This window comes from Gossypium hirsutum, chromosome D08 (assembly GCF_007990345.1).
Source record: "Gossypium hirsutum isolate 1008001.06 chromosome D08, Gossypium_hirsutum_v2.1, whole genome shotgun sequence".
Lineage (NCBI taxonomy): Eukaryota > Viridiplantae > Streptophyta > Magnoliopsida > Malvales > Malvaceae > Gossypium > Gossypium hirsutum.
Window position 1 is genome coordinate 1,671,777 of NC_053444.1, and position 137,006 is coordinate 1,808,782.

A 137,006-nucleotide genomic window follows, 5' to 3' on the forward strand; every position below is an offset into this window, starting at 1 on the left:
AATTAACTCAAAAATATACATTTTAATGTAAATTATTTGATTCAATATAATCAATACATTTAAATTAAATTAATCGTTCCCTTCCTTCTTTTATTATCATCAACCCAAAATCATTTTTTAATAGAAAATAGTTTCTTGCTTGTTTTAGTTAAATTCCTTGCTTTCATACTTCATAGTAGACGACAAGACAGGCCAGGTTCGCGAATCTTTATTATTATAGTTACCAGTATGGTATGGCGGGGTCGAGATTAGTCTGAAAATTGAGAAGTTTGGATAAAAATATAAGTTCGAGAAATAAGTTTGTGATGTGAGCATAGTTACATCATGTTACGATGTAATTTGACGATGTCGAAATTGGCTTAAGTGTTTCATATGTTAGTTGTGTTAAGCTCGAGTCTGTGCTCATATTTTATGCGTGTGTTAATTTGATAGATGAGGGTGTCATTTGTTTATATGGGTATGCGTGTGGTCATGGTGTGTTAACTCTATTTGTTTATAACAAAGTGAATTTCGTAGAAAGCACTTGGAAGAATGATGATGGGTGGGTGCTTTTGAATCATCACTTTATATTAAAATGAAGATATAAACAAGATGACCAAAGACTTAAAAAGGAAAAAAAAATCGAAAATGTTTCTTTTTTTTTTTTAAATTGACCCCTTTTTTTTTATTTGCAAATTTTCGTTAGGTCGTTCGTTTTTAAAAAAAAATCTTATTAAGCCTCTTAACATTGTAAAATTTTTAATTATATCTTTCTTTTTAATTCATTAAACCTTTTGAAAATTTATCATTATTCGTGACTAAGGGTGCCTTTGGATGAGCGGCTTGTTTACCTCCGATAAAATTAAAAACAACGATGACGGTGAGATTAATTACTATAATTATGAAGTAAAAAATTGCACCTCATCACAGTTGCTGCCCATCCAAAGCCACCCTAAATAAATTACTTCCAATAAATGCATTTTTAAAAATTTTAAACTTTTTTTTTATATTCCTCCGATGCAAGAACGAGATTGTAACCTCTTCAACTAACAACCACTTCAACTAACAACTAGTTCACTATTAAAAAAGAGAGTTTTATGAATGGTTCTAATATAATCGATCATTAATGCAACAATTAACTAACTAACTAGAATAAATCTAATTACAAGCTAAAAATTGAACAACTAACTTAACTCTTATAGTCTAACTAACTAGAATAAATCTCACTACTAACTCAACAATTAACTTAGTTCTAATTAACTAAATCTCATTACCAGTAACAAATTAATAACTAATTTTAACTTTAACTGGCAAAATCTCATTACAAGTACTGAATTGATCACTTAACTCTAGAGTTGGTTATGGGTTGGGCTGGGTTAAATAAAAAATTTAGGCACATTTTTTAGGCCCGAGCTTGAAAAATGGGTCTAAAATTTTGCCGAAGCTCAGCCTAGATGAAAATGCTAAAACTCGAGCCTGACCCAGCCAGTTCGTATTAATTTTTTTGTATTATTTTTTATATAAAAATAAATTTTAAAAATGTAAAACCTCAAATACACTAAAAACCTTAAAATAAATGTTTCCTAACAAATAGAAAAAATAAAAAATACTTAAATAACACTAAGATAAGTGCAACTTAGCAAACAAATACCTCTAAAATAATAGTAAAATTAATAATAAAATAAGAGTTGTACAATATCCAAACAATAATAACAAAATAATAGCAATATAATAGCAAAATATAGCAAAACAATGAAAAACAGTAAAAAAAAAGCAATAGTTTCTTTTTGCAACTTCGGGCCAAGTTGGGCAAAAAAGCTTACCCTAGGTCTGGCCCATTCAAAATCGAGTCTTATTCTTTGTTCAAGCCCATTTTTCGAGTTTATATTTTTGTCCAAACCCTCCCACTTTTCAGACGAGTCTTTAGGCCGGGCCACATAGACAAGTCTACCTAACTATAGTGACCTAAATCTCATTACAAATATTGAATTGAATAACTAACTCAACGTGATTCAACTCTAATTACCTAAATCTCATTACAAGTACAAAAATAGAATAATTAACTCAACTCTAATTGACTAACTAATTAATAAAAATAAATCTCAAGAAAAAAAAACAATATATTTATATAATATGAGACTTGATTTTAAAATTTCAAAATTTATAAATCATAAACTTTTCCATTATACCATTATGCCCCCCCAAAAAAAAATTTCCCCATTCAACCAAAAGCCTAAATACCATGCGTTGTTTGACTTAGGCTTAGCCAATCATTTTGGTGACATTAATAAGGTAGGCATTTCTTAGTGGGTTCTATCCTCAAAACGTTAAACATGAAACCATTAGTAGCAGTGAAACATTTTTGTGTTGTCTTTTTATTAGTAAAGATTCTATTTGCACATATTACTCCCACTTTAATAATTATATTATTATCTTTTTCCAAAAAATATTATTAGTTCGGTTGGTTATGATATCGACATTGTTGTCAGTGTAAGAAGACTGGGTTTGAGTGTGTTAAAGCGCATTTATCCTCCTATTTAAAGGTTGTGATAGATTATGGATAGTTCTAAGCATTGTATCAATTAGAGGTGATCATAGGTTGGGTTGCACCAGAATTTTAGGTCTATTTTTTTACCCAAGTCCAGCCCGAATAAAAATATTAAAATCTCGACTCGGCTTGCCTGTAATAACCATATATATTATATTAAATTAAAAACTACCAAACGATGATAATGATTGGATTATAATTTTTAAATTAAAAAAATTAAAGGATTAAATTTTTAACTTTTAAAATATAAGGACCAAATCCCAATTTCTATACAAGTACATAGACTAACAAAATATTTTAACCATATATATTATATTAAACATAGTAGTCAGATCATTATGGACCAAGAGCAGAATGGAAAATTAATGGAAATTAAAGGAGATGTAAAATCATTTAGACCGATAGAAATTAGTTAAAAATAGTTTCAACTAGATTTAAGGTAATTTATATTTATTTATTTGATTTTGTTATTATAATTTATACAAAAAAATGTTTACATTATTATTTATTTATTTTTAGAATTTAAAAAAAAACTATAATGATTAAACCCAAAAACTAGTAATTTAATCAATTCAATTATTGATTCAATTTTTACAACATTAATATTAAGAGGGGTGTAGCTAAGGGGGCTGGCAAGGGTCTCGCCCCCCTAAAATTTTTAAAATTTTAAATTAATAAAGGTAAAATTACACTTTGACCACCTAAAAATGATAAAAAATTGATTTAGTCTTTTAAAAATTATAAATATATAAGCTATTAAAATGATGAAATTGTATTTTTATTATCATAAAAATTATAATTTAATTTCGAACCCTTCGACCCTGAATATTAAACTACTCTTTTAATATTGCATGATTGTCTTTTTGGTCATCTTAGTTGTAAGGTTTTCCAACATGGAATATATTTACATATTAAAGATGTTAAAGTCTAGAGTTACTTAATAGGCCAAGTGCCAGTTCAATACCATAAAGTATATTATATGCTAAGTATCTTCCTTTCTATATATATAGTTACTTATAAATGGCAAAAAGAATAACAAAGCAAACTGGAAAAAAAACAATGCCAGATGGATCCTATATATATATATATATATTAATGCCAAATGGAAAAAAAACTGATTGAGAATAAATATTAAAAAATTATAAAAAAACAAATTAAAATCAAATATGATTTTGGTTTTATTGGTAAAGTTAAAATAGCAAGAATTATGATATTTTAGGTTCAAATCTCATTGTGTTTGTAATTTTCTAAATTCGATATAACAAATATAAAAAAAACTTTTAAAATGATATTTGTTTCTTTGTAAAAATAATGAGTTTTTTTGGTAATTTCACAACTGAGTCAAAATTCGATTGATGGATGATATCAACTTTAAAAAAAAAACATTTGGTAGACATGTAAAATAATAGCATTGTAACGAATCTGAATTTTATAATTGATTTTTAAATCCAAAAAGTTAAAGATAAAAAGTAAGAGGATTAAATTTCAAATATATAAAAACTACAGGGAGTTTGAGCACAATTTAACATATTTCCTTAATAAAGTGCACACCTCACAAACTAAAGTTGAAAAAAAAAAGATAGGCTACCAATATTTGACTATAAAATTAATATTACCTTTCCGTAATGCTATCTCACTGAAGACTTTTTTTCTTAATATTAAAAAGATAGGTTTAAATGCACAAATCACTGACTTGAGATGGTACTAAAAATATTTTTTTAATAAAATTTAGGTTTATTTTGGAATTATTATATATATATATTTATAAATTATTTATCCATCCCGTGAGTGTACAATACAAAATGTTCTCTTTTTTACTAACATTTTATTTAAAATAAGATGAGTGGAGCAATATTTATGAATTGGGTTGGGTTAGGGTTATGATTTAATATACGTATTTTTTTAAAATTTTAAGTTCGAATTTAAGCTTAACTCAATTTGATTCGTTTAAATAATAAATTTAAATAAAAATATATTTTAAGATTATTTAATTGAAATTCGAGTCGAAAAGAACTAAATTGAGGTCAAAAAATACTTTTCTAAGCGTAACTCAAAGTGAGCGGACTAATTGGATCAGGTTAACTGGGTCCAAGTGTTACGGGGCTAGATCTTTCGTCTCGCGATCCGTGCAGCCTTAGGCAACCCGTTCGCTCCAAACTTGCCTAAGTCAGCCTTTACACCTAAAAGTGATGATTCCTTTAGAATTCCTCTCAGGCACCAATTTGTATAGAGAAAGCGATTGTGCCAAAAGAAGCTACAAACGAACAATAGAAAGCCAAAAAAATAATGCACACAAACACAAAATGTTTGAGTAAATGCTGAAAGATTTCTATTACTTTTAAGAATTCAACATACAATGGATGAGATACAAATGAGGAGGAGGCTCTCTATTTATAGTTGAACTCCCCCAAAATCGACTATCAAGATCAAATTACATCGACGGACGAGATTAGCCTATCCCTTAATTTTAGGGATTTACAAGATTACATCATATCAAATCAAATTTACAAGATATGATTCCCCTACTTACTAAAAATAGCCTAAGTTGCCATATCTTCATTACCGGGCCAACTAGGCTTCAATCTGACAGACTTCTCCAATAGTTCTTTGAATTGAGCCAGTTCTCGTAGGTTAAATGTTCCCCATCTAATTGATAGACCTCCATGGGGAGCATCTTGTGCCATGGTCACGGGATTTGTACTTTGGTATGTGACATTCTCCCCCACCCATTCTCGCAACGCCCTCGTTGCGACTTCTAAATGACACAAACTTGATTCACCTTGGAACTTTCTCGTTGCCTTGTCTTTTTCCCGACTTGTCTTGCGATTAAGTTGTCCCTTCCTTTGGAACCTTTGCCTCGGCTTCCGTCGCCTCTTAACTTGAACCGTTGCACTCGTTGGTACATTTCGTTGGCAAGAAGTCTTCGCTCTAACTTGCCCCAATTTTGACTTGTTCCCATTGGAATCCTCTGGATTCTCACATCTTAGCTTCGTACTACCTACAGTCCCTCGGTCTCCATGCTTAAGAACTTTTAAAGGGCTCTTACGACCTTGCCAAGCCAACAAGTCAGAATTCAAATCACTATTAGAGTGTTTGCAATGTACCTTATTCGCAACATTTACTCGTTTCGACTACTTTTGCATCGCTTTTTTCCCCTCAAAGTCCGATACACAATCCACCTTCCCCAAAGGTGAAGGCTCCACAGTCGACCTCACAGGTCTCATATCAGTCTCATGCTCCACTAACTTTTTCGAAAGGGCTTTTGTAGCATTCTGTTCTATCGAGTTAATGTTTCTCCCATACGAAACATCTTCGACTAGTTGAAATGACGACAACACGTTGGTCCCAACCTTCATATCCCGATGTACTGGCACAATAATCTGATAATAGACCAGTGACAATATGAATTTGATCGACCCATGGAAATAGAATTGTCTGAATCATGTCAAGGAAGTTTAAGCCAAGTACATAACCGTAATCATCTAATTGGATTACCTCAAAGTCTTCCTCGCCCTTCTATTAACCGATTTGTAGCTCCACATTATGAACTACTCTCACAGTTGGGGCCTCCTCGGAATTTACTGTCTTGATATTCTTATTCAATTTCTTAATCGACAGACCAAACTTCTTTGCAGCTTTTTCTGATATGAACAAGTTTAATGCTCTCGTATCAATAAGAGCACTCTGCTTCTGACCCGCAATGTTGATATCCATAAACATCAACCCTTCTTCACCATTCCTTTTCTTAGGAATGAGCATCATTGAATTGACCCTCGGTGTCTTTCCCTCAATAGGCTTCGTCTCTTCCTTCGGCTCATCTTTCTTTTTAATAGCCGAAATCATCAATTTCTTTAGATATTTTTGTGCCATGTGTGGTCCTTGACAAATGAAGCATTTTATCCTTTTTCCCTTATCCCTTGGGTTGTTGGATGCATCTCGTGGTTTCTCATTACCACTTGTGCTATCGGTACTGTTGCCATCATCGCTATGTCCCTCTTCATCTTCCTCATGGTTTTTCTCACCATTGCCCTTTTCATTGGGCTTAGACGACTCGAACCTGTCTTTTGTTGGACCAAGCTTAACAAAGAACTCTGCTTCGGCCATGGCTACAGTAAGTTCGGTGATCCATTGCCTATGCAACTCGTGCTTTACCCACGGCTTTAACCCATCCTCGAACCAATAGAACGCTTCTTTCTCGCTCAAGTCGGAGATTTGAAGCATCAACTCGCTAAATACCGGAACATACTCCCGAATAGTGCCTTGTTGTTTGAGATGACGTAACTTAGCCCGAGCCTCATTCTCGGTATACTATGGGTAAAACTACTTCTTCAACTCTATTTGGACCTCCTCCCAAGTCCCAATTGTGTTCCCACCACGTTTCTCATCCGTGGACCTACGATGCCACCATAAGAGAGCCACATCAGTAAAATAGATTGAAGCAGAGTTAACCTTAATGGCATCATCCTCGATGCCCATTGCTCAGAAGTATTGCTCCGTTTCCTACAAGAAGTTGTCCACATCCCTTGCAGACCTTGCACCTTTGAACTTCTCCGATTTGAGAAGTGAGAACATTCATTGCTTGTTGCTTCGGCCTTGAAGACAACATCCCATTACTTAAAGCAGCTTTGCAAATTATGAGCTCCCCCTTAAGCTATTCAATTTCCTTCTTCATGGCTAACACCATATCCTCGAGATTCTCATCTCTCTCTGCCAGCTTTTCCATAGTGGAATTGACTAATTCATTAATCTTTTCCACATTGGCACCGAGAGAATCCAACACAAAATCTCTGAGTTGCTCTTCCATTGAGTCAAACCCATTTGTGTGTCCCTCGACCAACTCAAGTGACTTATTCATGTTCCTTACGGACTCCTCGAGATTAACCCACTCGATTTCCAAAGTTGTCAGCATGTTTCTCGAGCGACTTACTTTTCTGGCCCTCCCACGGGTCTGCATTGGCTCATTCTGATCAACAAATTCTTTCGACATCCCAACAGTGCCTTCGAACCAATAGCTCGGATACCACTTGTCATGGGGTTAGATCTTTCGTCTTGCAATCCGTGTGACCTTAGGCTGTTCGTTTACTCCAAACTCGCCTAAGTCAGCCTTTACACCTAAAAGTAAGGATTCCTTTAGAATTCCTTTAAGACACGAGTTTGTATAGCGGAAGCGATTGTGCCAAAAGAAGCTACAAATGAACAAAAAAGAAAGTCAGAGAAAGAATGCATACAAAGTGTTTGAGTAAATGCTCAAAGAATTCTATTACTTTTAAGAATTCAACATACAATGGATGAGATACAAATGAGGGGGAGGCTCTCTATTTATAGTTGAACTCTCCCAAAATTGACGGTCAAGATTAAATTACATCGACGGACGAGATTAGCCTATCCCTTGATTTTAGGGATTTACAAGATTACATAATATCAAATCAAATCTACAAGATATGATTCCCCTACTTACTAAAAATAGCCTAAGTTGCCATATCTTCATTACCGGGCCAACTAGGCTTCAATCTGACAGACTTCTCCAATAGTTCTTTGAATTGAGCCAGTTCTCGTAGGTTAAATGTTCCCCATCTAATCGATAGACCTCCATGGGACGCATCTTGTGCCATAGTCACGGGCTTTGCACTTTAGCCCTGCAGTTTGGCCCGTGACACAAGCACAATCTAAATAAAATGAAGGAAAGCATTAGCGTGTTTAGCGTGGATCATAAAAGCTAATTTTCCAGTTGTTGGGTCAACACAATCAATACTTTATTTGCCTTTTTATTTAGATGAGATTGAGTATAATAAATAATTTTACTTATAAACAAATGGAATAATTACTGAAATTTTAAATATTTTACTTTTTAGGTGAAACTAGATTTAAAAAAAAATAAAAAATAATATTTAGTCTTTAAAATTGATGAAAAATTTCAATTTAGTACCTAGTTTTTATCCTGCATATGTTAGTCTTAGAACTTGACAAATTTTTCATTTTAATTCGTATGATGGCATGTCACTCTGAGATTGTACCACATCATTATCTACAAAATTATAATCTTAGAGTGCCACATCGTTGTAGATGCCAAAATTAAAACATATTGTCAAATTCAGTGACTAATATGAATAAGTAAAAAGTTTAGGGATAAAATTAAAAAATAGAAAAGTGGTGAAGGCTAAGCATTATAAAAACCCATGGCAAAACTATGGAATAAGTTTATTTGAGTGTAATAAAATTATTTAAAAAAGTTTTTGAACTTAGTAAAATTTTCACTTTAATCCCCCATGTCGGTTTTTGAACTTTGCAACTTTTCGCAGTTTTGATATGTATAATCAAGTGGCACTTGTGTCATGTCATCTCTTAAAAGAATTTAGGTGATGATGTGGCATAATATTAGAGTGCCACATTATTATAGGGATTAAAATTGAAAAAATTATCAAGTTCAAAGATTAACATGAACTTAAAAAAAGTTTTGAGATTACATTAAAAAATTGTTAAGTTTAAGGACTGAATGTAGAAAAGTAGTGAAGGGTAGAGGCATTATAAAAACCCCTTAATGGATGCAAATAAACTCACAAACATAAACTCCAAAGATTCCAAAGGCAAAAACTATGGAGCATTTCTATATCACCCTTTTGTTACTCTTTGTCTCCTTCGTAACTCTCTCCCTCTTCGTCCTTTTTTATAAACACCGCTCCAATTACTCCGCCGATAACCTCCCTCCCGGTCGGCCAGGTTTACCCTTCGTCGGCGAGACCCTCGAGTTTCTCTCCACTGGATGGAAAGGCCACCCGGAAAAGTTCATATTCGATCGCATGGCCAAATACTCTTCCCAAGTCTTCAAAACCAACATCCTCGGTGAACCAGCAGCCGTCTTCTGCGGTGTCGCCTGCAACAAGTTCTTGTTTTCGAACGAGAACAAGCTTGTTACCGCATGGTGGCCGAGTTCCGTCGACAAAATCTTCCCTTCTTCATTACAAACATCGTCAAAAGAAGAATCAAAGAAAATGAGGAAGCTATTGCCTCAATTCTTAAAACCAGAGGCTTTACAAAGGTATATCGGAATAATGGACGCCATTGCCAATGAACACTTTGCTTCTCAATGGGAAAATAAAGAACAAGTCCTTGTTTTTCCATTGGCTAAAAGATATACTTTCTGGTTAGCTTGTCGGTTGTTTTTAAGTATTGAAGATCCTCACCATGTTTCAAAGTTTGAAGGACCGTTTCATTTATTGGCTTCGGGTATTATTTCACTCCCCATTGATCTTCCCGGAACGCCATTTAATCGAGCCATTAAAGCTTCGAATTTCATTCGGAAAGAGCTTTTAAAGATTATCAAGCAACGAAAAGTTGATTTATCGGAAGGGAAAGCGTCGCCGACTCAAGATATATTGTCGCATATGTTGTTGACGAGTGATGAAAATGGACAGTTCATGACGGAAGTGGATATCGCCGATAAGATTCTTGGGTTGTTGATAGGTGGCCATGATACTGCCAGTGCTGCCTGCACTTTCATCGTCAAATATCTTGCTGAGCTTCCTCACATCTACGAGCTCGTTTACAAAGGTAATATTTTTTTTTCCTTCAAAACGTGATACATGCTCCACTAATTCCTTCACTGGTGAGTACAGTTTTAATTAAATAATTTATTATATTTGCTAAAAACTCGATTTTCTTTGTCGAAACTAAAATACTAATCAATTTTCGATTAATCTATACTCGTTTATTTTTCGGGCTACTCTTTTAATATGAAGGTTCGTCCGAAATTTGAAAGAGTTTAGGTAAAAATATTAAGTTTGAAAAATAGGTTTGGATAAAAAATTGGGTCCATTTAAAAAATGGGTTGGGCTCGGACTTGAACATTCAAGGTCCAAGTCTAACTCGTTTTAAGTTTATAATATTTTATATTTCGTTATTTTTATATATTATGTAATTTAGAATACATTAGAAAAATAAACCTATATTAAATATATAATACTACTCTAATATAAATATTAAAATAATTTTAAGATGACTATATAAAAATATTTAATAAATAAAATTATTAAATTATTAAATATTAAAATAAAATAAAATAAATATATTTTACAACTATGAGTGAGTTTAAGTAAAATTATAAGTCATATTTCGGGTCGAGTCGTATTTGAGCAAGCATAAAGATGTCAACACCATGCTTAGGCTTATCCCAAACCAAGCCCAGGAGCACATAATTCAACTCATTGATTTGATTAGACAAAAATAGGAAATACAATAATAATAAAGGAAATAAGCAGCTTTTAAATATTTATCATTAATAAAATTAAAAATGATAAAAAAGGTTTATCTTAAAAGTCTTAAAATTTAATCAAGTATCTCAAAAATAAAATATATTTATCTTATTATTATATAATTATAATAAAATATATTATAATCCGACTCGAAGTCCGATCCGAAATGCCCCTTTATATATATATATATTTCTAAAGACTTTTAAGTAGGAGAGAAAACTCTAGACACGCCGTTAGATTATCTTCTTCTTCTCTATTTCTTCATCATCTCCCTCCTCCACTTTCAGTGATACCGTGTATCAATAATTATAAAAATAAAAATAATTGAAATTTACGTTAATTTTTTAATATAAATAATATAAAAAAAGTCTATATATAAGTGAAGGTGCCTAATAGGTTGGTAACGTGAAGAAATTAGAGTGAAATAAAAAAATAAATAAAAACCATGCAAGTTTTGAAAATAAATTAGATTTTGTAATTATTTTTACGTAAACCCATCAATCTTTTCTCAAGAGATACTTTTTTGAAAAAGAAAGTTCTCTCTTTTTCTTTTTTATTAAAGTGAATTTTTTTTATTATTACTTATATTAAATAATCTAAATCTTAATTATCACGAAATGTTTTATTTCAAGAAATTAACTCATCATTTCACCAACCCCTTTGAATTGAATAATACCCACTCACTTACAATAATACTATACATATAATATTTATAATCGAGTTGATATATAGTTTTGAACAATCTTATTATAGGTTCTGATTATATCTGTTTTTTTATACAATATCTAGAACTACCCATAGTCCCTCCCTAATTTTTAAATAGGAGGATAATGCGTTTTAACACACTCGAACCTACGTACTCCTGTACTAACAACAATATCGATGCCAATCGAGTTAGACTCAGTTAGCTTCATATTAATTTTTTTGTTTTAGATTTTTAGATTTATTTTAACAAAATGGGTTTTGTTTTATGATTTTTTTAACATTATTTGATGAAATTTCAAAAAGCAAATTATAAATATTTCTAAAAAAAATAGAATTTTGAGAACTTTTAAATTATTTTTATATCATAAAAAATTAAAATTAATTATATATTAAATAAAAAATAGATTTTGGTTCAGTTTTGAAACTTGCATATCATAAATCGTCCAAACATCCTGATTTTAGTTGGTTTTTGAATTTTCAAATATTCTTATTCAGCCCCAATCATAAATCAATAGAATATAAATTCAGTTGAAAAATAATTAAAAACATATTTATTTATAAAATAATAAATAAAATTACAAGAATATTTTACCTTTTATATTTTTATATAAAAAATATAAAAATCATTTAAACTTATAATAAATCTAAAATATTACACACGTAGGATGAAACTCAAACCTGAAAAATCTTCAAAAATTTAATTTTTTTCATTTCAATAAAACCCTCATTTATTTTTATATTAATTTTTTTATAATTCTTTTCACTTATATCATAAATCTAATTATAAATGTTGATTAAGTCCAAATTTAGGACAATTTTTTATTTATAATTTCCAAGTAAATATAAATGTCATTTTCAATAATATAATATAATATAATATTAATATAATGATTCCTTCGCTTGTTATACCCTTCTCTTTTAGTAGCCGGTGATTGTTTTACGCGTTTATTTGTGTATGCATGTGTGGTATATTCATTGAGCCGGCAAGAACAGTTTATATAGTTAGAAATAGAACTGTCAACAACCGGATTTCTTTGAAGTCAACTGCATGATTTTCGTATCGGATCGGGTCAATAATTGGTTAGAGTATCGGTCTAAAAAACGGTTTTAGATTAGTTGAGTAGCGAATCGGTATGGACCGATTGAACAGGGTTAAAACACTAGTTGAATCTGGATGCTTTATTTAATAATTATTCATATCGGTTGAATTGGTGGTTGGGCTGGTTCGACCATCGGTCCTATTATGAAAACCTTAAATTTTCATAAAAGGTTAATTCAAATACATTTAGGCTAGTTTAGCAAAGCTTTTAAGAAATACTTTTGGGACAAAAAATGCTTTTGAGAGAAAAATACTTTTCAAACACCAAAAATTGGCCAAATACAGAAGCAGAAAATTTGAGCTTTTGTCAAAAAACGTTTTTTGTCTCTAAGAAGCATTGCTAAACTAGTCTTTAATCTAAATCTAAAATGATTGGAACTCCGGATGATCTTGAAAATTTTAAAGGATTTGAGCCCAAAATGCCCTACAAAAGTTTGAAACCTAAACTGACCCGATCAAGATTAATCCGACCTGAAACCAACCATATCTACCTAATTGATAGGTTTAGTTAAAAAGTTTGAAACCTAAATAAACCCTTGAAATTTAAACTAACTACGAGTATATTAATCAAATTGGTAATGATTTGAATCTGATTAATTTATGTAATTATATTTAAGAGATAATTTTCAGATTCCAACACCTATAATCTCATTGATTTTTTTTTTCTAATTTTTTTTTGTTGATTTACAGAACAAATGGAAATAGCAAAATCAAAAGCCCCAGGTGAATTGTTGACTTGGGACGACGTTCAAAAGATGAAATATTCATGGAATGTTGCTTGTGAAGTGCTAAGACTTGCCCCACCACTACAAGGTGCTTTTAGGGAAGCCATCAATGACTTCATTTTCAATGGTTTCTCTATTCCAAAGGGTTGGAAAGTAAGTCACTCAAGTCATTCATTGGGCCACTTCTAAAAAACTCATTAAAATTATCAATAAATTTACGTTTTGGTTATCCGACTTTGAATAGTTCAGTGACTAATTTATAAATTTTTGAAGATAATTGACCAAAAAGTAAACTTACTAATAATTTAGTAACATTAGGTATAATTTACCCAAAACTCAAAATATATTTACTAACTTTTCATGAATAATTGTACAGTTATATTGGAGCGCAAACTCAACCCATAGAAACCCTGAATGTTTTCCAGAACCGTTGAAATTTGATCCGACAAGGTTTGAAGGGAAAGGGCCAGCGCCCTACACGTTCGTTCCGTTCGGCGGCGGTCCTCGAATGTGCCCGGGCAAAGAATATGCTCGATTGGAAATACTTGTTTTCATGCATAATATTGTGAAAAGGTTTAAGTGGAAGAAATTAGTGGCTGATGAGAAGATCATTGTTGATCCCATGCCTATGCCAGCAAAGGGTCTTCCAGTTCTCCTTTATCCGTATAAATCTTAAATTATTTTTCAACTTTCATAATTATCTATGTACCAATGCAAATGAAGCAATCTTCTTTGCTCTTTTTTTTTTTTAGTTTTTATTTTCAAATCTCTGTGCTTGTAATGTTTCTGAATCAGTATATGTGCTTGTTTATTATAAAAAATTGAATTTATTACTCTTGTTTAGAATTAGATAATGATATTATATTGAGAAAGCACCAAGTGTGTGGTCTAGACCTGTTTATGGGTTGGACTACTCGTCCAAGTTAGAAGGCTCGTTCGAAATTTGGGAGGGTTTGAACAAAAATATTGGGCCCAAAAAATGAGCTTTGGCAAAAAAATTAGGTCCGTTTAAAATATGGGTCGGGCTCGGGCTTGAACATTTAAGGCCCGACCCGTTTTAAGTTTATAATACTTTATATTATGTTATTTTTATATATTATGTAATTTAGAACACATAAAAAAATAAAACTATACTAAATATATAATATTACTCTAATGTAAACATTAAAATAATGTTAAAATAACTACATAAAAAATGAATAAAATTATATTAAAATGGGCTTGGGTTAGTCTTTTGCAAATATAGGCGGGTTTAGGTAAAATTTTAAACCCAAATTTCGGGCCAAGCCGAGTTTGGACAAATATAAAATATGTTAATATCATGTTTTGGCCTGACCCAAACCCGACTCATAGCACCTCTAGTGTGGACTAATTATTATAAAAATATTATTTAAATTTTTTAAAAGAAAATTTATTTTATTGAATGAGTTGGATGTGAATGAGAATTTTACCAAAAAAAGCCATTTTTTAAAAAAATTATCGAAATGGGCCCATTATTTAATTATTTACCAGAATGGTCCATTTTCCGGCAAATCGCATCCACGTCAGCGCAATGTCAGGGGACACGTCAGGAAATCGCTACCACGTCAGCGCGAGTTGCTGACGTGGCAACAAATCGCGCCCATGTAGCGCGTTTTGGGGGACGCGATTTTGCCGTTTTTCCCACGTTAGGTTTTTTCGGCTTTTAGGGCTTAGGGTCAGGCTTTTTAGGGTTTTTAGGTCTTAGAAGAAATAATTTCGAGTTGACGTTTCTGATCAAATAGTATAAAATCGCTTCTAGCAGGATGCTATTTGAGAAGAATTTGTGAAATCGCGCCCTCGTAGACGCGCTTTTGCTACAGTAGGTCATGGAAGAAATAATTTTTTTGACGTTTCTGAGCAAATAATATAAAATCGCTTCTAGCAGGATGCTATTTGAGAAGAATTTGTAAAATTGCGCCCTCGTGGACGCGCTTTTGCTACAGTCGGTCATGGAAGAAATAATTTTTTTTGACGATTTTGAGCAAATAATATAAAACCGCTTTTAGCAGGATGCTATTTGAGAAGAATTTTTGAAAATCGCGCCCTCGTGGACGCGCTTTTGCTATAGTAGCATGTTTGGGCTGAGGCTATAAATTAGGCAGAAAATGTTCTCAGAATGCATGTCACAGCAGAAAAAATTTAGAGAGGCTAAGAAGGTTAGAGTTTCAAATATGAGTGAACGTATTAGTGCTATTATTTACTATGATGATGAGGTTTGCCACACCGAGAATGGTGTTATTTTTTTGTTGGAGAATACTGTGCGACTGGTTTTTAACCAGAACATAGATTTGACAGAACTTCGTAAAAGAATTAGGCGTAAAATTTTCGAAACGACGCAAATGAAAATTCTGTCTATCACGTATCGATTTTGTTCTTCTGTTGATCCGGTGACATATGACTCGTTTGACATAAAAGGTGCTTGTAGCTTGTAGGCAATGGTGCAGAGTCATCTTGCTAGTGGAGCACCTTATATTGAGTTATATGTACAATTTACATCGCCAACTGATGTACTTGCAACCAATGTTTGAGATGTATACACGACCCCTGGCCGACACTCGGTTAGCGGGTTACAAAATACAGAATAACCTATGTTCGGTAGCGGTGTCGAATGCACATCCCCCACAAGACACTCTGCCGGTGGATGGGACATGTACGTTGGTGGCTCGACGTTTGATGCTAAAAATACGTACTGGGGAACGACATCAAGTTCTAGTGGGTGGCAATCTACATCTAATTGGGAACGTTATCAAATGCCCAGAAGAAGAGATGACGTACTCTCTACGACGTCAACCAGTGAGGGGACCTCGTACGCTGCAGATGATTGTGGGTTAGAAGATGACTCCGATGTGGATCCACCTCAAGAGCTCGGGTCGGGTGGTGCATAAGTTGGCTTATTTTCTGAACTGGAGCCTATTCCAACAGAACCTGAAGATGCTGAAAGGAGTTCAGATGAAGAAGAAAATCCACGATTCAGAGCATACTCACCTCCAGCCCACATGCATAATGTTGATCTGTCCGCAGATGATGCGTTAGAGTTTCCAGATCTACCACACTAGTTGCGTGATCGTACAAGTTCGGGGGTAGATTCCGGTGAATTTGAAGTTGGTAATCAGTTTACCAACAATGATAGTTTTATTGGTGCTTTAAAACAACATAGCATCAAAAATGGCGTTGACTACCACGTCGTTAAATCCAAATCTGATAAGTTTGAGGCGAAGTGTGCGGTCCAAGACGGCACATGTTTATGAAAAATCTACGCCTCGTTAAGGAAAATGACAGGGTTGTGGGAGATTAAAAAGTACAAAGATCCACATACATGTGCTGTAGGTATAATATTGACGGTTTCTGAATAATACTTTTATTATACAATGTTGCATTATTTAATGTACTCGGTTTATAGGTGTTTCACAAGATCATCCCAAGATGGATTCAGCTATGTTAGCTAGCTTGATACTACCCACGGTAAAAGCAGATCCAAGGACTTCAGTGTCAGTGTTAATTGCCAATATCCGTAGCCAAATGGGGTACACGCCCTTTTACCGCAAGGCTTGGATAGCTAAGCAAAAGGCGTTGGAGAAGATGCATAGTGGGTGGGATGCCTCATATAATGAAATATGGCAGTGGTGTCAGGTGCTAGAGAGATACGTCCCAGGTGCCATCACAGACCTTGAAACGGAACATGCGTACTACAACGACCGATTGCTACGTGGATATCAAGTGTTCAAACGCCTGTTTTGGACCTTTAAGCAATGCCGAGACGCATTTCCATACTGCAAGCCGTTGGTACAAATTGACGGTACCTTTATGTTCAGTAGGTATACTCATTGGCTATTGCTTGCAGTGGCACAGGATGGAGGTGGGAGAATTCTTCCAATTGCATTTGCAATAACACCGGCGGATTCGTCTGATAACTGAGATTTCTTTCTCTCTAGGTTAAGGTGGCATGTGTGCCCCCAACTTGATATATGTGTTATTTCAGATCGGGGTGCCGGTATAGTAGCTGCATTTGATCAACAGGGAAGCTTATGGTAGCGCACACACCATAAATATTGCCTAAGACACGTTGCTTCGAACTACTACAAGCAATATCCATCTAAGAGCGAACGACGACAAGTGACCAACATGGGTATTTAGTCTATATTTGTGTTATTTCGTTTGTCAATTTGAATTAGTTTTATTGGTAGAAGTGGTATAAATTATTCGCTATGATCTTATATTGGCAGGGTATGAAATAAATAAAGATCGTTTTCACGAGATGTTGGCAATTTTACGTTCAATTAACAGAGAAGGGGCGGACTACCTTTGTAACATACGTTTCGAGCAGTGGGCACAATCATACTACGGCGACCTACGATATAGCCATATGACGTCGAACCTGGCTGAATGCATCAATTCTGTTCTTAAAGGAACACGCCATCTACCGATAACATCGGTTGTGCGAGGGACATATTTTCGTTTGGCAGCGCTATTTCCAAAGCGAGCAGCAAGTTATGCAGGCTAGATGCAGGAAGGACATGTATGGTGCAGTAAGGTAGTTCAAGAAATTAATAAGGCCAAGGCGATGGCAAACACCATGCACATAGTATGTTACGATCGAGACAATTTATGGTTTCGCGTGACAGAGTTTGACAGACTGCACCAAGGTGTTGTTGGCGGGCAATATCGTGTACACTTGCGAAATAGTACTTGTGACTGTGGGATGTTTGATGCACTTCATTATCCATGCGCGCATGTTATTGCAGCTTGTCAGAATCCCTGTCTGGATCCGATGAGTTATGTGGACGAAGTGTACAAATTAGGAAACATGTACAACGTCTGGAGACACGTTTTCCCACCGGTCCCAGATGAACGTAAGTGACTGCCCGTATCTCTTGCTCCTTTTAAGCTATTACCGGATAGAGAATTACGTCGTAAACCAAAGGGTCGACCTTGCTCGACTAGAATATGTAACAATATGGATATTCGAGAAACAACCAGTCAAACGAAGTTGTGCGGATGGTGTAGGAATCCAGGCTATACAAGTCGATCATGCCCTAATCGCAATAGTTGAATGTAATTGTAAAAAAATTAAGTTTGTGAAATTATTAATTGATAAATTGTATTAATGGTTAGTAAAAATTATCAAATTATATAAAATTATTAATTGTTAGTACCAGTCAAAACATTTTTCTAAATCTAACATTATGTGAATGTAAAACTATTAATTGATAAATTGTATTAATGATTAGTAAAATTATCAAATTATATAAAATTATTAATTGTTAGTACCAGGAAAAAATATTTTTCCAAATCTAACATTATGTGAAAGTAAAATTATTAATTTAGTTTAGGGTTTTTAATTAAATTAGGTTAGGGTTTTTAATTTAAGTAGGTTAGGGTTTTTAAGTTAAGGGGGTTAGGGTTTTTAAGTTTAGGGTTTAGGATTTTTAATTTAATTAGGTTAGGGTTTAAAAATTTTTAAAAATTAAAAAAAGTATTTTAAAATAAACAAAATTAAAAAAATATTTTAAAAATAAAAAAATTAAAAAAATAATTTTAAAATATTTTAAAATTTTAAAATTAAAAAAGTTTGTAAAAAATATTTCGGGCCTATATTTTTACCCAAACCCTCCCATATTTCGGGCGGGCCGGGCCGCCCGGCCCATGAGCACCTCTATTCTCTACCAACGGTGATGGAGGAGCATGCATATTCCGGATATTGCATTCCAATACCCGATCTACAAACTTTTATAAAAAATAAAAAATTAATAATTATCTAAAAATGCATAAATAAAAAATTCTTAAATAATATTTAAAAATTAAATTTAATAATTACCATTTTCATTTGTTCCACCGATATGTGATGCTTATTAAGACGAGTCAATTTTCCGGCCATTGCTGAAATCGTACAAATTTTTAAAGTTTAAAAAAATTTAAAAAAAAAAATTTAAAATTATTTAAAAAAAGAGAGTTAAGAGAAACTTAAGAGGAACTTAAGAGAAACTTAAGAGGAACTTAAGAGAAACTTAAGAGAATTTTTGAAGGAAATTGAGAGGAAATTGAGAGGAAATTTGAGAGAGGATTAGTTTGTGAAAAAAAAAGGGTGCGGGTATTTATAGTTTTTTTTTTACCGTTGGGGGGGGCAACGGTCAAATTTTTGACCGTTGGAGCATTGTTCACGCTCGGGTCAAGTCGCGGCCACGTCAGCAACTCGCGCTGACGTGGACGCAATTTCTTGGCGCGTCTCCTGACATCGCGCTGACGTGGACGCGATTTTCCGGAAAATAGACCATTTCGATAAATAATTAAATAATTGGCCATTTCGATAATTTTTTTAAAAAAAGGATTTTTTTTGGTAAAATGCCCGATGTGAAAATCTAATCCAATAATTGATGAATACGTAGATTAACTATTTTCAATATGATAGGAGGCTGTTTATCTATAGAACCTATTCGGATTCAAGTTTTTGGGGAAAAAAGTGGAGCCTTTATTTCTTCGATTTTTTTCTTCTTTTTTACTCTAGTTGAAAAATAAAAGGGACAGGTGTCATTTAATTAACAATATCCTTTTGTATTCTCTTTATATTGTAATAAAACAACATTTAAAATAAATTTATATTGTATTGGAATTAGACTTGATCATAATACAGGTCATTCGGCTCAATCTGAAGATTCATTTGAAAAGTGAGAGGGTTTGAGTAAAAATATAGGTCTAAAAAATATGTTTGAAAAAAAAAAGGGCTCATTTAGAAAACAGACCGTGTCTCAGGTAAGCTTTTTTTTATTCGGGCCCAACCCGAATTTGCAAAAAAGAAAAATTGTTATTGTTTTTTTTCACCTTTTTATTGTTATTTCACTATTATATTGTTACTATTTTGTTGTTATTATTTTGATATTGTATAACTCTTGTTTTATTGATAATTTTACTACTATTTTAGATGCATTTACTTATTAAGTTGCATCTATCTTAGTGTTATTTAAGTATAAATATTTTTAAAATTTATTTTCAATTTGTGGGGAAACATTTGTTTTAATATTCTTAGTGTATTTAATGTGTTATATTTTTTAAAATTTATTTATATATATAAAAATAATATAAAAAATTAATACAGGCAGGTCGGGTTGGACTCGAGTTTTACTTTTATCCAACATCCTTAATTTCTTATAAAAAGGTTCAAAATTCACCCAAATTAATTCTAAAATAAATTTATCCATCGCCAACCTCGAACGTTGACTCGAGAATTTGAGGGTGCTACAACTATTAAGTTGGTCAGTTCTGTTAAGAAATTGAATAGCTGATAATCAATTGACATAACCAAATAAATCGACCCTACAATTACTTTAACTGTCAAAATCGACTAAACCTAGAATAACCGTTGATGAGTTTTTGAATGATCATTAATGTTTAATTTTCTAAATCAATATATTTTATTGAAAATAAATATATAAGCTAAACCTAGAAAATGAGAAATTTGGCCAAATCTAACATTGTAGGTCAAGAGAAAGACAACAACACACACTAGAAGCCAGTCAAAAGACAACATAAACAACAGGCAAACAAATATCAATAAGTAATCCGATCATCATCGGATTCCCAGGTAAACCGGTCAGCTTATCAGATCATGCAACGTAGCAAGCAAGTCAATCAAATTAAATCATTTGGGAACATTTTTACTTGTTGAAAAATGGTGAAATTTGGGGTAACTCCTTTTCTCATGTAAAATTACCACCTCACTACTTACTATTTTTTAAAATTACAAATTAAATCATTAAACAAACAAAATGTGTAATATAAAAATTTTGAGGGAAAATATTTGGTACCCTTTGTTAGACTTTACAAGTAGGGGTAGAAGATTGTAAAGTGTCTTTATAGGGAAAATATTTGGTACCCTTCGTGGAATAAAAAAAACGTTATCAGTAGGGGTGGACAAAATCCGACTCGATTCAAAAAACACAATAAAAATTCAAATTTTGAATTAAATAGTTTAAGTTAATCGAGTTATTCGGATCAACTTGAATAAAAAAATCAAAATTTTCAATTTAACTCGAATATGAATTATACAATTCAAGTTATCCAAAAATCCAAATAAGAAAAGGCAAAACTACGTCGTTTTTATAAATATTTACCCATTAAGTTAAAAGTAAAACCATTATATTGTTTATGTTGTTAAATAATCTTGTACTTTGTCTACTAGTTAAATAATCGTCCATGTAATGCAACATTGAGTGTAAATAATAGGATTTGTTAACTTGATTTGAAATTTTTTGACTCGATTTGATTTGATTTTAAAAAAAAATTCAAACTGAGTTCGATTGCTAAAATAGGATTCGTCAACTCAAAATTTTTTGACTCGACTTGATCGAGTACTCACCCCTAGCTACCAGTGCATCAAATCCCATAACCCCTCTCCAAACCATAAATAGGAGGATAATGTGCTTTAGCATACTCAAACTCACATACTCGAACTCACATCCTCCTACATTGACAACAATACACATGCCAATCGAGTTAAGACTCAATCATCAAATTTTATATTGTTTTAAATAGTATTGATATAAATTAAAACTACAAAATAAGGTTAGGCACTCATTCCAATACAATAATAAGTTTGATTTAAATGTTGTTTTAAAGTACAAACCAATGAGTGTTACAAAAGATTTTAAAGATGCCTTATGTAAGAGATTTGATATTATGTATTTTAAAAGTAAAAAGCATAGGAATAAAGTTAAGTAGTGGTGTGCAAATAATTAATTCAATCAGTTTGATTGGTATACAATAATCGAATTGATCGATTTATACAGTGTAACCCAATTTAGCTAAATTGATTTAACATTGGTTGGTTAAGTCAGTTTAAAATAAATATATTATAATGTATTGAATTGAGTTATTTATTATAAAAATATAAAGATGTTTAAATTAATTTAAAAAAATATTATTAAGTTGGTCAGTTGGATTATGAAATTCAATAGCTGATAATTGACTGACATAACCAGATAAAATCGACCCTACGACCAAATTAACTGTCAACATCGACTAAACCTAATTAATCGGTTAATTAACTCGGTTGTAAGTGACTTATGCTATCCCCTAGTGAATGATCTATATCGTTTGATTTGATTTAAATATATACACAAATCATATGCTAAACCAATATACTTTATTGAATATATATATAAGCTACATCTGGAAAATGAGAAATTTGGCCAAATATAATATTATAGATCAAGAAACAAAAAGACAGACAACATAAACAAGAAACAAAAAATTATTAAAAAGTAATCCGATGATGGTTGGATACCCAGGTAAACTGGTCACCTTATCAAATCATCCAATGTAGCAAGCAAGTCAATCAAAACATATGAGAAAACAATCCACAACCATGCTCTGTAATGTATCACACAATTGGATCCCACCCTTAAACACGATTAAGTTGGGATTCCATAACACACCAATTTGAAATTCCACCCAAATCCGAACCCGATTTCAAGCTAGATCGGTTCCTATGTATCACCACAGAGCGATCCCAAGGCATTCATGACGATGGCACAGCAACCTGTGGCATCAGCACCATCACCATTCCCTGACAAAAAAGGAAGGCAGCGTGGGAGGCCGACTAAGCCATCAGCACGGGTTATGGCCCCTTGAGCCAGGGGTGCACCCATCACCATGCACAACACCAACAGACATGCAAGCTTAAGGGACATTGAGCTAGCCATATGGATTAATCACAAGAAAAACAAACTTGTAAGGAAAATGGTTGCTTGGAGTATTGCTGATTGTTGCGTGGTTAGGGGTTGAGGGTAGGAGGGTTTTTATAGCCAAAAGTTGAGTTTTTATTTTCTTTTTTTCAGCTTGGTGGTAGCAGGGATTCTTTTGTTTTCCTCTGTACTTTTGGTTGTTGTTTTTGGGTGATTCCTTTAGGCTTGTTTGCTGCTGTTTTTAGGCTGTGTCTCTGTCAAAACAGATGTAGTGATTTTGTGTGTGCCAACTTTCTTTCAATTGAATCATAATGGCCCTTCCCAAAATAGTTAACCTAAAAATTTGCGTACCGAAGTAAACCCCTATAGTTGCTTACTTATAAAACAGAAAACATTATCTTTCATAAAGATGGCTAAACCTACAACACGTGTCATTGGGGTCGGCAATCGGGCAACAGAAGTGTGCGTCGTTTCTAATCCTGATTCTGATTTAGAGACATTCAATCATAATCCACCGCATGGTAGCTTTGCGCCACTAACTTTTTAACTAAGTGCGATGACCATCAGTTAGATAAAACTAACTTGTCTCACGACGGTCTAAACTCTTATGAATATTTAATCCAATAATAGGCAAATATATAGATTAACGATTTTCAATACATTTTAAAATAAATAAAATATTGAACTCTTGTGATTGATTTGGTGGTCAAGGGTTATTCACCCATAAAACCTACCAGAAATAACATTAAGATAGGTGTAACTTAACAAACAAATGCCTTTAAAATAATAACAAAATTAACAAAAAAACAAGAGCTATACAATATCTAAAAAATAACAATAAAACCCCTAACCCCTCTCCGCCAACGGATTAGGGTCACGGGCATTATTATCAAATCAATCATAATTAAAATGCAAGCTAATTCATTCAAATCATAGTAAAAATTACCCATTTAGTCCTAAATATGAGTTTACAGGGCCCTAAAATGATTTAAGAACAAATAGGGGCTAATTTGAAACAATTCTAGAAGTTTAGGGTGAAATCTCAAAGTGCCTAGAAACAGGAGACACACGATCGTGTGGAATGCCCCAGGCCGTGTGACTTTCAAAGTTGGGACACATGGCCGTATCCCAGCCCGTGTCTCTATCTGTGTAACTCATTGACTTGAGATACACGACCGTGTGTCAGACCGTGTGGAAACTACACCTATACTATTTTTCAACACGCTCAAGGCACATGCCTATGTGTGACACACGGCCGTGTGATAATAACAACAAAACAATAACAATATAATAGTGAAATGACAATAAAACAGTAGAAAAACAACAACAACAATTTTTTTGTAAATCTGGGTTGGGCTCGGACCAAAAAATTCTTACTCGAGGCCCGATCCATTTCCTAAACGGGCCATAAAAACCTTATTTTGTGTGTCTCAGCTTTCTTTCAATTGAATCATAATGCCCCCTCCCAAAATAATTAACCTAAAAATTTGCGTAAGTAAACCCTATAATTGCTTACTTATAAAAAGAAGAGTTTTTATTTCATAAAGATGGCTAAACCTACGACATGTGTCATTGGGGTCAGCAATCGGGCGACGGACACGTGCATCGTTTCTAATCCGAATTCTAACTTAGAGGCGTTCAGTCATAATCCAGTGTACGATAGTTTTGCGCCACTGGCTTTTCAACTAAGTGTGATGACTAATTGTGCGAATCAATTGTTCCTCTCATACTAGGTTGAATTACTATTGCGATGCGACCATCAATATGGTAAAACTAACCTTCCTCACGACGGCCTAAACCCAACTCACGTATCCTACTGGTGGGTGAACAATCCAACATTTGGTGTATGAAAGAAAATATTTTCTTTTTATAAGTAAGCATTCATGGGCATTGATGTTGAATGCTTTGCAGTTATAGGTAATATGATTAATATGAAAGAAAAGTTTTCTCTTTATAAGTAAGAAATTATAGTGTTTAGTTTCTACGCAAAATTTTAGGTTAACTATTTATATATATTTGTGGGAGGGAGCATTATTATTCAATTGAAAGAAAGCACACACAAAATCGAAATTCCATCACTTCAAGTAAGATTGATTCCTAATAATATTCACTTATCACAAAGGACATGCAAAATGTAAAATTTAAATTAATCTATGGGCACCCCTAAAATAGAAAATTATCTACTTAGGTCCTTTAGAAATTTTAAAAATTTAAATTAATAAAAATAAAATTACACTTTAGCCCTCTTAAAAATGATAAAAGTTTGATTTAATCCTTTAAAAATTTTAAAGATCTAATCTATTAAAAATTATAATTTAATTTCGATACTCTAAACAAATTTTCTAACTTCACCCCGCACAAGAAACTACAAGCTTTTAAGTGAAATATAACATCTATAGACAAGTTAGCCATTACCAGGTTTCCAAGAATTCAAGAATTCTTCTGTATATTTACAAAATAAAAAAGGATGTAAGTGCTTTGTATATTTTGAAAGTACAATTAATTGATAAAAATATCGTGGAACTGGAAGCTCGTGTACTAGGAGTCAGATTGTATTTTGCCATTTTTATTCAAAAATGGACAAATTAGTCCTTGTACGTTAGATAAAAAAGCAATTTGATATTTACTGTTAAAAATTTCATCCATTTCTACAGTTAAAAACCAACGTGGCTAATAGAATAATCAGGCACATACATGGACCGATTTTAACAGTAGAAGTGGATGGGATTTTTAGCAAAAGCACCAATTTGTTCTTTGATCTAATGTATAATGACTAATTTGCCTATTTTTTTAGTAAAAATGGTAAAATTCAATCTAACTCCTAGTATATGGGGCTTCCACAATACTTTTACCCTAATCAATTATTGTACATATTTTTATTGATATAATAACAAATTTAATCTGCAACATTTACACATTTTATCAACAATTATATGAAATAAATAAACATCAAACGCTAAATTTATAATGAGGCACCCCAAGAAAATTGATCGTCTGTTGGTGCAATCTAGCATCTTTATGTTGTAATAAGGCTTCTGTCCTTATGGCATCTGCAAATTGGTTCTTTGAAACTGCACGACTCCATCTATGGCCAGAAACAAGCACCACAAGCTTGGCATCTAGAGCTAAGTAGTTTTCCTCTGCAATATGATTAAGAACTCGGTTTCATATGTTTGTTTATTCATCTATGTTAAGGATTCCATCCTAATTTTATTTCTTGGTTTATGTGAATTATCTTGTAGTCCTTGGAAGTAATAATAATATGATGTTCAGTCTTTTCTGGCAACAATTGTCTCTTATATTAGTCTTAAAATATCATGGTCTCTGAATTATTTGATGTGTTGAGGTAATCTAAAGTTTACAAGGATTGTTTCTTTTCTAACTGTTACGTATCAGTATCGGAACAAAAATGATACATCTGCTGATACGGTACTGACTACATTGCTTTAGATGCACACTCCTTTAGTGGACCTGCTCACTGTTCTGAATTGAGAACAAGGATGACATCAAAATGAACTGCAATAACTTATCGATGCTGGTCCGATATCAGAATCATGATTATCGAATTCGTTTATCGGATCATAATGAGCAGTTTTCATCTCCTCGTTCATGGTGAATAGGGTTCCATGTATTCTATCAAACTGAGGGTGTGATGTATCCCCTGCAATAAATTCATGAGTTCTAGTACTCACCTGAATGAAACTCCAACCCGGCATCTTTCGAACACCTTTGTCTCTCATCAACTTCCTTGCCATTACAGATTTATCCCACCTTCCAGCTGAAGCATATATATTGGATAAAAGTGCATAGTTCCCACTATTCCAAGGCTCCAATTGTACCAAATGGAGCAAAGCTAACTCTCCCAGCTCAGCATCACCATGAATATTAGAGGCAGCAAGAAGAGACCCCCATATAGCTGCATTTGGCTGAAACGGCATCTCACTAACTAGTTTGAGTGCTTCTGCTAGATAACCGGCTCGACCAAGTAAATCGATCATACAACCATAGTGCTGAATCTCGTGTTGAATCCCGTACCTGTATTTCATAGCATGGAAATACTATCGACCCAAGTTCACCAATCCTACATGAGCACAAGCAGAGAGGACTGCGATGAAAGTGATATCATTCGGTTTAACTTGAGCCATTTCCATCCGAGAGAACATGTCGAGAGCTTGTGTGCCAAGTCCATGGAATGCAAGTGCTGATATGATGGTAGTCCAAGATATAACAGTTCTACGGGTCATATTCACGAACACAGGCAAAGCATTGCTTATATTGCCTGAATTCGAATACATTTCAATTAGTGCATTTTTAAGGGTAACCATTTGATCAAACCCACGTTTTTTAACGTAGCCATGAATGCATTCTCCCAATCGAATATGAAAAGCACCCAACTGCGCACAAGCGGAGAGCACAGCCAACATTGCTATTTCATCAGGCACTACATTCTCCAACTGCATTTTGCGAAACACAGCGATGGCTTCGTCGGGACGGTCCATTTGAGCATACCCTGCAATCACTGATGTCCAAGTAATAAGTACCGCACCATCGGTTTGAGTTCGAGGCATACGGCTCAATAAATCCATGGCAGTGTCTGGATCCCCAACCTTGACATACCCAGCAATCATTGCCATCCAAACCACAACATCATCTGAACAAACAGAGGCGAGAGGCATTTCATCAAACACCTTGCGAGCATCCGAAATGCGCGCGCACGAGGAATACATTTGAATGAGAGCCGAAACCACGTGAACATTGGATTCGAGCCCCGCACATATGGCTTGTGAGTGAATCTGGGTACCCAAACTCATTGCCCGAAGATCAACAACCGCCTTCAACGCGAACGGGAAAGAGTAACAGTCGGGTCGCAACCCGACCCGCCCAATGCTTTTATAAACAAGGAGAGCCTCAAAGGCGGAGTTGCAGAGTGTCATCCCCTTGATCATGGTGTTGAAAACATAAATGTGAGGGTGGCTTTGGGAATTAACTGAGAATACGGAGTGGGCATAGGCGGAGAAGCCCAGAGAAGAACATGTTTCGATGAATTGGCTGAGAAGAAGCTTGTCGTGATGGAGGGCTGTTCGAACCATGAATCCATGAGCCGTCTCAACATGGTTAAGGTTAGAGCAATGCTTTAGTAAGTAAAGCAATCTCTCTCTCATTCGCTAATGCCACTAAGCTAAAAAGCAGCGCCAGTACTGTTCTTTCTTATTCATGCTGCAATGGCGGACCTGAGCCAGATTATTTGTGCAAGCTTTGGCTTAACGGTGTAATTGAGTATAGGCTCGATTTCAAATTTGAGTTGGGAGTTTATACTTCAAAGATTTAACTTAAACATTGGTAGCTAAATAATAAATTTCATCATATAAAAATATATTTAAATAAAAACTTTGATCAGGGTACTTGATTTCGATTTGAATGGAACTACTTAGGCTTAAGCTCGACATACAGTTTGATAGTAATTATTTACAATTAATATATAAATTGATTTGTTTAAGCTTTTTTCTGGGTTGGTATAGTTCTTAACCAAATCATTAATTAATTTCTAAATTAAAGAAATATCTCTCTTCTTTCAACTTATAATTAATATTAATATAATAGAATTTTTCATGTTTTTAGTCATCTTTAATTAAAAAATAAAAAATCGAACATGTATTCAATAATATTAAAATACATACTTTTCATGATGTAAAATTATATTAAAATGAAAAAGTTTGATTAAGCTTATAAAGTTTGAATTGATTAGGATGCTTGAATTTGATTTGAATGAAACTGCTAAAGTTGAAGGTTAACTTGATAATTATCGGGTAAAATACCAAAAAAGTCCTTTTTTTTTAAATTTACCGAAATGGGCCCAGCATTTTATTATTTATCGGAATGGGCCATTTTCCCCGAAATCGCGTCCACATCAGCGCGATGTCAGGGGATGTGTCAGCAAATCGCGTCCACATTAGCGCGCTTTGCTTACGTGAACACAAATCGCTCCTACGAGGACGCGATTTGCTGACACGTCCCCTGACATCGCGCTGACGTGGACGCGATTTCGGGAAAAATGGCCCATTTCGATAAATGATAAAATACCGGGCCCATCTCGATAAATTTTAAAAAATAAGACTTTTTTGGTATTTTGCCCAATATGTATTACTGTAATATGTAGCTCAAATTATGTATTGTAGTTAATATTCATAATATTGTAGCTCAAATTGTCAATCCGTCTAAACTATTGTACTAATAACATATATTAATGTAATATTGAAGAGTTAATTGATAAAAAAAATAAATGCAACTAGTACAAAAAAGATTCAAAATTATTACCAACAAAATTTGAACCAATGTACTAAGGGAAAAAAAAACAAGCATCTTAACCAACTAAGCTAAACTAATTAATTGACATATTATAAAAATATTGTTATTATCTTAATTATATTACTTACGTTCTAATGATTTATCGGACCTATTCCATACACGTGCCAAATCAAAAAAAATAATATAACAATTCTGTAAAAAAAATCCGGTGTTTACTTCAAATAAATAAGAAAAATAATGATTTGAATATTTCAAAATTCAATTTTAAACCGAAAAAATTAAAATTTAGAGGTAAAAAATCGAACAACCAAGCGAAAAGTTATGGTCTTTCAAAGTTTTCCAAGCTAAAAAACATAAACGGTCAATTTTTTGACCGGTGGGTACTGTTCACGTGCGGCACAAATTGCGTCCACGTAAGCGCGATTTGCTTCCACGTTAGCAAATCGCGCTTACGTGGACGCGATTTGTTGCCACGTAAGTAATCGCGCTGGCGTGGACGCGATTTGCTGACACGTCCCTTGACATCGCGCTGATGTGGACGCGATTTCGAAAAAAATAGCCCATTCCGGTAAATAATAAAATACCGGGCCCATTTTCAATAAATTAAAAAAAATAGGGCTTTTATGTGCAATTTGCCCATAATTATCAAGTAGACTTTAAAAACCTGTTTTCTTTGCTTAATTCACCCATCCAAAAACCCTAACAATGGCTACCCTCTCGCATGATATGATCATTGAAATACTAGGTTGTTTAAGTGTAAAAGATCTTCTACGCTTCAAGTGCGTTTCAAAGCTCTGGTGTTCTTGGATCGAGGATCCATATTTCATCAACCTCCATCTCTCGTATTCCCTCAAAACCAATACCAATCACTCCCTTATCCTCCGTCACAGTAAGTTCCAGTTCTTGTCCGTCAACTACGACTCACCCAAAACAACTCGAAGACTCGAGCAGCCATTCGGTGAACAAAAAAAACCCATTCAAATAATGGGTTCTTGCAATGGTTTGCTGGCTGTAGAATATGACTACAATAGAATATTTTTATGGAACCTTTCAACGAGAAAATACCAGGTATTACCTTCCACTAAAATAGACTTTTCATCTCCATCGATTTGCTATGGCCGTTCAATTTATTACGGATTTGGGTACGATCTCGTTTCTGATGACTACAAATTGGTTCGAATGGTCCAATTACTTGGAGAAAATGATGAATATTTTCATTCTGAAGCTAAGGTTTACAGCTTGAGGAGCAACTGTTGGAGAAGGATTAAGGATTTCTGCTTTCATCTTATTTTCTATCGAGAATTAGGGTTTTTGGCTAACAATGTTTTACATTGGATGGTTTCTAGAACTCCCGAATCGAGTAATAGAAACCTTGTTGGTTTTGATCTTCGGAGCGAGGAATTCCGTGTAGTTGAATTGCCGGATTTTTGTTTAGATGAGAATTTCTATTTCGACGTAAAAGCCATGGGAGGTTACCTTTGTTTGACTGCAACTCACAGGGAATTGAATGATGTTGTGGTTGATGTATGGATAATGAAGGAATAAGGGGTTAAAGAATCTTGGGTTAAATTGATGTCGTCTACCCAACCTGACCTTCTTCCAGGTTCTCCATTTGAAGTACCTTTGGCTTTTTCAAAGAATGGTAACAAAGTATTATTCCACAATAAATACAGTCGGGGCAACAGGGACAGTCTCGTGTGGTATGATTTGGGAAGCAAAAGGGTTGAGAAGGTTGCGATTGAAGGTGTTCCAGTTGTCTATTATGTGTACTTGTATGTTGAGAGCCTTGTGCCTCTTAATGACAGGCGCCCCAGAGGTAAATTTTCTTTGTTTAATTGCATTTCTCTTTGTTATGTTATGACTTTTCATTTATATTTTTCTTTCTAGAAAGTAAAATAGATGTGTTTAACCTCCAGCTATAGCATTGAATAACTTTTCTTTTTTGATTGTTACTACATCAAAAAAAGTAGATTCATCCAAAACAGTGATATTATAATTAGAGCCATTTGTCCCTCTTAATAGCCCTATAGAGATAATTTTTCTTTATTTAATTGCTTTATATGGGCTTTTTTATTTAAATAATCCAAATAATTTAATTTAGTGCTTAAATCACCTATCTTTTTAATTAAACATCAAAATGACTTGAAATTTACAGTAAAAGTTGGTGGAGCTAAATTATATGGCGCCACCAACTTACCACGTCAGCAGGGAACATTAAAAAATTAATTTTTTTGATGGAGTCATGTATAAATACTATGTAAATATTTCAAGTTTTGAAAAAATGGGGGACTTCAAAACAATTTTTCATTTTCTGGTGGAGCCAACTTAAATGGTGCCACTAGACCCGACACTTTTTTTTTTACTTTTTTATTAACTTTTGTCTTTTTCTTTAAAATTTTTTCTTTTTTTAAGTTTTATATTTTTTCTTATTTTATTTTGTTTATTTATTTATTTTATTTATTGTTATTAATTTTAAAAATTTTGAAATGTATTATAATATATATTTTAAAATTTTAAATATTATTTTAAATTATTTTTTAAATTTTGAATATTATTTTTTAAAATATTAAATAAAAAAACCAATCTTATATAAGGGGGGTTTGGTCCCCCTTTCAGAAGAAAGAAAAGAGAGAAAAAAAAGTTAAGTTAGTTATTTTTTTTATATATTTTATAGTTGTAATATAATAATTATTTATATTGTATTTATGTGTTTTTTTTTATATTATGTAGATATCAAAATGTCTTCTGGAGATACAGATCACACTTCATCGAGGATCGATGAAACAGAAAAATTAATTATGAATTAAATAAAAAAATCGTTTTAGTTTCTCTTTTTTTCTTGCTAAGCACTATTTTGCTCAACGTGTTTTGATTCATGAATGTAATCTCTATTTAGTTATTATTATTCCTTTTTAACTATTTTCTTGCATGAAATTAATCTGTATGTGTTGGTTATAATTTTTTAATTTTAGTACACATTTATAAATTTATATATTAATTTTTTAATTTTAGTATACATTCATAAAATAATGTACTTATTATATATTTTTAATAGATAAAGACAAAAAAGATTTTCTTAATAGATTTAAAATCTTTAAAAAATTAAAGAAATTAAATATATTAAAAAATGTTATGTTTAGCCAATTTTAAAATTTTAATATTTTTTAAAAAATTAAATATATTAAAAAATGTTAAGTATAACCAATATTAAAATTATAATATATTCAATATATTTTTTAAAAATATATTTTAAAATGTTAATATATTTAATATATTTTTTAATAGGAAAAGAGAAAAATGATTTTTTAATATATTTAAAATTTTAAATATGTTAAAAGAAAATGTTGAGTATAACCAATTTTAAAATTTTAATAACTAAATATATTTAAATATATTAAAATTTTGAAAATATTAAAAAAAATTAAGTCTATATATTATATGTAAGATAAAAGTTCTCGTATATAAGATAAATTTTCGAGTTTGAATATGCCTAGTTTATATTATATATAAAACTCTATATATTATTATAGATATAAATTCAATAAAAATAACTTCTTATTATTATTTTTATATTTACGCATACAACCAATAGTTTTTTAGGATATTATTATTTTTTTATGTACTTTTTGTTGTTATATAGTTGCCTTTAGTTTTAATGCTTAACCATGATTAATATTTTATGACAAATCTTCATTCTATTATTAATGTATTATTACTTATTTAACTTAACTTAAATAAAAAAATACTTAGAATGGCTACATTGATATAGTATAAGTGTGATATTTTTGTTTTCTCAACCTTTCAATTTTAGTCTTCAATATATAATTTTGTGTTTAAATTATATAGATAATTGATTTATCATATTTTTATAAAAAAATTTACCATACATGATGGTTATCGGGTTTTGAGGTCGCGGTTTCATTTTCCCAAGTACGTTTGAATATCTTTAAAATTAATAATTTATAAAAATTATATTTAAAATTTAAAAAATATTAAAAAATATATTTAAAATATTATAAAACAAATAATAAATTTGAAAGGTCATATCTTTAAAAATAATATATTTTAAATAATTTAAAATCATAATTTAAAATAATTTAAAAATCATAATTAAAAAAATTATAAAAAATTAAAATATACATTTAAAATATTATAAAACTAATAATAAATTTGAAAGGTCATATCTTTAAAATATTTAAATATTTTATATTATTAAAAATATATTTAATATTTAAAAAATAATATTTAAATTTTTAAACAATAATTTAAAAAATATATATTTAAAATTTAAAAAATATATATTATATAACATTTCAAATATACATTTCATGTTTTTTAAAATTAATAATAAAATAAATAAATAAAGATAAAGACAAAAAAATAAAAAAAATGTCAGAGAAATGACAAAAGTTAAAAAAAAGTAAAAAAAAAAAAAAACAAATTTGAAAAAAAAAATAGAAGCAGGGTGTTCTGGTGGCGCCATTTAAATTGGCTCCACCAGAAATTGGAAAATATTTTTTAAAGTCCCTCATTTTTCATAATTTTTTAATTTATAATTTATAATTATTTTTAAAGATATTTAAACCTTTTTAAAAGAATTTTTATAAAAATTTTATTTATAAATTTTAAATGTTTAAATATTATTAAAAATATATTTTATATTTAAAAATAATATTTAAAATTAAAAAAAATAATTTCAAAAATATTTTTTAAAATTTATAAGAAATAATTTCAAAAATATATATTTAAAATTTAAAAATATAATTTTGAAATTATTTTATTTTGTTTAAAAATATATTTTTAAAAATATATTTAAAATTTAAAATTTAGAAAAATTAATTTCAAAAATATATTTTTAAAATTTATAAGACATAATTTAAAAAAATAATATTTAAAATTTAAAAATAATATTTAAAAATAATATTTAAAAATAATATTTAAAAATTTAAAAAATATATATTATAAAACATTTCAAATATACATTTCAAATTTTTTAAAATTAATAACAAAAAATAAATAAAATAAATAAACAAAATAAAATAAGAAAAATATAAAACTTAAAAAAGAAAAAAATTTAAAGAAAAAGACAAAAGCTAATAAAAAAGTAAAAAAAGAAAGTAAAAGAAGGGAGTCGAGTCTGGTCTGGTGGCGCCATTTAAGTTGGCTCCACCAAAAAATGAAAAATTGTTTTGAAGTCCCTTATTTTTTCAAAATTTGTAGTATTTTCACGGTATTTATACAGGTGGCGTCATTTTACATGGTTCCACCAAAAAATTAATTTTTTAATGATCCCTGCTGACTTCGCAAGTTGGTGGCGCCATATCATTTGGCTCCACCAACTTTTACTATAAATTTCAGGTCATTTTAGTGTTTAATTAAAAAGGTGGGTCATTTTGGTATTTAATTAAATTATTTGGGTTATTTAAATAAAAAGCCGAAAATATGTGTTGCAATATGAATTTCCATTTATGTTTCTCTTTGTAGAAATTAAAATAAATATCTTTAACATCCAACTATAACACTGACTAATTTTTTTTTTGAATGACAGTTCGAGAAAAACGTACTTCCACATAAAAAAAGTAGATTTGTCTAAAAAACTTTACTTGATGTTATAATAAGAGAAAAGATATGAGAGTTTCTCGATTACTTTATGAGTATGGTATTATTATTTTTATGTATTGGAGGATGGTATCATTATATTTTTATTTGGTATCACTTTTATATTTATTATTAAATAAATTAACATTGAACAGAAAATATTTTTGTCCATGTATACATATTTATTATATTACTCAATTGATCAAGTGTTTGAAATTGTTCTTATTTCTATTATAATTTGTAAATAAAAAATATTTATGATTATGACATAACATATACCATGGTAAAATACATTAATAATTGGTGATTAATAATATAGGTGTCATTAGTTGTTGATCTATCTATGGATGCAATAATATATATATGTAATGGTGAGTTGAAAGTGTAATTGGACTAATTTTATATAATTTGTAAATGTGGAGGGTTAATTTTATTAAATTATTAAGAAATAGGGCCAAAATGATAAAAATGTGCAAATGTTGATGACTAAATGTGTTAATATATCAATTAACTTATAATTAAATAAAAAAAAACTTACCTTTAAAATCGTTGTTTTTCATGCTATGCTACGCTTTTCTCTACTGCTAAACCCTTAAAAAACTTTTCTTCTTTGATTAACCTACACATCCAAAATCTCTTGAAAATGGCGGCGCTCTCCCATGATATGACTCTTGACATCTTTGTTTAAGTGTAAAAGATCTTTCACGCTTTAAATGCGTTTCAAAGTTCTGATGTTCTTGGATCGAGGATCAAAATTTCATCAAACTTCACCTCTCCTATTCCCTCAAAACCAATATCAATCGCTCCCTTATTCTCAATTACGGTAGGTACCAGATCTTCTCCGTCAACTACGACTCACCCAACACAACTCGAAGACTCGAGCAGCCTGAACAAAACAAAAACATTCAAATATTGGGTTCTTGCAATGGTTTGCTGGCTGTAGAAGAACGCGACGGTAGAATATTACTATGGAACCCTTCAACGAGACACTACCAGGTATTACCTAATTCGACTGAAATAGAGTTTTCACCTCCACCGATATTCTATTACCATTCAACTTATTCCGGATTTGGGTACGATCCCGTTTCTGATGACTACAAATTGGTTCGAATGTCCAATTACTTGGAAGAAATGAAGAATATTTTCATTCTGAAGCTAAGGTTTACAGCTTGAGGAGCAATTCTTGGAGATGGATTAAAGATTTCTGCTTTTATTTTATTTCCGAACGACAATTAATAGGGGTTGTGGCTAACAATGTTTTACATTTGTTGGCTTATAAAAATCCCGAATCGAGTTATAAACACCTTGTTGGTTTTGATCTTCGGAGCGAGGAACTCAGTTTAGTTGAATTGCCGGATTTTTGTTTAGATGTGGAAGCCAATGTCGACGTAAAAGCCGTGGGAGGTTACCTCTGTTTGACTGCAACTCATAGGGACATGGATGTTGCGGGTGATGTATGGATAATGAAGGAATATGGGGTTAAAGAATCTTGGGTTAAATTGATGTCGTCTACCCAACTTGACTTTCTTCCAGGTTCTCCATTTGTAGTACCTTTGGCTTTTTCAAAGAATGGTAACAAAGTATTATTCCACAAGAAAGAGTTAGGGGGTAACTGGGAGAGGGACAGTCTTGTGTGGTATGATTTGGGAAGCAAAAGGGTTGAGAAGGTTGGGATTGAAGATCTTCCACTTGACTATGATGTGTACTTGTATGTTGAGAGCCTTGTCCCTCTTAATGACAGGTGCCCCAGAGGTAAATTTTCTTTATTTAATTGCATTTCTCTTTGTTATGTTATGATTTTCCATTTATATTTTTCTTTATAGAAATTAAAATAGATGTGTTTAACATCTAACTATAGCAATTATTAACTTTTTTTTTGAATGACAGCTCGAGACAAAATTTTAGGCCTGTTTTCTAGGCTCGAGCTTGTCCCGAAATATGGGCCTAAAAAATTATATAAGCCCGGCCGGAAAAAGAATTACTATGCCCGAGCCTGGCATGACCCGGCCTATATATTTGAATGACAGTTCAAGAAAAACGTACTTCTACATCAAAAAAGTAGATTTGTCTAAAAAGCTTTACTTGATATTATAATAAGAGAAAAGATATGAGGGTTTCTCCATTACTTTATGAGTATGGTATTATTATTTTTATGTATTGGAGGATGATATCATTATATTTTTATTTGGTATCACTTTTATATTTATTATTAAATAAATTAACATTGAACAGAAAATATTTTCTTTCATGTACATATTTCTTATATTACTCAACTGATCAAGTGTTTAAAATCGTTCTTATTTCTATTATAATTTGTAAATAAAAAAATATTTATGATTATGACATAATACCGTGCTGAAATACATTAATAATTGGTGACTAATAGTATAGGTGTCATTATTTGTTGATCTATCCATGGATGCAATAATATATATATGTTAATGGTGAGTTGAATGTGTATGTAGACCATATTTATATAATTTGTAAATGTGGAGGGTTAATCTTATTAAATTGTTAAGAAATAGGGCCAAAATGATAAAATGTGCAAGTGTTGATGACTAAATGTGTTAATATATCAATTAAAAAAAGGCTACATCATCATCCTTCTTTAATTGAAAGTGACCAAAACAAAACTGACTGAAAATGTTAGTGATGAAATTAAAAGTTTTTATAATTTGATAGCTAAAACAAAAACACGCTAATAATTGAGACCCTTTTTATTTTTACAATAAAAATAATCAATAAGATAAGATATTGAATCTAGTTAATAGTTTTATTTTTATTTTGGTCACTGAAAATAGAATACTTGTAATTTTGTCAGCCAACTAAGTATTAAATCTCTAATGACGATTAATTGTACACACTACATCAAGTTAACACTTTCATTTTGGTCACCCAAAAAATATTCTTTTTCTAAATATTGGTCAAGGCAAAACAAAAAAAGATTAAAGTGAAAAAAATTCAAATAGTAATATTTAAGCGATGATTCGATGATCAATACAATGAATTAATATCCAACGACAAAAAGAAGAATATACTTTAAATCTAAGTCGATCTGACGATCAATGTCGAAGATCAAAGAAGAAAGTTGTTTAAATTTTAATTTATAGATTCGTGATGCTTAAAGCCGTTTCATGAAAAAAAATTTGAAGAGTAGAAGAGAAAATGAATGAAAGCTTTCGATTAGTGCAAACAATGTAAACAGAAAAGACCGTATACAACAATGATTTTAACAAGTCAGTGACTTGAATGAAAACTTTCAAATAATTTTATAATCATTTTATAATTATGAGATTAAAACGTAATTATATTAGTAATTTAGCGAACGTGATTTACCCTAAAAAAACAATGCCAAGTACCAAGATTGGAGCAGGACATGGGATTGCAAATTTTGACAGAGAGGAGGATAGAGAGGGTGGTATAATCATGGAATAGATTAAGGCGGAGTTGCAGAGTGTCATCGCCTTGATCATGGTGTTGAAAACATAAATGTGAGGGTGTGGCTTTGGGAATGAACAGCGAATACGGAGTGGACATAGGCGGAGAAGCCCAGAGAAGAACGTGTTTCGATGAATTGGCTGAGAAGAAGCTTGTCGTGATGGAGGGCTGTTCGAACCATGGATCCATGAGCCGTCTCAACATGGTTAAGGTTAGAGCAATGCTTTAGTAAGTAAAGCAATCTCTCTCTCATTCCCTAATGCCACTAAGATAAAAAGCAGCGCCAGTACTGTTCTTTCTTATTCATGCTGTAATGGAGGACCTGAGCCAGATCATTTGTGCAAAGCTTTGGCTTAACGGTGTGATTGAGTGTAGGCTAAATGGAATACCAATTTCTAAACTTGAGAAAGGAGTTTATACTTAAAAAGATTTAACTTAAATTCAAACATGGGTAGCTTAATAATAATTGAAAATATAATTTGATGATATAAGAATATATTTAAATAAAAAGTTTGATCGGGATTCTGAGCTTTGAAATTGATTAGAATGCTTGAATTAGATTTGAATGGAATTACTTAAGCTTAAGCTCGACATGAATAATTGGAGTTATATAACTTGTAAATCTCTTACTCGAATCACCAATTCAGCTATGAAATTAAATAAATATATCTTTTTTTACCTTATAATTAATAATATTATAATAGAACTTTTATGTGTTTACAACATTTTTAATTAAAAATTCAAATATCGAATTTGTATTCAGTTTTTTCATGATATAAAAATATATTAAAATAAAAAATTTGATTAGGATATTTGAATTCGACTCGATCACAAACATAATCAAATAAAAACAAACTTACCTTTAAAATCGTTGTTTTTCATGCTATGCTACGCTTTTCTCTACTGTTATACCCTTAAAAAACTTTTCTTCTTTGATTAACCTACACATCCAAAATCCCTTGAAAATGGCGCCGCTCTCCCATGATATGATTCTTGACATCTTTCGGTGTTTAAGTGTAAAAGATCTTTCACGCTTTAAATGCATTTCAAAGTTCTGGTGTTCTTGGATCGAGGATCAAAATTTCATCAAACTTCACCTCTCCTATTCCCTCAAAACCAATACCAATCGCTCCCTTATTCTCCGTCACCGTAGGTACGAGATCTTCTCCGTCAACTACGACTCACCCAAAACAACTCGAAGACTCGAGCAGCTTGAACAAAACAAAAACATTCAAATATTGGGTTCTTGCAATGGTTTGCTGGCTGTAGAAGAACAGAACGGTAGAATTTTACTAAACGAGAAAATGCCAGGTATTACCTTCGGCTAAAATAGTGTTTTCACCTCCACCTGCATTCTATTCCTGTTCAACTTATTCCGGATTTGGGTACGATCCCGTTTCTGATGACTACAAATTGGTTCTAATTGTCCAATTACTTGGAACATATGAAGAATATCTTCATTCTGAAGCTAAGGTTTACAGCTTGAGGAGCAATTCTTGGAGAACGATTAAAGGTTTCTGCTTTTATTTTATTTCCGAACGACAATTAGGGGTTGTGGCTAACAATGTTTTACATTTGTTGGCTTTTAAAATTCCCGAATCGAGTAAGAGAAGCTCTGTTGATTTAGATGTGTTCGCTTATAAAAATCCCGAATCGAGTTATAAACACCTTGTTGGTTTTGATCTTCGGAGCGAGGAACTCAGTTTAGTTGAATTGCCGGATTTTTGTTTAGATGGGGAAGCCAATGTCGACGTAAAAGCCCTGGGAGGTTACCTCTGTTTGACTGCAACTCATAGGGACATGTTTGTTTCGGGTGATCTATGGATAATGAAGGAATATGGGGTTAAAGAATCTTGGGTTAAATTGATATCGACTACCCAACTTGACTTTCTTCCAGGTTCTCCATTTGTAGTACCTTTGGCTTTTTCAAAGAATGGTAACAAAGTATTATTCCACAAGAAAAGCTGTAAGGGCGACATGGACAGCGACAGCCTTGTGTGGTATGATTTGGGAAGCGAAAGGGTTGAGAAGGTTGGGATTGAAGGTCTTCCACGTGCCTATGATGTGCACTTGTATGTTGAGAGCTTTGTCCCTCTTAATGAAAGTGTCCCTCGTAATTACAGTCGCCCCATAGGTAAATTTTCTGTATTTAATTGCATTTCTCTTTGTTATGTTATGATTTTCCATTTATATTTTTCTTTCTAGAAATTAAAATAGAGGTAATTTTTCTTTATTTAATTGCTTTCTTTTATGGAAATATGTGTTGCAATATGAATTTCCATTTATGTTTCTCTTTGTAGAAATTAAAATAAATGTCTTTAACATCTAATTATAGTACCGATTAACTTTTTTTTTTGAATGACAGCTCTAGAACCTCGAGAAAAGCGTATGGCAGCTCTAGAAGCTCGTGAAAAACGTATTTTTACATCAAAAAGTAGATTTGTAAATAACAGCTCGAGAAAAGCGTACTTCTACGGCAGAAGATAAATTTGTCTAAAAAACTTTACTCTTTACTTAATCTTATAATAAGAGAAAAGATATGAGGGTTTCTCGATTACTTTATGAGTATGGTATTATTATTTTTATGTATCGGAGGATGATATCATTATATTTTTATTTGGTATCACTTTTATATTTATTATTAAATAAATTAACATTGAATAGAAAATATTTTCTTTCTTGTACCTATTTCTTATATTACTCAATTGATCAAGTGTTTGAAATTGTTCTTATTTCTATTATAAGTTGTAAATAAAAAATATTTATGATTATGACATAATACCATGGTGAAATACATTAATAATTGGTGACTAATAGTATAGGTGTCATTATTTGTTCTTCTATCTATGGATGCAATAATATATATATGTTAATGGTGAGTTGAATGCGTATGTAGACCATATTTATATAATTTGTAAATGTGGAGGGTTAATTTTATTGAATTGTTAAGAAATAGGGCCAAAATGATAAAATGTGCAAGTTCGATGACTAAATGTGTTAATATATCAATTAGAAAAAGGCTACATCATCATCCTTCTTTAATGGAAAGTGACCAAAACAGAACTAATTGAAAATGTTAGTGATGAAATTGAAAGTTTTTGTAATTTGATAGCTAAAAACGCGCTAATAATTGAGACCCTCTTTATTTTTACAATAAATATAATCAATAAGATATATTGAATCTAGTCAATAATTTTATTTTTATTTTGGTCACTGAAAATGAAATACTTGTAATTTTGTCAGCCAACTAAGCATTAAATCTCTAATGACGAGTAATTGCACATGCCACATCAAGTTAACGCTTTCATTTTAGTCATCTCAAAAATATTCTTTTTCTAAATATTGGTCAAGGCAAAAAAAATTAAAGATTAAAGTGAAAAAAAATTCGAACAGTAATATTTAAGCAACGATTCGATGATCAATACAATAAATTAATACCCAACGACGAAAAGAAGAATATACATTAAATCCAAGTTGATCTGACGATCAATGTCGAAGATCGAAGAAGAAAGCTATTTGAATTTTAATTTATAGATTCGTGATGCTTAAAGCGGTTTCATGAAAAAAAAATTGAAGAGTAGAAGAGAAAAGGAGTGAAAACTTTCGATTAGTGCAAACAATGTAAACGGAGAAGACCATAAACAACAATGATTTTAACAAGTTAATGACTTAAATGAAAACTTTCAAATAATTTTATAATCATTTTATAATTATGTGATTAAAACGTAAACTTATTAGTAATTTAGTGAACATGATTTACCCTAAAAAAACAATGTTAAGTACCAAGATTGGAGCAGGACATGGGATTACAAATTTTGAAAGCTAGGAGGATAGAGAGGGTGGTATAATCATGCAATAGATTAAGGCGGAGTTGCAGTGTGTCATCGCCTTGATCATGGTGTTGAAAACATAATGAACAGCGAATACGGAGTGGGCATAGGCGGAGAAGCCCAGAGAAGAACGTGTTTCAATGAATTGGCTGAGAAGAAGCTTGTCGTGATGGAGGGCTGTTCGAACCATGGATCCATGAGCCGTCTCAACATGATTAAGGTTAGAGCAATGCTTTAGTAAGTAAAACAATCTCTCTCTCATTCGCTAATGCCACTAAGATAAAAAGCAGCGCCAGTACTGTTCTTTCTTATTCATGCTGCAATGGAGGACCTGAGCCAGATCATTTGTGCAAAGCTTTGGCTTAACGGTGTAATTGAGTGTAGGCTCGATACCTGGCTTTAGCTAAATGGAATACCAATTTCTAAACTTGAGAAAGGAGTTTATACTTAAACATGGGTAGCTTAATAATAATTGAAAATATAATTTGATGATATAAGACTATATTTAAATAAAAAGTTTGATCGGGATTTGAGCTTTGAAATTGATTAGAATGCTTGGATTAGATTTGAATGGAATTACTTAAGCTTAAGCTCGACATGAATAATTGGAGTTATATAGTTTGTAAATCTCTTACTCGAATCACCAATTCAGCTATGAAATTAAATAAATATATCTTTTTTTTACTTATAATTAATATTATTATAATAGGACTTTTTATGTGTTTACAACATCTTTAATTAAAAATTCAAAAATCGAATGTGTATTCAGTTTTTTCATAATATAAAAATATATTAAATAAAAATTTGATTAGATTCAATATTTGATTAGGATACTTGAATTCGACTTCAACAGAAATACAATAATTAAATAAAAAATAAACTTACCTTTAAAATCATTGTTTTTCATGCTATGCTTTTCTCTACTGCTAGACCCTTGAAAAACTTTTCTTCTTTGATTAACCTACACATCCAAAATCTCTTGAAAATGGCGACCCTCTCCCATGATATGACTCTTGACATCTTACGCTGTTTAAGTGTAAATGATCTTTTACGCTTTAAATGCGTTTCAAAGTTCTGGTGTTCTTGGATCGAGGATCCATATTTCATCAAACTTCACCTCTCCTATTCCCTAAAAACCAATACCAATCGCTCCCTTATTGTCCGTTACTGTAAGTACCAGTTCTTGTCCGTCAATTACGACTCACCCAAAACAACTCGAAGTCTCAAGCAGCCACTCAGTGAGCAAAAAAAATACATTCAAATATTGGGTTCTTGCAATGGTTTGCTGGCTGTAGAAGACGACGACGGTAGAATATTACTATGGAACCCCACAACGAGAAAATACCAGGTATTACCTTCGACTGAAATAGAGTTTCCATCTCCTCCGATACGCTGTTCCCGTTCAACTTATTACGGATTTGGGTACGATCCCGTTTCTGATGACTACAAATTGGTTCGAATTGTCCAATTACTTGGAGCAAAGGATGAATATTTTCATTCTGAAGCTAAGGTTTACAGCTTGAGGAGCAATTCTTGGAGAAGGATTAAAGATTTCTGCTTTTATTTTATTTCCTATCGACAATTAGGGTTTTTGGCTAACAATGTTTTACATTTGTTGGCTTTTAAAACTCCCGAATCGAGTAAAAAAGACCTTGTTGGTTTTGATCTTCGGAGCGAGGAATTCAGTTTAGTTGAATTGCCAGATTTTTGTTTAGATGAGAATATCTATTTCGACGTAAAAGCCATGGGTGGTTACCTTTGTTTGTCTGCAACTTATTGGGAATTAGGTGACATTGTGGCTGATGTATGGATAATGAAGGAATATGGGGTTAAAGAATCTTGGGTTAAATTGATGTCGTCTACCTATCCTGACCTTCTTCTATGTTCTCCATCTGAAGTACCTTTGGCTTTTTCAAAGAATGGTGACAAAGTATTATTCCACTTTAAACTCAATCGGGACAGAAGGGACAGTCTTGTGTGGTATGATTTGGGAAGCAAAAGGGTTGAGGAGGTTGGGATTAGAGGTGTTCCAATTGTCTACGATGTCGACTTGTATGTTGAGAGCCTTGTACCTCTTAATCTGAATCCCCCCAGAGGTAAATTTTCTTTATTTAATTGCATTCTTTTATGGAAATATGTGTTGTGTTTCTATTATTTGTACGTTGCAATATGAATTTCTCTTTCTAGAAATTAAAATAGATGTCTTTTAACATCCGATTATAGCACTGAATAACTTTTTTTTATGACAGTTCGAAAAAAACGTACTTCTACATCAAAAAAAAAGTTTTGTCCAGAAAGAGGTAAATGTTAAACGAAATTTGTTTCTTGATTACTTTACGAGTATGTTATCATTATTTTTATGTATTGGAGGATGGTATTATTATATTTATATTTGGTGTTATAATTAAAAATCCAAAAATTGAACATGTGTTCAATAATATTAAAATACAAGTTTGTTATCATTTCTATATTCACTATTAAATAAATTAACATTGAACAGATAATATTTTCTTTCACCCATGTAATGAGTGCGATAAAATCTAGTATATATTAAACAACACAAATACCATGGATTTCATTTTATTTATTTATTTTTATTTAATTCCTTTTTCTTTTATGTATATGTGTTTATTAGATTACTAATTGATTTAAGAGTTTAAAATCACTCTTATTTCTATTTATAATTTGTAATGAAAAAAAAATTTATTCAATTGATTAATAATTTGAATTAGTTGTTATTTCTATTAAAGTTTGTAAATTTATGATTATTACATAATACCATGCTGAAATACATTAATAATTGGTGACTAATAGTATAGGTCTCATTATTTGTTGATCTATCTATGGATGCAATGATATATATATATATGTTAGTGGTGAGTTTAATATGTATGTGGACCAAATTTATATAATTTGTAAATATGGAGGGTTAATTTTATTAAATTGTTAAGAATTAGGACCAAAATGATAAAATGTGTAAGTGTCTGACTAAATGTGTATGTGGACCAAATTTATATAATTTGTAAATGAGGAGGGTTAATTTTATTAGATTGTTAAGAATTTAGACTAAACTGATAAAATGTGTAAGTGTTGATGACTAAATGTGTTAATATATCAATTAAAAAAAAGCTATATCGTCATCCTTCTTTAATGGAAAGTGATCAAAACAGAACTAACCGAAAATGTTAGTGATGAAATTGAAAGTTTTTGTAATTTGATAGCTAAAACAAAAAAACATGCTAATATTTGAGACCCTTTTTGTTTATACAGTAAATATAATCAATAAGATAAGATATTAAATCTAATTAATAATTTTATTTTTATTTTGGTCGGTCAAAATGAAATACTTGCTATTTTGTCACCCAACTTTTAAAACACTTTTATTTTAGTCACCCAAACGTTAAATCTCCAACGACGATTAATTGTACATGCCACATGAAGGTAACGCTTTCATTTTGGTTACTCAAAAAAATATTATTTTTTAAAATATTGATCGAGACAAAAAAAGATTAAAGTGAAAAAAAGTTCGAATAGTAATCTCTAAGCGACAATTCGATGACCGGTACAGTGGATTAGTACCCATTGACGAGTAGAAGAATATACCTTAAATCCAAGTTAGTCGAACGATCAATGTCAAAGATCAGAGTAGAAAGGTATTTGAATTTTAATTTATAGATTTGTGGTGCTTAAAGCAGTTTTATGAAAAAAAATGAACAGTAGAAGAAAAAGGTAATGAAAGCTTTCGATTGGTGCAAGCAATGCAAACAGAGAAGGCTATATACAATAATGATTTTAACAAGTTAGTGACTCGAATGAAAACTTTCAAATAATTCTATGATCATTTTATAATTCTGTGATCAAAACGTAAACTTATTAATAATTTAGTGAACTAAGTGTGGTTTACCCTAAAAAACAAGATTAAGTACTAAGATTGGAGCAGGACATGGGATTGCAAATTTTGCAAGAGAGGAGGATAGAGAGGGTGGTATAATCATGCAATAGATTAAATTGTAGTGTCTCTGTTTTGTTATGGCTATGGATTTTTAACATTCATTTTTATTATGCAGACAACAGTATTTCCCTTCCATTAGCTGATCCCAACTTCCATGGCCACACTTCACTTAACGCAGCCACACCAAAACAAAACATTCGTCATCGATACCCATAAGCGATCAACTTTGGGTCATTTTCTTTTTCCCTAATGATGGAGGCTTTGAGCAGTACCTTCAATGACTATGAATAGACAGAAACAAAAGATAACAGAAAAAGATGAAAAATAGAAGAAGAGAAAAGTATTTTAATCTTTATTTCATAAAACTAAAAACCTACCTTTTACATAGAAGACTTCACTATTTATAGGGAACTAAGATGAATAACTGAAGCAGCAACGAGTTAGCTGAATTAGTCTTACTAACCACCTGATCATGACTTATAATCCTATTATCATCATCGTTCTCTCCTTCTACTAAAATAGATAAACATGAAGAGATTTCATCAGTAGAAGCAACTCAAAGCTGATGCTGCAAGTGAGTAAAAAAACCAGCTGCCAGTGGCTTAGTCAGAATATCTGAAATTTGATGTATAGCCGGATCATAATGAACATCAACTTCACCAGCAGCCACCTTTTCGCGGACAAAACACAAGTCTAACTCCGCATGCTTCATCCGAGTATGTTGCACTGGATTGCTAGAGTGTGCAACGGCACTAGTTTTATCACACCAAATGATCGGAGGTTAAGCAACAAGTTGAATTCCTATCTCAGTCAACAATGATTTCAGCCAAGCTATTTCACACACAGTATTGGCAACACTTCGTAATTCAGCTTCTGTAGACGATCGTGCCACAACACTTTGTTTCTTGGAACTCCATGCAACTATGTTGTTACCAAGAAACATAGAATACCCAGCTGTAGAACGACAATCATCAATGTTGCTTCCCCAATCTGGGTCAGAGTAAGCTGTAATGTGTAAGGAGGGACAAGGTCAAAAGACAAGTCCATGTTGTAGGGTACCTTTGAGATAACAAACAATCCATTTTACCGCCTTCCAATGCTTGTCAAGTAACATTGCATGTAGTGACTAACCTTATTAACATTATAGGCAATATCAGGGCGTGTAAAGCAAATGTGTTGGAGAGTACCTGCTGTTTGTCGATAAAGAGTAATGTCAAGAAACGGATCTCCATCATAAGCCGTTAAAAGCGATGTAGTAACCATCGAAGTTGGTAACAGTGTGGCATAATTCAATTTGAGTTTATGCAAAAAATCTAGAACATGTATATATTTTTACTGAGAACTAGACTATCAGATGTGTGATGAACCTCCATGCCTAAAAAATAATTGAGTTTACCCAAATCCTTTAGCGAGAATCGCTCATGTAGAGCTTAGATGACGGAATCAACATCATGCAAGCTGCCACCTGTTACAATGATATTGTCAACATAAACTGCTAAATAAAGTTGACCAGCCTACTCCAAATCGTTAATGAATACTGAGGAATCAGCCTTGGAAGCTCGAAACCTGAGATACCCAACAAGAAACGAAGTCAGCTTCTCAAACTAAGCTCGTGGAGCTGGCTTGAGCCCATAGATGTACTTGTGTAGTCGACAGACCAGTGGAACACCACGCTCATCACATTGCTCAAAACCCGGAGGTTGATCCATATATACTTCTTCAGTAAGATCTCCCTTCAAGAAGGCATTATTAATATCAATTTGTCTGAGTTGCCAATTGTTGGTCAATGCCAAAGACACCAAGACACACATTGTAGGTTGCTTGATGACCGGACTAAATGTTTCTTTAAAATTAAAACCATTTGCGACGGGCTAACGACCCATTTGCATTTTTCTTTGTCTTAAAAATCCATTTGCAACCAACATTGGTTCTATTATTCGGAAGAGAAACCAAACTCCAAGTTCCATTGAAGATGAGTGCACAGGTTATGGCCCCTTGAGCCAGGGGTGCACCTACCACCATGCACAACACCAGCATACATGCAAATTAAATATTAGCTTTTTTTAGTGAAACAGGTTGCGAATGTCGTTCAATATATAAGAGGATTTAAACAAAAGTATGAGGTCAAAAAGATAGGCTTGAGCAAAAAAATAATCTCTCTTGAAATATGGGTCAAACTTAGATTTTAATATTCAAGGCTCTTGGTAAAAATATGTTTTCTACTTTTACAATTAATATGAATGTTTTTTAAAAAATAGGCTAAACTACACATGAGGTCATTTAGTAACTTTTTAAAATTGAGTTACCAAAGTATAAAATTTCCAATAGTTTAGAAACATTAAATGTAATTTAACCATAATTTTAAAGAAAATGTAATAATTAAATAAAAAAGAAACTTACCTTTAAAAACATTGTTTTTCACGCCATGCTTTCCTCTTTTACTTAAAAAAAAACATTTTCTTCTTTGTTTACTCTTAGCCATCTGAAAACCCTAAAAATGGCCAGACTCCCACATGAAATGACCAGTGATATACTATGTCGATTAAGTGTAAAAGATCTTCTACGCTTCAGGAGCGTTTCAAAGCCATGGTGCCGTACGATCGACGACCCATATTTCATCAAACTCCACCTCTCCCATTCGCTCAAAACCAATACCAATCTCTCTCTTATTCTCAGTCACGGGGAGGACAACTTCTTCTCCGTCAACTGCGGCCTGTTCGAAACTACCCAAAGACTCAACCACCCATTCGGTGAACAAAGAAAAACCCTTCAAATATTGGGTTCTTGCAATGGTTTGCTGGCTCTAGTAGACGACAGGGATAGAATATTTCTATGGAACCCTTCAACTAGAAAATTCCAGGTATTACCTTTCAGTGAAATAGGGTTCTCATCTCCATCTTCAACTTATTATGGATTTGGGTACGACCCCATTTCTGATGACTTCAAATTGATTCGAATGGTCCAATCACATGGAAACAATGATGAATATTTTCATTCGGAAGCTAAGGTTTACAGCTTGAGGAGCAACTGTTGGAGAAGGATTAAGGATGTCTGCTTTTATCATAAGTTCAGTCGAGAATTTGGGTTTTTGGCTAACAACGCTTTACATTGGATGGTTTTTAAAACTCCCCAATCGCGTAATCAAGAGCTTGTTGGTTTTGATCTGGGGAGCGAGGAATTCCGTTTCCTTGAATTGCCGGAATGTCGTTTAGATAAGGTTTTATGGTTTCACATAAACGCCGTGGGGGGTGACATTTGTTTGACTTCAACTTATAGGGAAACCGATAATGTTGTGGTTGATGTATGGATAATGAAGGAATATGGGGTTAAACAATCTTGGTTTAAGTTGATATCATGGAAGGAACCCCACTTTATGCCATGGTCTACAGTTGCATTACCTTTGGCTCTTGCAAAAGATGGTGGCAAAGTTTTATTCTTCATTGAATACAAGTGGTTTAATCGGGGCAGAAGGGTCGACAGTTTTGTGTGGTATGATTTGAGAAGCCAAGAGGTTGAGAATGTTGTGATTAGAGATATTCCAACTTCATTTGAAGTGAACTGGTATGTTGACAGCCTTGTCCCTCTTAACAGTAATGCTTAACAGTGAGATGCCCCCAGAGGTAAATTTTCTTTATTCAACTGCATTTTTTTTATGCTTATGGATTTGTACTTATATTTGTATGCTGCAATTTGAATTTCTAAATATTTTATTGGTTTTTATGCTATTAGGTAATGTTTAACTGGTTTCTCGATTCAATTGGTTTGAATTTATTTGTGAGTCAATTGGTCTAGTGTCTCTTTTTGAATCCTTATCCTAAAAAGTAATTTAATTTCTTTCATTTACGCAAATATGTGTTGCATTTCTCTTTGTATGTTGCTATATGAATTTCCATTGATATTGGGTTTTTCTATGTTGTTAGGGATGATTTTTTGTCCAAGAAGCTTCACTTGGTGTTATAATTAGAGAAAGGATATGAGTTAATTAAATGATAAACAAAGCTTGTTTCTAGATTACTTTAAATACAAGTATTTTTAATTTATATTTTTATGTATCGGAGACTCGTATCGTTATATTTATATTTGGATGTAGTTGTGATTAATTCCAATTAATGGAAGAATTGGTTTGGTTTGATTTGATAATATATTATTAGTTTTTATGTTATTAGAACCGAATTAATAGTCGAACCGGTCATGTCATCAATTCCAATTAACGGAACAATTGATTTGGTTTTACTTGAATTATTTTGATATTTATTCCTAATTGAAATTGTTTAGAATTCGGATAATTTATATATTGTTTTCATTTGAGTTGTGTGGTATGATATCTAATAAGCAAAAGGGTTGAATATGTTATGACCGGAGGTTTTCTCTGGTGTTTTGAAGTTATAAGTTAGTTTTTCAATTATTTTGTGATATATTTTTAATTATATTTAATTGCATTTTTGTTGTTGCTCATATTGATTTGCATTATATTTCTATGGTGCAATTTTTATTGGCAATGTTCTTAGAATTTAGTAGTCAAATTGGTCATACCATAAAAGAGATCATAAAAATCGGTTCAATTAATTTTCCGATTTAATTGGTTTGTATTTATTTGTGAGTCAATCGATCTAGTGTCTCTCCTTAAATAGATATCTTGGTTTGATTCGGTTCAAACAAACATATTGTTAAAGAAATTATACAAGTATTTTCACGTGATTAACTGATATGAGTATTTTCAATTTATGTATTTAGAGGACCACATCACTATATTGATATTTGGATATGCTAGACAAGCCTGTGCTAATCTAAACCTTAGAAATTAATTTAATTGCATTCTTTTATGTGCATTTCTCTCTGTATGTTGCGATATGAATTTCCATGTTGTTAGGGATGATTTTTCTAAAATAGAAGCATTTTTATATGATTTTCTCATTTCTATTATTTTTTATGAAATTTGTATCGTAATATATATAATTATAATTTAGAAAATTTATTGGAATAGATAAGTAATGACATAAAAAAATCAATCATTTTGTTTTAAAAATAGATGTCTTTATACATCCAACTATAGCATTGAAAATTTTTTTTTGAATGGAAGTTTTAAAGAAAACGTACTTCTACATCAAAAAAAATTCGTCCAAGAAGATTCACTTGGTGTTATAATTAGAGAAAGGATATGAGATAATTAAATGTTAAACGAAGTTTATTTCTCGATTAATTTACGAGTATCAGATACAAATATTTTCATTTGTTATTTTTATGTATTGGAGACTGGTATCAGTAATTAATGGAAGAATTGGTTTGGCTTGATTTCAATTAAAGTTTGTGTATGATGTTAATATTTATCCCTAATTGAAATTGTTTGGAATTTGGATAATTTGTATATTGCTTTCATTCGTCCCTGTTAATCTTAGGCATCATTTCTTGTTTTTCAATTATATTTATGTCTGGATATGTGTCGAAAGCACATGAATAATTGAAGTCATATAACTCTATTGTAATTATTTATAATTAATACATAAATTGATTTATTTAAATATTTTATTGAGTTGGTGTCACTTTTAATCGAGTCTCTGATTCAGTTATGTAATTAAAGAAATATCTCTTCTTTAAACTTATAATTAATATTACTATAATAACACTTTTCATGTTTTTACATCATCTTTAATTAAAAATACAAAAATCAAACTTATTAATAATTACCAAATTAAATTTGACAATGAATGTTTACCCATAACTTTAAAACACAGTTTATAAAAAATAAAAATTAAACTTTCCTTTAAAAACATTGTTTTTGCTTTTTCACTTTTACAAAAAAAACCTTTTCTTCTTAACTTAACCATCCAAAAACCCTAATAATGGCAACCCCTCGCACGATATGATCATTGAAGTACTACGTACTTTAAGAGTAAAAGATCTTTTGTTGAACACGTATTCAACAGTATTAAAATACAAATTTGTTATCATTATATATTGAAATACTACGTGGTTTATGTATTGTAGGATGATCATTATATTTATATTTGATTTTATAATTAAAAATCCAAAAATTGAACACGTGTTCAATAGTATTAAAATGCAAGTTTGTTACCACTTCTATATTCATTATTAAATAAATTAATATTGAACAGAAAATATTTTCTTTTGCCCATATCATGCGTGCCATAAAATCTAGTATACATTAAACAATCGATATAATTTGCTTCTAACTTTAAATCAATTTTTTATATAGAAAATACGATTTTTTATTTCATTAATCATACAAATTAGTAGAATAAAATATAATTATATAAATGAAAGGTATAAAAATTTAAGTTGGTTATGAAACAACATTATTAACTTAATAGTGACTCAAAATAACATTTTTGATAATGTTAGTTACGAAATTTAAAATTTATATAATTGAATCAGTAGTAATCGGTAGCTACTTAAGTGAATTTAAACTCGACTTGATAATTATTAAATCAAATTTGATTTAAAATTATTGTATGGCATTCTCTATTCGCATAGCTGGTACTAATAAAAAAACTCTCTTTCCAATAGTCGTAAGCCTTAACTCTTATACTTTAAAGGGTAAATTACACCAACAATCGCTCAATTTTGGGGTAGCTAACAAAGAAATCACATTGGTTTCATTTCAGTCACTTAACTTTAGAAAAATGACAAAACAATTATTTTTGTCGTTTTTCGTTACAGACGTAATAGCAAAGTGACATGGCAAATGATGACTTGCTTGGTGTCATTAACTGTCCAACTGGTCGGTTAGCACCAATTTAAACAACCCTATTAGCAGCAATTTAGGATTTATGCAGTCCTATCAACACCAATTCAATTTATGTTTTTATGTATTGAAGGATGATATCATTATATTTATTAATAGTTTGAAATTGTTCTTATTTCTATTTATAATTTATAAATAAAAAAGATTTATGATTATGATATAGGTGGCAATCATAAATGTAATACCAATTCGGGATTTTTTCTAAGCGGAGATTAGATACTTCATTTTATTGGTCCAACCATGCTGAAATTACATTGTCAAATGAATTAATTACCATCTCATGAACATAATTGTATGGACTAGTCGGACTAAACAAATTCAATATAATTTGGTTATAACTTTAAATAAATTTTATATATAGAAAATATGATTTTTGGATTTCATTAATAATACAAATTATGAGAATAAAATAATTATATAAATAAAATTATAAAATCCAAACACAAGTATTCACAAAAAAATTTCAAAATTTCATATATAAAATAACATTTTTTGATAATGTTAGTTACGGAATTTAAAGTTTATATAGTTGAATGACCAAAATAGAAATACACTAATAATTGGTGATTAATAGTAAAGGTGTCAATATTTATTATTATTGTACCAATTAAAAACAAGGTTAAATCATCATCTTTCGGTAGCGATTTAATGGAAAAAGACCAAAACAAAACTGACCGAAAATATTAATGATGAAATTGAAAGTTTTTGAAATTTGATAACTAAAACAAAAATACGCTAATAATTAAGACCCTTTTTATTTTTATAATAAATTGATATGTCTATTTACGATAAATATATAAATTGATTTGTTTAAGCATTTTACTGAGTTGATGTAACTCTTAATCGAATCACTAATTCGATTATGGAGTTAAAGAAATATCTCTTCTTTTAACTTATAATTAATATTATAACAATAGCACTTTTTATGTGTTTACATTTAATTAAAAACTCAAAAATCAAACACGTGTTCAATAATATTAAAATACATGTTTTTTTTCATGATATAAAAATATATTGAAATGAAAAGTTCGGTTAGGCTTGTGAGCATTTGAATTGATTAAGATGATTGAATTTAACTTAACCGGAATTGCTCAAGTTCAAGATTGCATTGATAATTATCAAACTAAATTTGAGTCTTTTTAGTCAAACAGGTTATATAAGAGGATTCAGATAAAAGTATGACGCTAAAAAATTGGCTCTATCAAAAAACAACTTCACTTGAAATATGGGTTGAATTTAGACTTTAACATTCAACGCGAGTTTGGTTGAACCTGTTTACAATTCGATTTAAATTATACTTGAGGTCACTAAACTATAGATAATTTTACGTTTAGTCACTTAACTTTAAAAAAATTATAAAATGGCCATTGAACTAACCGAAAGTTTTCATTTAAGTCTTTAAGATGATAAAATCATTGTTATATGGTCTTCTTTGTTCGCATAGCTTACACAAATCAAAAGCTATCATTCTTTGTCTCTTTTACAATTCATTTTATTTCATAATACAATTGTGAATGTTACAAATTGATGAACTAAGATCCAAATAGCTTTCTTCTTTGATCTCCGATACTGAAGTTAGATTGACTTGGATCTAAAATATGTTCTTCTAATTATCAAGGGGTACTAATCCACCGTATCTATCATTGAATTGTCGCTTGGAGCTCACTAACCAGACTTAAGAAAAAAGAACAGCATAATGATTTAACTAAAAACTTTCTAATACTTCAATGATCATTATGTAACTTCTGGAAGTTAAGTTACCAAAACGTGAACGTTCCAATAGCTTAATGACATTGTATGCAATTTACCCATAACTTTAAAACACATTTTTTAAATAAAAATGAATCTTACCTTTAAAAACATTGTTTTTCACCCCATGTTTTTCTCTACTCCTAAACCCCAACTATTATATTTTTAAAAAAGCTTTTCTTCTTTGCTTACACTAACCCATCCAAAAACCCTAACAATGGCGACCCTCTCGCATGATTTGAGCATTGAAATACTACGTGGTTTAAGTGTAAAAGACCTTCTACGCTTCAAGTGTGTTTCAAAGCTCTGGTGCTCTTCGATTGATGATCCATATTTCATCAAACTCCACCTCTCCGATTCCCTCAAAACCAATACCAATCACTCCCTTATTCTCCGTCGCTGGGGGTACGACTTCCTCTCCGTCAACTACGACTCACTCAAAACAACTCAAGTAATCAATCCCCCACTCACCAATAGTCCCATTAAAATATTGGGTTCTTGCAATGGTTTACTGGCTCTGATAGACGACAAGGATAGAATATTTCTGTGGAACCCTTCAACGAGAAAATCCCAGGTATTACCTTCCACTGAAATAGAATTTTCATCTACATTGATTAGCTCTGCCCCTTCAACTTATTATGGATTTGGGTACGAACCCATTTCTGATGACTACAAATTGGTTCGAATGGTCCAATCACATGGAAACAATGATGAATATTTCCATTCTGAAGCTAAGGTTTACAGCTTGAGGAGCAATTGTTGGAGAAGGATTAAGGATGTCTGCTTTTATCTTAAGTTCAATCGAAAATTCGGGTTTTTGGCTAACAATCGAAAATTCGGGTTTTTGGCTAATAACGCTTTACATTGGATGGTATTTAAAACTCCCCAATCGGATAATAGAAACCTTGTTGGTTTCAATCTAGGGAGCGAGGAATTCCATTTCCTTGAATTACCGGATTTTTGTTTAGATAAGCTTTTTTGGTTTGGCATAAAAGCGATGGGGGGTGACCTTTGTTTGACTGCAACTTATAGGGAAATCAATAATTTTGTGGTTGATGTATGGATAATGAAGGAATATGGGGTTAAGCAATCTTGGATTAAATCGATATCATGGAACTAACCCCACAATATTTCAGATACTCCGGTTGCAGCTCCTTTGGCTTTTTCAAAAAATGGCAACAAAGTTTTATTCAACATTGCATACAAGTGGTGTAATTTGCGCAAAAGGGGCGGCAAGTTTGTGTGGTATGATTTGGGAAGCCAAAGGGTTGAGAATGTTGGGTATAGACAGATTCCAACTTCATTTGATGTGGACTTGTTTGTTGACAGCCTTGTCCCTCTTAATAGTAATGCTCAACAATGAGATGCCCCCATAGGTCAATTTTCTTTATTTAATTGCATTTTTTTTATGCTCATATGGATTTGCATTTATATTTAAATTTTCAAACATGTTATTGGTTTTTACGTTATTAGGTAACGTTTTCATAATCGGGTTAGTAGTCGAATCGATTACGATTCAATAAAATAAATGATTAAAAAAATTATAAAAAATTGATATAATTGATTTTTCGATTCAATTGGTCTTAATTTATTTGTGAGTCAATCGATCTAATATCTCTTCTTAAATATCAGTAAGTTGATTGTGAGAAATGAGATGAAGTAACGTATTTGTATGATTTAGAGGACCACGGCACTTATATTTGGATAATTTAATTGCATTCATTTATGCAAATATGTATTGCATTTCTTTTTGTATGTTGCAATATGAATTTCCATTTATATTGGCTTTTTCTATGTTGTCGGGGATGATTTCTTCTAGAATAAAACTATTCTATGCGATTTTCCCATATCTGTTTATTCTTTATACAATTTATATCGTGGTATATATATAATTATAATTTATAAATTTTATAGGAATAGATATATAATGACATCCAAAAGACCAATCATTTTGTTTTAAAAATGGATGCCTTTGACATCAAACTATAGTACTGAATAAAAAATTTTTTGAACGACAGTTCCCAAAAAACATACTTCATAAAAAAAATTGTATTCATCAAAGAAGTTTCACTTGATGTTATAATTAGAGAAATGATATGAGGTAATTAAATGTTAAACGAAGTTTGTTTCTCGATTACTTTACAAGTATGGTATCATTATTTTTATGGATTGGAGGATGGTATCATTATATTTATATTTGGTGTTATAATTAAAAATCCAAAAATTGAACACGTGTTCAATAGTATTAGAATATAAGTTTGTTATCACTTAGTATTAAAATCATTATTGTATGGCCTTCTCCATTCGCTTAGCTTGCACCAATCAAAAGCTCTTATGCTCTGTCTCTTCTCCAGTTCATTTTATTTCATGACACATATTTGCGATCCAACATCCAAACCGATTTCTTCTTTGATTTTCGACACTGACCGTTAAATTGACTTAGATCTAAAGTATGTTCTTCTAATCATCAAGGGGTACTAATCCACCATATCGACCATTAAATTGTCATTTGGAGCTCGCTAGCCATGGTTAAGAAAAAAAGAACAATCTAGTGACTTAAATAAAACCTTTATAATAATTCAATAACGTTTTTGTAACTTTTTGAAGTTGAGTTACCAAAACATAATCTTTCCAATAGTTTAGTGACATTAAATATAGTTTACCCATAATTTTAGAATTTTAAAAAATGTAATAATTAAATAAAAAATTACCTTTAAAAATATTGTTTTTTGCTCCATGCTTTTCTCTACTCCTAAGCCCTAACTATTATACTTTAAAAAACCTTTTCTTCTTTGTGGCCATCCAAAAACCCAAACAATGACGACCCTCTCGCATGAACTGACCATTGATATTGTACATGGTTTAAGTATAAGAGACCTTCTACGCTTTAAGTGCATTTAAAAGCTCTGATGCTCTTTGATCGCCGATCCATGTTTCATCAAACTTCACTGTTTAGAATTCGGTAAGCCCAACACACCCACTACAAAGGACCTATGACCTATAACTAATGTTACACCAACTCTCTAAAGTTGATAAACCTTTTATTTTCTAACTTCTTAATGCATTATAATACTCAAACGGCAAAGCCAACTATATATCATTTATGCAGTAGAGCCGACTATACATAAAAGTTAACCCAAGTGCACTAAGTGCTTAGACCCCTAAGGCTTAACCGAGAATAATTACCAGAAAAAAGAACATTTTTTTATTAATACACTTACAGGAAACTTAGTGGACAATACAGCAGGTTATTCACTTCTCTTTTATGGATGGTTTTTGCGGCTACAACCAAATAAAGATGCATCTTGAAGACATGAAAAAGACCACATTCGTAACTATGTGGGGAACATCTTGCTATAAAGTGATGTCATTCGGATTGAAAAAAACGGGAGCGACGTATCAAAGAGACATGGTAACCCTATTTCATAATGTGATGCACAAGGAAATCGAGGTTTATGTTGATGATATGATCCCAAAATCCTGAATAGAAGAAGAACATATATAGGTCCTGAGGAAATTGTTTTTGAGATTGAGAAAATTCCAACTGAAGCTCAATCTAGCAAAATGTACCTTCGGGGCTAGGTCAGAAAAATTGCTAGGATTCATAGTTAGGGAGAAGAGAATCGAGATTGACCTGGACAAGTCAAGGCTATACAGGAGTTGCCTCCGTCGCACACTCAAAAAAAGGTCCAGGGTTTCTTAGGGAGATTAAATTACATCACTCGGTTTATTTCAGAACTAATCGAGAAATGCGACCCCATATTCTGTCTCCTTAAGAAACATAATCCATGTGTATGGGATGAGGAATGTTAGAAAACCTTTGATAAGGTCAAACATTACCTATCTTATACCCCAATGCTGATGCCACCTAGTCCAGATAAGCAGCAAATACTGTATTTGGTACTATTTGAGAATTCTATAGGATGCATACTTAGCCAACGCCATGAGCCAGGAAGGAAAGAAAGAACAATATATTACCTCAGTAAGAAATTCACTAAATGTGAGACAAGATACTCACCGATTAAAAAGTTGTGTTATGTTTTAATCTGGACAACTCGATGACTGAAACAATACATGTTGTACTATACAACTTGGCTCATCTAAAAAATAGACCCTCTAAAGTACATGATGGAGTCGACTGCTCTGAATGGATGAATGACCCGATGGCAAATTCTACTTTCTGAATTTGATATAGTCTATGTGAACCAAAAGGTAGTTAAAGCGATGGCAAATTCTACTTTCTGAATTTGATATAGTCTATGTGAACCAAAAGGTAGTTAAAGAAAGTGCAATAGTAGATTTTCTAGCCAGTAGAGCTCTAGAAAATTACGAGCCTTTGAACTTTGATTTCTCGAATGAAGATCTGATGTATGTTGCGACTACTGAAGAGGGTGCTTAATAAAAACGTCATTGGAAACTAAATTTTGATGGGGCTTCAAATGATGTGGGTAATGAAATCAGGGCAGTTCTAGTATCCCTAAATGGAGATTATTATCTCTTTACTAGTAAATTGGATTTTAATTGCATAAAAAATATGGTAGAATATGAAACACATATCATGGGCATCCATGCAGCCATAGAACGCAAGATCAAAGTAGTAGAGGTATATGGGGATTCTGCACTAGTGATCTATCAACTCAAAGGTGAATAGGAGAGAAGAGATCCCAAGTTGATCGAGCATTGAAGGGTGGTCCTGGAGTTAATTAAAGAGTTTGATGACATCACCTTCTTCTACCTTCCGCGATATGAAAATCAGATGGCTGATGCCCTAGCTACTTTAAGTTTCATGGTCAAAATAAACAAACAAGAGGGTGTAAAACATATCCAGATGAGTATTTATGAGGCTCTGGCTCATTGTTACAACATCAAAGAATAGGAAAAAGATTATCACCCTTGGTACCATGATATATTGCGATATGTAAAGAATCGTGAATACCCTAATCAGGGGATTGAGAATGATAAAAGGACGCTAAGGAGACTGGCCAATAACTATGTCTTAAATGGGGAGATCCTATATAAAAGAAGAAAGGATCAGGTACTACTAAGATGTATGGACGCTGTTGAAGCCAAGAAAATCTTAGAAGAGGTCCATGAGGGTATTTGCGGAACACATGCTAATGGTTTTACAATGGCCAGGCAAATCATAAGATTCAGATATTATTGGTCCACCATAGAAGAGGATTGTATCAATTATGCCAAGAGATGTCATAAGTGTCAAATTTATGGAAACAAAATTCATGTGTCTCATTCTCCTCTCCATGTTATGATTTCTCTATGGCCTTTCAATATGTAGGGCATGGATGTCATTGGGCCGATATTGCCAAAAAATTTCAATAAGCATCGATTTATCTTTGTAGTCATTGATTACTTCACTAAGTGGGTAGAGGCCACTTCTTACGCCAATGTCAAGAAGTCGACAGTCAGCAAATTCTTGAAGAAAAAATCATATGTCAGTATGAGAGGCCAGAAAAGATTATATCTGACAATGCATTGAACTTGAACAATAGCACGATAGCGGAGGTCTGTAGTTAATTCAATATCAAACACCACAACTCGTCACCATATTGCCAAAAAATAAATGGTGCGGTGGAGGTATCCAATAAGAACATTAAGAAGATCGTGGGGAAAATGACTGAGAGTTATAAAGATTGGCATGGGAAGTTACCATTTGCTCTCTATGCTTATCAAATGTTTGTCAGGACCTCCACCGAGTTATAAAGACAGTTTTTCCCATTAAAGCCGAGATTTCTTCTCTCCGAGTTTTGTCAGAGTTAAAGTTAGATGAAGCAGAATAGATCCAATCTCGATATGATCAGTTGAACTTGATTGAAGAGAAGAGGTTGAAAACCATCTATCATGGTCAAATGTACCAAAAATGAATGATGCGAGCTTATGAAAAAAAATGTTTGCCCTAGAGAATTCCATGAGGGAGACCTAGTATTGAAAAATATCCTTCCCATATAAAAAGGCTTTAGACGAAAATGGATGCCGAACTGGGAAGGACTTTATGTGGTAAAGAAGGTCTTTTCTAGAGGAGCGCTAATTTTGATCGAGATGGACGAAAAAAACCTACCTAACCCTGTGAATTCAGGCTCAGTTAAGAAATACTTTACCTAAAAAAATGGAGAGGCCAAGGTGAAAAATCCCCAAAGGGCACCTTGAGCCCAAAGAGGTTTTGAGTTGAAAACCCAAGAAAGGGCAGCTCAAATTTGGATTGAAGATTGAACATATAGTAGTCTTGTCCTCTTAGAAATAACAATGAGGAGAAACTTTACATCTTGGGGCATCAACAAAGTACTCTAGATCTTCTAGACATATATCAAGCTAAAAATGGTTCTCAAGAAGTTTTGTGCAGGGAAGCTCATTCTGCAATATTTGAGGCACCTACTTTCATCTTACTCATTTTGTATTTTAGCAACGTTTGCTATCTTTGATTAATCTATTCATATTGAGCTCTGCTCCCAATAAATTTCAATCTTGTCCATTGTTACGATCTTTTTCAAGCATTTTCATTGAAATATCGATTAATGGACAAATAATATTCAAGTAAAATGATTTATGCATATTGCTCTGATAGGTTTTATAAATAGTACAAGGATCTGAAAAAGAACCACTGGTTAGAACTAACCAAATCTAAAGGTGGAAAATATCTGGGAACGAATAGTCTAAGTTGTTATTATTTTTTCGAGTTCTCTATAAAAAAAACCAGCTGAACGAGAAGGCAGGATAATGCGTAATGTCAACCTAAGCATTAAAAAGGAATCATTCTTGAAAAATGACATTTTGTATTCATGCAAACATTATTCATACACATCTAGTTAGGATCATATGATTCATTCGGATCATAGCATCCTAATCGCTTGCCATAAATATAGGCCCATGAAATAGATTCTACAGGTCATGTTCCTCAAAGAACGGTGTAATAGATAAGTGAAACCACAAATTCTCTACCCCTGAAGTTGCAATGGAAAAAGATTGAAGTTACAAAACTTATCTCCTTGAAGTTGCAGTGGAGTAGATTAAAGCCTCAAATCTTATCTTCCTGAAGTTGCAGTGGAATAGATTGAAGATAGCAAATCTTATCTCTCTGAAATTGCAGTAGAGCAAATTAAAGCTACAAATCTTATTTCCCTAAAGTTGCAGTGGAACATATTAAAGCTACAAATTACAAATCTTATCTCCCTGAAGTTGCAGTGGAGCAGATTGAAACATAAGTCCTATACCTCTGAATTTGTAGTTGGTCAGATTAAATCCACCATAGCAAGTCTTATCTCCCTGAAGTTACAGTGGAATAGACTAAAGCTACAAGCTACAAATCTTATCTCCCTGAAGTTGCAATGGAGCAAATTAAAGCTACAAGTCTAATCTCCCTGAAGTTATAGTGGAGTAGATTGAAGCAACAAATCATATACCTTTAAAGTTGCAGTGGGTTAGAATGAAGCTACTTGAAAAAGAAGAGCATCAAAGAGGTCGATTTTCGGCGAGACCAAACAAAATTGATCCTAAAAGTCTGTGATCCATTCTCGTTATACGACAACGAGCAAAGAGGGGCAGCTGTGAAAGCCCAATTTTGCTCGAGCCCAAACCAAACAAAAAAAACCAAAAATAAAATAAATAAAACAAAATATTAAAGCCCACAGTCCAAATTACAATAATAGCCCATTTATAAAAAAACAACAGGCCCAAATTACAAGCCCGAATTTAAAAACCCTAAGACCCAATTAAAGCCCACAACACTTAAACAGAAATAGAAACACTAAATCCCTAGCCTGCTGCCGCCGCTCCTTCCCACGTCAGCGACGCATCAACTCCTCTGCCACCGTCAACCACGCTGCAAGAAAAAAGAAGAAAAAAGCACGCAAAGAACAGTAATAAGAACACTAAAGAAACTGTGTAACTTTCGGCTATAAAAAAGCCTAAAAAAATAGATTGTAAGGTTTTTTCTTGGAAATAAAAAAAGAGAACAAAGAATAAAAAAAACAAACTACCACGATTTTTTTTCTTTTATGCAAAGGTATCCCTTTTTTTTCATAGATATTTATTTATTTTTTATTATAAATATATAAAAAATACGAAACGTTTTACCTTTTTTTTGCCGTCGTCGGAGCTTTCTTCGGGCCTGGAAGACTGCCAAACCCTTAGGGTGAGCCCAAATCCTCATCGAAAATGGTCAGAAATCGAAAGGTTCTTTTTCACGAAATCTGGCCACCGGGAATGGCGGTCACCATCGTCGCTGACCGGTAGCCGCGGCGATCCATGACGGTGCTGATGGCCAGATTTTGGGCAGTGGCCAGAAAGAAAACATGGAAAGAAACTTTTTTTTTTAAGAAATAGATGCAAAAATGATTTTTGAAACTTTTTTTTTTTTACTTTTATAGCCCATCAAAACGGCGTTGTTTTGGGCTTATTGCCTAGAACCAAAATGGTGTCATTTTCAATTGACCCGAAGACCAACCCGACCCTTTCTAAGGATTCGCGTGTTTTCGTAGCAATGGTTTATTTGTGACCTTGGTCCTTTCGCTTTTTACCATTTTTTTAATTTGGTCCTAAGTCTTCTTTCTATTTTTTAGATTGCACCGTTAATTTCAAAGCTTTTTCAATTTGGTCCTCAGACCGTTGACCCCTCGGGGAAGGACACGTGTCCAGGAACTTTGGGATAATTTCCTATTTAGTCCCTGTTTATTCTAGCGCGTTTCATTTTGGTCCCCTATTCTTTTTTTATTTTTTTATAATTTAGGCCCCTAAATTCCATTTAAATTACAATTTAGTCCTTTTTATAGTTATTCATTTATTTTATTATAATTTAGGCTCTAAATTTCATTTTAATTTCGATTTAATCCTTTATTCATTTAATTTCAACCTTTTATAGATTTTTATAGTTATATTATTATGTTATGTTTTATTTATTTATTTATTCATTCATTTATTTAATTCTTCATTTTTTTTGTGTATTTAAAATTTGTATTGTTATTTATTACTTTATTTGCACATTTTATTATTATTGTTTATTTTTCCTTTATTATTTAATTAATAATAAAATAACAATTATTAGAATTATTGCCATTGTTATTAATATTATTTGGTGTTTTATTATTATAATTATATTATTATATCATTCCTTTATTTATTATTTATTATTTATTATTTATTATTTTAGTATTCTACCCACATAGTTACTTCACATTATTTCATCATCATTGTATCATACACTATGTTTAAACATATTTGTCTGTTTTTCATACGGTGCCTGAATAAACTAAATATATTTACCATTTTAAGTGTTACATTTTTTTTACTCGATGCATAAAAAGGAAGTTTTTAAAATTAAGGTAATGTTCCATATTTGGAGATTCAAAAAGTCGTGCCCTAACTTACGGGGTTTGACTTTCTCTTTGAACCTACATAACCGAACATTCCTTTTAAAATTAAAACGCATGAGATTTAAATAGTAATTAAAATAAAGAGCAACCTTATTTTCGAGGAATCGAGATGTCGTGTCCTAAGTTACGAGATGTGACCTTTTGTTAACTTGAGAAAAGAGGGCCTTTTACATACGTTTTGATTTATTCAAGTGATTTTAATTAAAAATAACATTATGCAAAGTGGGATCACATTTTAAATTCTCTTCAATTTTTTTAATTTTCGGTACTAAGATATCGAGTAATCAATTAGGTACCAATTTCAGACGTAACGATGGTGCTAATCCTTTCTCATGCATAACCAACTCCCAAACCCATTTTTTGGATTTCGTAGACCAAAAATCATTGTTTTAGTAAATCAAGCCTTTTTACGAGGTGATCCGATCACACCTCATAAAAAAAGATTGGTGGCGACCTCATCTTCGTTTTCAAAATATAAGTCGATTTCAAAAAAGGTTTCGACATACACAATATAATTACAATATGACACACACTTCTCTCTTGGATCATTACAAGAATGAAAGCTCCTACCACTATTTATAGAGTTTAGTGGCCGTTGGATTGTTGACACATGTCAACATCCTTATCATTAATTTTACAAATATCTAATAACTAGAATGTTCATGTATAATATCTAGTTCTAGATAATATCCTATTTCTTTATTTTATATTCTAGAATATTCCAAATAAACTATCTCTTAAAAGATAAGTTTGACTTTTATCTAGAAGTTGTATTGGCTTTCAGCATTCCCCTTCAATGCAAACTTCTTTCCACAAATGATTTGCAGATCATACCGAGTACTTCTCTGAACTTCTCAAACTTTGGTCTATTCAGACTCTTCATGAATATGTTAGCAACTTGCTCATCTGTATTTGTTGGAACCATCTTGATCTCCCTTTCAAGGACTTTCTCACGAATATAATGATAGAGCACTTCTATATATTTTGTCCTTGCATGAAAGATGGGATTCCTTACTAGACGTATGGTTGATAAATTATCGTAGAGAAGCCTTAATTGATAGTTTGTTAGCCGATGAAGATCTTCCATCAGTTGTTTCAACCAAGTACTCTTTTGTGTCGCTGATGCCGCCGATCGATATTCCAGTTCGGTGCTTGATAATAACACTGTTGGTTGTCTCTTACTGTACCACAATATTGCTCTTGATCCAAGGCTGAAGATGTACCCGGTTGTCAATATTCACGTATCATAATCTTCAGCATAGTCGATGTCACAATATCCAACCACCAGACATTCTTTTGTTTTCTTGTATAAAATACCAAAATTAATGGTGCTTTTAACATACCTCAGGATATGTCGCACTGCAACGAGATGAGGCTTCTTAGGATTGCTCATGCGTCGACTAGCCACTCCAACTGCGTAAGTTATGTCTAGTCAATTTAGAGTGAGATAGGTAAAACTTTTAACTAGTTGTCGATACATGGTTACATATTTTAAATGTTTTCCTTCATCCGCTCGTAGTTTTATGCTGGGATCCATGGGAGTGGAGATCGGCTTACAGCCAAGCATCCTATACCTCTATAGAAAATCCTTTGCATATTTCTGTTGGCCCAAGAATAATCCTTCCTTCGTGTGTTCTACTTCAAGTCCAAGAAATTGTTTGAGTTCTTCTAGTTCTTTCATATGAAATCTAGTTCTTCCATTGTATCGATTATTGAACTGTCGCTTGGAGCTTGCTAGCTAGACTTAAAAAACAAAGAATAGTCTTGTGACTTACATAAAAACTTTCTAATAATTAAAATTGAGTTACCAAAGCGTAAATATTTCAATATTTTAGTGACATTAAATGTAATTTAACCATAATTTTAAAACACATTTTTTAAAACATTGTTTTTCACGCCTTGCTTTCTCTTATAGTTCAAAAAACCTTTTCTTCTTTGCTTACACTTACCCATCCAAAAACCCTAACAATGGGGAGAATCCCACATGAAACAACCATTGATATACTATGTCGATTAAGTGTAAAGGATCTTCTACGCTTCAAATGCGTTTCAAAGCCATGGTGCTCTTCGATCGAGGACCCATATTTCATCAAGTTCCACCTCTCCCATTCCCTCAAAACCAATACCAATCACTCTCTTATCCTCCGTCACCGGGAGTACCACTTCTTCTCCGTCAACTGCGACTCACTCGAAACAACCCAAATACTCAACCACCCATTCGGTGAACCAAAAAGAACCATTCAAATATTGGGTTCTTGCAATGGTTTACTGGCTCTAGTAAACGACGACGATAGCATACTTCTGTGGAACCCTTCAACGAGAGAATCCCAGGTATTACCTTCCAATGAAATAGAGTTCGTATCTCCACCTCCAGGGATTTGGTTGTACGTTTCACAGCGTTCACCTCCATCGGGTTACATAGCCCGTTCAACTTACTATGGATTTGGGTACGATCCCATTTCTGATGACTACAAATTGGTTCGAATGATCCAATCATATGGACTCCATGATGAAAATGTTCATTCTGAAGCTAAGGTTTACAGCTTGAGGAGCAATCGTTGGAGAAGGATTAAGGATTTCTGCTTTTATCTTAACTTCAGTCGAGAAATTGGGATTTTGGCTAACAACGCTTTACATTGGATGGTTTTTAGAACTCCTGAACCGCTTAATAAAGAGCTTGTTGGTTTTGATCTGGGGAGCGAGGAATTCCGTTTCCTTGAATTGCCGGATTGTTATTTAGATGAGGCTTTTTTTTTTGACATAAAAGCCATGGGGGGTGACATTTGTTTGACTGCAACTTTTAGGGATTTCATTAATGTTGATGTATGGATAATGAAGGACTATGGGGTTAAAGAATCATGGATTAAACTGATATCATACTACGAACCCGAATCTATTCCAGCTTCTCCATTTCCAGTACCTTTGGCTTTTTCAAAAAATGGTGACAAAGTTTTACTCTTCATTGCATACAAGTGGTGTCATTCGGCCACCAGGACCGACAAATTTGTGTGGTATGATCTGGAAAGCCAAAGGGTTGAGAAAGTTGAGATTAGAGGCCCTCCAGCATCATTTGATGTGGACTTGTATGTTGATAGCCTTGTCCCTCTTAATACTAATGATCTAATGTTCTACAATGAGATGCCCGAGGTAAATTTTCTTTATTTAACTGGATTTGCATTTATAATAGTAAGGTGCAATTTGGATTTTCAAATATATTATCGGATTTTACTTTATTAGGCAATGCTTTCGGAATGAGTTATCTCTCAAATCCATAGTACTATCAATTCAATAAAACAAGTAGTTAAAAAAATCATAAAAAATCGATTTAGCTGATTTCTCAATTCAATTGATCTGTATATGTTTGTGAGTCAATCAATTTAGTGTCTCTCCTTGAATCGATACCTTGAACATTAATTTAATTGCTTTCATTTATGCAAATATTTGTTGCATATCTCTTTGTATGCTGCAATATGAATTTTAATTTATACTGGGTTTTTCTATGTTGTTAGGATTGATTTTTTGTCCAAGATGCTTCACTTGGTGTTATAATTAGAGAAAGGATATGAGGTAATTAAATGTTAAATAAAGTTATAATTAGAGAAAGGATATGAGGTAATTAAATGTTAAATAAAGTTTGTTTCTCAATTACTTTACGAGTATCAGATAAAGCATTTTCAATTTATATTTTTATGTATTAGAGATTGGTATCATTATATTTATATTATTGGTTTTTGCGTTATTAGGTAATGTCTTTAGACCCGAGTTAACAATCGAACTAGTCAGACCATCAATTCAATAAAATAAAAAAAATTGATTTAATTGGTTTTTTTTAATCAATTGATCTTAATTTGCTTGTGAGTCAATCGGTTTAGTGTTTCTCTCCGAATCAATACACTAGAAATTAATTTAATTGCATTCATTTATGCAAATATGTATTGCATTTCTTTTTGTATGTTGCAATATGGATTTCAATTTATATTGGATTCTTTTATGTTATTAGGGATGATTTCTTGTCCAAGGAACTTTACTTGATTACTTTATGAGTATCAGATATAAAAATTTTCGACTTATATTTTTATGTATTGGAGGATGGTATATTTATATTTATATTTATATTTATATATGATTGTAAATAATTCCAAAATTGGTTTGATGTACATGACATTTTTCTAACAGCATCCTCTGGTTTTATCTAAGTAGATACATGCAGGAAATATATATATATATATATTGAATTCAATGAATATAATTAGTTCATTGATAATTGAAAGGAATAAATATCAAAATAATACATGAATTTTGGTTCAATGTGCAATTATATACATAAATTTTGATTTTGAGTAATTTTTTATTTGTTCAATTCTGACAAATTATTAACACAATTGTTGAGATTGAATCATTTTATGTTTGTATATTGCACACAAAAATATTTATATTTATCCCATATAAAAATAAATTGATGTATTTCTTTCTTTAAATGTGCTGGACTGAACCAAAATTGAAGTTTCATATATATATTTGAACTATATTCAAAGTTTCGTGTGTATAAATGCACCAAATTAAAGTTCAAGTATCAAATTGCATATTGAATCAAAGTTCATGTATAATTTTGATATTTATCCCTAATTGAAGTTGTTTGGAATTTGGATAATTTGTATATTGTTTTCACTTGAGTTGTGTGATATGATATCTAATAAGCAAAAGGGTTGAATATGTTATGATTGGAGGATTTCTATGGTGTTTTAAAGTGGAAAGGTTGGTTGAGACCCTCTTAATCCTAGGCATAATTTCTTGTTAACATAAGTTTGCTTTTCAATTATTATTTATGTTTAGATATATGTCGAAAGCACATGAATAATTAAAGTTATGTAATTCTGTTGTAATTATTTATAATCAATACATAAATTGATTTATTTAAACATTTTATTGAGTTGGTGTCACTCTTAATTGAGTCACTAACTCAAATTAAAAAAATATCTCATGTTTTTGCATAATCTCTAATTGAAAATCCAAAAATCGAACTTGTGTTCAATAGTATTACAATACATGTTTTTTCATGATTTGATGTGGACTTGCATGTTGGGAGCCTTATCCCTCTTAATAGTAATGATCAACAATTAGATGCCCCGATAGGTAAATTTTTTTTGCATTTCTTTTATGCTCATATGGATTTGCATTTATATTTGTACGGTGGAATTTGAATTTTCAAATATATTATTGGTTTTTATGCTGTTAAGCAATGTTTTTAGAATCGAATTAGTAGTTAAATCAGTCATATCACTAGTTCGATAAAATAAATAGTTGAAAAACTCATAAAAAAATCAATTCAATTGGTCTGTACTTGTTTGTCGGTTCATCAGTCTAATGTCTCTCCTTGAATCGATACCTTGATACAGTTCGGTTCAAATAATCATGTTGTTAAAGATGATTTCACGTCCAAGGTGCTTCACTTTGTGCTATAATTAGAGAAATGATATGCGTTAATTAAATGTTGAATGAAACCTATTTCTCGACCATTTGATATGAGTATTTTCAATTTATATTTTTTTTGTATATATTCAGAGGAATATTAATTGCATTTTTTATGCTCATATGGATTTTCATTTATATTTCTACTGTGCTTTAATTAGTTTTTCGATTCAATGGGTCTCTATTTGTTTGTGGGTTAATGGGTTTGTTGTTAGGGATAAGTTCTTGTCCAAGACGCTTCACCTGATACTATAATTAGAGAAATGATATGAAGTAATTAAATGTTGAACGGAATTTGTTTATGGTACATTCAATTTCTATTTTTCGTATGTAATTAGAAGAATATTTATATATGGATATGCTAGAGAAGCACATGCTAATCCTAAATCCTAGAAATTAATTTAACTACATTCATTTATGCAAATATGTGTTTCATTTCTCTTTGTACGTTACAGTATGAATTTCCATTTATATCGAGTTTTTCTATGTTGTTAGGGATGGTTTCTTCTAAAATAGAAGCATTTTATATGATTTTCTCATTTTTTATGCAATTTGTATCGTAGTTACCTTGTGCTGTCCAAAAACTATTTTAGTAGAAACATTTTCTTTCTCATGGTTCTTTTGCACTAACTTTCATCTAATCGCATACATTTATTATACTTTTAGTTAATGTAGAAATTAATCACTTATATTTATATGTTGATAACATATTAATTTCTTTACCTTAATACTTGTCATAATTATAAATCATATTCACTCACTCGCTTGAAAATTTGGCGCCTCTTCATGTCATACTTCATCAAATACATTCTATCTCTAATGTATAAACTAAAATATACACATTACACTTTCCATTCACAATATATTTAACTCAACAAATTGAAATACAAGTAAGGTTAATTTGAAAGCTTATCTTTTTTGACAAGAAATTCTTCTCTTTTGCTTCCCTTTCCAACTATTTTTCTTCACTTCCATCTACTAGTTTCTTGCTTCTAAATTGATGAACATACTCTCTAAGATCTTTACTTTCATTTTCCTTTTTGATGCTCATAGAAATTCTCATGATGAAATTGAATAATCAAGGACCAAATTGTAAATGAAGAAAATATTTTTCCCTCCATATGTCATTCATTTTGGGGAGACAAGGATGAAGAAAATTCTTCATCTTTCCTCCCTTTTACAATAACATTTTTTTGTTAAAATATTATCAAAACATCATGATTACAATCCAATGGCCCATATTTTATACTTCAAGATAAATAAATCTAATGGCCATCATTCATCAATCCAATGGCATTTTGGTAATTTTCTCAAAATTATTTATTTATTATTTTATTAAATGACTATTTTGCCCCTGGTCAAATTTCATATATTCATTTATGTCCTTTTCACTTTTGATTATTTTCACTTTCAGTCCTTCAACTTTTTCAATTTACACTTTAACCTCTCAACTTTTGAATACTCACACTTTGACCCCATCAATTTTTATTTTTTCACAACTTAGTCAATACCTCAAATTTATCTCACAATATAATACTATACATTTTATATTATTTTATATTTTATTCATTTATTTTTGGACATTCTCCATTATCCAATACCTCCCTCTACTAACATTGATGTACTTTATTTCATTACTCAATAATTCAACTATACACTTTTTGAATATAACACTTTACAAAATTTAGAATGATGATTTTAAGGGTATCACATTTCTCCCTCCCTAAATGAAATTCCGTGCTCGAATTTTTCTTAATTTGAGTAATTATAAATTTCATTATTTCTAATAATATGATTTCAAATTATAATTTACTTAATTGAATTTCTTATTTCATTTTTCTCTAACATCCCTTATCATTTACTTTCTTTATATCTTATTTCGCTAAGAATCTATCTCATATTATTTTTCTACCAAAGGGGTTTTGAGGATGTTAAATGTTGTATGACCTCTGTTCGCATAACTCACACCAATCAAAAGCTCTTCTTCCACGTCTCGTCTACAATTCATTTTATTTCATGACACAATTTTGAATGTCACAAATTTGTGATATAAAATCCAAAAACACTTTTTTCGTCCTTTGACACTGATTGTCAGATTGATTTGGATCTAAAACATGTTATTCTAATCATCGAGGGGGGACTAATCCACCGTATCTACCATTGAATTGTCGCTTGAAGCTTGCTAGCTAGACTTAAGAAAAAAAGAACAGTCTTGTGACTTAAATAAAATCTTTCTAATAACTAAATGATCATTTAGTAAATTTTTAAAATTGAGTTACCAAAGCATAAAATTTCCAATAATTTAGTGACATGAAATGTAATTTAACCATAATTTAAAAACAATTTAAAAATAAAAATAAAAATGTAATAATTAAATTAGAAAGAAACTTACCTTTAAAAACATTGTTTTTCACGCCATGTCTTTCTCTTCTGCTTTAAAAAAACATTTTCTTCTTTGCTTACTCTTAGCCATCTGAAAACCCTAACAATGGCCAGACTCCCACATGAAGTGACCAGTGATATACTATGTCGGTTAAGTGTAAAAGATATTCTACGCTTCAGGAGCGTTTCAAAGCCATGCTGCCGTACGATCGACGACCCATATTTCATCAAACTCCACCTCTCCCATTCACTCAAAACCATTACTAATCACTCTCTTATTCTCAGTCACTGGGAGGGCCACTTCTTCTCCGTCGACTACGACCTATTCGAAACTACCCAAAGACTCAACCACCCATTCGGTGAACAAAGAAAAACCCTTCAAATATTGGGTTCTTGCAATGGTTTGCTGGCTCTAGTAGACGACAAGGATGGAATATTTCTATGGAACCCTTCAACGAGAAAATCCCAGGTATTACCTTTCAATGAAATAGGGTTCTCATTTCCATCTTCAACTTATTATGGATTTGGGTACGATCCCATTTCTGATGACTACAAATTGGTTCGAATGGTCCAATCACATGGAAACAATGATGAATATTTTCATTCGGAAGCTAAGGTTTACAGCTTGAGGAGCAACTGTTGGAGAAGGATAAAGGATGTCTGCTTTTATCATAAGTTCAGTCGAGAATTTGGGTTTTTGGCTAACAACGCTTTACACTGGATGGTTTTTAAAACTCCCCAATCGCGTAATCAAGAGCTTGTTGGTTTTGATCTGGGGAGCGAGGAATTCCGTTTCCTTGAATTGCCGGATGGTTGTTTAGATAAGATTTTAAGGTTTCACATAAAAGCCATGGGGGGTGACATTTGTTTGACTTCAACTTATAGGGAAACCAATAATTTTGTGGTTGATGTATGGATAATGAAGGAATATGGGGTTAAACAATCTTGGTTTAAATTGATATCATGGAAGGAGCCCTACTTTATGCCATGTTCTATAGTTGCACTACCTGTGGCTTTTTCAAAAGATGGTGACGAAGTTTTATTCTTCATTGGATACAAGTGGTTTAATTGGGGCAGAAGGATCGACAGTTTTGTGTGGTATGATTTGGGAAGCCAAGTGGTTGAAGATGCTGTGATTAGAGGTATTCCAACTTCATTTGACGTGAACTTGTATGTTGACAGCCTTGTTCCTCTCAATAGTAATGCTCAACAGTGAGATGCCCCCAGAGGTAAATTTTCTTTATTTAACTGCATTTTTTTTATGCTCATGGATTTGCACTTAGACTTGTATGCTGCAATTTGAATTTCCAAATATATTATTGGTTTTTATGTTATTAGGCAACGTTTAACTAATTTCTCTATTCAATTGGTTTGTATTTGTTTATGAGTCAATTGGTCTACTGTCTCTCTTTGAATCGATACCCTAAACATTAATTTAGTTTCTTTCATTTATGCAAATATGTGTTGCATTTCGCTTTATATGTTGCGATATGAATTTCCATTAATATTGGGTTTTTCTATGTTGTTAGGGATGATTTTTTGTCTAAGAAGCTCCACTTGGTGTTATAATTAGTGAAAGGATATGGGATAATTAAATGTTAAACAAAGTTTGTTTCTCTATTACTTTAAATACAAGTATTTTCAATTTATATTTTTATGTATTGGAGACTCGTATCATTATATTTATATTTGGATATGGTTGTAATTAATGGAAGAATTGGTTTGATTTGATAATATATTATTTGTTTTTATGTTATTAGGTAATATCTTTAGAACCGGATTAATAGTCGAACCAGTCATGTCATCAATTCCAATTAATGGAAGAATTGATTTGGTTTGATTTGAATCAAAATTTATGTATTATTTCGATATTTATTCTTAATTGAAACTGTTTGAAATTTGGATAATTTGTATATTGTTTTCATTTGAGTTGTGTGGTATGATATCTGATAAGCAAAAGGGTTGAATATGTTATGATCAGAGGTTTTATATGGTGTTTTGAAGTGGAAAGGTTGGTTGAGACCCCTATTGGTCCCTCTAATTAATCTTAGGCATAATTTCTTGTTAAGTTATAAGTTCGTTTTTTTAATTATTTTTTGAGTATCATATATGGAAATATATTTTTAATTATATTTAATTGCATTTTTTTATTGCTCATATGGATTTGCATTTTATTTTTATAGTGCAATTTTTATTGGCAATATTCTCAGAATCGAGTTAGTAGTCAAACTGGTCATGCCATCGATTCGATAAAATAAATAATTAAAAGAAATCATAAAAATCAATTCAATTAGTTTTCCAATTCAATTGGTCTGTATTTGTTTGTGAGTCAATTGATCTAGTGTCCCTCCTTGAATAGATATCTTGGTTAACATATTGTTAAAGAATTTATACGAATATTTTCACGTGATTAACTGATATGAGTATTTTCAATTTATGTTTTTTGTACGTATTTAGAGAACCACGTCACTATATTTATATTTAGATGTACTAGAGAAGCCCGTGCTAATCCTAAACCCTAGAAATTAATTTAATTGCATTCTTTTATGTGCATTTCTCTTTATATGTTGCAGAATGAAATTCCATTTATATTGGGTTTTTCTATGTTGTTAGGATGATTTCTTCTAAAATAGAAGCATTTTTATATGATTTTCTCTTTTCTTTTTCTTTTTTGCAATTTGTATCGTAGCATATATATATATAATTTAGAAAATTTATAGGAATAGATAAGTAATAACATCAAAAAATAGATACCTTGAAAAATAATTTAATTTAATTCTTTCATTTATGCAAATATGTGTTGCATTTCTCTTTGTATGTTGCTATATGAATTTCCATTGATATTGGGTTTTTCTATGTTGTTAGGGATGATTTTTTGTCCAAGACTTTTCACTTGGTGCTATAATTAGAGAAAGGATATGAGATAATTAAATGTTAAACGAAAGCTTGTTTCTTGATTACTTTAAATACAAGTATTTTCAATTTATATTTTTATGTATTGGAGACTCGTATCATTATATTTAAATTTGGATATGGTTGCAACTGATTCCCATTAATGGAAGAATTGGTTTGGTTTGGTTTGATTTGATAATATACTATTGGTTTTTATGTTATTAGGTAATGTTTTTAGAACCGGATCAATAGTCGTACCAGTCATGTCATCAATTTCAATTAATGGAAGAATTGGTTTGGTTTGATTTGATAATATTTTATTGGTTTTATGTTATTAGGTAATGTCTTCAAAACCGGATTAATAGTCGAACCAGTCATGTCATCAATTTCAATTAATGACAGAATTGTTTTGACTTGATTTGAATCAAAGTTTATGTATATAATTTTGATACTTATCCCTAATTGAAATTGTTTGGAATTTGGATAATTTGTATATTGCTTTCATTTGAGTTGCGTGGTATGATATAAGCAAAAGGGTTAAATATGTTATGAGCTGGGTAATTATTTATAATTAATACATAAATTGATTTATTTAAACATTTTATAGGGTTGGTGTTACTCTTAATAGAGTCGCTAATTCAGTTATGAAATTAAAGAAATATATTTTCTTTGAACTTGTTTTTACATCATCTTTAATTAAAAATCCAAAAATCGAACTCGTGTTCAATTTGAACGAAACTATTCAAGCTCAAGCTTAATTTGATAATTACCAAATTAAATTTAACCATGAATGTAGTTTACCCATAACTTCAAAACGCTTTTTTAAAAAAAACAAACTTTCCTTTCAAAACTTTGTTTTTGCTTTTTTTTCTTTAAAAACCATTTTCTTCTTTGCTTAACTTAACCATCCAAAAACCCTAACAATGGCAAACCTCTTGCATGATATGACCATTGAAATACTACGTGGTTTAAGTATAAAAGATCTTCTATTGAATACGTGTTCAATAGCATTAAAATACAAGTTTGTTATCATTATATATTGAAATACTACGTGGTTTATGTATTGTCGGATGATATCATTATATTTATATTTGATGATACAATTAAAAATTCAAAAATTAAACACGTGTTCAATAGTATTAAAATACAAGTTTGTTATCACTTCTATATTCATTATTAAATAAATCAATATTGAACAGAAAATATTTTCTTTTGCCCATATCATGCGTGCCGTAAAATCTAGTATATATAAAAGAACACAAATATCATGTCTTCTTGTTATGATTTAAAGTTAGAAACAAAGTATATCGATCTCTTGAACATAATTGTATGAATTAATTGGACTAAACACGAGATCGATATAATTTACTTCTAACTTTAAATCATAGAAAATATGATTTTTTTTATTTCATTAATCATACAAATTAGTAGAATAAAACATAAATATATAAATGAAAAGTATAAAATTTAAAGTTGGTTACGAAACAACATTATTAATGTAATAGTGACTCAAAACAACATTTTTGGTAACGTTAGTTACGAAGTTTAAAATTTATATAATTGAATGACAAAAATAAAAATACAGTAGTAATTGGTAACTACTTAAGTGAAAATATAATTTTATGATATAAAAATATATTTAAATAAAAAATTTGATGGCTTGCCAACTTTGGAATTGATTAGAATGTTTGAATTTGATTTGAATGGAACTACTTTATTTAAGCTCGACTTGTTATTAAATCAATTTTGATTTAAAAATATTGTATGGCATTCTCTATTCGCATAGTTGGTACTAATAAAAAAACTCTCTTTCCAATTGTCCTAAGCCTTAACTCTTATACTTTAAAAGGTAAATTACACCAACAGTCACTCAATTTTGGGGTAGCTGACAAAATAATTACATTGGTTTCATTTCAATCACTCAACTTTAGAAAAAATGACAAAACAATCCTTTTTGTCGTTTTCCGGTACAGACGTAATGGCAAAGTGACATGAAGAATGACGGCTTGCTTGATGTTATTAACTGTCCAGTTGGTCGGTTAACACCAATTTAAACAACCCTATCAACAACAATTTAGGGTTTATGCAGTCCTATCAGTACCAATGTAAACCTTTTATTCTTTCTCTCAATCTCTTTAAATTCATTTTAACCTTAAAAATTTCGTAAACACTTTCCACCTCCTCTCTTGCCTCTCTCATTTGCTTATTTTCATAATTTTTTTTTCCAGATCCCTTTACTTTCCCAGATCTCTCCCATGTCTTCTCACACCATAACTAAAACTTTCATTCACAGCAAATTCAAACTAAGCAAAACTCTCCCTTTCCCTTTGTGGGGGAAAAAATCCCAAAAAATATTCATAAAGGTTTTAATCTGTTGGAGTAGTCATAGTCTTCTCGGTGTGAGGGATTTAAAACCTAATGAAACACTAAGTCTCTTCTCCTCGTCTATTTTTGTAAAAATTTTGATAAAAGAAAGATAATTTTTTCTTTTTGTTTTGGGTTTCGAATTAAAATACAAAAAAATAAAACACCAAAAAAAAGTTTTATTTTGATTTTAAATGTGACAAGTTTTTGTGTTTATGCACGTTTAAGAGTTTAGATTTTCGTGCTTTTGTTTAGCTTGGGTTTTTGGTTCTAATTTGTGTGCTCCCTTTTTTTCCTTTCTTGTTTGCAGAATCTGGTTCTGTATTCTTTATTTATTTTAATGTTGGAAAATTTTCTTTTTGGAGGAGGTAGCTTGATGGGAGGTTGATTTTAGGGTTTTTTTGCCATTGATTTGCAAAATGGAAAAGATAGGGTTATTTTCCCTTTTTGATTCCACCACTCTCGCCCTTCCTTTGGCTTTTAGAGATTGAGCAATAGCGGCCGTTATATAGCGGTAGCGGCACCATCCGAAACCGCTATTATATTTTACAATAAGTTGTGTGAATTTTTTTAAAAATTCACGACCGCGATACCCGCAATGACCACAATAGCATCCGTTATGTCTACAACCACGATAAACGCAATGCGACCGGAAACGCTACCGTGATCGCAATTTAAATCCCTGGTGGGAAGTTAACTTGCCACATTAACTAGTTAACTTGCTACATGAGTTGTCTCGTTACTTTTTAATAACATAGTAATTGTTTTGTGATTTTTTTAAAGTTAAATAATTGAAATAAAATCAAGGTGACTGTTACCTCGAAGTTTTATGATTATTGGTGTAATTTAAACCCCTTCAAAAAAAACCTTCTTTCTTTGCCTACTCTTACCTATCTAAAAACCCTAACAATGGCGAGAGTCCCGCATGAACTGACCATTGATATACTATGTCATTTAAGTGTAAGATATTCTATGCTTTAAGTGCGTTTCAAAGTCCTGGTGCTCTTCAATCGAGGACCCAGATTTCATCAAACTCCATCTCTCCCATTCCCTCAAAACCAATACCAATCACTCCCTTCTTCTCCGTCCCTGTGGGTACCACTTCTTCTCCGTCAACTACGACTCACTCAAAACAACCCAAACACTCAAGTACCCACTCGGTGAACCAAAAAAAAACCATTAGAATATTGGGTTCTTGCAATGGTTTACTGGCTCTAAAAAACAACAACAAGAGAATATTTCTGTGGAACCCATCAACGAGAAAATCCCAGGTATTACCTTCCACTGAAATAGGGCGTGCCGGTTTAACATTTTACGGATTTGGGTATGATCCCATTTCTGATGAGTACAATGTTGTTCTAATGGTCCAATCAGGTGGACACAATTCTGGCCATTTTCGTTATGGAGCTGAGGTTTACAGCTTCAGGAGTAATTGTTGAAGGATTAAGGATCTCTGCTTTTATCTTCAGTTGAATAAAAGATTTGGATTTTTGGCTAACAACGCAATGCATTGGATGGCTTTTAAAAGTCCCCAATCGGGTAAGGAAAACCTTGCTGGTTTCGATCTTGCGAGCGAGGAATTCCGCTCCGTTGAATTGCCGGATTTTTGTTTAGATGAGCCATTCTGGTTTGGCATAGGAACCATGGGAGGTTACCTTTGTTTGAGTGCAGTTCATGGGGAATTAGGTGATATTGTGGCTGATGTATGGATAATGAAGGAATATGGGGTTAAAGAATCTTGGAGTAAATTGATATCATGGAACCAACCGCACTATATTCCATCTGTAGTAGTACCTTTGGCATTTTCAAAAAATGGTAAGAAAGTTTTATTCAACATTGGATACCAGTGGTTTAGTTTCGACGAATGGGACAGGTTTGGGTGGTATGATGTGGGAAGCGAGAGGGTTGAGAATGTTGAGATTAAAGGCCTTCCAACCTCATTTGATGTGCACTTGTATGTTGAGAGCCTTGTCCCCCTTAATAGTAATGCTCAACAATGAGAGGTAATTTTTCTTTATTTAATTGCATTCTTTTTATGCTCATATGGATTTTGTATGGTGCAATTTGAATTTTCAAATATATTATTAGTTTTTATGTTATTAGGCAATATTTTTAGAATCGGGTTATTAGTTGAATCAGTTATGCCATCAATTTGATAAAATAAAAAATTGAAGATATCATAAAAATTCAGTTCAACTGGTTTTTCGATTCAATTGGTCTGTATTTTGTTTGTGAGTCAATACCTTGATCTGATTCGGCTCAAACCATATTGTTAGATATGATTTCTTGTCCAAGGCGCTTCACTTGATGCTATAATTTGAGAAATGATATGAGGTAATATCGAGGTTTGCTTTTGGAGCATTTGATATGAGTATGTTTTTGTATGTATTTAGAGGAATATTTATATTTGGATATGCTAGAGAAGCACGTGCTAATCCTAAACCCTAGAAATTAATTTAATTGCATTCTTTTATGTGCATTTCTCTTTGCATGTTACAATATGAATTTCCATTTATATTCGATTTTTCCATGTTGTTAGGGATAATTTCCTCTAGAATAGAAGTATTTTATGCGATTTTCTCATCTCTATTCATTTTTTATGCAATTTGTATCGTAGTATATATATAATTATAATTTAGAAAATCTATAGGAATAGATAAATAATGACATCAAAAAACCGATCATTTTGTTTTAAAAATAAATGCCTTTGGCATCCAACTATAGGACTGAATAACTTTTTTTTTGAATGGCAGTCCCAAAAAAAATGTACTTCGACATCAAAAAAATATATTCGTACAAAAAGCTTCACTTGATCTTATAATAAGAGAAAGGATATAAGGTAATTGAATGTTAAACAAAGTCTGTTTCTCAATCACTTTACGAGTACTAGATACAAGCGTTTTCAATTTATGTTTTTATGTATTGGAGGATAATATCATTATATTTATTAATAGTTTGAAATTGTTCTTATTTCTATTTATAATTTATAAAAAAAAAAGATTTATGATTATGATATAGGTGGCAATCATAAATGTAATACCAATTCGGGGTTTTTTCTAAGCGGAGATTAGATATTTCATTTTATTGGTCCAACCATGCTGAAATTACAATATAAGTTTGTTATCACTTCTATTTTCCCTATTAAATAAATTAAAAAATAATTTCTTTCGCCCATATCATGGGTGTGATAAAATCTAATATATATTGAATTGTCTTTTACAGCTCATTAGCTAAACTTAAGAAAAAAAAAAGAACAATCTAATGACTTAAATAAAAGTCATTTAATAATTTAATGATTATTTTATAATTTTTTTAAAGTTAGTTACCAAAATGTAATATTTCTAATAATTTAGTTACAATTTACCCATTATTTTGTGAAAACATTTTTTAAAAATTAAAAAAAAAAGCAAAAAGTAACTACCTTTAAAAACATTGTTTTTCACGCCATGCTTACACTTATACATTAAAAAACCTTTCTACTTTGCTCACTCTTAGCAATCCAAAAACCCTAGCAATGGCAACACTCCCGCTTGAAATGACCATTGAAATACTACTTCGATTGAGTGTAAAAGATCTTCTACGCTTCAAGTGTGTTTCAAAGCCATGGTGCTCTTCGATCGACGACCCAGATTTCATCAAACTCCACCTCTCCCATTCGGTCAAAACCAACACCAATCACTCCCTTATTCTCCGTCACTGTGAGTACCACTTCTTCTCCGTCAATTACGACTCACTCAAAACAACTCAAAGACTCAACCACCCACTCGGTGAACAAAAAACACCCATTAAAATATTGGGTACTTGCAATGGTTTGCTGGCTCTAATAGACGACAACGGTATAATATTTCTATGGAATCCTTCAACGAGAAAATCCCAGGTATTACCTTCCACTGAAATAGAGTTTTCATCTCCATCGATTTTCTTTCCCCGTTCAACTTATTATGGATTTGGGTACGATCCCATTCCTGATGACTACAAATTGGTTCGAATGGTCCAAGTACATGGAAAAAATAATAGCTATCTTCATTCGGAAGCTAAGGTTTACAGCTTGAGGAGCAATAGTTGGAGAAGGATTAAGGATTTCTGCTTTTATCTTAGTTTCTATCGAGAATTTGGATTTTTGGCTGACAACGCTTTATATTGGATGGTTTTAAAAACTCCCCAATCGGGTAATAAAAGCATTGTTGGCTTTGATCTGGGAACCGAGGAATTCCGTTTCGTTGAATTGCCGGATTCTTGTTTAAATAAACGTTTCTGTATGAACATGAAAGCCATGGGAGGTTACCTTTGTTTGATTGCAACTTATACGGAATTCAATGATGATGTGGTTGATATATGGATAATGAAGGAATCTTGGATTAAATTGATATCATGGAAGAAATCCGAGTCTATTTTAGGTTTCCCAATTGTAATACCTTTGGCTTTTTCAAAAAGTGGTGACAAAGTTTTATTCAGCATTGCTCTACACAAGTTTGTGTGGTATGATCTGGGAAGCAAGAGGGTTGAGAATGTTGGGATTAGAGGCCTTCCAAGCTCATTTGATGTGGACTTGTATGTTGAGAGCCTTGTCCCCTTAATGGTAATGCTGTAATGAGATGCCCCGCAAAGGTAAATTGTTTTTATTTAATTGCATTTTTCTTATGCTCATATGGATTTGTATGGTGCAATTTGGATTTTCAAATATATTATTGGTTTTTATGTTTTCAGGTAATGTTTACAGAACTGGATTGGTCGTTGAATTGGTCATACTATTCCGTTCTCGTTTGGAAATTGGATAATTTGTAATTTGTTTTCACTTGAATTGTGTGGTATGATATCTGATAAGCAAAAGGGTTGGATATGTTATTGATTGGAGGTTTTCTATGGTGTTTTAAAGTACAAAGGTTGGTTGAGACCCCTGATGGTCCCTCTTAATGTTTGGCATGATTTCTTGTTAACCTATGATTTTTGCTTTTGAATTATTTTAATTATATTTATGTTTAGATATGTGTAGGGGTGAAGTCAATGTTAGGGGGTCGAATTTAAGTTATATATTTTTACGATAGTAAAAATGTAATTTCACTATTTTAATAGCTTATATCTTTATAATTTTAAAGTATTGTATCAAAATTTTATATTTTGAGAGATTAAAGTGCAATTTTACTAGTAATTTAAAATTTTATAAATTATAAACAGGCCCAAATGGAAAATTTTGCATTTTCTTAGGGGAGGGTCGGTCCCTGCTAGCTCTCTGACTTCGCCCCTGAATATGCGTTGAAAGTAAATGAATAATTGGAGCTATATAACTTAATTGTAATTAGTTACAATTAATATAAAATTAATTTATTTTAAGTACTTTACTAAATTGATGTTACTCTTAATTGAGTCACCAACTCAATTACGAAGATAAAGGAATATAGGTGAAAATAAGAAAAATCAAAACAATACTATTTTCTTTCGTAAAAATCTGTCATAGCCAACCTTACTGAACGCAATGTCAACTGCCCAGTTCACATTAAATTTCAAAAATACAAACACCAAACAATATTGTTAATTAGTGACTGGATGGTTAATTAAGATAGAAAGATTAAACTGTAAAAGTAGTAAAATTTAATTGTTATAAAATTTTAATTAATTGAAGGACCAATTGAGTAATTTGACTCTTTTAAATATAGTGGAAGGTGTTGATAGACAACTATCATCCACCAAAATAGCTAATGAACGTCAATGTTAACAAATTATGATTAATTAATTAATTAATTAATTAATTAATTAACTAAGTTAAAATTTAAAAGTCATCATCCATTTTTTTATTTTTCTTCTTCACCGTGGAGAGAATGAAACTTTGAGAAGCCATTCGCAAGGCTTCAACATTTGGCCAACTTTAGCTTTATGCTGATAGGCCATTTTCACTCCTTTTTTTTTTTTGTAAATCTTATAATTTCAGTATCGTTGTAACTCGTCTTAGTTAATATGTATGTTCATTTTTAAAACTATTATGGTTTCAAAAAGTTATCATTGTCGATATTTGAAGCTTTTAATGTTAAGTTGTTGGATATAGATCTTATAAATGAAAAAGGACTAGTTTGTGAAGTGAGAATTGTTAGTTTTGCAGATAAGGATTAAATTGTTAATATCTTAAATTTGGCATGTAATTTCTATAATTTTTATAATAGGAGGCTGTAATTGGATGTATTTGAAGTTGGTTTAAAATTTGGAGTCTAAATTTGAAAGTTATGATAAGTTTGATTTTAGGGATTAAATTGAATAAAATGTAAAATTTGAAGAAATAACCAAAAGATAAAATTGAGCTTACATATATTTGTAACAAGTTGTTATATGATATTTGAGAGATTAAATTGAAATAAATTTATATTAAAGACCAAGATTTGAACAAGACAATTGATAATCGAGGAAAAAGGAAATTTACAAACTAATCTCTAACCCTTCTGCTTATGCTATTTGCCCCTGGTAAGTTCATATAGTATAAATATGTTTAAATTGTTGTTGAGTTCCATCTGTATATTCATTAATGTTTTATTGATAGCCTGAATTGGCTATGAATTAGTACCTAAATTGAGAATTGAATTCGATTGAAAAGGATTGTTGCGAAATGGTATAATGTGAGATTAAACCTGGACGAAATTAGTGACAGTCTCGTATACGAGGTTACAGGTTATTTCCCATACGCCTCGAGCTCCAACTTGTGTTGCGGACTCGAGAATAAAGGTATATTAAGCCCTGGTCAAGCTATATGTTGTGTAGGTTCAACCCTAACGGGTGACCAAGCACTATTCTCCAATTCATGTAGGTTTAACCCAAAAGGGTAACCAAACACTATATTTCTCATGTAGGTTTATCTCAAATAGGTAACCAGACACACTTTCACCTATATATTGAGTTCTTTTACGATGTTTCATTGGGTAAAATTATAAAATGGAAATGTGATGGTATGAAGTTGATGTTGGCAAGATGATAGTTCATTATTTGTATATTTGAATCAAGTTGGATTATGATAGAAATATGAAAATTTGAGGTTATATGTATGGTTTGAACTCAAAGCCTTATGTATCTTATATTGTTACATTGTATCTTGATAGAGATACTTATTTTGCATAATGAATTGAATGTGTGATAGGTAATTGAGTTAAGTAATCATTCATATTTTATGAGCTTATTAGGTATTTTAAATACTTACTCATGTTACTAATTTTCTGTCGATTTTGGATATCCAAAACGTGTCGATCGGATCAACGAGAAGCACATACTTTTTTTCTTTCGAATTCGGTAGACTTTTGATGTTTTGAGTTTGGTTATTTTTGGCATGTACATAGGATGGTTAAACTTGGATTAAATTTTAGCATATGTGTTAATTGATATTTGTAGTATATGCAATTATAGTACCAAGTTGTTACATGTGGTAAGTTGTGTATATTTACCAAAGTAATGGTATGATTAGGATTTGTGTATGATTTACTTTGGTAAAAAGTTAAGGCATAATTTAGGTTGTTAGAAAGGTAAGGTTGGAAATTATTATAGTAAAGTGCACATTGGTGTTCATATATGCTTGTATAAATGGTTAGGTTGTATTTTTTATTTGGTTGTGATGGTACCAAATGGCACATTGGTTAGGCACTTAGGAATGATATTTTAATTGATGCTTTGGTATGTTTTTGGTACATTTTAATGTGGTTTAAGGAATTATATAAAATGCATATGTGGTATATGAAAGTTTGTGGTTTACAACTTGCCTTGTAGGGTACACATAAGTGAACACAGTATGACACACAACTGTGTGCTTCACATGGGCATGTGGCACGGCCGTGTGCTCTGAATGAACTAACTGCAAGTTGTTTGACACAACCATAATTAATTACACGGTCTGATGACACGATTGTGTGACCCTGTATTACATGACATTAGCCTTGTACACGTTTGAAGTACACGGCTGTGTGGTTTGGCTCCACATGGCCTCAGTCTGTCACACGGCTTGGCCACACGGCTATATGACCCTGTTTTGTCTTTTTATCTTTTCTTCTTTCTTTTTTTGGTAAAAGTTTCAAAATGATCCTAAATTGGTTCTGAGCCGGATTGAGAGCTTTCTAAGTAAGAATAAGACTCGAATTTAATTGTATATCATAATATTTGAATGATTATGACATGATTGATTATTTGGTGGGTTTATTTATTATTTAATTTATATGTGATTTGGAAAATGTTACAAATTAGTCTTAGTTAAATTCTAGGTTGATATCATGGCATACGTAAGTTTGTACAAGGCAACTATATTTGAGGATGATGCCTTGAATTGATTATCATCGTGTCATTGTGTGACTCATGTTTTATTTGAATGTTAACTGTGTGTTTATGAAATAGTTTCATGTTTAATTGAAATGAAGATTATGAATTGTTTTTATTGTTTAATTGAATATTTAAAGCTAGAACTATATGTGATGATCTTTGTTTATTATAGTGACATCCCGCGGCTCGAGTCTAATAACCGGACCGGGTATGGGGTGTTACAAAGATATCAATGTGTAAGTGTTAAGGATTAAATGTGTTATTATACCAAATAAAAACACTACATCATCATTTTTTATTAACAATCTAACGGAAAGTGATCAAAACAAACTAATCGAAAATGTTAAGGATGAAGCTGAAAGTTTTTGTAATTTGATAATCAAAACAAAAGCACGCTAATAAATTGAGACCCTTTGATTTTTATAATAAATATAATCAATAAAATATGATATTGAATCTAATTAATAATTTGAATATATACATATATATATACATATATAAAAATGTTTGTATCTGTATCTTCTATAAGATGTCAGAGGCCGTCACTGCTATTTAACCTAGCATCTTTATGTTGTAGTAATAAGGCTTCTGTCCTCATGGCACCTGTGAATTGGTTCTTTGAAACTGCACAAGTCCATCTATGACCTGAAACAAGCGCCACAAGCTTGGCTGAAACTGCACAAGTCCATCTATGACCTGAAACAAGCACCACAAGCTTGGCTAGAGCTATGTAGTTTTCCTCTGCAACATGATGAAGAACTCAGTTTCGTATGTTTGTTTATTCATCTATGCTAAGGATTCCATCCCAATTTTATTTCTTGGTTTATGTGAATTATCTTGCACTCCTAGGAAGTAATAATAATAATAATAATATGATGTTCAGTCTTTTCTGGCAACAGTTGTCTCTTATATTTGATGTGTTGAGGTAACCAACACGTGTTCAATAGGGTTAAAATACATGTTTTTCATAATATAAAGATGTACTGAAATTAAAAGTTTGATTAGGCTTGTGAGCATTTGGATTGATTAGGATGTTTGAGCAAAAAATAATTTCATTTCAAATATGGGTCTGGGTCAGACTTATTTTAACATTCAAGGCTCAAGTCTGGTATACTTTTATAATATTAATGGTTTTTAGAAAATGAGTAAACTACACTTGAGGTTACTAAACTATAGGTAAATTTACGTTTTAGTCACCTAACTTCAAAAAGTTAAAAAAATGCTCATTGAACTAGTCGAAAGTTTTTATTGAAGTCTCTAGAATGTTAAAATAATTGTTGTATGATCTTCTATATTTGCATAGTTTACATCAATTAAAAGCTCTCCTTCCTTGTCTCTTTTACAGTTCATTTTCTTTTATGACACAATTTGAAAGTCACAAATTTGTGAACTAAAATCTAAATAATTGTCTTCTTCGATCTCTAACATTGACCGTCAGATTAACTTAGATCTAAAGTATTTTATTCTAATCATTGAGGGGTACTAATCCACCGTATCGATCATTGAATTGTCGCTTGAAACTCGCTAGCCAGACTTAAAAAAAAGAACAACCTAGTGACTTAAATAAATAATTTTTAATAGTTCAATGATCATTTTGTAATTTTTTAAAATTAAGTTAAACTTTCGAATAATTTAATGACATTAATTGTAATTTAACCATAATTTAAAAAAACACTTTTTTTTAATAAAAAATGCAATAATTGAATAAAAAAGAACCTTCCATTTAAAAACATCGGTTTTCACGCTTCTTTTTATGGTTTAAAAAGCCTTTTCTTCTTTACTTACCCATCCAAAAACCCTAACAATGGCGACCCTCTCGCATGATTTGGCCATTGAAATACTACGTGGTTTAAGTGTAAAAGATCTTCTACGCTTCCAGTGCGTTTCAAAGCTCTGGTGCTCTTCTATCAACGATTCACATTTCATCAAACTCCACCTCTCCGATTCACTCAAAACCATTACCAATCACTCCCTTATTCTTCGTAAATCCGGGTACGACTTCGTCTCCGTCAACGTCTACGACTCACCCAAAACAACCCAAAGACTCAACCACCCACTCGGTGAACAAAAAAAACTCCATAAAATATTGGGTTCTTGCAATGGTTTGCTGGCTCTAATAGACGACGACAATAGAATATTTCTATGGAACCCTTCAACGAGAAAATCCCAGGTATTACCTTCCACTGAAATAGACTTTTCATCTGCATCGAGTTTCTTTCCCCGTTCAACTTATTATGGATTTGGGTACGATCCCATTTCTGATGACTACAAATTGGTTCGAATGGTCCAATTACACGGAAACAATAAAGGCTATCTTCACTCGGAAGCTAAGGTTTACAGCTTGAGGAGCAATTGTTGGAGAAGGATTAAGGATTTCTGCTTTTATCTTATATTACATCGAAAATTTGGAATTTTGGCTAACAACGCTTTACATTGGATGGTTTTTAAAACTCCCCAATCATGGAAACAAAACCTTGTTGGTTTTGATCTCGGGACCGAGGAATTCCGTTTCCTTGAATTGCCGGATTTGTGTTTAGATAAGCTTTTTTGTTACGACATAAAAGCCATGGGAGGTTACAATTGTTTGACTGCAACTTTTAGGGATTCCAATGATGTTGTGGCTGAGGTATGGATAATGAAGGAATATGGGGTTAAAGAATCCTGGGTTAAATTGATATCATGGAACCAACCCCACCTCCTTTCATGTTTTCCATCTGTAGTAGTAGTACCTTTGGCTTTTTCAAAAAATGGTGACAAAGTTTTATTCAGCAGTGATGTACACACGTTTGTGTGGTATGATTTGGGAAGCAAAAAGGTTGAGAAGGTTGGGATTAGAGATGTCCCAATTATCCATGATGTGGACTTGTATGTTCAGAGCCTTGTCCCTCTTAATAGTAATGCTCTAATGATCAACAATGAGATGCCCCCACAGGTAACTTTTCTTCCTTGAATTGTATTTTTTAATGCTCATATGGATTTGCATTTATATTTGTGTGGTGCAATTTGAATTTTTAAATATATTATTGGTTTTTATGTTATTAAGCCATATTTTCAATGTCAGGTTAGTACTTGAAGATTCAATAATTAATTAATTAAAAAGTTTTTAAAAGAAGGTATAATTAGTTTTTCGGTTTAATTGGTCTGTACTTATTTGTGGGTTAACTAGTCTAATGCCTCTCCTTAGATTGAGACTTTGACTCAGATTGGTTCATAATCATGTTGTTATACCTGGTTATAATTAGAGAAATGATATGAGCTAAATAAACGTTGAACAGATTTTGTTTTTCGAGCATCTGATATGAATATTTTCAATTTATATTTTTGTTATGTATTTAAAGCACCGCATCACTATATTTATATTTGGATATGCTGCAGATGCACATGCTAATTCTAAACCCTAGAAACTAATTTCATCGCATTTTTATGTGCATTTCTCTTTGTTGCGATATGATTTTGCATTTATATTTTTTTTTCATGTTGTTAGGGATGATGTCTTGTTCAAGAAGCTTCACTTGGTGTTATAATTAGAGAGACGATATGAGGTAATTAAAAGTTAAACGAACTTTGTTCCCCGATTATTTTATGAGCATCAAATATAAATATTTTTAATTTATGTTTTTATGGATTGGAGGATGGTATCATTATATGAATATTTTATTTTATAATTAAAAATTCAAAAATCGAACACTTGTTCAATAGTATTAAAGCACAAGCTTGTTGCCATTTCCATATTCATTACTAAATAAAGGGATAAGTATTAAAATTATATATGAACTTTGATTTAATTTGCAATTGTATACATTAACTTTAATTTGGTGCAATTATACACGTTAAACTCTGATTGTTACCATAGTTCATGTATAGTTTTAGGATTTATCCCTTAAATAAATTAAAAAATAACATTCTGAACATAAAATATTTTCTTTCGCCCACATCATAGTAAACAACATACATATATACCATGTTGGCCAAGTATTCAACTAGCTTGAAATCACTCTTATCAATATCTATAATTTGTAAATAAAAAAATTATTCAATTGATTAATAGTTTGAAATCGCTATTATTTCTATTTATAATTTGTAAATAAAAAAAAAGATTTATGGTTATGATTCATTAGAGGTGCTCATGGGCTGGGCGGCCCAACCTGGCCCGACTGCCCGCTCGAAATATGGGAGGGTTTGGGTAAAAATATAGGCCTGAAATATGGGCTTGGGCAAAAAAATGAGGCTTGTTTAGAAAATGGGTTGGGCCTTGGGCACCACTTTTTTTGCTCGGGCTCGGCCCGGCCTGGCCCGATATAATAAATATATTTATTTTTTAAATTTTTTTAATTTTAAAATTTTTTTAATTTTAAAATATTTTTAAAATACATTTTTTAATTTTTAAAATAAAATTTTTGGTATTTATTAAAAAAGGGTCGGGCTTGGGTAAAATTTCAAGCCCATATTTCGGGTCAGGCTAGGGCCTAGGACTCGGCCCGAACCCAGCCCGGCCCTGTCCATGAGCACATCTAGTTATGATATAGATAGTAATCATAAATGTAATACAAATTCGGGGTTTTTTCTTTTTAAACGGAGCTTAGGTACTTCATTTTATCGGTCCAATTCAACCAACCATATTGAAATTACAATGTCAAATTAATTAAATACTATCTCTTGAACATAATTGTATGAACTAATGGGACTAAACACATGTTTTCAAGATGAATATAATTTGCTTCTATTTTATATATAGAAAATATGATTTTGGATTTCGTTAATCATACAAATTATGAGAATAAAACATAATTATATAAATGAAAAGTAAAAAAATTTAAAATTAGTTACGAAACAACATTAATAGTGTACCAAAACAACATTTTTGGTAATGTTGATTACGAAATTTAAAACTTATATAGTTGAATGCCTAAAATAGAAATACACTAATAATTTGCGACTAATAGTAAAGGTGTCATTATATGTTGATCTATCTATGAATGCAATATTATATATATGTTGATGGTGATTGAAAGTGTATATGTGGACTAAATTTATAGAATTTGTAAATGTGAAGGGTTAATTTTATTAAGTTTTTTAGAACTAGGACCAAATTGATAAAATGTATAAATGTCGAGGACTAAATATGTTATTATACTAATTAAAAAAAGACTACATCATCATCTTATTTTAACGATTTAATGGAAAGTGACCAAAACAAAACTAACTGAAAGCGTTTGTAATGAAATTGAAAGTTTTTATAATTTGACCGCTAAAACAAAAACATGCTAATATTTGAGACCCTTTTTATTTTTATAATAAATATAATCAATAAGATAATATATTGAATCTAATTAATATTTTTACTTTTATTTTACTCACCCAAAATGAAATACTTGCAATTTTGCCACCCAACTTTTAGAACGTTTTTATTTTTGTCACTCAAGTATTAAATCTCTAACGACGGATAATTGTACATGTCACATCAAGTAAACACTTTCATTTTGATCACCCAACATCTAAGTTACTTTCATTTTGGTTACCCAAAAAAAAAAATTTTTAATATATATTGGTCGTGGTAAAAAAAGTTAATGATTAAAGTGAAAAAAGTTCGGGTAGTAATCTTTAAGCGATGATTCGATGATCGGTACAATGAACTAGTACCCATTAACGAGTAGAAAAATATACTTTAAATCCAAGTCGACCTAACGATCAATGTCAAAGATTAGAGAAAAAAGTTGTTTGAATTTTAATGTATAGATTTGTGATGTTTAAAGCAAGTATCATGGGAAAAAATTGAACTGTAGAAGAGAAAGGGAATGAGAGCTTTCGATTGGTACAAGTAGTGCAAACAAAGAAGGCCATACAATGATGACTTTAACAGCTTAGTGACTTAAATGAAAATTTTCAAATAATTCTCTGATCATTTTAAAATTCAGTGATCAAAACATAAACTTATTAATAATTTAGTGGCATTGAATTCATTTACCCTAAAAAAAAGCTTAAGTACTAACATTGGAGCAAAACATGGGATTTAGACAAAAAATATGAGGCTCAAAAAAAGGCTCGAGCAGAAAATAACCTCACTTGAAATATGGGTTGGACTTAAGACTTTAACATTCAAGGCTCGAATCTAGCTGAACCCATTTCATACTTTTATAATATGATTTTTTTTTTAAATTACTGCTTGGAGTTCGATAGCTAAACTTAAGAAAGAAAAAAGAACAACATTGTTATGATATTTACTATTACACCAACCCACAACACGGATGGGTCCGGGTCAAATTCTACACAGTTTGCATATTGAGCTTGTATATCGAGCTCGCACATTGAGCTCGTGTATCGGGCTCGCATGATACTAAGTGTTTATAGGAGGGGCACTTAAACCCTCCTCCGAGATCACACGTGAGATCGCACATGGGACTGTGCAATGTGGGTTCGCACATCACTATATAGGCAAACTCCCATCGTATAAATACGTGTTAAGTCTAGAGTAGAGTAGGTGTTGGCATGCATGAAACTTACATAGGATTTCACATCAATTAACAATAATCATATAATAGAAATATACAATCTTACCATCTAAGGAAAATAGGGAAAAACACTCAACAAAGCTAGTGACTTAAATTAAAACTCTCTAATACTTTAATGATCGTTTTGTTACTTTTTAAAGCTGAATTACCAAAACGTAAACTTTTTTATAATTTAGTTACATTGGATATTGTTTACCCATCATTTTAAAACATTTTTTTAATAAAAAAGAAACCTATCTTTAAAAACAATGTTTTTGATTAACCTTTTCTTCTTTGCGGCCATCCAAAAACCCTAAAAATGGCTACCTTCTTATTGGATGAGATGATCGAAATCCTATGTCGTTTAAGTGTAAAAGATCTTCTACGCTTCAAGTGCGCATCAAAGCACTGGTGATCTTTGATCGATAATCCATATTTCATCAAACTCCACCTGTCCCATTCCCTCAAAACCAAAACCAATCACTCCCTTATTCTCCGTCAGTATGAGTACCACTTCTTCTCCGTCAACTACGACTCAGGGGAAACAATCCAAAGACTCAACCACCCACTCGGTGAACAAAAAAAAGCCATTAAAATATTGGGTTCTTGCAATGGTTTGCTGGCTCTAATAGACGACAACGATAGAATATTTCTATGGAACCCTTCAACGAGAAAATCCCAGGTATTACCTTCCACTGAAATAGAGATTTCATCTCTATCAATTTGCTTTGACCGTTCAACTTTTTACGGATTTGGGTACGATCCCATTTCTGATGACTACAAATTGGTTCGAATGGTCCAATTACACGGAAACAATAAAGGCTATCTTCACTCGGAAGCTAAGGTTTACAGCTTGAGGAGCAATTGTTGGAGAAGGATTAAGGATTTCTGCTTTTATCTTATATTTGCTCGAGAATTTGGATTTTTGGCTAACGACGCTTTACATTGGATGGTTTTTAAACCTCCCAAATCGGGGAAACAGAACCTTGTTGGTTTCGATCTCAGAACCGAGGAATTCCGTTTCCTTGAATTGCCGGAATTTTGTTTAGATAAGCTTTTTTGTTATGACATAAAAGCCATGGGAGGTTTCATTTGTTTGACTGCAACTTATAGGGAACTCGATACTGTTGTGGTTGATGTATGGATAATGAAGGAATATGGGGTTAAAGCATCTTGGATTAAATTGATATCATGGAACGAACCCCACTTCATTCCACGTTTTCCATCTCTAGTAGTACCTTTGGCTTTTTCAAAAAATGGTGACAAAGTTCTATTCAACATTTCTTACAAGTGCAGAAATTTTGGCAAATGGTACAATCTTAGGGACAAGTTTGTGTGGTATGATTTGTTGGGCGAAAGGGTTGAGAAAGTTGAGATTAGAGGTATTCCAACTTCATTTGATGTGCACTTTTATGTTGAGAGCCTTGTCCCTATTAATGGTAATGCTGTAATGATCAACAATGAGATGCCCTAACTTTTTTTTATACTCATATGGATGCATTTATATTTGTATGGTGCAATTTAAATTTTCAAATATATTATTGGTTTTTAGGTTGTTAGGCAATATTTTCATAATCGTAGTACTAGTTGAACCGGTCATGTCACTGGTTCGATAAAGTAAATAATTAAAAAATCATAAAAAAATGGGTTCAATTGGTCTTTATTTGTTTGTGGGTTAATTGATCTAATGTCTCTTCCTGGATCGATATCTTGGTTCGGTTCAAACAACCATGTTGTTTGAGATGATTTCTTGTCCGAGGCACTTCACTTGGTGCTATAATTAGAGAAATGATATAAGGTAATTAAATGTTGAATGAAATTTGTTTCTGGAACATTTGATATGATCGTATTTTCAATTTATGTTTTTTATATGTATTTAGAGGAATATTTATATTTGGATATGCTGGAGAGGCACATGCTAATCCAAAAATCCTAGAAATTAATTTTATTGCATTCTTTTATGTGCATTTCCCTTTGTATGTTTCAATATGAATTTTCATTTATATTGTTTTTTTTTCATGTTGTTAGGGATGATTTACTGTTGAAGAAGTTTCAGTTGGTGTTATAATTAGAGAAATTATATGAGGTAATTTAAAGTTAAAACAAGTTTGTTTCTTGATTACTTTACGAGTATCGAATATAAGTATTTTTAATTAATGTTTTTATGTATTGGAGGATGGTATCATTATATTTATATTTGGATATGCTACAGAAACGCATGAATAATCGGAGCTACATAACTTTATTATAATTAGTTCGAAGTAATGGAAGAATTGATTTGACAAAATGCAATCTCGCCATTTTAATAATCTATATTTATCATTTTTGCGGGGGCCAAAGTACAATTTTATTGTTACTAATTTAAAATCTTATAAATTATAAAGGGTCTAAATAAAAAAAATTCATTTTAGAGTGGAGCCAGGTCCCTGCCAGCCCTCCCGTTGGCTCCGCCCCTGTTTAAAATGAAAATGTTGGTTGAGATCCCTATTGGTCCCTCCTAATGTTAGGCATGATTTCTAATTAAGTTATAAGTTCGCTTTTCAATTATTTTATGAATATTGGATATAAACATCTTTTTAATTATATTTATGTTTAGATATGTGTCGAAAGCACATGAATAATTAGAGTTATATAACTCAATTGTAATTAGTTACTAAATTTGTATAACATCCCGTACCCGTCTCGGTCATCGGGTCTAACCTACAAGATGTTATAACCTTTGTCGTAAAAACTTCAATCAATCTGACAACATATCAATTACACCTGTAAATACATATCAACCACATTCAAAACATGATACACAAACATTTTTAAATCTCACACGAACTTACGAAAATTATTTGACGTTGTTGTAGAGTTACCCTATATAATTTTAAAAAGAGAGAATCCGATAATATTGCCCGACCAGGCAAAAGGGTCAAAACAGTACCATTTTCGTTTCGTAGAGCTCCCATAGCCAACCGTAGAGAGAAAAATGACGACCGCTCATAAAACCAAATTGAACCACTCTCTCAATAAAGTGGAGAGCTTCAGTAAACAAATTGTTTCACATTTTTTTTTCTATTTTTATTTTTTAATAATTATTAAATTAAATTAAAAATCAAATTTATAAACTATATAAACATAAGTTAATGTAAAAAATATCACACAATAGCGACTCATGGTTACGAAATTTAAAGTCTATATAGTTGAACCATCAAAATAGAAATACAAAATGGTATGGTGTCATTATTTGTTGATCTATTTAAAATTCTATTGCTTACACCCTTGCTTTTATGTAAAACTAGACTCAATAATCTTTAATTTTCAATATAATCGTAAATGTTAGTGATGAAATTGAAAGTTTTTACAATTTGACAACTAAAACAAAAACACGTTAATAATTGAGACCCTTTTTATTTTATGATAAATATAATCAATAAGATGAGATATTGAATGTAATTAATATTTTTATTTTCATTTTAGTCACCAAAGAAATACTTGCAATTTCATCACTCAACTTTTAAGACGCTTTTATTTTAATCATCCAAGTGTTAAATCTCCAACGAAATGACTATTTTAAAATTAGTATGATAATAAATTTACTCTCAACGCTTACCCGACTTTCATTAAATTTTGAATATGTGACATTTATCAAAAATCCGTTAATACTAGTGTTATCAATTAATCTTAAATCAAACAAATAAAGGGACTAAATTTCAAAAGCTCAAAAACTAGAAAGACCGGAGACAAAATTAGACCAATTCGATTCACTAGTAATTACAATAGCTGCTCCGTCAACGTCACCGGCGATTGATCCATGGTGGGAAAATGAAATGGAAAAAAAATCTAAATATATATCCGATTAATCCCCACATTTCATGCTTTACTTGATCAAAAAACCATCACAGCTCATGTTGATGAAACTATCAAATTAGTGTGAAACAAAAATCAATAAAAATTTCCTAAAAAAGAAGTTTTTTTTGGATCCAAAACCCGAAAACATTGGATAAAATTGAACCCAAAACCTTGCTTCCATGGATAAGTTAGGAACGAGTAAATGGCATTTGCCATGGCAGCAAAACAATTGGGTTCCGCTTTGTTCGCCATTAATGGTGGCTTATCCTTTGAAAAACCAAAAAAATAAAATAAAATAAAAACAGTTAATCTATCGTGGATTCTATCTGGAGATATTGTTTATCATTGATTTTTTGGATGAGTTCTTTTGGTTTCATCTTTGGGTCGGTTTCATTTTTTGGAGACCCACCTGAGTTTCGATCTTACCCAGAATCGGATTTTAGATCCCCTTCTTTTTCGTTACATCGACTTAAAAATTTTCTCATTTAGATTGAACTAAGAAACCCTTTACATATATATATTATATAATATAATGTAATCTATATAAATATATATGTCGGTGTTTAAGGTTTGGGGAGGTGAAATCCGAATTCAGGTTGAGATTTAGAGTGTGGGATTTTTGGATTAATGGGGATTTGTATTAGCAGTAATAAACAGAAGCTGAACCAACTTAAACACGGCCAATCTCGCAGGAAGAAGAGTCCAGGTTTATTATAAATTCCATTTTCTCATTTTTATTTTTTTGATTTGGAACTTTGGGTTTGTTTTTTCATGGTGAAATTTTATTATGTTATTTCAGTTGTTTTTTGAAATTTTTGTTGTGACATTTGTTTAAGTTTATATTGTTTGATGAAATCTGGACTTGGAAAATGTTCTCTTTTTTTGTTCAAATGGGGAGTGGCAGTGTGGAAAGCTTTGATATGTATAATGTTATTATGAGATTAATTGCAGAAGAAAACTAGGAGGAATAAGAGAATTGATTGATTAGGATACTGACTTCTGGTCGTGCCTTGTGTGACCGATAATGAGGATGAATTTTGATGTTTCCGGTATGATCATGTCCGCGAGGGCTTAATTTAAGCTCTCATGAATATGATCATATCAGTTTCATGCCTAGAAAACCAGAGGAATCATGACAATTAGTTGAATGAACAGAGTTTAAACAAGCTAGAACTAGTGAACTAGACTGATTTCCGGTCATGCCTTGTGTGACCGGAGGATGAATTTCAATGTTTCCAACATGAGCATGTTCGCGAGGGCTTAATTTAAGCGTTCTTGAATATGATCATATCAGTTTCATGCTTAGAAAATTAGAGGAATCATGAAAAATTGTTGAATGAATAGAGTTTGAACAAGCTAGAACTAGTGAACTGAGACTGATTTCCCATTCTGCCTTGTGTGATCAATCTTTTGAAAATCATATAGAACCATTGAATGAGGATAAATTTTGATGTTTCCAGTATGATCATATGCACGAGGGCTTAATTTAAGCGATCTTGAATATGATCGTATCAGTGTCTTGCTTACTAGAGGAATCATAATAATTAGTCTATTGAATTAAGTTTGAACAAGCTAGAACTAGTGAACTGAGACTAATTTCCAATTCTACCTTGTGTCATGTGTGACCGGAGGATGAATTTTCCGATACAACCATGTTCGCAAGGGCTTAATTAAGCAGCGGTGAATATGATCGTATCAGTTTCATGCTTTAGGAAACTAGAGGAATCCTAAAAACTAGTTGATTGAATAGAGTTTGAGCAAAGTTAGAACTAATGACCCGAGACTACCATCTGATTCTGCCTTGTGCAACCAATCTTTTGAAAACTGTATAGAATCATTGAATGAGGATGAATGATGCTTCTGATACGATCATGTTCTCACGAAGGCTTAAATTATGTGCTCGTGAATATGATTGTATAAAAACACTAAAGGAATCATTGACTATGAGTGACTGAATAGAGTTTGAACAACCTCGAACTAGTGGAACTGAGAGCAATTTCTGATTTTTCCTTGTGTCACCTGTAATTGTTTTTTTAAATCCGTATAGAATTATAAGACAGGTTGAATTTTGATATTTCTGGTACGATCATACTCACAAGGGCAAAATTAAGTGCTCGTGAAGACACTCGTATCAATTTCATGCTTGAATCTTTTCATATCAGTTTATAGAATATTTCTTTTAACATCAACAAGTTCAAACTGAGGACTTAAACTACTTTATTTCCAACAGAAATAAGAACAGAAACGCAGGGATCAAATGAAATCAAAACTCAAACCGTCGTTCCTTTGACACCTGCCAGGGATGTCAAAGATCTCCGGCAGAATCCTGGATATGACAATGTTTGCATATTCACATATGAGGAGACAAGGTTGGCTACAAACGAATTCCGGCCGGACCATATCATCGGTGAAGGAGGATTCGGGGTTGTTTATAAAGGAGTCATAGATGAGAAGGTGAAGCCTGGTTACCCAACTACTGTAGTCGCCGTTAAGGAGCTTAATCCTGATGGGTTCCAAGGTGATAGAGAATGGCTGGTAAATCCAATCTCCTTGTACTATTCTCTTTTAATCTGAGGTGTTATTGTTTTATTTATTCTATATCTACATATATGAATACATAGTAAAAAGTTTCATTGTATATTACTCTTGAATGCTTAGAGTTCCATCATGAATACCTAGGTAAACATTTCATCCTAGGTTACTCGGACTCGAGTGTGAATGTCGGGTCATTTTTTCTAACTTGTTTTCATGTATTTGAAGAATCATTTCTTTATACCTATATCCAAAAACATGTCGGACACGTTTAGTTAAAGTTCCATCTAGCTGGAGAAGAATGCTCATACGTGTGGTCGGATGCTGTTGTACTATTATTCTGATTTTTCTTATGGACAAATATATGTAAAAACTTGGATAAAAATAAATAAATCTGTTCAAATACATATTCTGGCTTTTAGCACTCTCACCCAAATTTGAGTAACAGCTGTTTAGAGTTATATTTTTCTCAACTTTATGGATTCAATCATAATTGGGTGGGTCGGGTTAGTTGTGGATCGATACAATTTGAATTTGGTCAATTTGGGTTTTCAAATTTCAAATTCAGTTTTAAGTTTGGGCCAATTTCGACCTCAAGTCATTTCAAGCATGAATCATTTCAAATTAAGGTAATTTCATGCTTAGACCATTCGTGCTATAGCGAGTTTATGTCATTTTGGGTTCAAGTCATTTTAAGTTATTTGTTCGGAATTTTTTGGGTTTGGGTGGTTTGAATCGATCAAATTGGACTTTCAAGTTCAGGTTTGAATTGTTTTATGTTTTGCAGGCTGAAGTCAACTATTTAGGGCAATTCAGCCATCCAAATCTTGTGAAGCTCATCGGATACTGTTGTGAAGGTGATCATCGGTTGCTTGTCTATGAATACATGGAAAGTGGAAGCCTCGAAAGACATCTTTTTCGAAGTAAGTGGTAGGATAGAACAAGTGATATTTAAGTCAGTGGGAAAAAGGGAAATAAATTCCATCATGAAACTTATTTAAAAACCTCCTTTAGTTTAGCCTATTTGTAAACCAGATTGAAGTGATACAATGTTACTCGGATTTAAGAGTAAATGTCGGGTACGGATACGTGCCCATCACTTCCTTGCTCCTCCAAGCATTACTAGGATTACATCTATTTATAATGCACCTCAAGGTTGTAAAATTTGGATTAAACCTACCAACCCAAGAGGTTGAATCGGGAATTGATTGGTTTGATGATTTAATCATATAAGCTGAGCTTGAACCAAAAAATTAGAGAACTAGCCAAAACCGATAAAAACCAGAAACTAAAGAACCATTCATCTAGTTCAATTTAGTGAAACAAAAACAAGAGATTCAACCGATTCAACTTTCGATTTGTTTTGTTTTTCATTCGATTTGTTTTGTTTTTCATTCATGATGTGTATATAGTTCCTTCGGCATTCCTTTGATTCAATGATTGGTTAATAATATTAGGGTAAATAGTAGCTATGTTGCTCTGACTTGAAATATCCATATCCAACTTATTTGAGTATGAACAAAAGATATGATCTTTCAAATACATTAAAAAAGGATAAAAATAATCATATCCAATAATCACACTCGAGCCCAAATAATAAAATTTACTAGAAAAATTATATGCTAAAAGTATTTACACTATGCATGCATGTCAAAGAAAGAGCATATCTTTTGTTATTTACCATATTCATTGCTGGTTGTTAGGAACCGATTGTAGTTTGACTTGGTCGAAAAGAATGAGGATTGCTTTAGGTGCGGCAAAAGGGCTTGCTTTCCTTCATGGTGCTGGAAGACCTGTCATATACCGAGACTTCAAGTCGTCCAACGTCTTGCTCGATGCAGTTATTCATCTTTCCCCCTTGTTATTCAATGTTATTAGTTTTCGCTCAGACTTGGTGTTGTGAGTATTAGATACAAGTATGTTCAATTTAGAAACCCTTAAGAGGATTATGTCCACATGCTCGTATCTAAATGTGTGTCGGACACAAATAATCAAAGTATCCATGCCTATATTTATATTGATACCTAGTCTAAGCTTCCATTTAGTATGCATTCTCTTTTCTGTAGGATTTTAGTTTCCGTCACTAAAAATGCATGTAAAATGTAGGACTTTAATGCAAAGTTGTCGGACTTTGGACTCGCAAAGGATGGGCCAATGGGAGACCAAACCCATGTTTCAACACGAGTGATGGGAACACACGGTTATGCTGCTCCTGAATATGTTATGACTGGTTAGTAACAAGCAAGAACGTGAGAGAATAGTTTTACACAGAACTGCTAATTGGATGGGTTGAGTCAATTTGAATTGTACATTAAAATTTTCAGGTCTAATTAGGTTTTAAATTTTATGAAACATCTCACTTCAGGCCATTTTCAAGTGCAGGTCAATTTGAGATTTCCTTAATCTCAAATCAAATCTATTTAAGTTTTGGGTTTAGGTCATTCTAATTTGAGTATCAGTTTTACATGTTCGTATCACTTAATGTTCTAATTTGTTGTGGTTTGAGACATTTCCAGTTAGTTGGATCATTTCAAGTTTGGGTTTATTAAGTGTTGATTGTCGAATTTTTATGGTCAAATCGAGTTAGATTGGATTTAAATTCAAGTTTATCAAGTTTTGGTTAAGATTGGCAGGTCTAGTTTACTCATGATGTCATGTTAAGCCGATACTAATCAATGACAATGGCTAACCAAGTTGCGGTACTGATTTGAACAGGCCATTTAACAGCAAGGAGCGATGTCTACGGGTTCGGAGTAGTATTACTAGAGTTGCTGATCGGACGAAGAGTGATGGATAAGGGAAAGATTGGCCCAGAGTGTAACCTAGTCGAGTGGGCTCGACCACTCTTGCACCATAAAAAGAAGCTTATAAAGATCCTAGACCCTAAAATGGAAGGACAATTCTCACCTAGATCTGCACTGAAAGTAGCCCATTTGGCCTACCTATGCCTTAGTGAAAACCCAAAAGGACGACCTCTAATGAGCCAAGTGGTCGAATGTCTCGAGACGATTCAGGTAAAAGATATTAACCAAGAGGAGGCATTGCTTCTCAAAGGGTCTCGCCATGGCGTTGGAACCATAAATGAAGTTCCCCGTAAGTCCCCCAGGACAACTACGAGAAAGAGAAATCCTAATAGAAGTGAAAGTTACAAAGATGGATGCAAACAAAGAAACGAACCTGGAAAAGGGAGAAGCCAAAGTGAACCGCCAACAAAGGTTCATCTTTCCGAGCCATCGAGTTCTGAAGCCGAAGATAAGGTAGAAAATGTAGCTGAAGTGTCTAGCAAAAGAATTACCTGAGAGCTGCCATTTTCACTTGCAGTTCAGTCTTGCAGTGGAATATATTTGAGCTGGTTCTCTAATAGTGCCTGGATCTTTGCCCATTTGTCGTTCCATTTTGGAAACGGTGGGGAAGATTGGTCAGCAAGTATTGGTCTCAAATGGTAGGTCAATTTGTGCTGGCACGGCTGCTGCACTTTGTAAGTTTTGCTTCCCAACGTTTCTTCACTTGAATTAAATGATAAATTTATAATTTAAGCAAACCAAATCCCCACACCCCCCATAAAAAAGAACTATTTTCCAATTTACTCACCTATGTTTTCACTAGCAAAGTGGCTTATTATCAAGTTCGGCCTCAATCCAATGACTGGGATTCAATCTTTGGGCTTCGGGTTTAAGCCATTCGGGAACCTTTTTTTTCTTGAAAAATCTGAGTTTGGATTCGTGATTAGGAGGCCGTCAAAACCTTTCGGGTGAAATTTGGGTTCATCGGCCACCGGCAAACGGACCTTTGTATCACTTGATTTAGTGATCAGTTTCCAGGGCATACATCCTGACATCTCCAGCTTGTTATAAACCAATAGTTAACACCAATATTTAATAACCGGACTGATAGTCGACCTTGTCAGATCACTAATTTCCAATTCAATTCAGTATGAAAATATATTAAAAATTTATAAAATTAATTCAACCAATTTAATTGCCGATTTTGTTCCAATTTTCTGTTTTTCATTGGTTTCAAGCGGTTCAGTCAAAGACTGGTTAAACCCCTATGTCTAGACTGATATACCAGCTAGTTTCCGGTCCAACTGTTCTAACCAGTTAGTTCTCGGTCCGATTCAAAAAACATTGGTTAACACATCTTTTATCGAACTCTTGTTTAGAAATTGTATCTCGAAACGAACATTTTAGCTCTCTGGAAAAAAAGATGAGCATAGACTAGCAAAGAGACAAATACTGGGAAGATTGGAAACTTGGTTAAGAATTTTTAACAAGCTAATACCTAATAACCAAAACAAGTTATACAATCCACATGCAATACTGCAACAAAAGACAGAGAGTACCTGAACAGACGAATTATAGAATACTTCGTAAAGATGGACCTTTATACAGCAAAAACAATCGGGACAAGGGACAAAGCATATGCCGCTTAGTGCTGTTCTTCCGATGATCCGAACCAGGGCAGAATTTTTGTCCAACGATTTCATAACTATGAGCATTTCCCTGTTAATAAAGAAAAAAATATATATCAAGAACTAACAAGTGAATTTACTTTCTTGAAAGCAACTATATTGACAAATGATAATTATTCTGTCCACTGCTAGTGGAGTAAAAAAATTCGACAAGCAGGTTTAAGAAAATGCCAAGTGTCTGTTTTAATTATTTAATATTATTTTATTATACCTAAAACCAAATTGCATCAACCCAGAGCCGCTTGTGGAGCTTTTTACTCCACTGGCATTGTCAATAGGATTATTATCCTATTGACAATGCCAAGTATGCACTAATAAGTTGTCACATAAAGGAATGGCATATTGGCATAGCCTTGAGTAAACATCAAGAAACTGACATTTAGTCGGGAAATATTAAAAGTGAAAGCAAATACTATTGTGATAAAATAGAAAATGACAATGGTAAGCTACAAACTAAGGAGATGTCTTTGATATCTAAAGGACATAAATTTGAAGTCTTACTTGAGGATACATGAATCAAGATCAAGCACAATTATGAACTACGAGTCCTCTCAAATCCTTTCGGCGATTTTTATTTTTTACTATTTCCTCTTTCCTATTTTGCATGGGAGGAGTAGATTCAGGAAATTCAGAAACAGGGAAGCTGTTTTCTCTACTCTAGCCAGGGTGACAAATGAAATCAAATACAAGCATATTTGCTTACCCCATTCTTGGTGGAACCTTATTGCCAGTGATGTAACTGATCTTCTTTCGGCAGGGTTAGAAAATTCCATGTTCATGGCCTCCTGTATTGCAGATAAAATCTCCCTTCTTACTTTAGCAGAGGGAATAAGGAGATTTGGTCCATGTATAGCACTCAAATCAACCGCCTAAAAACCAAGGATCATAGCGGGTTAAAAGTACTACTTGAAAACATAGAATTTTCATGTATCAAATTTGAGTGATAAGCCACTACAAGGCTCAAGACAAGACAAGCTGAATCATCTCACAGAACAAGAGCATTAACCCATCAGCACAGCTTTTAAGATTTTAACTTTCAAGATTATTAGAAAAACATCTTTGATGGTTGATAGTATTTCTTACAGGTAGTATGTTTAAGACATCAAGAAACATTTTTTGTCAGGTAATATGTTTAATACTAAACCAAGAGAATAATTTTTCTTAAACTTGAAATTTGAAGGTGTACAAATAGCATTACTGGAAAAACACTGAAAAAATTAGAGGGGCAATTAATAAAATGATAGAACTTTAGAGAGAAAATAGAAATCAACCATGTTCGTCAAGTACTCACCCTTGGACGGCCAGTCACAGTTATAATGTTTAGGCAATCAAGTGGAAAAGCAAGATAAGTAGGGCACAAGTGCACAACAATACTGACCAGACAACATGCATGAATGTTTTTACCAATATTAAAGGCCATATCATTAGGTTCTATTATATATCTCAAAGAAACAGAAATAAACCTATCATCTTCCGGAATGTGAAAAATAATCATGTATATCAGGAGTCTGAATAATATGATCTATAACTTGCCTGCTGCAACCATGGGATAATACAGTTCATAAACCTCTGTTCCAAGAGGTATGATGCCAAAGTACTGAGAATATTGTAGACAGTCTTTTGGGAGAGACTTTCTAGAACAGGACCAGTTCTATCAAGAAGCTCAATGAGGACAATTTCATCTCCAGAAGATAGAGCTTTTGCATACGCAGAGTCTAGGTCCCCTTGGCATAGAAGACTTTTCACATGTTGCCACAGACCATCTTTGTTGTCTGGATACTTCTGTCCGCCACTCACATTTGGAATGGAAGAACAAGTAGAGGCAGCTTCATTTTTTCTGATCTGGCCAATGCCTTGTCCCCATGCCCAGAGCTTTTGTGCACTTCCTTCCCAGTTGGATTTCTACAAAATTTTACAGTATGATTAGTCCATATCTCCATGCCCTGCTTTGCACAATTGGGTGACCTGTTTCTACCAAGTGTTTTTTCCTCCCAAACATCAGAATTCTTCACTGACAGCAAAGAAGATTGTCTGTTACAAATATCTACGGAAGCCCTTGGAGTGCACGAAGACAGTCTGGAAGAAGCACCTTCACCCTGCTTCTCAAGTCTGGAATTCACCAAACCAGGATGCTTCCCTCCCTGCATAAGGTCTTGCACCATACGATCTACTACATGTTCTAAACTTAAGACCTTTGACTGTAGCATGGACATGCTATCCATTATACCAGTTGAAAACACCTAAATAAAATAAAATTCATAATATAATTCTTTGCAATGAAAAGGTTAATATGAGCCGTGAAGCAATTAGTACTGGAAGAATACTTTTTCAAACATAGACATAGAAAATAAAAAAACTCAAGACCTCTAAACAATACAAATAGTGCTCAGTTTGAATTGGGGCCTAGGATTAATGGACAGAATAGGATGAGACAAGTTCAGTGAGTATAATGACTCATATACTCTAGATTTCAACTTTATATTCCTCAAAAGTATAAAATGTGCCAAGGTCAGTCCTTCATGGTGATGAAATCTGCACATGACAAGCAGTTTATGCAAAAGAATAAATCCTCAACACTAAGAGGTGATCCTATGGCTTAGAATGGTTTCGAAAGCATAATGTTTTGCACCTATTGTCTATTGAGATTTACCTGGAGAAGATCCATCATGCTGGACTGCTTGCTGTCAATCTCCGAAAGCTGTTTCTGAATGCCAACAATTTTATTCTCAATCCGTGAACAACACATTGAAACGGTTTCCGGACTTGATTCATTGACTGCTGAATCAAGACTTCTGCGGTCCCTAATTTTTCCAGAGCACACACCATCTTCTTCATTACTAACTTCTTCACCTGCAAACCGCTGGCTTCGTCCCATAGACTTCTGCCAATGTCCCACAGCTATATGGTCATGAGAAACAGTTACAAACTTGGACCCAAAGTTGTCACTAAGAAGGTTAGACACCGAAGAACACTCTTGTTTGTCATCCACTGGGACAAACTCATACCCTATATCTTGTGTACTTGTAGTGTCCGGCATCATTCTATCCAATGTCTTGGTGATAGTGCTCCCTTCAGATTCTTCATTCTGAAGGTCTGGTAAAGAAACATTATGTTTCTCTGAAACAGAAATTTCAATATGCCAATCATCATCTTTGCAACGTTGAGGGTCTTGGACATAATTCTGAGATGTCTTTCTAATAGACAGAGGTATCCTTCTTATAGCTGGGTTTGTAGTAACTTTCTTCCCTGAGACATCTTTCCAACAAGAGTCATTGTTACTTGTTATGTCACTGGAATCACCTCCACAAAAGTTTTCTGCAGAAAGTATAAACAAGCAAATAGGAGCATTAAAAGGAGGGAAGAGACTAGTAACGTAAACAAAATATCACCATATCATATTTAGTCAAAATTAGACTTCTTCCTAATCCAGCTGCAGAAGCTATTTAATGAGACTAGTTTATTATAATCAAATGCCACCTAAACTAAATATGATATGTGAAAAAAAATTCAGAAGGTAAGATTCTGTACAAATAAAGAGTAAAGGGCACCAGCTCCTAAACCTTTTACATAAGATCCAGCCTCAGAAGGTTCAGAAGTATCAGGTCCGGGAATGCTTCTCCAGTACTGAAGGGCATGCAGTACTGTGTCCCTAACTGGTTTGACCTATAAGAGACAAGAACCTAATAATATGGTACAATCAATCATGAGAAAATTCCCTAGAGTAAAAATCCTTAACAAATTCTAACCTTGTCAAAACGACAAGACTCAAGGGAACGGATGCAAGAAGCCCTGAAAGATCCCAGAAAAGAAGCACCACTTGAAGCAATCTCCCCCAATGCTATAGAAGCAGCTTTGCGTGTTGTCCAGTCACTGTTTTTGAGGGCTTCTTGAATGCTAGCCATTGCTGCAGCGAGAAGACTTTGTGTTGTCGCACCACCTGCCTGGAATGAACATTAAAATGCAAGTTTTACCATAATTTAAGCAGGTATATTAAAAACAATAGACACAAAACAATAATAAAGAAGGAGCATCAGATAAAACCAACTCCATTATTGAAACAGTAACAACTTATATATAACTTGCTGTGTCATTTCTTAGACATCCAAGCTAAAACTAACCTGAATAATGCTTCTGTTTAACTCAATTACTGATGATTTTGCCATTAAGTGTGGATTCTTGAGCAATTTTATGGTCCGACTCAACATCCGCTGCAAAATGGAAACTGGAGGATCATGGGTACTGTCAATGACCCTTGCCAAGCACAATGCTGCACCTGATTGCACATGCTTACTCTGTTCACCTAATGCTTCAAAAAGTGGCTTCACCAACATAACAAAAACTCCATTATTATCATCTTCATGATTACTCAATTTTGAAGCCAAAACACCCATTGTTTCATGGCAAGCATCCCTCACAACTGAGTCTGGGTCCTTAAGCCTCTTAACAATGCTAGCAACCATCTTACTTAGGTATGGAAGTATAAGGCCCTGATGAAATCTAGCTAATGTAGCCATCAACCTGACAGATTCCTTTCTAACAGCACTCTTCTGCTCTGAATCAGTATCCAATATACACGACAAAAATGGGGAAATCTTATCTGGTGTTAAACATTCTGCTGTTTTCTCAAGCTCATCAACTCCTAGTTGATATGTATCCCTATCAGCTAACTTGTTCAGCGCAAGATTCACCTTATTCTTTAGCTCAAAAGCTACCTGTTGTGAGTTGATCTTAGAGGGTCCTTTGGCTTTCCTATGCATGTGTGCCTTCATCTTGTTACCAACTATCAAGCTATTTTCACAGGGTTAAAGAGTTTAAAGGATGCAACACTGCTTGTAACATGAATTTGCAAAGAGAAAAAGCAAACAGGAAAAAAATGTAAGATTTCTTCATAGCAATAAAAGTTTCAAGTATTTACATAGTAAGAAAGAGTAAAGCAACATGGAAAACTAGAAACAGTAAACACCATTTTCCATTCCCGTTATAATAAATGTTGGAAGAAAAAACAAAAGGAGAAAAGGAAACAATAACTGATCTTATAAACAGAATTACAGTAGTTCAAACCATTCTGAAAGTGACAAAACACGAAACCCTTTTTTGAAAAATAAAATAAAATAGGAAAACTCTAAAGTCCAAACCCTAGAACAACACAAAACCCTGGCTTAAATTGAAACCAAGAGGGCACCGATTTCAAGATTTCCATTTCCTTTCTCTTTTTCTTTCCTTAGATTTTCCTGTTAAACAAACAGAAACTTCATAAACTGTCAACCAAAAAAAAGACTCTAAACCCCAGCTTAAATTGAAACCAGCAGGACATCGATTTCAATCTTTCGATTTCCTTCCTCTCTTTTTTTAGCTTAGATTTTTTTTGATAGAATAGATTTTCTTGTTAAACAAACAGAAACTTCATAAAATGTCAACCTAAAAAAAATGCTCTAAGCCCCAGCAACTTAAATTGAAACTCTAAGATCACCAATTTCAAATTTTCCATTTCCTTTCTCCATTTTTCCTTAGACTTTCTTGTTAAACAAACAAAAACTTCATAAAATGTCCACCATAAGCTTACTTAGTAACAAAGTATAGAATACTAAAACTAAAAGGACGAGAAACAACATCATTTTACAGCAACGAAAACAAAAATTGAAGGTTTAGCAACTTACTCCCAAAACACCAGAAAAAAAAATCCGTGAACGAAGCTCCAAAGCTGATTAACCTGAAAAAATAAAAATTTAAAAAAAAAAGACAAATTTTAAATTTAAAAAATATATATTAATTTTTTTAAAATTGAAAAAGGCACGAATCTCAGAGTGAGCTGAGAGAGAAAATAAAATTTGAAGAAAAGCTTACCCGTTGTCTGCTCTGCACAAATTACAAATGAATTTTTCCGTGCCTTGTGTTTTCCTTTTTTGCATTTGGCTTTGGCTTCAGTTTTCGCGCCTATACTGTGTGTTTCGAATTTTGGGGTAACTGTGCGTGACCTTTGATTTCCTCCACGTGTTCTTTTTGACGGCTTCGATCGTCTTTTCTCCTCTGCGTTCAAATTTTTTTTATTGATAATGATATATTGCATGAATATGCGTATTTTGATTCTATTTAAATGGTTAAAATGTGTTGTAGGTCCATGTACTATTTACAAATTCATAATTTAGTCCCTATATTTTTATTTTCAACAATTTAATCTCTTTACCTTTCAGATTTCAAAATTTAGGTCTGATTATTAACATTGTTAATTTTTTTATTAAATTTTCAGTAAACATTTTGAAATAAACAAAATACTCACTTAGTAGTAATTTTATTAAAAAGAAATTTAGTCCGTTCACTTTTCAATTTTTTTTGTTAAATTTATTGATGTGCCATTTTGAAATAATAATAAAAACTTATTTGGTAGCCATATAACTAAAGTAATGACTTATAATGACCTTGAATTTAATAAAATAATTTTAACAATATTAACAGTTGGACCTAAATTTTAAGATTTGAAAAGTACAAAGACTAAACTCCTAAAAATAAAAGTATACTAGTATAGGGACTAAATTTTGAATTTGTGAAGAGTACATAGACTTGTGGCATATTTTAACCTTTTGATAATATTTTTAAATATAGAATTGAGTTAATATAACATTTGGTACTCTAACTTGTCACTTTTTTTCTAATTTAGTATCTAAGCTTTTTTTTTCTCAATAGAATACACCAAATTGACATATGTCATACAAATTACCCCAGTATACTAATGTTGTATCGCTTACTTTTGTCACCACATTAAAAAATAAACATCGTTAATAATCAGAATAACTTATATCACATTTGTCAAATTAAAGCACCAGATTAAGTACCAATATATATATATATAAAGATGTCAATCTCGAATACCAAATATTATATTAAAGCTATAAAATTATAGTAAATTTAATGTTGATGTCAATTTTAACTTTCAAATAATTATCATTAAATTTTATAATTTAATTCTGTAAAATAAATTTGTGTTATTAAATCAAATAAAAGCTTTAACCATTGCTTTGAATGAATTTTGGTCAGTCAATTTCATATGTTTGATTGACGTTCAAAATACTAAATAAATATTTTTGGGTTCTTATCATTGGTATTTAATTTGCAATATATTTGTCAATTAATTCGATTTCATTTTTGTTATTGAAAAATTTCAGTTAAATGCATTTAATCTGGATTATATATAAAATCAAATTGAACTGAATTTTTCGACAATTTCTCAATGCTATTTTTTATCATTTATCAGATTCAAACCTCAAAAAAATTGAGCATCAATTGGACGAGTTAATTCTTATTGTGAAAACAATAAAAATTTTTAACTCCAAACTAGAGGTGATAATGGATCAGATTCAGGTAGGGCCGTAATAAAATTTCATTCCCGTTTTATACCCAAAAAATGGGTCTAAAGTTTTGTCCAAGTTCAACCTGGATAAAAAAAGTTAAAAATTCGAGCCCGACTTTGTCCGTCCGTATTAATTTTTTTAAATAAATACAAATTTAAAAATATAATACACCAAATACATTAAAACTATTAAAATAAATATTTTTCAACAAATTGAAAATAAATTAAAAAAAGTCTTTATACTTAAATAACACTAAGATGAGTGCAACTTAACAAGCAAATGCCTCTAAAACAGTAGCAAATTTAACAACAAAACAAGGGTTATACAATATTCAAACAATAATAACAAAATAGTAATAATATAATAGTGAAATGACAGCAAAACAGTAAAAAAACAGTAACAATTTTTTTTTGGTAAATTCAGCCCAAGCTTGGGCCAAACACAGATTACCCGAGACTCGATCCATTTCTAAATGGGCCTTCTTCTTTTTTCCAAACTCATTTATTGAGTTTATATTTTTACTCAAATCCTTTTACTTTTCGGGCAAAACTTCAAATCTGGCTCATGATCAAGTCCAACTAGGAGAGAAATAATCCTCATCTTCATTGCCATTTTTTTTATCTTCCTCTATTGTTCTAACGTAAGTGCATAATCAAATATAAGTATGTGTCTAACACGAGTTTATTCATATTTTTTTAATTTTCCAACGTAAGTAGAAAATATTTGAGGGTCATATATATACAAACAGTTGAAGAAAAACAGGAGTAAAAAAGGTTACAAAAAAATTTTAAAATGTTTAAGTTTACCAATAAATCTAAATAGGCCTTAAATAAAACATGCAAAACCCTATTTACAACCCTTCAAGGAAGATTACAAAAGAACGGTTGTAAAAGATGTGAGAATGAACGTGTGGATGGTGGGAGTGAGAAAAATTAGTGAGCATGCATGTTGTACATAAAGATTAATGAGAGAGATGAAAGTCACAAACATTTCACAAAAGTTACGCTCATGTAATATTCTTCGTTGAACAAAGCAGTATGTGTAAGATTAGATGCTAATGCGCTTTTTGCTCAACTAGAAGGATGAAGCACTTGTATTTCGAGAGAAGGTTAAGAAGTGAACTCCTTAATAATGTTCATATAGAGCAACTTAAGAATCCTACCAACATTCCTAAGCTTTAGAATTTTTAGTTAATTGTATGTTTCTTTAACTTCTTTTTTAAGTAATTCGAAGAATCGCATATCACGTTAATGAATGTTTTATGTTATCGAATGGTTTGTTAAAAAATATCGTTATTAAAGAGTTATCTTATAGGAAATAGTATTTCTTAAAACTATAATTGATTGAAGTGTCGTGTACGAAGGGAGGAGGCACGACCCTCCTAAAAAATAAAAATGGTGCTTTTAGCTTTTGAAAAATTATAAAATTTTAAGTAAATAAATGGAAAAAATTATAGTTTGACCCTCAAAAAATGATAAAATTTTGATTTAGTTCTTTTAAAATTTATAGAGATATATGTCAATACAATTAGTAAAATTACATTTTAACTCTAAAAAAATTATACAACTCAATCTCAAACCCCTATTTTTTTTTTTTGACTTGATTCTAGAGAAGTGTTAGTAACTAAATACAATTGTTGATTTTTTTGGAAACTTATATAAGAAAAAATTTTAAATTAAATTTAAGAGAAGTTCAATGGAGGTTTCAATCTTAATTAAATTTTAAATTGTATATTTTTGGAGTTATTTTGAAATTCAACAAGAAATTAAATAATATGTGCAAAATTATATTTGAATATAACTATTAAGAAAATGTCAAGTTTGTTGGGCTTGACTAAAATTTAACTTTTTAAAAAATATTTGAAATGGTTTTTGTTGGTATGATTTGAAATTATTTGTTTATATATTTCAAATTGTTCTAAATGCTAAACTTGTGTGTTGACTTGATGGTCAGGGTGTTTATTATTTTAGGTATGGCTTGAGTTCGAGTTGCACTAGTTGTAAAATTTTAAAGTGTCTTGATTTGAATGGAGCAATATTGACTAAAATTCTTAGCAAACACCCATTTGACACAAATAGAAATTTGTGTTTTAGTCTCTTTAAAATTTTTAAAAATATATAAATTAATGCATGATAAAATTACATTTTGATCCCCATAAAATGTTAAAATTATAATTTAATTTTAAAAATTTTAAAGTTACAAGCTTTGAAAGGAAAATTTGTATTCCGACTCTTATAAACAACTATAATTCAATTTAAATCCCTCTAATATTTTTTAATTTCCCCACTTATATTATCGCTTCTAACAATATTATCCCAATATTCTATTACGTTGGACCCAAGTTATTAGTGAAAAATAAATAAATTATATGATATAGTACTTTAAATCAATAAATGTGACTACATTACATGATTTGAATGAAAGTCACATTGACATAAATTTTAAAATATACAATCTTATAATAAGAACAAAAATCTTTCTCGATTAATCCTTTTATAAATCAAATTTATAGATAACATAAATTAAATGAAGTGATATTATTGCAAACCCGTAGGTAATATCCAAGGACCTTTATTTATATCATAAATATATATAGAAGCGTATAAGCTTCATTTACAAACAACAAACCCTTAGCTAATATCTAAGGGCCTTTATTTATATCATATATATATATATTAAAACCAAAGTAGCCTTCATGTTTGTCATCAAAACTCAAACAGGCCTCCATCGTCCATTATCCATTTGTTCCATTTTATTCCGATTCTCACCAACCCACCATTCCGTTGGAATTCTGTAGTGATCCTCTACACGATCTAAATGTTTATTCACGAGTGGTAAATCATAATCCAATTCACCCGCCGGTGTATCTTCTGCAATGTTTTCGATCGCAACACCATGCATATACACATCCATGTTGTGACAACTATACAGATTGTTTATCCATCCGCTGATAATTATTTCTTGAGCTTCATGATCATCTTCATTTACCAAGCTTTTATCGATACCTACTTCATCTCCATTTCCATCATGGAAAGCATCATCAGTGACGCCAAAACGCCTCTCCTTTAAGTACTTTGACACTGAGGTGTTAACGTTCAACACGTTTCCGACATCGGTGTATGACAATAAAATTACTGGAACCAAGTCCATTTCGTTTTTCATACGGAGGAGACGAAGGTTGTCGCCCCTGAGCGAATCAAATAGTTGTTTGAAACCGTCGTTTCCGACACGGGGACAACCGAACACGAAGCCGGTCACCATGAACGGCGCCTTGCTTCCGGTGGGGTTGTTGCATCCATTGGCAACTATGTCCATTGCGGTCAATGTTGCTAATGCTCCACCTAAGCTAAACCCTGTGACGGTTATGCTTAGTTCTTCATGTTTGTACTTGTTCACTAGTTTCTTTACAGCAGTTAGGACCTGCAGAAGGGCAAGAAATGGATTAGAATTTTGAATTACTCGAGTTAGTCAGCTAAATTTGAAACTTTTTCAAATCAAAGTTAACTTAATTTTAAAAAGTCAAATTAAAACATTGTTTATATTGGCATGATGATTAGGTGTTCATCGTTTCAGATGTGACCTGAGTTTTACTTGTCCTGGTCGCATTGCTATTAAAGTTTTACCATTCTCTTGTAGTTTTTTTTTAAAAATAAGCAGCTAAATATTTATTAATTTATAAATCAATTTAACTTGTTTAGCTACTAATTTTTTCTTATTTCGGCCTAAAAAAGAAAGTTCTAGCTTCACCCTGTCAATTTGGTCCGATTTTTAACATCACTAGCTAATTCTAAGTTAGAGCACATTAATTTGAAATAATATTTATTTAAAAAATTTGAGTTATAATAATGTGATTTGTTAAATTAATAATAAAACAAATAAAAATGGGAAGTTTTAAAAAAATTTTAATTTTTTATTTGAGTTGCAAAAATTCGACTTTGAAAAAGAACTGAATATTAAAAAAGAACATCGATTTTTTGGACTATTACCTGCTCTCTAGCACTAGTCTCGCTATGTGTAGAAGCCGGTACCGTCCCAATATAAAGCGAGTAAAAACCATCGTGCACTAAAGCGTTGTATTTAGCGAACTTGGGGAACAAATCGGTAGCTGATACTCGCGGAATCCGTAAATCATTGATCCATTCCGGTAGTGTTCTGGTCCCTCTCCAAGCAACCAAAACATCCCTCCGGCCCAGTACTTTCTTCCCTTCATCGGTGCTCACCGCCACATATCCGATCCATGCCGACGTAACTTCATTCGAGCCAGCATAAATGAAGTCAGTCACCTCGTACTTGTAGGGGTTTCCTTTTATGAGACAAGCCTCGGTGAAAAACTGTTCTTTCGAGGTTTTAGGATCGTAAGTGGTAGGGTCGAAGAGGTCTCCGACAGCTGAAGTCCTTTGACCGTAGTGAATTATATACTGACGGAGATCAGTGTCTAGTGGCTGTAGTAGACCCTCCCATTCGTTCTCCCCACTGAGTTCTCTCCAACGAGTTGCTATGGAGCTGGCCATCACTCTTTTTTTCTCTGTATTTTACTTGTTTTCTGTATGCTTCTGAGTTCTCTCGAACGAGTTGCAATGGAGTCGGACATGGTTGGGTGCTTTATATAGGGCAAATCTCTCAGATAAGCCGAAAGCGCTCATACCAACTTTGCAATTGACTTCACATCATGTAAAACAATATATATATTAATTATAATTATTAAACATTGACAAATATAAAAAATTAAATTTAAAATTTAAGTGGGTTTGAATGAGAGGGGCATTTAACGGAAGTAAACTAAATACATCTCACCGCACTCAATCGTTCATCCAAAACTTAATAATAGTATTTTTTTTATTTTATACCAATAATGATACATCATTTTATTATTAATTAATAATACATTTTATATTAATTTTTTAAATTTAATATTCGATTTTTTTATTTTTGTTTTGTAACTATGTTAAATTTATGATAGGTTACGAGATTATGCCAAATGAAAACAATAATATTATTATTTGAAAATTAAACATTAGAAAAAATATATATTTAAAAGTTTATACAAAAATTTTAAGTAAAAAAATTAAATATATATTAAAAAAATTCAAACATAGTAAGATCTAATCCCGAATAAATCTAAAACAATGCCTACGTACGTTATTTATGTAAGGTAAAATTGAAACTCAGATTCACTTTTACTAACTGTGTAAAAACCTTATCGATGGTCACTTAAAATTTTCTTGGAAAAAATAATTTAACCAAATAAAAATACGTTATTTGGTTAAATGTTAACATTTAAGTCTTAATCAACATATAATTTTACTATTATAAGTATTTTTTTATACAAATTAAATTAAAAATATATTGACTAGCAGATTTATGGAAGGTGCTGTAGAAATTTCTTATGAAGCCCCCACTTGAAATCATCTATTTCCTTGCTACCATTTAGTTTAAGAAAATAAAATTATCAGTAATAAATATACCTTTAGAATCTCAACAATTGCAAAGAATATACAACAACATTGATAATTAGAGGTGTTCATAGGTCGGGTCGAGCTTAAGCATGATACTAATATACTCTATGCTTGCCCAAACTTTACTTGGCCCGAAACATGGATCTAAAATTTTACACGAACTCGCCCATATTTGCAAAAGACTTAACCCCAACCCATTTTAGGCCCGCCCATATTATTTTTAATTTTTTAAAAATATTTGTTATATTTTATTTTAAAATTTCATAATTTTATACATTTTTATTTATTAAAATTTTGTATATAGTCATCTTAATATTATTTTAATGTTTATATTAGAGTAGTACTATTATATATACTATAGGTTCTTTTTTAATGTGTTCTAAATTACATAATATATAAAAATAACATAATATAAAGTATTATAAACTTAAAAATGGGTTAGGTTGGGCTCGGGCCTTGAAGGTTCAAGCCCAAGCCTAGCCCATATTTTAAACGGGCCTATTTTTTGCCCAAGTCCATCTTTTGAGCCTAATATTTTTACCCAAATCCTCCTAAATTTCGGACGGGACTTCGAGCCTGAACGGGTACCCCAATCCATGAACAAGTCTAATGATAACAAACAAAATTTATTTTATATATATGCAACTCGAAATCCAAACAATTTTTTTCTTCACCGAATATTGAATTAACTGAACAAGTATTTGATGTTAAGCATATTTAAAGGCGAACCCCAATGATAACAAATTTCAACAGGTATTTTAATATATATTTTTAAGACATACGTTGTTACATATGTGTAAAATTAGAGTAGTTTTACATTTCTTTTAGATTTTATGCATTCAATCGTCATATTTCACATTCCATTCATATAGATTGTGTAAGTCAAAATTGACGTAAATTGAAAATTTCAAACTTTTTATTTTATATAAAAAAATTTAACCATTCAATAAGCATTAATGGATAGAGTGTTTTAGATCGATATGATACATATATATATTGAATTAGTTCGAAAATTTATATTCATGACAAGTACAATTATATGGATAAATTCTATACAGATGTATCGTTTAAATATTATTAAAGTTGGTAGACTTATATATATATGTGATATACTTTTTATATTCGTTTAAAAAACATATATTAATTTTTGACCAAACCCATTTTTTGAACTTATATTTTTATCCAAATCCTCACACTTTTTAAGTGGGTCTTCAAACTTAAACAGATGCTCAAATTCATGATCAGGTATAGGCTAACCCCAACGATAATAAAGCTCAAAAAGTATTTTAATATAGATTTTTAAGATAATGTTCTAACTTTGTTGTTATATAAACATGAATTTTGAAACTCAACACATTATTAAAAGAATTAAAAAATTTTAAATTCAAGTCAAAGTAAATTTTGATACCTAAGAAGCTTCGTTAGGTATCATGTTCTATTCTTATGGAGTGATTCTCTTCTTGCATTGCAATCATCCACTTTCATGAATCTTCACAGCTAATTGCCTCGGAATAAGTAGATGGCTCTTGATTTGCATATATATCTTCAACCACATTTAAAGTATAAGCAACTAGATCAGACTTGACAAACCTCTTTTAAGGTTTAATTTATCTTCTAAGTTTATTCTTGGCAATAGAATATTGTGGTGCTAACTGTAGTGAAGAAGCAACTCTACTATGAGTTTCTATACTAACCTAAGGTGTAGATTTTATTATAGATCCTGGATCAATCTGAAGTTCCATCTGCTTCACATGTGTGTTTGATCTCTACCGGTCTTTATCAGAAGAGTTTTTAATAGATAAGTGAGGCAGCATAGCATTTTCATCAAAAATAACATCTCTACTAATGACAACTTTCCTAATTTCAAGACATCATAACTTATGTCATTTAACATCAGACTTATATCCAAGAAAAACACACTTAATATATCTAGGTTCCAATTTATTATTATCAACATGAGCATACATATGACACCCAAAAATCTTCAAATCAGAATAATTAGTAGGAATACCAAACCATACCACTTGTGGAGTTTTTTTCTCAATGGCAATGGACAGAGACTAGCTAATCAGAAAATATGCAGTACCACCCGCTTTAGCCCAAAATGACTTCGGTAAACAAATATTTGACAATATACATCAAACCTTTTCTATTCATTCGTTCTAATACATCGTTTTATTGTGGAGTTTGGAGAACTATCAAGTGTCTCACGATTCCTTTTAATTTGCACAATTAATTAAATTCATCATAGCAGAATTCCAAGTCATTATCTGCGCAGAGGTGTTTTATCTGTTTCCCGTCTGCTTCTCGATCATCGTATTCCAATCATTAAACGTGAGCAACACACCAATTTTCTGCTTCAGAAAGAATGTCTAAACTTTTTTGGAAAAATTGTTAATCATCGTCAGCATATAATTAACACTACCCCTTGAAGGCACTCTAGATGGTCCCTGGAGATTAGAATGAATATAATCTAGCATTCCCTTCATGTTATGGATTCTTCTGGTGAATCAAATTCTCTTTTGCTTCTCAAAAACACAATGCTCACAAAAATTCAGTTTGCTAATGCCTTGTCCATCAAGAAGTCCTCTTTTGCCTAATTCATTCATGTCGTTCTCACTTATATACCATAGACGCATATGCCAAAGTCTAGTAACATCATCATCTAACAAGCAAGAGGAAGCGACGACTGCATCAGTAATAGTTGAACATACAAAATATATAACTTAGCAGTCTTTCTCTACCCTTTTATCACAACGAGGGAACCCTTGTTAATCTTTAGAACCTCATTTTCAGATGTGTACTTGTATCATTTTAAATCAAGAGTACTCAACGAAATCAAATTTCTCTTCAATTCTAGTATGTGTTGTACGTCACTAACTGTTTTGACGACTCCATCGAACATATTAATTTTTATCGTGCCAATACATAAAACTTTACATGAAGCATTATTTCTCATCAAAACAACACCTTCAAACATTGTTTCATATGTTGTAAACCAATCTCGATTGAGACTCATTTAGAAAGTGCAGCCAGAATCGAGAATCCACTTATTGCTTACTTTAGAGTTGTCAACAGAAGAAACTAGGAGTTCACCATCGATGTAGTCTTCTACTACATCAACTTCACCGAATTGTTCTAGTTGTTTTTCCTTTTGATTTGCAACCTCCCTTTTGATATTATTTTACAACTTACTTATAGCACTCAAACTTAAAGCATCATTTTTTTTTGCAGAAATTACAAGTTTTACCTTTGTTTGAAGATCTCAATCTACCATTAGATTTATTGTCAGGATTTCATTCTTGTGTCCTCCCACGGTTACCACCAGTATTTTATTTTTGTCTCTCACGAACAATGAGACCCTCTTCCTGAGAGACGGATCCAACCACAAGATGTTTCATCTTGACATACGAGGCTAAGGAATCATAGACTTCATCAACTGTAAAAGATTTGCGACTATAAAAAATTGTATCTCTAAAGATTGAATAAGACAGGGGCAACGAACAAAGCAGAATTAACCCTAAATCTTCTTTATCATACTGAACCTCCATAGTCGCTAAGTTCGAGTTGATTTCTTTAAACACAGTTAAGTGTTTGACCAAAGACATACCTTCTTCCAAATGATGAGAATAAAGATGATGCTTTAGATACAACTTGCTAATCAGGGTTTTCGACATGCATAGCTACTCTAGCTTCGTCCATAATGCAGCGGCAATCTTCTCTTTCAACACGTCCTAAGAATTTCATTCGATAGATGCAGATGTAAGTGTGTTAGAGCTTTTCAATCCTTACGCTACTTCTTTTCAAGCGTCAATGTCGAAGGCATCTTATCCAACCCTAGTAGGGCATCCTCTAAATTCATCAGCACAAGAATTGTCTGCATCTTTATCTGCCATAATGAGAATCTGGTATTGCAATTTAACAGCAAAATATTAAACTTCAATGTCGCCATTACTGTGATCAAGACAAGCAATCCGAAAAGCTTTGATATCGGTTTGTTAAAATTAATGTCGATAATGGCAGTAGAATGATCACAAAGCAATAAGAAAAGAAAAATAAGAACATATAGATTTACATGGAAAACCCTTTTGGGAAAAACCATGGGCAGAGGAGGAGAAATTCACTAATGTTGAAAACGAATAATACAAGAGGATTTTCGGCTATATCTATTTAAAAGTTGAAAAATCCTATTCTAATCAATTAATAGTATAGCTACGGTGAGCAAAGATATCGTTCCTATGAGGACTAAAAGTACTAGTAATTACTGCATTTCTATTATTTAACCGATAAATACAAGTGATTGATTAAACTAAAATTAACTAAATTAATTAACTACGAACGTGACAGAACAAATCAAGAAAATAATCGAGTAAACAACCAAGAAAATAATGTGTACACGTGATTTATGTAAGGTAAAATTGAAATCCAAATTCTCCAATAAAATAACTTGACCAAATAAAAACATATTATTTAAACCAATGTTACATTTAAGTGTTAATCAAATTAACATTTTGTTTTCAGCATCTAATTATTGGATTTTAAGAAATACAAATTAAATTAAAAACATATTCGCTATAGCAAGCTGTAGAAATTTCACATGAAACCATCTATTTCCTTGCTACCATTTATTTTAAGAAAACAAAATTATCAGCATGGATCTCAATAATTGCAAATATAATATTGCAAAGAATGATAATAAACAAAAAAAAAATTTATTTACTGGCGGTGATAATATTACATATATGCAACTGTAGATCCAAACCATTTTATTTATTTAATTCTTCAGTAAAATATTAAATCAACTGGACAAGCGCGATTCAATCGTCATATTTTACATTCCATTCATATAGATAGTGCATGCCAAAATTATTATAAATTTAAATTTTTTAATTATTTATTTATATAAAAAAAATTAATTATTCAATAAGTATTAATGTATAGAGTGTTTTAAATTAATATGATATATATATAGATATATATTGGATTGGTTCGAAAATTTATATACATTATAAATATAATTATATCGACAAATTTAACACAGATAAATCTTTAAAATAAAATATTATTAGTTGTACCAAAAAAAGGTCGTTAGACTTGTATATATGAATTTAAAGTGTTGACAACAACGTACAACTAAAAGAATGAACAAAATTTAAGTCAAAATTAGTTTCAAAAGTCAATGCAAAATAAAGAGGAGTTAGTAACAACTCTTTTTTTTGTCGTTATGGATATAATAGCAATTGACAACCATAAATGAACTAACTGGAGAAGCGATTCAATCGTCATATTTTACATTTCATTCATATAGATATTGCATGTCAAAATTATTAGAAATTTAAATTTTTTTAATTATTTATTTATATAAAAAATTTAATTATTCAATAAGTATTAATGTATATAGTGTTATATGTATTAGATTGGTTCAAAAATTTATATATATGATACGTATAATTATATCAATAAATTTAATACAGATAAATCTTTAAAATAAAATATTATTAGTTGTACAAAAAAAAATGGTCTTTAGACTTGTACATACAAGAAGAATAAAGTCAATGCAAAATAAAGAGGAGTTAGTAACTACTCTTTTTTTGTCGTTATGGATATAAATAGCAATTGACAACAAAACATTTATTTAATAATTTTTATTTATCATTATGGATGCATAGTGAAAAAATCGAAATAATTTAATCCCTTTGAATTTTATTTTGTGAGAAAGATTAATTTTTTAGCATTAATTTTTCATTCATTACTCAACTATTTTGAGCATATGATATACCGTTATAAATGTCTCGTTGGGTAGAATATAAAACTATAATTTTATAATTTAGATATCTACTTTTACTAATCGAAAATATACCTCAAAGCTTCCAAACAATCAGATTAACTTATGATTTATGCGATTTGAACCCGAATTTCTAAAGTTCATGCCCTTAACTTTTGTTAACGGTATCAAAATTTCATATATAAAGTTTACTTAAATAAAATAAAACAAAATTAATAATTTAATAGAATCAATTTTAAACATCTTATTTTCAATTGACAATTATAAGTCTTTTCTTTAATATACAAATTAAAATATATTGATGAGCAAATCCATTAATAGAGGTGCAGAAATTTCTTATGAAGCCCCTCTCCTATAAATTAATGGCACCATCTATTTTATCTAAGAAAAATAAAATATAATACTATGCAATAAGAACGATGAGCCGGATCGGGTTGGTGCAAAGTTTTAGGTTTGTTTTTTAGGTCTTGTCTACAACATGAGTCTAAAATTTTGTTCAAGCTCAAATAAAAAACGCTAAATTTGAGCTTGATTCTGCCCGCATGTATTAAAATTTTTTCTATATTAATTTAAAAAATATAATACATCAAATACACTAAAAACATTAAAATAAAAATTGAAAATGCATTAAAAACAAGTCTTTATACTTAAATAACACTAAAATAATTGCAACTTGCAAACAAATGTCTTTAAAATAATAGCAAAATTAACAATAAAACAAGAGTCGTACAATATTCAAATAATAACAACAAAATAATAGTAATATATTACCAAAATGGTGGTAAAAAAAAAGAAGACAAATTCAAGTCGGGCCAGGCCCGATTCGTTTAAAAAACATATATTAATTTTTGTCTAAACTCATTTTTTGAATTTATATTTTTATCCAAATCCTCATACTTTTTAAGTGAATCTTTAAACCTAAACAGATGATCAAACTCATTATCAGGTATAGGCTAACCCCAATGATAATAAAGCTCAAAAAGTATTTTAATATAGATTTTTAAGATATGTTTCCAACTTTGTTGTTATATAAACATGAATTTTGAAACTCAATGCATTATTAAAGGAATTAAAAAAATTTAAAATTCAAGTCAAAGTAAATTTTAAAAGTCAATGCAAAACAAAGAGGATTTACCAATATATATATATATATATTTTGGTCCTTATGTATATAATAGTGGTTGGACACTATAAAAAAATTAGTTGTATATAATATTATTACAATAATTTTTAAAAAAATTGCGATAATTTTTTTTCATTATGTATATAATAGTAATCCGCCACTACTATGATATATACTGGACCTAATTATGGATCGGATTATTCGTCTAGATTCGAAGGCTTGTCTGAAAAGTGAAAAGGTTTTGGCAAAAATATTTATCCGAAACATAAATTTGAACAAAAAATAATGTTTGTTTTCTAAATGGGCCGAACTTCGAGTAAGACTTTTTTAACCTGGGTCCAACTTGAACTTGACCCGACTCATGGTCAAGTTTATTTTAGACACAACAACGTGATAAAGTTGTAATAATTTTATTGTCATTTTAAAACTATATAAAATGTAATTTCAACAACACCATTTTAAGATTATTACTAATATAACATTTAGAAATTAATTATTTTGTCATTATATATATAATGTGCAATTGGGAAAAAAAAATTCGTTGTAAATATAATATTAGAAAAATACGTGGCACAACGATTAGAATAAGTAGGTGCAAATTAGAGCTGTCCATGGGACGGGCCGGGCCGGGCCGGGCTTAAAAAATTTTTTTGGCCCGCCTCTTAGGCCCGGCCCAATTTTTAATAAACACAAAAAAAATATTTTAAAAATAAAAAAATAAAAAAAATATTTTTAAAGTATTTTAAAATTAAAAAATTAAAAATTAAAAATATATATTTATTATATTCGGGCCGGGCCCAGGCCAAAAAAGTTGAGCCCGAGCCCGGCCCATTTTTTAAACGGGCCTCATTTTTTTGTTCAAGCCCATATTTCGGGCCTATATTTTTACCCGAACCCTCCCATATTTTGGGCGGGCCGTCGGGCCGGGCCGGGCCGCCCGGCCCATGGACAGGTCTAGTGCAAATTCAAGAATATTATTTCATAGGGACATTTTCAAACGTTTCATCTTAATATTCTCCTAGTCCTTGTAATTTTCTTTATTTAGAATTTAATCCTTTTACTTTTATTTTTAAGAATTTAGTCTCCCTTCTTTTAGAAATTCAAAAATTCAGGTCAAATTGTTAATCCCGCTAAAATTCTTTTGTTATAAATTCATTGGTGTGACATTTTGAAATAACAAAAAATATTTCACTTGGTAGCCATGTGACAAAGAAATGATATTGTGATTGACCTAAATCTGAAAAAGTTGAAGGATTAAATTATTAAAAATAAAAGTAGGGGGACTAAATTCCAAATTTAGGAATAATACATGGGGTTAGGGCATATTTTAGCTAAAAATAAACATGTATAACTAAGTGAGATGGTGTTTACAATATTTGAGGGCTAAATCCCAAAGATAGCAAGATTCTAGAGATATTTTAGTGCAACTTTTTTTTGAACAATCTTATTATAAATCCTGATCATATTTACTTTTTTTTGACACAATACTTAGAACTACCCATAACCCCTCCCAACCCATAAATAGGAGGATAATACGCTTCAGCACACTCGAAACCATGTCCTCCTGTATTGACAACAATACCCATACCAATCAAATTAAAACTCAATCGACTTCAGCGTAACTTTTTAAGATATGTAAATAAAACCAAAGATAATTATAAATTTATGTTAGGTAGACTCATATATTATACACATACATGTGAAACAACTTTTATAAAACATTAAATAATATATCCTTCTATTTCAGGAAATTTTTATAAAATAAAATAATCATTTGCAAATATAAATTAAAGTATTGGCAACAGAGCATTGTAAAATAATTAACAAAATATACATTGTAAATAGAGAATTTAACAACTTTTTTTGTTTGATCACTTTAGAATTCACATACAATAAATCATTATCCTACGCACCATTAGCAAACAATTTTTGCTATCTGATTTCATCTAGATTTGTCCGTAGATCAGGTTGGGCGTAACCCAATTTTAAAAATAAATTCAAGCTTAGTTAGTATCAACATTAATGTCAATATAGGACATGGGTTCGAGCACATTGAAGTGCATTTATCTTTCTATTTAAGGATTGAAAAGGGATATCTTTTAGGCATTGTCAATATAGGAGGACGTGGGTTCGAGCACATTGAAGTGCATTTATCCTTTTATTTAAGGATTGAAAAGGGATTATAGATGGTTTTAGGCATTGTATAAAAAATCTAAAAAAAACTCCAATCATTACTTAACTACAAAGTTTTCTACAAGATTTTCATTGGTGTCTTTTGTGTTCTACCTGAATTGTGAACTATTGATCAGATATTTATCTATTCCAAAAAAACCTAAATTTAAATATTTTTACACAAAATAAAAAATGATAATTAACTTATACTAACAATAACAACAACTATAGTTATTACCATTGCTCCCCCCACAAAAAAGAAAATCATCCCTATCCTTTTAAAATGTTGTCATTTGATAGGAAGGGGCGTAGCTAGGGGGTTGGTAGGGCCTCCAGTCCAACCCAAAATAGAAAAATATTCATTTAAGCTTTTTAAAATTTTTCAAAATTTAAATTAGTAAATATAAAATTACACTTTAGCTCTCCTAAGAATGATAAAAATTTGATTTAATTCTTTAATATTATAAAAATATAGGGTATTAAAATTGTTAAATTACATTTTTACTATCGTAAAAATTACAATTTAATTTCGACCCCCTAAAAAAAATTTCTAACTTCGCCATTGTTGCTAGGTTGTAGCCTTTACATTAATATTTCATTCCATCGGTAGCTTTTTTTTCATAGTTTTTTCAGTAATTTTTTCTTTTAGAAAAAGAAAAACAATTGCCGTCTGACACTAATGTAGCCTTCTAAGGCTTTCTTTTTAATTAAAGTGGTGCGACCAAATGGTCACGCGGCACTCATAAAAATTATATATTTTTAAAATTTTTTTAATGAACCCCCAACAATCGAATATGTTGCCCTCATATCAATGTTTTGTATCTAATCTCCGTAGAGAATTGTATACGGTTCACGAAGGGGCACCTCAGTTAATGGTACTTGCAAGTAAAGGCCCTATAAAGCCTCGTGTTAGTGGTTTGAGTCGCCTTACACTCAATTGACTTCATTATTATTCACACGCTCCATACTGATACTTTTTTCAAGTTTTGTAGGCACCACCAACTAAGGTACTCCCTCTGCGAACTATACACGACTCTCTATGAAGAGCTAGGGACAAATCCCCAACACGAAGATAATACCTTCAATTGTGGACACTTTAAAAACTTTTCCCAAAAAAATCCGACCATCCGAACTCCCTTACAAATAGTAATTAGAACTTAACTAGCACTCAGTAATTGAATAATTACAAACCAGTTAATCCTCTGCCTTGTCTGGTTCCTATGATCATTTGTTGGGTCATATGATTTTGGTATTTAAATTTGCAACACATTGTTAATGAACTTGATTTATATTCAATTTGAGGTTTTTTTTTCTCTATCTCTACTGTCACAAAATCAAATGGTAAGTAGGCCAAGTAAGAAAAAGAAAAACTGAAAACTAATTTCAACCGAGATTAAAAATTTGTAATTCTTCAGATCGAATTGAATGTTATTTTCTATTTTATTTATAATTAATTTTAATTTTTTATGATGTAAAAATAGATATTTTATATTTAAACTAGTAAAAATAATTTAAAAATTCTATATAAGAATATATATTTTTAAAAAATCATATAAAAACTATTGATTATTCTTTATTTACTTAAAAAAAATTAGAAATCTAACAAGCACAAAATAAAATTCATTTTGTCAAAACAAACCTAAAGTTTCAAAATCTAAAATTAATATAAAAAAACTAAGAGCCGAATTGAATCGAATTATAATGGATTGTTCACAAAATCTCAAAAAAGACGGACCAAACCGATCTCACCTCTAAATGTAAGTTACCTATATTTAAAATCTATTATTTAGCTACAGAAATCACTGCAATGTCTTTAATATGAACCCCCAATCTAGCTAACCCCATTGGTGTCCTTTGTGTTCCACACAAGGATTGTTGCTAAAGCAACTTTTACCATAAACTAAAAAGCACCAGCATCGATTAACAATGGTGAACATATAATAGCAGTAGCAACAACTATAGTTATTACCATTGTTCTACGACGTTGTCCGCAGCTGCAACACTCGAGTCCGATATTCGCCTAATGCCCAAATAGGGAAAATGCTGCGATACGCGGAGTAACTGATCATACAATTCCTGTTGAACACTCCCATAATTTCCTGCAGGTAAAGAGTTATAGGAATTCAATCAAAGCGTATGTGTTGTTTAAGATGAAAATTGTCGGTACTGGTGCTGTCGTGAAATTGTTTACCTGTTGCGGGAAATCACCGTCCTCCATTTGGGAATTTATCAAATATTTAGCTCCTTTGTGGAGTGGTGTTGGATCTCTCTCGGCCTGTTCAAGTAAGTTTTTAATGGAAATAATGAAAATTTGAAAGTTGAAACTTCGGAATCGATAGACAGATGCGTGCATTTCTGGACTAATACATGCAGGCTCATAAATTACTGATTTAAAATGATTCAAAATTTTCATGACTTGCTGTTACGAATACGTAGGAAAGGTTCCAAGGTTCCACATTAAGTGCCACTCAAGAAGACGGCACCGTAGTGGCATAGTGCTGTCCCAAAATTTAAAAGATTTTGCACTAGAAAATGACTGTTTTACCTGCCCAGCATCAATTAGAGCCAACATAGCCCAGCCAGTGTTTACCATATGTGGTTTGTTGCCCTCAACATTTGAGTAAACCTGTACGGGGGAGCATTTAATATGTTGTAAACAATATACTGAAACATAATTGAGTTCGAGATGTGTGAATATGTTTTAGAAGGAAATGATGACGATAGTGTTTAGCTACTATTTTAATAGGACTAGGATGCAAGTTTTGGATATTCCAAGTATTTAGAGGGTCCTTGAAGGTTGTATCCCCATGGTTGTGTCCGAAAATATGTCAAACACAGGTACTTCAAGAAAAACGAGTTGGAGAAACATAAGTTAGCTATTAAGCTAGTTAGAGGATAAGAAATGGCTTATACACAGCAAAAGACATCTGATGTTAGATCCAAACCATGTATTTAAAGGAAGCTCCTACTTAGGAGCATAAGGGCCCAACCTAGACATAATAAAATAAAATATTATACAAAGTTTACTCTAAATGAGAACCGAGATTATAAATGCAGAGGTTTCGTATATGTTTGAGTAGAAATTAAGGACTATCACAGGGTAGGTTAATAAACCTAACCTTGTTTTGACATGAAAGATAACTTTCTCCCCAGCCACCTGAGGGGAGCTGTTTGGACAGCAGAAAATTGCAGGCCTTCTGGATACTAGACGAGTTATTGAAGTTCTTTCTGGCAGCCACCAATCCTTTCACTCCAAACCATGTACCATAGGTGAAGCAAACACCCCACGAGCCGTACCTAATTGGATAGTATAAATAACTTGAATTGAGCTCGAAGCTAGGGATAAGGATGGAGTTGAAACACTGTAAAGCTTCTTATAAACATTTATTTCAGAGAAAGTTAGGGCCAAACCATGAACCATCTGGGGATTGTATATTTTCAATGAATTTAGTCGCCTTTTTGATACATAGGTCTATTTCCTCTTGACGATGCCCAGGGTGTGACTTTCTAAAAGATACCAAAGCTTGAATTGCAGCTGAGGTACATTCCACATAACTGAACAGCCATCATAATCGATATTAAACAACATACTTCAAGCCCAAAAATACAAGGAAAAGAAAATATAGAAAGTATTAAACTTGAGTACTGGAATCTTACCTATAGTCAATAACAATATCACCAAATGTTTCTGCGGGGTTGATCAGCTGTAAACAAAACATCATACAGTGAGCTAAAAAGAAATATTGCACTATGTATTCTACAGCTTACCATTAAAGCGGGTATAATATGGAAAATATAAAATGAAGTAAAAATATAGTTGAAAAATAGTGGCATAAATAGTGCCAAGGGATACCTCCAACCAAGGGTATGATCTTGTGAGCTCATATGTTGCAAAACCACCGTCTCCATTCTGCAAAGATACAAAAACTAGATTATGAATAATCAATGGTGATCTCATATAAAATGAAGTAAAAATATAGTTAAAACATTTAATGGTTTATTAAACACCACCTTAGTGACCGTGGTGCATATGTATTCGTCTATAAATAGATTGTAACCAGAAAATGAATTACCTGAAGTGAAAGAATAACATTTACAGCATCATATAATCGTTTTGCTTCCAACGGTTCTCCAACGATTTCTGGGGGTATTTTTGATAATAAAAGAACAGCCTGGAGGAACATAAAATGTTAAGAAAACATAAGAAGGAAAAGTCTCTGAATTCAGAACCACTTACTTTTAATCCCTCAGCTGTACAATCCGAAATGGGCCATCCATGATCTGCAGTTGAAAAAGGCCAAGCACCTTTGGAAATGTGACGGTACCAAAAGTTAAGATCCCCAGGGCAATCTTCTAGAACCTGCAAAACAGTGAAAAGAAGAGATAAAATGTACAATAGTAAGCAGTCTCCCAAATGAATAAACTCCAATATATTTCCAAAGCATAAACACCTGTGTGTTCCGTAAGTACATGTTTGCTTTCCTCAAAGTTGAGCTGTACTCTTCAGTAAGGTTGGTTGAAAGAATTGCTTGAACTGCAAAGGCAGTGTCCCATAGTTGACTTCCATTGTAACCCTGCAACAAGTTCATTATGCCCACAGTAAATGGTCATTAAGATCTTGCACAAAGGCAGTACAAAAGTAAAACCCAAAACATAGACAATTACAGTGCATAGATTCGCAAAACATTATTTATAAAGCAGAAATTATATTTTCCCAATGAAACGGAAGCAGCAGCTATGCATTAATGTTGTTTCATCTGTTAAAAATACCTTAATACCACTAATCTTGTAAGTAAATTTTCATTGCCAACTGATGGCCAAGGCTATTATCAACTAAATAAAGGAAAAGGTGTATACTCACCTGCATTTTCATGCCATCTTCAGCAACCCATAGGTAATCATAAAGTCTTGGAAGATGCAACTTGAACGCCTCTGAATTTGGGTCTTCCACCCAACAGCAAAGCATGTTTAACACCTATGATCAGCGAAATATATATCCCAAAGGCAAAAATATATAATTAGATAAGCAAATAAAAATTACAGAATGATTGCATGGGCTGCATTTTGTAGAGTAACCACATCACAAGCATTATTACAAATATAAGAGTTAACTAAAAAATGAATAGAAACTGCATGGTAACCTGAATTCTGAAAGACTCAGACACACTGGAGAACCAAATGGACGTGCGTAGCTCTTTTAATACTTTTTTTTTTCAGATTTATGAGTTTGTTTTTCTTTGCATACCTTGTTTACAGGCCCAATGCAGATATAACGAGTATTTTCGTCTTCATAGTGTATGTGCTCTATTGCAGTTTGGAGAGCCTTTTCTCTCAACTTCTTTCCGGGCCAACACATCAGAATAGGTTCAACAATCTTGTGAAGGGATGCCCAAAGAATATCCTGCACCAATGGGTGAGGGTAGTACAAATCTTCCTGCAAAAGAAAGCAATAGGTTCGTGATATTAAATCAAAATCAACAAGAACATCAAGGGTGAACTGTTCAACACTCTACTGAGAGTACTAATGAGAAAAACCTATGGTCCCTATGATTCTTGTTAACTGGTGTCATCAGCAATGGCTAGCTAAGTTCAAAATTAGTTGTGCCCTTATATGTAGGTAATGGACATCTAGTTATGCCAATTAATTCCAGATTGAAAGCTTAACATAGAAAAAGAGCTCAAGTTGTCACTCCAATTACTGCATGGCTATCTAAGATCATTTATAGAAGTATCTACATGTTAGAGGCAGAGCATTTATATAAGTATCAATTTCACTAACCTTTGCACATGCATTCCGTGCTCGATTCCAATCTATCTCATGGTATGGGATAGTATAAAGCTCCTTCCTCAAAGCCAAAACTGTTGGTGTGATAGGGCCAACAAACCTCTTTCCATATAAATAAGACATAGGCAAATAGACCATCCGGCAGTGACACCACATCCTTCCTGTCATCAAGGTAAAAGAACACTTATTTATTCTCTTTGAGAGAGATCTGGTAAGAATACAAATTCAAAAAAACTTCAAGATGGAAATGAAGGGACAAGAACCTGGATGAACTGGAAGCATATAAGGAAGAAGCCATATCTCAGGGGGCAAAGGATTATTTCCAGACCATTCAAAGGCTCCAAGCACCTGTTGTCACCAAGCAATGCATGCAACTAGTATCAAACTGATGCCCATGACAATAGAAAAAACACTGAATCAAACGCTGAAATCAGCATAGAAAGGGCTAGGTTCTGAACTGAAAGCCACATTTTCCCCCATGATGTTATTTCAGTAGCACCACCATGATTCAAAATCCAATCTCTTCCTCTCTCCATTGCCCCCTTCCCATCATTAGGTCCTTCACCAAGCAATCTTAAAGTCACATAACTCAATGCAGTACCAAACATCGTACTTGGGCCCTCAATGTGTAAGCCCCACCCGCCGTCTTCATTCTGCAATTGCATATGCATAACCATAGTTAAAAATTTACAACCTAAGCACAAGAATGAAATAGAAGCAAAATGCTCGCCAAAAACTTAAGGTGCTATTAAACATGCCAAAAGTGCAACATAAAAGATAATTTAATTGCCTGATGATTATAGAGATAACGTGACATCTCCTTTTTATGCTCTTCTGATAAGACCGCATTCAGTGCCCCAGTAATAGACAGAGTAATAACCTGATGCATCACAAGAACAAAACAAAAATATACATGAAGACTATATAATTGTTTCTTTTAAAATCATAATAGCTATTTTAATAACAAGATTTTGGTAAAGCAAGCCGAAAACTTTTGACAACCATGTAAGACAATGTAAGTCAAACTGATATTATCAGGAATATCTTCCATTGAAATATCAGCACTTACCAAGCCAGGCATAAGAAACATTGGACCTCCATAATCACCTGGCCAATGCCCATCATGGGCCTGGACAGATGAATGAAAACTTATAGCTCTCCGTAATGTATTGGTGACCATCTCTTCTGTAACATTTTCTGATTCCCCAACTTTGACCGGAGGTAAAACCACTGGTAGTGGATTCTCCTTGGAAAACTGTATTATGGGGGAAAAAGAGATCAAATAATGAAATGAATAACTAAAGAACGTTATACATAATTTGTAAATACAAGCAGAAATATAACAGTCCAAATAACAGTACAGAATCAGGAGAGCTAGGAAAAGGTTCTACCATAAAACTGAAAGCAAAAGACAGAGGTGATATTTGAGGATTAAAATTGTATTAACTGCACCATTAATAAAAGAGAACTGCTACAAAAAGCTTCCATTATATAATATCAACAGAGGGAATGACTGTAAAAATGATTAATAAAATTTATCTTCTCAGGAAATTAAAAAAAAAATACTAAACATCCATTCCTAACAAAAACTTCACATGGTGACAATAATCTTACTACAAATTCATCAACAATTGGAGAAGTAGACTCCATGTAATTATGCATTTCCTATAAATTCTGTCCAGCCCGAGAGGCGTGAAATACTCAACGCTAATAGCAGCAAATCTTAAACTCAAAGTTCAGACCTATCTGATAACCAATTGATGATACATGAACCTAGCACTACAAAAAACACTGTTTCGGGAAGTAATAGTTTTTCAAGATTAAGCCAATGAACTAAGTTATTACCAAAAAGTTATAGGAAAAAGGAGACACAATTAATCAAAATATCAGCTATTACCCAAATATAGCAAAAAGTAAGTTGAGCAATGAATGAGAAACAGTGGAAGTTTTCAGTAATGCGAACAAACACATTGCTATTGTTGTTTTATTGTAATTAACAACGATGGAAATCATGGAAAGTAACAGAACATGCATAAGGGGAAAAAACTGAGAATGAAGAATGTATATCGATATACCTGAAAGCGCATAAGTAGATCTGAGCTATGCTTCTTTCGAAACCTGTTCTCGGTGAAGTTGAGACGAGCTTTCTCGATCTCCATTAATTCCTCAGGAGATCCAAGGTTGGGATCGAACTCCCAAATCTGTCTCCCAACGTGATTGTTCACTGTTCTCAGCCATGGATTCCCTCCTTCCGCGATTTTCAGCTTCCACATTTTTAACTTTTTTTTCTCTATAAATTCAAAATCCAAAGGTTGAGCAGATTCACAGAGAAAGCCAAATGGAAAATGAGTACTGCGCGGCGAACTAGAACTGAAAGTGGCGATGCGAACAGTGACAGTCTTATATATAAATAATATTCAAAATTCAAAATATTGAAAGAAAGAGAGAGAAACAGAGAGACGTGTCGTCGTGTTCCGCAGCTATTGCCCTGTCATCTGATACCAGAAGCGACAAACACTAACACCATTGGCCTTCAAATACCTCTCTCTCTCTCTCACACACACACACACATTTATATATATACCATATTGTACAGAGATATTTGTATCATATTGAATACATTTTTAAAAAACAAATTAGCTAGCATGACTATTTTTTGTGGCAACTGGCAAGTAGATAGTCAGCATTTGTACAGAAATGTAGGTACCATGACTGTTTTAATAATGGAATAATATAATTTATGGTCCTTAGCAATTATGTCTATTTTAATATTTGTACTTTTCTTTTGTCTATTCTTATATTTGAATTTAGATTCTATCCATATTTAATTCTGTGATTGAATAGGATCGGATCAGATCGTCTAGACAAAAAATTGACTGATATAATAATTTGAACAAAGGAGTTAAATTGATTAACTCGAAAATTACTTAAAATTGATAAAAAAAATTGTATATATTAATATTAAGCAATTTTTTTATATTAAATATCATAAATAAATAAAAAAGTAAAAGAATCATAATTGCATAAAGAGTGAAGTTTTAAGAAATAGTCAATATTTTTAGAACATCATCCGTTAACTCGCAAATCAATTGAATTGGGTGGTCGGATTGGCTTTCTCTATTTTTAATAGTTTTAATAATTTATTTAATTAAACTAATTAAATTAGTTGAACTAATCAAATCAAAAACCAATGATTTGACTAATTCAACTCTTAATTCGGTTCTGAAAATCTTTATTTTATTTGTAGCATTTTTTTTCAATGATTATTATCACGAATGCATAAAACCATGGATTAAGTTAATGTTATAATACAAGAGATTGAGTTAGTACCAAAAGCTGATCAAATATCAACTCAATTAAAAAAATTAAATTATACTTGAGGTCACTAAACCATTAGTAAATTTATGTTTTGGTCACTTAATCTCAAAAAGTTACAAAATTTCTATGAACTATTTGAAAGTTTTCTTTTAAGTCTTTAGGCTGTCAAAATCGTTATTGTACGGCATTTTCTATTTGCACTACATGCATCAACCGAAAACTCTCTTTCCCCTTCTCTTCTACAATTCAGTTATTTTTTTTATAAAACAGCTTTAAATGTCAAGAATTTGCGACCCAAAATCCAAACAACTTTTTTCTCAGATCTCCAACACCAAATCGACTTGGATTTAAGGTATGTTCTTCTACTCGTCGATAAGTACTAGTCCACCGTACTGATTATTGAATTGTAACTTAGAGAATTGGTAATTGGAATTTTTAAAAAATAAAACTTAATAGCCTAATGACTTAAATAAAAACTTTCAAATAGTTCAGTGGCTTAAATGAAAACTTTTAAATAGTTCAATGATCATTTTGTAACTTTTTGAAATTTAGTGACCAAAACGTAAACTTACTAATAGTTTAGAAACATTAAGGGTGAGTTTGGATGGGCGGTGTGTTTACCTACGATTAGTGTAAAAACATTGGTAGCGGTGAGATTAGATACTGTAATGATACTGTAGCGTGAGACAAAAAGTAAGCTAAACGCACCGCACCGTACTCAAATCGCCCATCTAAACCTACCCTAAGTGTAGTTTACTCATTAAAAAGACACTAAATATATTTTTATAAAATAAAACTATTTAAATTATTTTTAAAATAGAAAATTGATATGCATGTATGTATGTATGTATGTATGTGCGTATGTATATGCGTGTATGTGTGTATAATATTTATTGTTTTCTAGTATGGATAAAAAAATGAAGCAAAAGATGTGCAAGGCAGTTTGCAAAGTAGGTAATGATTTCAGGGAAGGCAAAATCTCGTGACTCCTAACAGTTCTTAATTTTCTTTTTAATTTAATTTAATTTTTGGGATAATAACAACAAAAGTAATATAGAGGCCTTTATACTAAAAGTTTAATTATATTTTTTATTGAGAAAATAGAAAAAAAATATTTTTATATATTAGATTAAATAGTAAAGTGATCATTCTATTAAAAATTTCGTCTATTTTTACTATTAAAAAGTTAAATCTTTATATGCTAGTGTAATAGAAATAACCAATTTACTATTTAATCTAACGAACATGAATTAATTTACCCATTTTTAAGGATAAGAGATAAAATGCAACCTAACTTCTACGGGATTTGAGCGTTCCATATTTTTTGGTCTTATTTCTTAAAACAAAATATGGGCTCAAAATTTCAACCGTCAAAATTAAATAAAAACAAATAAAAAAGTTATGCAGTCTTTTTTTTTGGCAAAAAGATCTTTTTGGTCTTTTTCGATTTTAATATTGAACAAATTGATATTGTCAAAAAACTCATAGCAAATCTTCATCAATCTCAAAACTGAACAATTAAGGGCAAATCAATGACAATGTTAATGTTTTTCGTCAATTGTACATATATTTTTTCTGTATAATAACAAATCTAGCATTCAAAGTTTACGCATCTTGTTAAATTGGTCACAATTTAACAAATTTAGTCTATAATATTTACATAAAATATATAAGTATTGAGGACTGAATTTATTATTATACCAATTAAAATGAATTACTATAATTGAGAGAAACTATAGTGGTGTTTTTATTACGGTTTTTTAGTTGATTTTTTTCTTTATTTATTCGTGTATTATATTGTATTTTAATAATACAATTATTCTCTACGTGTAATGCCTAACTTACTCTATATTTACCAAACCTATACAACAACATTAATTTAGTGCAATTGTAGGGATAATTTTATTTATTGTTTGAGTTTACCTAATGTTATGGATTTCTCAAATTAAGTCTAATTTCATTTATTATCTTGAAAAAAAGTCCAACTTCATTTATTTCGAATACGTTAAATCACTATGTAAGACATGAATTTGGTAACTATTTTCACACCGGGACATAAAATTGACAATTATTTCAACATTGAAGCCTGAATTAGACAACTATTCCCACATTGGGGCTCGGATCTTTTTTTTTTCAAGTTAATCCCTAAACATGACAATTATTCTCACATTGAGCTTTGAACTTTAGGGTTTTTAAGGAAATAACAGGGACTAATTTGGACAAAAAAAGATTTAAAGGTTTAGGGTACAATTACAAAATTTAAGACCTAATTTGAATAAAAAATTCAAACCCCAATATGAAAATAATTATTTAGTTTAGAGCCTAGTTTGATCCAAAAAAAATCAATTATTAAGAATTTAATTAGATATAAATAAAGGGAAGAGGGAAGTACAAATGGGAGTTAGGTAATTATTAGATTTTGCAGACCTACATTCATGTAATTATTAGTAGGGTGGATAAGTTCCCTAATTGTATTGTTTTAGTGATTATTTTATAATTTTTTTATAGTTAATTCACTATTAATGTAATTTATTGAAAATAACAATATTTTATTCTTGGGGGTAATGGTTAAGACTTTTCTACTTCAAGGTCTACAGTTTAAATCTTAGTATTTTTATTTTTAAGTTGATTTTCTTAAAGATTTTATATAAACTATTAAAAGAGACTTTTGTAATAATACTCGTTGTTTGTTAAAGAAAATGACTTTCTCCTAGTGAGTTGGTGAGAGTTGTGCGACTCTAACTTTATATATAACTAGAAATCCTATCACACATGTATGCTTGTGGAAATCACGGGTTTAAAATATAGATGTGTGTTTAAAAATAATACTCAATAAATAATGAAATGTATGGTTTGAAGCTAATTAATCATAATAACGTATGAAATATGTATGATATTAAAATAAAAAAATAAATTAAATTGTGAGGAAAACAAAATTTAAACACATAAATACATCAGATTAAGAATACTAAATGCACTTGCATATCCCAACACCACCTTCGATCTTAGGCTGTAATTGGGTTTGCTTAAGATCTGATGGTGTTGTTAATGAGGGAATCGATTTTGCTATAGCTGGGGGTGTTTTGTGAGATCGGAATGGAGGATAGATTCTAGGCTACAACAGGTACTTAGGCTTTTGCTTTGTTATGAAAGCTAATTGTGGGGCATCTTAGATGGAGTAACGTTTCTTTTGGAGTGAAAATACGATAGCATGATAATTTAAACTGATAGCATGGAGACGGTCGTAGCAATTCAAAATGAGGCTCGTAATGAGTTAGACTCTACTC

At 31.8% G+C, this 137,006-nt stretch overlaps 17 protein-coding genes and 1 pseudogene across 18 annotated transcripts; 14 read left to right on the top strand and 4 right to left on the bottom strand.

The window, feature by feature from the left end:
* The first annotated feature begins 9,083 nt into the window (after positions 1 to 9,083).
* LOC107926136 (beta-amyrin 28-monooxygenase) lies at positions 9,084 to 14,138 on the top strand. The gene is made up of 3 exons (XM_016856937.2): positions 9,084 to 10,075; positions 13,271 to 13,458; positions 13,682 to 14,138. Exons 1-3 carry the CDS (start codon positions 9,121 to 9,123, stop codon positions 13,979 to 13,981), a joined length of 1,443 nt encoding a protein of 480 aa, XP_016712426.2. The 5' UTR covers positions 9,084 to 9,120; the 3' UTR covers positions 13,982 to 14,138.
* A 12,166-nt stretch (positions 14,139 to 26,304) lies between these two features.
* Positions 26,305 to 28,409, bottom strand: LOC121220174 (pentatricopeptide repeat-containing protein At5g56310-like; annotated as a pseudogene).
* Positions 28,410 to 30,014: 1,605 nt separating this feature from the next.
* On the top strand, positions 30,015 to 31,286 carry LOC107926163 (F-box protein CPR1). Its single transcript, XM_041099205.1, has one exon. The coding sequence runs from the start codon at positions 30,015 to 30,017 to the stop codon at positions 30,852 to 30,854; it is 840 nt and encodes a 279-aa protein (XP_040955139.1). The 3' UTR covers positions 30,855 to 31,286.
* Positions 31,287 to 35,505: 4,219 nt separating this feature from the next.
* Positions 35,506 to 37,090, top strand: LOC121220175 (F-box protein CPR1-like). Its single transcript, XM_041099447.1, has 2 exons — positions 35,506 to 36,659; positions 36,795 to 37,090. Exons 1-2 carry the CDS (start codon positions 36,344 to 36,346, stop codon positions 36,929 to 36,931), a joined length of 453 nt encoding a protein of 150 aa, XP_040955381.1. The 5' UTR covers positions 35,506 to 36,343; the 3' UTR covers positions 36,932 to 37,090.
* A 1,328-nt stretch (positions 37,091 to 38,418) lies between these two features.
* LOC121220056 (F-box protein CPR1) lies at positions 38,419 to 40,976 on the top strand. The gene is made up of 4 exons (XM_041099206.1): positions 38,419 to 38,573; positions 39,361 to 39,498; positions 39,647 to 40,479; positions 40,711 to 40,976. The coding sequence occupies exons 1-4, from the start codon at positions 38,419 to 38,421 to the stop codon at positions 40,830 to 40,832; spliced, it is 1,248 nt and encodes a 415-aa protein (XP_040955140.1). The 3' UTR covers positions 40,833 to 40,976.
* A 2,141-nt stretch (positions 40,977 to 43,117) lies between these two features.
* LOC107926164 (F-box protein CPR1) lies at positions 43,118 to 44,707 on the top strand. Its single transcript, XM_041099448.1, has 2 exons — positions 43,118 to 44,271; positions 44,425 to 44,707. The coding sequence occupies exons 1-2, from the start codon at positions 43,161 to 43,163 to the stop codon at positions 44,484 to 44,486; spliced, it is 1,173 nt and encodes a 390-aa protein (XP_040955382.1). The 5' UTR covers positions 43,118 to 43,160; the 3' UTR covers positions 44,487 to 44,707.
* Positions 44,708 to 48,589: 3,882 nt separating this feature from the next.
* On the top strand, positions 48,590 to 50,451 carry LOC107926165 (F-box protein CPR1). Its single transcript, XM_041099449.1, has 2 exons — positions 48,590 to 49,747; positions 50,048 to 50,451. Exon 1 carries the CDS (start codon positions 48,625 to 48,627, stop codon positions 49,726 to 49,728), a length of 1,104 nt encoding a protein of 367 aa, XP_040955383.1. The 5' UTR covers positions 48,590 to 48,624; the 3' UTR covers positions 49,729 to 49,747; positions 50,048 to 50,451.
* A 4,336-nt stretch (positions 50,452 to 54,787) lies between these two features.
* LOC121220176 (F-box protein CPR1) lies at positions 54,788 to 56,124 on the top strand. The gene has a single exon (XM_041099450.1). It carries the CDS (start codon positions 54,857 to 54,859, stop codon positions 55,757 to 55,759), a length of 903 nt encoding a protein of 300 aa, XP_040955384.1. The 5' UTR covers positions 54,788 to 54,856; the 3' UTR covers positions 55,760 to 56,124.
* A 9,837-nt stretch (positions 56,125 to 65,961) lies between these two features.
* LOC121220177 (F-box protein CPR1) lies at positions 65,962 to 67,832 on the top strand. The gene is made up of 2 exons (XM_041099451.1): positions 65,962 to 67,166; positions 67,529 to 67,832. Exons 1-2 carry the CDS (start codon positions 65,988 to 65,990, stop codon positions 67,532 to 67,534), a joined length of 1,185 nt encoding a protein of 394 aa, XP_040955385.1. The 5' UTR covers positions 65,962 to 65,987; the 3' UTR covers positions 67,535 to 67,832.
* Positions 67,833 to 71,927: 4,095 nt separating this feature from the next.
* On the top strand, positions 71,928 to 75,041 carry LOC121220178 (F-box protein CPR1). Of its 2 annotated transcripts, none has more exons than XM_041099452.1 (2): positions 71,928 to 73,099; positions 74,736 to 75,041. In XM_041099452.1, the coding sequence occupies exon 1, from the start codon at positions 71,977 to 71,979 to the stop codon at positions 73,084 to 73,086; it is 1,110 nt and encodes a 369-aa protein (XP_040955386.1). In that variant the 5' UTR covers positions 71,928 to 71,976; the 3' UTR covers positions 73,087 to 73,099; positions 74,736 to 75,041. The 2 variants fall into 2 exon arrangements, with proteins under 2 accessions (XP_040955386.1, XP_040955387.1); XM_041099453.1 differs by lacking the exon at positions 74,736 to 75,041 and adding an exon at positions 73,400 to 73,599.
* A 3,032-nt stretch (positions 75,042 to 78,073) lies between these two features.
* On the top strand, positions 78,074 to 79,126 carry LOC121220057 (F-box protein CPR1). The gene is made up of 2 exons (XM_041099207.1): positions 78,074 to 78,538; positions 78,596 to 79,126. Exons 1-2 carry the CDS (start codon positions 78,074 to 78,076, stop codon positions 79,124 to 79,126), a joined length of 996 nt encoding a protein of 331 aa, XP_040955141.1.
* A 1,498-nt stretch (positions 79,127 to 80,624) lies between these two features.
* On the top strand, positions 80,625 to 82,063 carry LOC121220179 (F-box protein CPR1). Its single transcript, XM_041099454.1, has 2 exons — positions 80,625 to 81,734; positions 81,834 to 82,063. Exon 1 carries the CDS (start codon positions 80,641 to 80,643, stop codon positions 81,715 to 81,717), a length of 1,077 nt encoding a protein of 358 aa, XP_040955388.1. The 5' UTR covers positions 80,625 to 80,640; the 3' UTR covers positions 81,718 to 81,734; positions 81,834 to 82,063.
* A 5,139-nt stretch (positions 82,064 to 87,202) lies between these two features.
* On the top strand, positions 87,203 to 89,089 carry LOC121220180 (F-box protein CPR1). The gene is made up of 2 exons (XM_041099455.1): positions 87,203 to 88,338; positions 88,891 to 89,089. The coding sequence occupies exons 1-2, from the start codon at positions 87,211 to 87,213 to the stop codon at positions 88,894 to 88,896; spliced, it is 1,134 nt and encodes a 377-aa protein (XP_040955389.1). The 5' UTR covers positions 87,203 to 87,210; the 3' UTR covers positions 88,897 to 89,089.
* A 3,162-nt stretch (positions 89,090 to 92,251) lies between these two features.
* Positions 92,252 to 93,368, top strand: LOC121220058 (F-box protein CPR1-like). Its single transcript, XM_041099208.1, has 2 exons — positions 92,252 to 92,305; positions 92,397 to 93,368. Exons 1-2 carry the CDS (start codon positions 92,252 to 92,254, stop codon positions 93,366 to 93,368), a joined length of 1,026 nt encoding a protein of 341 aa, XP_040955142.1.
* A 2,652-nt stretch (positions 93,369 to 96,020) lies between these two features.
* On the top strand, positions 96,021 to 101,804 carry LOC121220182 (probable serine/threonine-protein kinase PBL17). Its single transcript, XM_041099457.1, has 6 exons — positions 96,021 to 96,437; positions 97,962 to 98,266; positions 99,051 to 99,186; positions 99,967 to 100,103; positions 100,370 to 100,493; positions 100,979 to 101,804. Exons 1-6 carry the CDS (start codon positions 96,359 to 96,361, stop codon positions 101,560 to 101,562), a joined length of 1,365 nt encoding a protein of 454 aa, XP_040955391.1. The 5' UTR covers positions 96,021 to 96,358; the 3' UTR covers positions 101,563 to 101,804.
* Positions 101,805 to 102,488: 684 nt separating this feature from the next.
* LOC121220181 (TORTIFOLIA1-like protein 2) lies at positions 102,489 to 108,682 on the bottom strand. The gene is given in 10 exon segments (XM_041099456.1): positions 102,489 to 102,765; positions 103,438 to 103,603; positions 104,268 to 104,581; positions 104,584 to 104,974; positions 105,385 to 106,049; positions 106,295 to 106,397; positions 106,481 to 106,675; positions 106,853 to 107,522; positions 108,392 to 108,444; positions 108,579 to 108,682. Coding segments are annotated over 8 exon segments (2,499 nt in total). The 5' UTR covers positions 107,504 to 107,522; positions 108,392 to 108,444; positions 108,579 to 108,682; the 3' UTR covers positions 102,489 to 102,751.
* A 3,935-nt stretch (positions 108,683 to 112,617) lies between these two features.
* Positions 112,618 to 114,657, bottom strand: LOC107926168 (phospholipase A1-II 1). The gene is made up of 2 exons (XM_041099458.1): positions 114,067 to 114,657; positions 112,618 to 113,500 (listed from the first exon to the last, which is right to left on the bottom strand). The coding sequence occupies exons 1-2, from the start codon at positions 114,589 to 114,591 to the stop codon at positions 112,793 to 112,795; spliced, it is 1,233 nt and encodes a 410-aa protein (XP_040955392.1). The 5' UTR covers positions 114,592 to 114,657; the 3' UTR covers positions 112,618 to 112,792.
* An 11,645-nt stretch (positions 114,658 to 126,302) lies between these two features.
* LOC121220183 (cycloartenol synthase 2) lies at positions 126,303 to 133,057 on the bottom strand. Its single transcript, XM_041099459.1, has 18 exons — positions 132,477 to 133,057; positions 131,471 to 131,656; positions 131,192 to 131,281; positions 130,860 to 131,054; positions 130,665 to 130,749; positions 130,396 to 130,562; positions 129,862 to 130,050; positions 129,478 to 129,591; positions 129,068 to 129,190; positions 128,854 to 128,976; positions 128,690 to 128,788; positions 128,470 to 128,526; positions 128,274 to 128,320; positions 128,028 to 128,171; positions 127,736 to 127,913; positions 127,162 to 127,242; positions 126,808 to 126,891; positions 126,303 to 126,715 (listed from the first exon to the last, which is right to left on the bottom strand). Exons 1-18 carry the CDS (start codon positions 132,672 to 132,674, stop codon positions 126,593 to 126,595), a joined length of 2,283 nt encoding a protein of 760 aa, XP_040955393.1. The 5' UTR covers positions 132,675 to 133,057; the 3' UTR covers positions 126,303 to 126,592.
* Between the last annotated feature and the right edge of the window lie 3,949 nt (positions 133,058 to 137,006).

Coding starts and splice junctions, on each gene's coding strand:
- LOC107926136 (XM_016856937.2), top strand. CDS start 9,121: ATGGAGCATTTCTATATCACCCTTTTGTTACTCTTTGTCTCCTTCGTA. Junction 10,076..13,270: donor CTACGAGCTCGTTTACAAAG/GTAATATTTTTT, acceptor GTTGATTTACAG/AACAAATGGAAATAGCAAAA. Junction 13,459..13,681: donor CTATTCCAAAGGGTTGGAAA/GTAAGTCACTCA, acceptor ATAATTGTACAG/TTATATTGGAGCGCAAACTC.
- LOC107926163 (XM_041099205.1), top strand. CDS start 30,015: ATGGCTACCCTCTCGCATGATATGATCATTGAAATACTAGGTTGTTTA.
- LOC121220175 (XM_041099447.1), top strand. CDS start 36,344: ATGGATGTTGCGGGTGATGTATGGATAATGAAGGAATATGGGGTTAAA. Junction 36,660..36,794: donor TAATGACAGGTGCCCCAGAG/GTAAATTTTCTT, acceptor TTTGAATGACAG/CTCGAGACAAAATTTTAGGC.
- LOC121220056 (XM_041099206.1), top strand. CDS start 38,419: ATGAACAGCGAATACGGAGTGGACATAGGCGGAGAAGCCCAGAGAAGA. Junction 38,574..39,360: donor AAGGTTAGAGCAATGCTTTA/GTAAGTAAAGCA, acceptor TCGGTGTTTAAG/TGTAAAAGATCTTTCACGCT. Junction 40,480..40,710: donor TAATTACAGTCGCCCCATAG/GTAAATTTTCTG, acceptor TTTGAATGACAG/CTCTAGAACCTCGAGAAAAG.
- LOC107926164 (XM_041099448.1), top strand. CDS start 43,161: ATGGCGACCCTCTCCCATGATATGACTCTTGACATCTTACGCTGTTTA. Junction 44,272..44,424: donor TAATCTGAATCCCCCCAGAG/GTAAATTTTCTT, acceptor TTTTTATGACAG/TTCGAAAAAAACGTACTTCT.
- LOC107926165 (XM_041099449.1), top strand. CDS start 48,625: ATGGCCAGACTCCCACATGAAATGACCAGTGATATACTATGTCGATTA.
- LOC121220176 (XM_041099450.1), top strand. CDS start 54,857: ATGGCGACCCTCTCGCATGATTTGAGCATTGAAATACTACGTGGTTTA.
- LOC121220177 (XM_041099451.1), top strand. CDS start 65,988: ATGGGGAGAATCCCACATGAAACAACCATTGATATACTATGTCGATTA.
- LOC121220178 (XM_041099452.1), top strand. CDS start 71,977: ATGGCCAGACTCCCACATGAAGTGACCAGTGATATACTATGTCGGTTA.
- LOC121220057 (XM_041099207.1), top strand. CDS start 78,074: ATGTCATTTAAGTGTAAGATATTCTATGCTTTAAGTGCGTTTCAAAGT. Junction 78,539..78,595: donor ATTTTCGTTATGGAGCTGAG/GTTTACAGCTTC, acceptor TTTTATCTTCAG/TTGAATAAAAGATTTGGATT.
- LOC121220179 (XM_041099454.1), top strand. CDS start 80,641: ATGGCAACACTCCCGCTTGAAATGACCATTGAAATACTACTTCGATTG.
- LOC121220180 (XM_041099455.1), top strand. CDS start 87,211: ATGGCGACCCTCTCGCATGATTTGGCCATTGAAATACTACGTGGTTTA.
- LOC121220058 (XM_041099208.1), top strand. CDS start 92,252: ATGTCGTTTAAGTGTAAAAGATCTTCTACGCTTCAAGTGCGCATCAAA. Junction 92,306..92,396: donor AAGTGCGCATCAAAGCACTG/GTGATCTTTGAT, acceptor ATTCTCCGTCAG/TATGAGTACCACTTCTTCTC.
- LOC121220182 (XM_041099457.1), top strand. CDS start 96,359: ATGGGGATTTGTATTAGCAGTAATAAACAGAAGCTGAACCAACTTAAA. Junction 100,104..100,369: donor CCAACGTCTTGCTCGATGCA/GTTATTCATCTT, acceptor TGTAAAATGTAG/GACTTTAATGCAAAGTTGTC. Junction 100,494..100,978: donor TCCTGAATATGTTATGACTG/GTTAGTAACAAG, acceptor TGATTTGAACAG/GCCATTTAACAGCAAGGAGC.
- LOC107926168 (XM_041099458.1), bottom strand. CDS start 114,591: ATGGCCAGCTCCATAGCAACTCGTTGGAGAGAACTCAGTGGGGAGAAC. Junction 113,501..114,066: donor AGACTAGTGCTAGAGAGCAG/GTAATAGTCCAA, acceptor GCCCTTCTGCAG/GTCCTAACTGCTGTAAAGAA.
- LOC121220183 (XM_041099459.1), bottom strand. CDS start 132,674: ATGTGGAAGCTGAAAATCGCGGAAGGAGGGAATCCATGGCTGAGAACA. Junction 130,750..130,859: donor GGGGGAAAATGTGGCTTTCA/GTTCAGAACCTA, acceptor TGGTGACAACAG/GTGCTTGGAGCCTTTGAATG. Junction 130,563..130,664: donor TATGCTTCCAGTTCATCCAG/GTTCTTGTCCCT, acceptor CCTTGATGACAG/GAAGGATGTGGTGTCACTGC.